Below are 108,327 nucleotides of genomic sequence, written 5' to 3'. Positions count from 1 at the left end.
TGATTTTTCCAGGCCCACCCATTAGCCACGTTCTGGCTCCGCCCCTGAACAGGTTGTTCTTTCATCCACCACACACACGTTTTCTGAGATTCAGGTGGCCTTGCGAGCTTGGGGCGTCTGTCTACTTCATTATCATAAAAAAAACAGGCACAATTCCATGTGTGCTTCTCCGCACACACACACACACAAACACAGTCATGCCCTTTCACTATCACAGCTGTCACATCCCATTCATCAGTTGTCACATGGACCCATATCCAGTAGATAGTCAACTGTGTCTTTTCAGTGGTCACTTTGACCAATGTTGGGGGGATTTGTCAGGCCAGATTGCCTTATGTATACACAGAAGTCTTCATGTCGATAATAAGGTTTCTGCACAGCAGCACGATTATTTATATTTCTAACACATAGAAATCACCTCACTGCCACCCCCGGTGGTCTTACTGGGAATCAATGTTTTGTCACTTGTTGTTAATTGAACTACAAACATGCTGCGATCTGGCTGCTATAGCCATATAATACAAAGACAGGAAATGGGTGAATGGTAAAAGGAGAGAGTGTGGATATTTATTTACAGGCTGTTAGTCTACTATTTACATACTTTATTTGCAGAGCTGGGCATTTTCCTAAAAATTTGGGGTCCGTTTATCGCCTTCCGCCAACATCCGGGGTACCCTTCCGCCGTCCATTTATCCACCATTTTGTCCGGCCGGTCCAAATAGTAATGGCCTATGGGCCGGTCCGACTATCCTTTTAAATAGGCTTCCGTTACCGAGTGGAAACGGAAACTGTGCCTCGGCCATTAAAGTAGTATTTTAGTATTAAAAGCCTCCAGATACTACAAAGGGCAAGACTCCTGACAAGGACAACAAAGTTAAATCATATCACCCCAATACTGGCAAGTTTGCATTGGCTCCCTGGCCATTTTTAAAGTTTTGTTACTTACTCATAAAATATTACATGACTTAGCACCTTCCTGTCCGGCTGATTTAGTGGTACCATGCATTCCGTCCCAAAACCTTTGTTTGCAACAAGATGGCCCTTTGGTGAACCTATAAGAACCAAAAAGAAGTCCGCAGGTTTTACAGTTTTATCTACTCAGGCTACAGTGCTCTGGAATGCCCTACCTGCGGAAATTAGAGCCGCTACCTTAGTAGAAATGCTTAAATCTTGACTTAAAGCGGAAGTTAACCCAAACATTTTTTTCAAGAATATGTTCTATGCAGTCGGCCTCACAGTTCAGAGGTCGTGGGTTCGATCCCGGCTCCGGCCTCCCTGTGTGGAGTTTGCATGTTCTCCCCGTGCCTGCGTAGGTTTTCTCCGGGTACTCCGGTTTCCTCCTACATTCCAAAAACATGCATGGTAAGGTGATTGGACACTCTAAATTGCCCCTAGGTGTGATTGTGAGTGCGGATGTTTGTCTCTGTGTGCCCTGCGATTGGCTGGCAACCAGTTCAGGGTGTCCCCCGTCTACTGCCCGAAGACAGCTGGGATAGGCTCCAGCACGCCCCGGCACAGCTTCAGAAAACAGGTCAGCCGTGATTGGTCGTTACCTGAGCCTTGAGTAGTTGGGATGTCATTTTGAGTCGACAGAAGTGACAAAATGGCCGCCCCCAGAGCTGGCTAAAAACAAGTGGATTAACTCTTGTTCCACGAACGCAATATTTATCAGAATGCCTTGTTTCAACTAGTTGGCTTGCATAGAACATATCCTTGAAAAAATATGTATGGGTTGACCACATGTAGGCCTGTTTTACTATTGCTTGTCCTCTCTCATACCCCCTCCTCTCCTGCTTGGAGAAGGGGCTAAAGTAAAGACGACTGAATCTGAAGCCATTGCTGTATGGACCCTGTGTTTACACTGACCGACCGGGGACAAGATCTGAGGTGGGCTGCTTCCCTGGAGGCGTTCCTATGGAGACTTCTGCATCGACTGACCGGGCCAGGTCCTGAGGTGGACCCATTTCTCCAAAGACATCTTGTTCGCCCACCCGTAGTGACAATGACAGGTGTGCATTACTGGACAGTTCACTCAGGTTTGGCCTTGTCCCTTGTGGTGCGCCAAATACAGCGTTGCCAACCCTGTGGCATGCAGCCTGCTGTCAATCACTCTTATAGATTAACATCAAACCTGCCATTATTTACTAATTAAACTCATCCGTGCTGCTACTGTGCCACTTGCGTTTGCACTCTCAACATCCATCCATCCATCCATCCATCCATCCATTATCCAAACCGCTTATCCCCACAAGGGTTGCGGACGTGCCAGAGCCCACCACAGCCCTCTGTGGGCAGTTGGCGGGGGCCCTCAACTCGTTGCCAGCCAATCGCAGGGCACACAAAGACAAACAACCATTTGCACTCACAATCACACCGTGGGGCAATTTAGAGTGTCCAATTAACCTACTTGGAATGTGGGAGGAAACCGGAGAAAACCCACGCAGGCACGGGGAGAACATGCATACTCCACACAGGAAGGCCAGGGCCGGATTCGAACCCACAACCTCTGCTCTGTGAGGCGGAGGTGCTAACCAGTCGATCACCGTGCCGCCCCACTCTCAACATTTGATCATATATACATGGTTGTAGAAATCTCACTTGCTACGCCAAATGGAGCAATTAAAAATTCAAAAATATTTATCAAATGATAGAACTGCCAAAAGTCATATTTGGTATCTTTAAAACACTCTTTCCGTGACGATCCGCGTTCCCCCATTTGCCTGTCCATTGCCTTTTCCCATCTTCCTCCACCGCCTTCTCCTCCAATCACACACACACCCTCCCCTAGCTCTATCACCTCTCCTCCCCTTCAAACTGAGAGGCTGATGAAGAACGAGAAATGTGGAGATGGGAGGTGAGAAAGCAATCATTTATCTCTCAGGTGATAAGTGACATTTGGTGTATGTGCACGCACACACACGCACACCCATACAGGCTCAGCTGTGTGCCTCCCAGCAAACACACAGTCTGAATACTGATTAACCAATCAGGGCCTGCTTCTGCCCGGCACCAGAGATGCTTGTTCGGTACCATGGCAACCGTAAAAGCCTCAGCCAAGTCTCTCACTGAGGATTGATGTGCGTGTGGCCCTCCAGCTTCGACTGAGGAAAATATCTTTGATTTGGAATGATCAGCCTCCAACAAGCTGAAAATTGTGATGTCTGGAATTGTACATGTAAAACAAAAAAAAAACACTGATAAGTAAGATACAGTGTTACACATGAACCTACACACAAGTGAATGTGCTCTTTGTGTTACCAGGCTGATAAGAAAAGGTTTAGCATTGGCACTCATAAAGGTGCATCTTAAATTATTCGTACACTGCAAAAAACGATGACTCGAAACGCAGACTGACTGTAGATTCACGGCAGGTAGAGCAAGATACGGAAATTGGCCTTCTGAAAAGTATTTTAATGTAACTCCCTCGTTTGCGTTTAAAGGACGACAGTTACCGATGCTCATCAGTGGCTTTATTCCCACAAACAGTAACAGAATGCACAGTGATTCAGGCGCTGCTATTGGCCACAGCTCACATCCAGTCACCCAACACTCTTGACTGCCAGTTGAAGGCAAACTTGAACCTTATATGGCACTCCTACCTTTTCATCCGCATTGATTCTGTTCCTTTGCTCTTTCATCTCAAAGATATCACATACACACTTATGACAAAGCAAATAAAGAGCAACTTTTAACACAACTATTTACAAGCATGCTGGGAAATGTGTGGCTTCACCATCTCTACAGTATTTTCCTTTGTGATGAATGAATCCATATAATATACGAGTTTCACTTGTTGAACTGAACTACAGACATTGACTCTTTTATGATATTCTAATGTATTGGGATGTCCCTGTATATTTTGTATTACATACCCCGCCTTTATGACGTGATAAATTCTAGCCTATTGCTATTATGAAAGCATATCAGGACAGCTAACGGGTTGATGAATTGTAAAGACGAAAATATGGAGATCCAGCTGATATCGTATTTCTTTTCAGCATTGCCCAAAACGACCCTATCAGGAGAACAGCTCAGCATGTTGTTTCGTTCATAAAAATGCAGTATAGAGCAGTTTCCTCCCACTCTGTTTGATGTGTCTTTGAAGCCACTGTGTGGTGAAGAAATGGGAGAGATGTTTCTTTCGAGGCCATCCCCCATCGCCCCAAAACTGGTTGCCTTATTTCTGTGTGCCCATTTTTCAGGCAAGGAAAGAGGAAATGAACTGAAGGAAATCAGCCAGACGAAGAGATCAATGCCAAATGCAATTCCAAGACCCCAAATAAAAAAAAGAAATTGGCTTGGTGACCTTGGTAACGGCAGTGGCGGCAAATAACTGATTGGCGTGCATGTCACATATGCAAGAGGCTAAAGGAATTTGGAGCCAATACATTTCTCTCCACCAACACAGGGAAGGGGTGGTTAGAACATCCGCCTCACAGTTTGGGGGTTTGAAACCCAGCTTCAGCTTTCGTGTGGAGGAGTGAATGTGCGTGTGAGCTGCGACCCTAATAGCATAAGCAGCGTAGAACATGGACGGATGGATGGATCGATGTTTAACCCCTTGTCTTCTTCTGCTCACTGTGCCATGACTCTTGTTGAAACCATTGGCAAGTTTTTCTGTGCCATACTCTCATGATGTCACACCATTTAGAGAGTTGATGCAGTTCTGCCTCTTGAATCCTTCTATTCAGTCCACACACCTAATTACCCTCATTGAAAAGCCCACAAATGCAAATGTCCAATTAACAGTACACATCTGTCCCTGAGATCCTCTTTAAAGCCAAACATACACACACACATGCACACCCCCACACACATGCACGCACACACACACATACCCCCCCGCGCACGCTCATGCACACAAGATGGTCTGAACCTCTGTTTCGATGCCTTCCTGCCTGCATTTTGGGGGGGTGGGCACACGGAAAAGGAGGGGTGGGGGCTGCGTTGTTCTGAAGTAACATTGTATGAAAAAGACCTTTTTCTGAGGCCTGCTTAACTTTCCAAACCTGTGTTACCTTAATTGTAAACTAACCTGATTGTATGGAAGGCAAGCTGTATTTTTCAAAAAAGGAGGCGCTATTCCCAGTCAATTAAAAAAATAAAATAAAATAAAAAATCAATTGAATAAAAAGCATAGCCAAGCGTACACAATGGTGTACATCTGTAGTTCTGCTGTTTCATAGGCAGATGTGAAGATGACGTGGTATTACTCCAATGATTCAGTGGGCGAGTGTTGTCTTCTTTCCAAATAAATCCTTGATTTTTCATGAGTGCTTGATCCACAGCCTTTATGAATAGAGATGCACGTTCCTCCAATCGTGATGCAGTCAGGAAGATCTGTTTTACTTTCTGTTTAGACCCAAGCATATGTTAGCGTGCCCTTAAGTTGAGGGGAGGGGCTCTTAAAAAAACCCATGTCTGGACAAATACCCGTGGTGATACAATGAGGTTCATGTTACAGGGGCCTAACAATATGTCTGTACTTGTTCCTCCGTTACTTTGAATGAGGTGGAGGCATGATGTCATCCATATCCTTATTTGGGCATGCCGGAAGGGCCTACAAACATGGCGGTCATCCAAACATGTCTGAACAGGCCGACAAAGATGGCGGCTGTCCAGGACATGTCTGGACAAATACCCGGGGTGACATCACCGTTCAAAACATGCCTGGGCATGTTCTTCGTGATCTCCGCTGAGGCGGAAGCATGATGTCATCCATATCCTTATTTGGGCATGCCTACAAACATGGCGGCAGCCGTGACGTATGGCAACGTAAAATGGCCGGCCGTAAATTAGGTCACGGAAGGGGCGTGGTTAGGGTGGGATTTATGGACTACAAAATGATGTCCCTTCCTGGTTAGTTTGGGACTACAAAAGGGATTTAATCCGGAAGTGGCGTCATAAAGGGGCGGGATTTATGAACTACACCTCATGGACATGGGATTTATGGACATCACACCTTTTACTTCCGGACTACAAACCTGTCAAAAAAGTGTTGAAGTAGTTCAATATGGCCGACATTATATCTCATGTACCCCGCTGTTTCTTTTTTCATTCAACATGAAAAAGCAGCCCCGACATTGGTTAAGAATTTCGGCTCTGGGCCAATAGCGACGGCTAATACTGAACAGTCACCAGTGCCACACACCAGTGTCGTGATTGAGCAAGATACAAGGAGCTGCATTCAATGTAAATTGAGCAGGGTTTGTTGTTGCGGTCAATTCCCCTTGTTGATGCTCGCTGCCGCCGCCGCAAACTCTTGGTGCTCGTTCACATGTTTCGTTCTCAAATGTTGCATCGGGTTTAACGTATTGAACCACTTTGGTTCCGCCTCTTGCAACATTCGCTCTACCTGGAGTTTCTATGTTGAAGTAGTTACATATCGCCGACATTATATCTCCTGTACCCCACTGTCCCCCCACACACACACATACACATGAAAAAACAGCAGGGAGCAAGATATAAAGCACTGCATTCAACGTTCTTTACTAGTACAGCATCGGCAAATGGCATCGGCACGTTATTTGTAAGTACTCGCAGATACCGATACCAGTGTTTTAATGTGGTATCGGGATACAAACGCCCCCCCCCACACCACACCACCCCACCCATCCTTCCTTTGCCCTGAGGCAGGATGCAAAGTGTCTCCTTAAAATATAGCCGGACAGGGCTCACACAGGTTTGTATGTACTAAGGTAAATCGTGTGTGAATTGTACGCAGAGGTTCATTGTCCACCAGTGGGTATACTTTCACATGCAGGTTGTTAATCATGAAGTTAGCCTTGAAAGAAATGTGGGGTGTAGGCATATACATATATTTTTTAACTCATCGGGAAAGGTGAGAAAACTCAGTCATTCAGTCATCCAAAATGACCCTGACCTTTCAAATCGTAAAGAAATTAAGAAGTTAGATGCACTGTGGTCCATCACCACTATATGTACGAAGTGGCGGGAGAAGACTTTCCACAGAAAGACGACAAGAACTCAGAGTCAAACAGAGCGCTGAAAAAAAAAGGACAGTAAGTACATACTTTAAAATACCTCTATCCCTACCTAGCTTCATGAATAACACGAGTTTATGTCATCAATACATGTTTCTCTTGACTTAACGTGCATGAATAACACTATCATATGTTGTCATTATCTATTGTTTTAGGATTTTAGCTATCCAAGTCTTCATGAATAACATTAATTTATGTCATCATTATCTATTTGTTTTCGGATTTTAGCTGTCCATGCATTCCTGAATAACAATCTATGAAATCAATATATCTGTTTCAGATGTAACTATGTCTTCATGAATAACATTATGTCACCTGTATATCTATATATTTTTTTATATACAATACTTTGGTATGATGTTTTTATAAAAATCCAAATTCTCCAAGTTAGATCATCTGCACATAGCACGTTTTGTAACTAGATGACGTGTAAATGTTTGACAAAAGTTCTTCAATGGGAGTGATTTCAATCCATGTAGAGTTAGTAAATACAGTACAGCTCAACCTCCGGTTAACAGCACAGCTAGCAACAAGCTTTTGAGGACATGTGGGTGTGTGGGGGTGTGTGTGTGTGTGTACGCAGCCCCCCCTTGTATGGGGGGTGTATGTGCATGTGCTCCGCAGAAACGCACGTGCGCGTGCGATTGTGTACGTGTGTGAGAATGGCAGACGGGGGAGTCAAACAGAGGAATGTAGCAACACAGTTGCTTACAGGCTATTTCTTGAGAGGTTTTGTGTATCAAAATGCGTGTCCATTTAGGATGAGTGAGGGGCAACTAGTCTAGAAAAATAAACTCACTTTTGAAAAAATCTGAATGGTTAATATGTATTCTTTTTCTTTTCAGAACAGTACTGAGGTGTAACAAGTTCCCAACATATTAGGTAAGTGACAAACGGACACTAAACACTAGTTTGTCCGTAAACAACGTGCAACGTAACTTGGTGGGTTTTTTTTTTTACTTTAAAAAAGTCCCCCTCCTCTGTTGCGCACCTGAGGAGAATGCTGATAAGGTGCCTTCTGAACCTCCAACCGTCAGCAGCCATTAATGCAGATGTGTGAGGGAGAGTTTAAACCATTATTGTGGAAACTAACTCATATTTAATCACCTACAAAAGCTTTTTACAAATTGTTCAGTCTCAAAGTTTAAAAACAGGACTTTACCATTAACAATTACTTGATGAATCCGTCTTTATTAATATTGCATTTAATGGGTTGACTCATATTTAAACACCTACATAAAGGTTTTTTTCAAATTGTTCAGTCTCAACCTTTACATTCTTTCACATTTACTAATGTTGACCTTCTTTCTTTATTATTAACACAATTAATGTGTTGACTCATATTTAATCACCTACATAAGCTTTTTTACAAATAGGTCAGTCTCAACATTTAAAATCAGGACTTTATCATCAACATTTACTTGATGAATCCATGTCTTTATTAATAGTGCAATTAATGTGTAGACTAATTATATGAGCCATTCTACCGAATTGGTTGAAATTGCTGTCCCACAATGAAAATCACATTTTAAAAAACAATGAAGTGTTCAGACCTTGCATATTTAATAATATCTTGTTATGATCTATTTAACCACAAGGCATTAATTGAGATACTATTAAACTGAATGTATATATGTCACTTCCTATTGGGAGGTGGCGGTCCCAATCTCTAACTCCTAAATTTCAATTCATGAAAAAAAAATGTAGAAGATTTTTGCCAATTTAAAAAATACTTTACTTTAATAGAACATTTTGGTTGCTTTTAAATGTATGGTGAAAGTTTTACATTGATTTTGCAGATTTCTTTTCAAATTAGAAGTTTTTATGTAAAAACTGTCCCAACTTTTGTTAGGTTTAAGGTCTAAATCACGATACTTACCCTAATTATCTGACTCCAAATTATTTACCATATATTTATTATTTGAACCGATATTAACCTTAGCTTCACCTTACCTAACAATTATGCGTGCTCGTTCCATAAGAGAGAAGACCAGAAAGCCAATCAGCCGAATCACCGAGATTTTATTCCTAACAGCAAAAGCTAATACAGTATCGGGGGCTCGGTTCCCTCTCAATACAGATCTGTGCGCTCCTGTGGCCATCAGAGAGCGACACCACACCCGAGTTGCCCCGAACAGTTATAGAAAACAATATGCAAATTAAACACACCAAAAACACTAGCCACTATCATTTCATTAGTTACATGGTATCTGCAATATATTTCTTCAGATGCTGATTGGTTCTCTTTTCCCCGCCGTCTCAGATGACGCCTTTTCTTGTGCATGTGACTCGCTGGGTTGTAGCTCCTGAAAACACCAAGTTATCTGCATTCCAAGAGGCCGGGGCCTTCAGAGAAACTGAGGCCCCCGCCTTTGTCTCCCTGTTTTTCACTGGCGGCACCTGGTACCATCAAACCGCCCACACATTGTGTTCCTCTGATTCATCCGCTCCCCTGATACTGCAACCTTGAAACAGCTCTACTTCAACTCATTTGTAATACAACTTTGAATCATTACTAAATGGTTAACATTTATTAACAAACTAATCATAAAACCCTTCACTTTTCATGTCACTACCGAAACGCAAAGAGTATTTGTCTGTAGGCAGGGCTTGGTTTTAGCCACATCCCCAGAAATTTCACCGGTAAGAGACATTACCTTCATGTTTATCACTGGCCACATGGCGAGTAATTAGTTGGCAGCATTATTGAGTTATGTGCCCTCCAAAGTCTGAAAATCAGCATGTGGTTTTAAGGACCGTCACTACCGAACACCTCATTTCAGCAATAAATGAGCACTTTTGATTTTAATGCTAAATGTACTGTTTTCTATCTCTGTACACATGCTCAAAACTGTCTGTGGTAGCCACGTTGTGCCTAGCGTTGTTGAGTATTGTCAACAACTATCATAAAACGTCACTACCGAAACGGTCACTGCCGAAACGTTTCGGTAGTGACATAATGGTTTCAGTAGTGACAATATGATGTTTCTTTTTGAATAAAGTAAGTTTTAAATAATATAATACATAGATACATATGTCATACATAGATCTTTCTGACTTTAACAATATTCTATTCCATATTTTATCTTAATTTGAAGGGACAAATCAAACCGAAACAGTCACTACCGAAACATACAGATCGGTTTCGGTAGTGACATAATGGTTTCTTTAATGACAATATGATGTTTGTTTTTGAATAAAGTAAGTTTTACATAATATAATACATAGCTACATATGTCATGCATGGATCTTTCTGATTTTAACAATATTCAATTTCATATTTTATGTTAATTTGAAGGGAAAAACACCAAAATGCCAAAAAGCCTAGCAGAGACAGAGTACAAGTGAAGGTTTACAATGACCCAGTGAAATACAAAGAATATTTAATAAAGGAAAGAGAAAGAAATAAGAGATGGAAGGAAGAAGGAAAGCTGAAGTCTACCAATGAAGTATCCAGCAGAGAGCAAAGGAAAGTCAGAAGAGCATGGAAAAAAGACTAAACCACCAGATGTCTCTCAAAAAACAGAGAGAGAGGGAACATACATACAGGGAAATGTATCCATCCATCCATTATTGATACCGCTTATCCTCACAAGTGTCGCGGGGCGTGCTGGAGCCTATCCCAGCTGTCTTTTGGCAGTAGGTGGGGAACACCCTGAATTGGTTGCCAGCCAATCGCAGGGCACACACAGACAAACATCCGCACTCACAATCACACCTAGGGGCAATTTAGAGTGTGCATGTTTTTGGAATGTGGGAGGAAATCGGAGTACCCGGAGAAAACCCACGCAGGCACGGGGAGAACATGCAAACTCCACACAGGGATCAAACCCACGACCTCTGAACTGTGAGGCGGACGTGCTAACCAGTCGACCACCGTGCCCTACAGGGAAATGTATGTTACAAAAATGTTTGTCGTTCCAATTAAATATTCATCTGTGAAACCACAGTTTTTCAATGATGAAGAGCCCTGTGATGGACAGGTGACCGGTCCAGTGTGTACCCTGCTTTTGCCCAAAGTCAGCTGCGATCAACTCCAACCCCCTGCGACCCTGAGTACAGCACAAAGCAGTAGAAAATGGAAAAAATAATGTTTCATTAGTTATAATACACGTTTGAAATTCAAATATAGCGAAACTAGTTAAGTGATTACAATGTTACCCTCACACAAAGTATTACTGCAACAGCAGCAACAATATGGTCACTATTGAAATCTTGCAGTCACTACCGAAAAAACTGATGTTTTATCAAAAATAAAAAGTATTGAATTATCAACCAACAATTTTTGATAATTATTGTTTAAGGGTATGTTTGTTTTAATTAATGATGACTTTTGAAGTCAATTTGATCAACTTTCAAGGTGTATATGAAAAATAGCATATACATTTTTATTTATTTCGGAAAAAGTCATATTAAATTCTGTTAAAAATTCATTTTGATTGGTTTTGATGTCAAAACCATATATATTAATGTATATATTCATATTAATTTATAAAAATACTCTGTAGAGGGGGGAATGGAAAAAATATGAATTGGCTAGTAGAATTATTCTTATTCTTCTGTAATTGTGTGTTTTAGTAGTGACACATCTTAGGGGCAGGCAAGATATTTGGGAAAAGCTAGAAAATAATATTTGAAAATTGAATGTACTTTTATTATATTTGTGCCCCTCAGATATGGTGCAACATGAACACAATAAAGGTTTTTCTCAAATAAAATACAAATTTCACACATTTTCCAACTCTGAATTTGAACCAATTCAGTAGAATGGCCCATACACACACATACAGTGTATTAAATATAGATGGGTAAATATGTAGATAAATAGTTTTAGACCTCAACCCCATCTGTGCAAAGAGGAATGCTCAAAGATCCTTCTTTGTGTATTCTCCCATCTTGTGAAACATTATAAGAGAAGATTAGATGCTGTTTTGTCAACAAAAGGGGGTTGTTCAAAGTATTGGCATCAGAGTTGCAAATAATTTTGGCACATTTGATGTAAAAGAACAAGTTATTAGCGTGACAGCTCACATCATAACTGCACTTGAATTAAAGGTTGGATTTTCACATTTTGGTCTTCTATTTAGGAAAAAAAAAAATTATTAGAAGCTAAAGAACACATCTTAACCAAGGGTGCCAATAATTCTACACATGTCAACACTGCATACATAAACACATGTATTTATATATACACTATACACGTTATTTTTACTTCTCTTTGGGAAAAAAAATCAATCGTGTTCTACACTGTATATGTCACAGTGATGTTGGAAACTGATTCGAAATGACTTTTTTTTTTTTTTTTACCTTGCTTGGTTTTATTTTTTTTGTTTTTGTTTCAAAATTAAACCTAAACCCTTATCACAAAAACGTGACATTTTGAACAGGGGTCTGTAGACTTTTTTATTCACTGTATGAAACTGTTGCTTGAGTCTGCTGTGGGTGAGTCAGCTCATCCAAAAAGAGCAATATGTCTGTTTGATAAGATTCTCAGACACACGCTGGCTACAGGAAATGCCATTAAATGTCAGCTGTTGACTTGACGGCACGGTTACTTTCAGGTGCAGCCTAAAATGTTGGTCAGAGCTCATCGAGGAGAATATCTGGGTGCTGCTTGACCTGGTAAAAATACCCTTTTAAACACCCAACCACGGAAATATCCGAATATGTTGATAGAATTCTTCTAAAAATGCACTTCAAACCACAACTCCCTCTGGTGGCGCTTTGACTGCAGCATTGGTGCGCAGCTGCTACAACTGTCGCTCAAAGATCAATTGGCACATCATGTGAAGCATCAGGTTTCATCCATGCTAACCATTCTACCTCAGTTCTGTGATGCACAAAAGTATCATAATTAACGATTTAGCCCCAGTTGTTCAATTTTGTACCATGTAAGGTGGCAACAAATGTGAATAAAGTCCAAAGAATCCTTAAAAAAACGTTACTTTATTGAACGCACATTGCGTTGCTTTAGTTCAATTACATTTTCAGTTCACATTACAGGTTGTGCAATGTAAAGGACAGAGACAAAGCACAACCAAAAAAAACAATAAGGCATACATTTAACACACTGTACAAGCGCGCACACACACACACACACATAGACATATATATATATACTGTATATACATACACATATATATACACATATATATATATATATGTTATACATATATATATGTTATGTTTATGTAAATAAAATACATACAGTACACGTGTTGGGGCATAAAAAAAGTTTGCTCATCAATAAGGCTGTTTGATCGTTTCCTGGAGCTGACTTCCACTCTAACGTCATCAGTTGGCTCCCACTAATGTCAGATTGTTGAGTGCAGCGCAAGAGAGCTCCACCAAGGCATGACATTATTGTGCTGGTTGTCTGGTCTGTGATGTCATAAAATGTTCCAAGAACTAGAGGTCAGACATTGGACATCCGTCGCCCCCGTGTGGCTCCTAGCGATGCTCGCAGCCTTGGTTCTCTGGCCCTGAGAACAAAATGGGTAGGAGAGTGTTGATTCCTCGACAGGAGGAAGTCCTGTGTTCAGTTCTGGGCTCAGCCATACCTGTAATGTTCATTGAAGTCAAGTCTGAAGCTGAGGAAACGAAGACTCTCATCCGAGCTGGTGGTCAGCAGCACCAGGAACTGCTGGACAATACTCTGAGAAGAGCAAACCACACGGAGAACATGACGCAGGGAACGGACAAGCAGGCGCTGGCAATATGTGGGAAAGCTTGCAACCTGGTAAAAGTGTGTGAGGATGCGGAGCTGGGAGCACATCTTTGGTATAGTTTCTTGAAACTCCCGAATTCTCCTCTTCTCCTCTGCTTCTTGTTCAGCTGTCACCCCCCACTGACCCTGAAATACACACGGCTTACAGTTCAGTGCGCGGTGAAGCTTTTTGGCTGTTTCTCTCTCTTGGCCGTCTCACCTCCTCCTCGTTCTGCTGCTTCTTCTCCTCAAACTGCAACTGGAGAGCCAGTTCCTCCAGTGCGGCGCGGTACAGGGAGTCCTGAGCATTCTGGAACTCGATAATTTGGTCAAAGATGGCCCTCAGTTGGTTCAAAAGAGACTTCAAAGGGTGGTTGGAAATCAAGTGTGGATTACAGTTAGTAATTTTAGCAATGTCATCCATTCCACATACAGTATTATTATGTTACCCTGCTGTTATTGTCCAGCAGGCATCTAGAGATGATGGTGTCGAGGAACACTTCATGGGCAGCAATGATGTGATCTAGGTCCTGTGCTTGCTGCACTTTATTCCATAGCTCATCCCAGGAACACTCCAGCACCTAGAACGACATGAAAGAGGATTGAAATGGAAGGCCTCTGACCTATTATTAATGGTCACACCTCAGTGCAGTCCACAGGGGTCCATAGTTGATGGACTCAGCTTGACTTCAAATGTCCTTTTAACAACATGACTACAATAGCCTCGCTAATGGCCTGACCTCAAAGGTGATGTAGTACTGCATCTGATGGATGAAGTGGACCATCTCGGACGCCAGGATGTGGCACTGGTGCAGCACGCCGGACAGCTCTTTAAGGGAAGCCAACACCAAAGATCAACCTCATGATGGATCTAGGCATGCAACGGTTTTTGTGTGTTTACGAACCAGGCATAGTTTTGAGCAGCTTGGCATTACACATCTGTCCTTTCCAGATGTCGGTGAGTATGTACTCCATTCTCTTGGCCCTCCACAGGAAGTTAAAAACACGCAGGTAGTGGCCCATACATTCCCTCGTAAACACCTGTTATACATACCTTTATGAACACAAAAGGCTGACACACAAACAAATGCCAACAACTGTGTGTATGCGTTTTACCGTAGCAATCGGACCATCAACATGGTAGTCCAGACTGAATACATCCCAGCCAGTATCGCCAGGGGACACCTCGAGCAGTCGCACATCCAGCCGCTTGAGGATCTCCACATTGTCATACTGGGCGTTGGTCGCTCTGACGGCTGTCTCTAAGATACCTGTCAGGTTGTGTTGGTACAAAGTGGTGGCAGGCCTCGCCAGCTCTGGTCTGCAAAAAAAAAAAAAAAAAAAAAAAAAAAAGTTGAAATGCAAGAACTTGAAAAACATCATCCGAGACAACTGGCTAAGGTAAAGCCCCTCCTTTACCATCAGCACTTAGAAACAGTTATCCATGCCTTTGTTACACCTCGGCTCGATTATTGTAATGCACTTTATTTTGGACTCAGCCAGTCCTCCCTCAAACGTCTCCAATAGGTCCAAAATGCTGCTGCCCGCCTACTAACTGGAGCTCGGAAGACGGAACACACAACACCGATTCTGGCCTCCCTTCACTGGCTCCTGGTGTATTTTAGGGTTCAATTTAAGATTCTCCTATTTGTCTATAAATCATTAAATGGCCTGGCCCCGGCGTACCTCTCAGAGCTCCTCCACTCCTACGCACCTTCCCGCAGACCTGCCGCTGCTCGAGGTGTCGAGGACTAAGTAAGCGGAGAATCAGAGGGGATCGCGCCTATTCGGCTGTTGGTCCTTCACTTTGGAATGACCTCCTATTGAATGTTAGGCAAGACCCCTCTCTGTCCACTTTTAAAATCCGGTTGAAGACGCATTTCTATTCGCTGGCTTTCGATCTGACCTGAGACCTAAAATGTTCGGCTCTTTTCCGGTGTCTGTTGTATACAGTGTTTTATGTTAATTTATTGATTTCACGTGTTCTTTGTATGTAAATGCTTTGTTACAGCTCTAGCTGTTGTGAAATGCGCTATACAAATAAAATTGTACTGTATTGTATTAATGTCTCCTTTATTATTCTGGAACAGAAGCAAGACAAGTCAAGAGCAGGCGCTGCTTACTTGAGCAGATCCATGAGGTGTCTGATGAAGTCTCCCTGGCCCAACAGCAGGTACCTCCTCATGGCCTGCAGGTGCTCCAGCAGCAGGTAGTTCCGGTTGAGGACGTCCAGCAGGTATTTACTGGTGTCAAAGTAGGCGGCGTCAATCTTCTCCTGAAATGCCCCCTCCAGGTCTGACAGCAGTTCTGCTGCTACAAGAGAGAAGGCTGGCTTGTTGTTTTAAGAGCCCAAAACACAGACAAATGCGCTGCGATGCTTCGAGTGCACACATTCACATTTTGAGACAGGTCAAAGAGGTATTAATCTCACCCTCGGGTAGTATAGTGATACACTGGATTGTGGATTCATAGTTACGGGTCTGCTTGTGCTGCAATGCACGACCTCTAACTGCGAGCAACACAGTCCACAGTGTTGAATGTATTCTCACAAGTGATGAATCAATTGATTTGTTGAAATTGAGCCAACTGAGATATTTAGAGTTTGAAACTTTTTGTGCAACTATGGTCAAGTAATTCCAATGAATGAAAAGAGTGATCAGGAGTCCTTTTTTCCAATAGCAAATGTGGCTAGCACCCAGAGGTGGGCGATATGTATCGTTATCGATGTCATTGTCAATCTTTGACGGTCGCCAGTACTTACTGCAGCTCAAAATGTCATATCATTATGGAATAACAGCACAGACATTTTAAAGACATAAATATTCCCAAAAATCAATGTAAGTCTATACATATTTTTTTGTTTTTTATTGTTAAATATTGTCATAGAATATCATTATGTTTTACACAAGCTGTATTTAGCCATTTAAAACAGATGTTGTTCACAAATGCTGTCTATCCACAATTGGTCTGTGAAGCAAGTGCAAATTTAAAATATTTTTTGTAGAATATCGTCAAATTATCGTTTTTGAAAAAATATCGCCCACCCCTACTAGCACCTGATTTGGTTCGCTGGCCTTTGCTCTTTGTCTCAGTGGAACTTCCCCTTTTCTTTTACGTGAACATATCAATTGATAGTATGGTTGCAAATCTCATTTGAAATAGTGCCTGACAACAGAGCGCAATTGGGCTCTATCCCAGCGCTTTCTGTACTCAGGTTGGAATTTTACTGTCTGTCAGCATATCTCATTTTAGCGTTCTAACTATGAATCTCAGTGCAACACCTGTCAAACTGAGCGGAGACATTCAGCGTTTTTGTTTGAATAATCAATGTAATAAAACCCACCTGGGCAACAAAACACCCTGCTCAGTCATATTTTCGAAATAACAATTGTATTTCTGAAATACAATTGAAACACTTGCCAGAATGGTGCAGTTCATGGCTAATTACAGCCACAATAATCAATATAATGACAACGCCTAACCCGATATAATGACACCTTTCTTGTAACCCCCCCCCCAAAAAAAAAGGAACACGATCATCTTTAAGAAAGTGTCGTGTGGCCACGGGCCACAGAAGAACCCGCCAGCAGCAGATGAAATGTGTGCTGTGTGTTTTTCCCCGTATTTTGTTAGCAGTTCTGTTGTGGCAAAGGTCGGCACTAATGATGAGGGACAAGTTCTGCCCTTCAACACAGACAGTAAAAGCTGCAAATCCCTCAGATGGGGACATTAGCTAAGTGTGCCTTATTGATAGAGAAGACAAGGACAGTGAGCGGGAAGAGCATTGATCACTTCCACCCAGCGCAATGTAGCAACTCAGAAATATCAATATCCCCTACCATCTTTGGGCGTATCTGTAGATTTGGAAGCCGGTGTGATTTTGCCTGGTGGCGTCCTGTCATGACAAACCTGGTGCAGGAAGTTGATGGATTTACCAATTAGCAGAACCTGCAGGGGAGGTCAATGAGAAATCGGCTGATGAGAAAACAACTGCCCGGGGGCGAAAGTTCTGCTCGCTGTAAGACGGGGCTTTGAAAGACATGCCTTACGAGCCTGGTCCATGGTGATGAACGAGGGGATCATTGACTTCCTGAGCGAGTACTTGTCGTGCCACAAGCGATCAGTTTTCACATTTGGATCTGATGCCACAAAGAACTAAAAACAAGTACATAGACATAAGCACGGTTAATCAATGCACAAGGGAATCGCTTTTCCAGTTGTGTGTGTACGCACCTCATGGTAAGTGTCTTCAAGCTCTCCATCATAGATCCACCGATACAAGAAGTTAAGGATGGGGTGTGACACCAGGCTGAGGATGTGTTGCACCAGCGCCCTCATCTGTGGGTCTCCCGTTTTCCCATAGGCGTGAACAGCTGAGGCCAGCTCGCCACCTTTCCGGCCTGACACCAACACAATGTCAGTTGGCAAACCAAAGACCCACATAGGACTGAGTCGCAGCACATTAGCACAATCCACACGCCAAAGCTACCTTGACAGAAGTCGACGAGGGCGGCAAGCGTTTTGAGTCGGACTTTGGGGTCATACATCCAGACCAGGAGCCTTCTGAGGGTCAGATTGCTCTCTGTACACATATTGACGCCCTGGTCATCTTCTACCTGCATCTAGAATGTACATGCATGTCAGCAAACAGAATAGTGTTAGCAAAATACGGGTAACAATCAGCTTTCGTACCTGAGAGTGAAGGACAGACAGAAGTCTGTAGTATTCCTTTAGCTCCTGGTGGAGCGATGCACAGAAGCTCTGAGCCGGAGGAGGAAAGACGTTAGTTAGACATTGCATTGGTGTGTGTGGATTCAATCAAGGTCAACTGCAAGCAAACAATTAGTACCACAGAAACACACCTGTCCAACTAGTCCAAAGGCCCGGTCGAGGCTCCTAGCGTCAGTGTACTTGCGGACCTTGTTGTGGAGCCAGCCAAGCTCAGCCAGTCTAGTGCTGGTGTCCCTCAGGGATTTGCTCACCATCACCTGGTGAGGCGCAAGGGCATGACACGAGACACAGAAAACACTGATACAAAACGGGAAGCTCACTTTTACATGAACAGCATGAGCACAGAGGAGAGATTGACGGGCCAAGGTCAATGTGGCTTTTTGCCAAAGAGCTCCCTATTGATCTGTTGCAGCTTAACGATCAACCCAGACTGTCTAGATATCAAATCATCTGCTGGACGGTGTGGCTATTAAGGGTTGCAGGCTGTCAACATTCATTCCAAAATCTGCTTCAAAGAATTTCAACAGTCAAAAACGACAGGCTCGGTTATGCACTACACCGGGATTCATGCTATTGTGTTCATATTCTTTAAGGTACCTTGCTGTCAATTCTGTAACAATTCTCTTGGGTGCTCATCTTGATGAACTTGCCATCAATCCCCTGAAATACGTAGAGGATGTCCCGCACCAGCGCCGCCTCGCTCACCTCGCCTGCAGCACCCAAAGGATGACCAAATGAACACAATAAGCACAGAGGTTTGACATTTGTGTTGCAGCTCACAGTGTCGGCTTGAAATGAAGAGTCGGACCTCTGCCGAGGCCACCGGGTCCCATTTAATCAAACTGTCTGCACAAAATAGTCCCACAGCGTCCACTCAAATGAATCAAATACGCGAACCCACCGGCCGCTTCGCCATCCTGCCGTGGGCGGACTGCTCTAGTAGTGGGATGCGAAGGTACGAGGGGTGGCCGAATGGTGGCGGGGCCCAAAGCTGCGGAGGGAGAGGAGCTTGCAGGAAGAGCCCAGGCCAGTCGAGACACCAGAGGGGGAGCAACTCCCGCCGCGGACTGAGGAGGTTGACTGAAACAACCAGACATCAGAGTTGCCATTAGTTTTGGTTGCTGGAAGTTTGAATTGCAGACTTGGTAAGCACGCTTGCCAAAAGCATGTTTACCAAAGGCAACCAGTAACTGATGCATTATTAATTGGGATAAATACCATGAAATGGTCTTCTGATCCCGCATAAGCTCACCATGGAGTATAAAAGCTCAGACTCCGGGTGTTTCTACAAGTAACTCTGTAGTCCACCAGAGCATCTGAGCTTTACATTTGTTTGAAGATCTTAAACATTGAAGAGGGGAAACGAAAAGGGGCAAATACCTCTTCACGGAACTGTACACAGTTGACCAGTGTAAAAACAATCTGAGCTGAATGTGTGATGACAAAAGGGGTTTACTGCATATTGTGTATGGCAAAAAAAAAAAAAAAATCTGTCATAGTGAGGATAAGCGGTATAGCTAATGGATGGATGGATGTTTGATTGCTTTGTCTGCACAAGTCTCACCCTGCCAAAAGTGACTGCGGCGTAGGTGTGGGTCCGTTGAGTGTGTACACTCCTAGACTTGAGATCCCACTGGTGGCCATGCTGGCTGACAAGCCGCTGCTCCTCTCGCCATAGGCCAGTGCCAGACTCTGGGGCCGGGCGCAGTAGAATGGAGTGGAGTGGGCATCTCTCGGGAGGGCCTGGGCAAACAGAGCCCCATAGTTTCCAACCTGGAAGGGCGGACAGTATTCTTATAATTGGACTGGAACAAGGAAACGTCAAGCACAGAAGAGCCAAAGGAAAATTAGTCGCACCCTACTGGAGGGCTTGCGGGGATCTTCCGAGAGGCTGAGGAGCAAGTAGAGAACAGACCAGCGATGCTTCAGAACACCCTGTCAAACATTAAAGACAAACTTTGAAAGCCATGAACCAAGATGAAAGGTTACATCATACAATGTTATGCCAGACTTCAGTCGGCTGAACTAGAAAGAACTGGACAATCGCGACAAATGACAATTGGCGACTGACAACTACCAACTCGCTGCAACAACAAAACAAAAGTGACTCCTTGTGTTCTGATGGTGTAAAGTAAACGTTTTGAAGCGCCGCCTACTTGTCGCTCAAGTAGGGGTGGGCGATATGGCAAAAATATCAGATCACGATTTTAGAAAAATAAAATCACGATTACGTTTTTATCATGATTCTTTTTTTACATCTTTTTTTTAAGACTAATTTGCACATTTCTGACCATTTTCCTCACGATAAACATATAAAACATATCTAAAATGTGTACAAAACTCTAAAAGAGAAAAAATGACATTTTAAGTCAAAATGTACAGTGAGTGTAAACATAAAAGGTAACATAATGTAAACATAAAAACACACTCAGGTGGAGTTTTAAGATCAGCAGTGGCAGAGAGGACTCGCCAGATTAGTCCTGTGCTGGCTGCTCACCTTCATAAGACTATTGTTTGATCTGATGATTCCCTAGACCAGGGGTGCCAAAGTCGGGTCCACCAGACGCCTTAGCCAGACAGTTTTAGATGTCACCCCCCTGCAGCACACTTGATTCAAATCATCAGCTCATAAGCAAGCTTTGCAGAAGCCTGATAACGATCCTGAGACTTTGAATCTCATCAGGTGTGGTGAAGGAGGAAGACATCTAAAACTGGGTGCAGAGGGGCTCTCGAGGACCCGACTTGGGCACCCTTGCCCTAGGCTGTTATTTCATATTTCTTTCTGGTGCCGTGGACACGGCCTACTCTGAGAAGTTTTGGTCCATTCTTATTAGGATTTTGGCTGTGCGTATTTTGTTTAATCTTACTCTTCTCCATCACGTTCGCGCTCCAGCATGATTTTGTATTGCCTTTATTTGGCTCATGCCACACTTTTTATTGTCATCATTTTTTGTTCACCTATTTGTTTAAAACACAAATGGAACATTATTTGCAAGATCAGCAGTGTGGACAGTAGAATAGGTCATGTACTTAATTAATCCATTTAGGGCTGTAACTAATTTTTATAATAATTGATTCATCTGTCGATTATTTTGTTAATTAATCACCTTTTTTTTTTTTTCCTAAACAGTAAATTATTTGAAACTGACAATACAGTAGAAATGCACAAACATAAATTGACTAGGACTCAGTTTCTGGTTTGGTCCAAAGCATGTCAGAAAGTGGGCAAAAATATTGAACATTGTTTTCCAAAGTAAAAGCAGATGTTTGCAAATATCCAATTTTGATTCCACATAAATATAATCAGTCTGCTTTCACAGAGGGGGAACAAGGGAACTATGAGAATATTTATTTACTTATCTTCTGCAATTTATCTGTGATGAAGGATTTTCGAGGTGTCTGAAGTGCTATTGCTTTTCGCACAAAGATAGTGGCTACTTGACAAACTGTTAAAGTAGCCAGTTACTTAAAATGCCCAATTGTAACACTGGAGAATTCAGTAAAATGTGGTTCTTGTCAGAAAGCTTCTTGCATACAAAATAAAAACAGAGTGAAAATGTTTTAAATACGGTTGTCTCAAACGAATCTTTTTAGAATTGATTACTCGAGTAATCACCTACTCCCCGCTGCCCCAATTTACTGACTGCAGTATCAACCTTCCACCAATAGAAGGTGCTAATAGACTGTAAAAAGGGTCACGACTGATTTATATAGCGTACAATAGACTTATGTGGCCAATAAATGTATGTGAATGATGTACAAGTACAATAAAGCTCAGAAATGACTGGGGGCAAAAAACAAAAACAAAAAAATGTGTCAACCGCGTTTTTGAGATTGACTTCTTTAGCCCCAGCCCAAGTTTTAAACCATAACTTAAATATTATTCTTAGGTCTAAATCCTATAATATTAGTCAAATGACAATAGTTAATGATTTCCTTAGTTATCCACAAAAGCAAACAAATGATCTTTCTGCTTTCAGGAAAACCAAACACTCATGGACATAATCTGATCTTGGAAAAATTATCAACATAATTGGCTATTTTCTAACATGTTAAGAATCTAATATAACACATCTAACTCAGTCATTTCTACACTTTAAAGTGTGTAGGGGCCCATGTGTGGGGGTGGGAGATATACGAGCAATTGCCAGTTGTTTTTCAGGAGTCCCTTCATCTTGAGGTGCCTGTTGTGTTATTGTGGCATCAGAAGGCATGCCCAATTACTGCTGTACTTGTCGTTTTTCAATGTGATTGTTTAATGACTTGAGATGTTTTTTTTTTTGTTTTTTTGTTTTTTTTATAAAAATATTTAGGGGTGAAACAATATTCAAACAACACCATACAATATGAACCTCACGATACAATAAACTTAAACTAAATCTTGTGGGGATGAGGGTCACTGATTGTGTAGTGGTACACACGCCTGAGTTGTGTGCGGGCAGCGTGGGATCAGTTCCCGCTCAGTGACGGTGTCTGTGTGTGTGCCCTGCGACTGGCTGGCGACCAGTTCAGGGTGTAGTCTGCCTTTCGCCCAGTGTCAGCTGGGATAGGCTCCCGCACTTCCCTGCAACCCTGTACAGGATAGGCGGTTTGGAAGATGACACATGACACATCTTGTGGGGAGGTTGGCGATATTAAAAGAAATCTCACGATAAAGTATAAAAACTGCCGATACTTAATAAAAAATAAAAATTAAAAAAAGCTCATAATATAGAAGAAAAAAAAGCACAATATTGTGATTTCATGCATGAGAGCAGTGACAAAGAAATAGGCTTGGCCAGTCATTTTACTGTTCCTATTGGCTCAGCGTCGAAAAATATCCATCAGTGGGTGAAAAGTAAGATGTGCTGCTTTTAATATCGTAACATGTCGAGGACGTAGGGCTGGGCAGTAATTCAATATCAATGTATATCGCGACTGACATCTGACCAATATCAATTGGAACTTCTCTGGGAGAGCACGGCCCCAACCGAGGAGTTTGAAGCATCCACCTTTACGATGAACTGAAGAGCAGGATCGAGATGGATGAGGACCGGGACAGAGGTGAACAGCTGTTTAAGGGGTTTGACGATGGCGTCAGCTTGGGGTCCATGTGAATGGAGACGCTGTAGAGGTGAGTTGGGTGAGGGGTGCAATGACCTAACTGTAGTCACGGATGAGCTTCTTGTAGAAGTTTGCAAATCCCGGGAACTGTTGGAGCTGCTTATGGGAGGAATAAACAGCACTCCCCACGCACCCTAAAGTTGATACACGGTCGTAGGGTCTTGTCTTTTTTGTCCACAAAGAAGAATCCAGCTCCAGAGGACACGAGGGACGGATGATACTGGGAGCCAAAGAGTGGCCAGTATACTTCCCTATGACCTCCCTCTTAGGGAGTGACAGGTTGTAAGTCTACTAGAAGGTAGGGCGGCTAAGGGAAGTAAGTTGATAGGACAGTCATACGGTCGGTGAGGGGGAAAGGAAAGCGCCCGAGACTTATTGAACACTTCACCCAAGTCATGATACTAAGGGGGAACCAAGGAAATATCGGGAAGAGAAACGGGATTAACCCATTAAAGAGCGCCTGGCTCAACAGATCCCCAAAACCCGAGGTCGTCTTTGGAATTACCCTTAAAAACCTGAAGTTTTCCCAGAAATTCAACACCTATAAAATAATTGATATCTCAGAACCTGGAGCAGATAGAAACATCTTTCCAAAAGAATATGAGAGCTTATACATGTGGCTTTCACACAGGCCCGAGTTTATTAATCTTTCCTGTTTACTGTCAGTGTACTATTTTTAATTTTAAAAAATCGAGTGGTAATTACCATCCTCTATTCTGTTACAAAGACGTTGATATTGTCATTGTCTACAAACATATATCTTAACATTTGTCACATTCGACTGGTTCAAAGTCGACAAGCGCATCATCTATATCACTGCCGTTACTCATTTCAGAGTAACCGCGATTCACGGCGTCTGCCATTATGACTCAAAAGAATTCTGGAACATCCTCCGCGGGCTCACGACACCGTCACGTGTATATTCTGATGCATTTCATTGGTTAAGAGACCGAGAACTGGATAAAAAAAAAGATGACGATGTATCCACTCTCTCGACTTTAAGGGTAGAAAGATGAAACAGCGCTCCTGGCTCTAGTGGTAGAATCGAGGTTATGCGCTTTCGGCCTTAATGGGTTATGGGTGGGACGGTGGCCACGCAGAACGCAGACAATGAACAAGACACCCAGTCTACGTGTTGTATGTGAAGTTGTATGTGTGTGTGTGAATGGGGGGGAATCTAACGTGCCAGACTTTCTGTGTCATGGGCATGAGACGCCAGATCAGCATTGGGCTAATGTTATATTATGAGGGCACATGTAACATGTATCCTCGGTGACTTTCATAATGTTAATTTTTATCGTGTTTTGGTTCCTATACAGCTTCACACTGGGCATCTTGGGCACATAGCATAATATGTGTTCCTTGTTGTGATTACACACAAATGCTCCCACAGGCCTGTCATCTTCCTGCGGCGTCAACCACTTGGTTCATACTATAAAGAGCCGACTTCTTGCACGTGTGTGGCGTAAGGTGCATTTTGCACGTTCGCAGTCTTTTTTTTCAATGTGTCCATATGAGATGCAAAGTCCTCATTTTGACAAGCAAACAGCGATGCAAGGCTGCTTGTTTCGAGTCTTGTGTAAAGTTTTCGGTTCCTTTTTAAAATGCACTAAATATTTACAGCCAAAAGTATTAAGTATTAATTAGAGTTCTATAAAGAGCAGCTGCTTGCTGATACAATATGCTGCGGCTTACATATAACATACATATCAGTCGACTACTATCGATGACTAGTCGACTAGCAAAATAATCGCTTGTGGCAGCCCTACTGTACAGTATATGTGAATGTGCCCCAGTAGACAGTACCAACCTGTGTCTGTAGTTTTCTATGCAGCTCTGAGAAGAGAGCAGCGTCTGCCTCTCGCCGCTGCTTCAGCACTGTAGAGAGTAAGAAAACAATATCTGAAGGGACAAACATGCAGCATGGCTGGAAAAAACTGTTTTACTTTGTTCATTTACAAATCTGCTCAAACTCCGGGTGCTGTTATAAAGTGCCAGTGACGACATGCAATACAAAATCACCTCGACGTCTGCCAGACAATCTGTGCTCAATAAACATGTCATACTGTAAATGGAGTGCTATTTTTACAAGAGCTTTGATTGATTGCTTTCCAACTAATGGTACAACAGCGGCAACTATGATGGGACGGCTGGGAATTCATTCTTCACTCTAGTGTTTCAGCATTTTCTGTAGAGTGCAACATAAAAAGCTTTAGTACACGAGGAAGTACGTCTCAAAAAGCACTTGACAACGGTAGAGACTCGACATTGAAGCTAAAATGAGTAACACTGCTGTGTTGTTATTGGCAGACGTTTTTAGGGAAACCTCCACTTACATTCTTTCTTGATCTTCTCCGTCACCAGGAATTCATCCCGTTCAATAGTGGGAGCGTAGTTACTGCCAATGACTCGCACTGCATACTGGAACTGTTGGGCAACTTCAGCTGCCCGGATAAATAAACAGTGATGAATAAGCCACAATAAACGATTTACAGTAAAAGTCTCATTGTTTGATCCTGAATATCTTACGTATGAATAGTATTGCTATGTTTTTTATTGTCACATTTAGTTGTCGATCTGCTCAAACGATGCAAATTTCCCACGTGCCATGTAATGGCCTGGGGCCGGTGTTGTGCCAAATTGTCCTACTCCATCGAAACTTCATACCATAGGCTGATTAGACAGCCTACCGCTCAACCTAACCCTAAACTCAACCGAACCCCACCTCACTATCGGCGTTGTGAGCATGCCGGCGCAAGCACACTAAGAATTGGCAAGACGTACGTCTCGACGGGTGGGAAGAAATTTCAGCAAGACAAGCAATGAAGAGAACCGGCATCTTAGTACATAGCTGAGCAATATAAAAACGGGAGGGCGGATGGGAGTGTGGAGAGCACGAATAAGGACTCGCTCGTTTTAATTCAACCTCTCTATATCTCATCATCAGGCAAACTGGGGGACACCCAACGTATGCAGTGGCAAATGAGTCGAATTTTGCCAGAATATGTGCCGTCAGATAAGAAAGCGATCAAATGCACGTGCCGAATATGGACAAATATACAACAAAAATTTACATTAGGTGAGAATATATGTTATGCCGTGACAAAGTCCTAAATTTGAAATAGGTTCTGATTCAGAGTTATGCTAATGTACCTTCGCTTTTCCCCGTAATTCTGCAGCAGAGGCTCTGGAGAAGCACGTTGGGTGATTTCTGATCTAGGGTCGCCATTCTACACGAAGCTAACGTTTCGTGGGGTGTAAATTGTGAATATATGTCACTGTGTATAACGCAGAAACGCTTTCAACCACTCATTATTAGCAACGCCATTTCGCTACGGTAAGTCAAGTTCGCGTGAAGAAGTAAAAAAAACGAAAAAAATCGACTACGGCTTGGAGCAAGCGCTTCAAAGTAAGAGAAATAAATATGTATTTTCTACAAATAAAGTTATTTATCAATGAAATAATGAAACACATAGAACAGTTCCAATAGTTCATAATCATAATATCCATAAAATCTACTTGCAATTTAACTCATAACAGTTACGTAACGCTTACAGAGTTTGGGTAAAGTTTTACAACGAAATGCGTAACCGGATATTGATAAACTTGAAAAAGTGACTTTAATGTTGCTGTTCAACACAACCCGCCGAAAAGCGTCTCCAGGAAACGCAAGATGGACAAACTTGGGAAAACATTTCCGTCTCGAAACATTAAAGTAACATTACACTGCGAACTGTAGTTCCTACCCATTTAGCTGCTTCGTATTTGAAATTATTATTTGATTATTTATTCAAATAATTTACGTTATGATTTGTAGTTTCATTACAATGTCTCACCGAACCCCAGACAGCAATAGATGGTGAAAAACAGTCACTATAGGGAGGAAATGACAGAAAAACTGGGCGAGTAAAGAGAGAGAGACAGAGAGAGACAGAGAGACAGAGAGAGAGAGAGAGAGAGAGAGAGAGGGTAGTAGAGGGTGATACGGAAGTGGATTTTCGCTCCCACAGAAACAATCCCATCCGGACAATAGATAAAATTTTGGAGGTCAGCTCCATAAAAAAAACTAAAACCAAGTTGCATTTTACTCATTTATTGAACAGTTTGTTGCCCCCTTTTCATTTGTGCAACATGCAACCAAGAACAAATTGGAAAACATTGAAACAAATAAAAATGTAAATAAAACAAATAAAGGAGCAGGCAATTGAAATGAATAAAAATACAATACAAATGTTTGATGCCACAGCTGGGATAGGCTCCAGCACTCCCGCGACTCTTTTGAGGATAAGCGGTATAGATAATGGATAGATGGATGCTTGATGCCGCCATGTCTGCTTTAAAATCAACGCAACCATCAGAAAGTACAATTGCCTTGTGGATCCTGTAGTTCTTTTGGTTCACGTTAGTGTGTATGCTTATGGAAAGAAAACTACGAATGGCTGCGCATCTTTTTGAATTTTTTTTTTTTCCCGTTCCGACTGCATAATCCCACTCCCACCTGCTCCCGTCAATTTGTTATCCTGTAGCGTCCCAATCACGTGATTAAAATAAAGTTGACTGCCATCACGTGGGATTCTTGCGGGATTCCCGTGACTCCCGAAAAAATGTCAGCCTCTACAGTAGAGTAGCTAGGGTTTTTTATCCCTTGGGGTGGTCAAGGCTATCTCATGGGGTCTGCAAAATACATGTTACCAACAATCAACATCCATTTCTATATTGAATAAAATTTGCACATGGACGCCTGCACATATGCACACAAACACATACAGTTAGTTAATCACAGTTACTCACACGCTTATTTATACATACAAATAAATACATTTTAAAAAAATCTCTTTTTTGAGGGGGGTGGGGGTGAGGGGTGAGTGAGTTTTCCAGTCAGACATCTGTTTTATACTCATACCGGGGTTTCCTTCATTCATGAATGAATGAATTTTATGTTTGCATTGCGCGTTATGAATTTCAGACATATCTTATGGTCAAAATCTTTGACCCAGCCTATGTTTTAATAAAGCAAGTTTTGAAATGTTAAATTCTTTGAGGTGAAATGTAAATAACATAAAATCTGTTTGAAATATCTTCTGTTGTGCAATTTCCTTCATATTGAATCGCTCTGTTGCTGTACAGCATTTTGGTGCCCTCGCATCATAGTTGCCCAGTTTATTTGTGTGAATCCAGCAAACGGTTGCAACGTTTATTAGTAAACATTTTAAGGATATGACTGTACAAGTGCATATTTCAACTTAATTATTGATTATTATTCATTATTATCTTAATAAGTAGCTTAAAGTGTATGGGACACTATTTTTACAATTATTTTTTAAAATTGTAATATGTTGTATTAAATAATATAATATCCATGTCACAATGAACGGTTTCTCGAATTGATACACATTATCAGAGTATTTCCTTGACTTAGCATTATGCTTTGAAAATCTTCTGGGCGGGGCAAAATTGTCAAGGAGGATATGACATAATTGAGCCACGTATCTGGCTTGCCGGTTGTGAAGTGTGCTTGTCGTGGTTTTTCTTCTGATTAATCTCGTTTCTCCTTTAAATGAACAGTATAAATGAGCGACCAATACTTACCGGCAGCTTGTCATCACAATTTTCAGAGTCTGAAGATGACGACACTGGGCTAGTTGCACACACTGGGTCAAACGGCCAGTAGGCAGACCCAGCTCACGAAAATATTGAGTTTTCTGCATCCTTTTTTAGGCCTTTTCATTACGTTTTTATCAAAGTAATAATTGGATTGTTTGTACTAGTACTCCTTAAAAAAAGTTTCTATGGTAACTTTTTTCTTGTCCCTTAAACTTTAACTTTCTTTGATCCATCCATTATCCATACCGCTTATCCTCACAAGGGTCGCAGGCTTGATGGAGCGGGGGACACCCTGAATTGGTTGCCAGCCATTCGCAGGGCACAATCACCCCTAGGGGCAATTTAGAGTCACCAATCAACTTACCATGCATGTTTTTGGAATGTGGGAGGAAACCTGAATACCCGGAGAAAACTCACGTAGGCACGGGGAGAACATGCAAACCCACACAGGGAGGCCGGAGCCGGGATCGAACCCACGGCCTCTGAACTGTGAGGCGGACGTGCTAACCAGTCGATTTGTAAATTAAATAGTCAATTTACATCCCAATAAAAGGGAATGTTTTCTAAAACATTGGTTACAAAAATAATTTAAAAGAGAAAAAGTTATTACACACGTTCAAAAACATAATTAAAATGCAACAACACTGAGTGAGGTAAGACAATTAATTCTGAGCTTCTTTGTTGTTCCCTCTTTATTCTTCTTATTATTATTGTTATTATTATTATTATTATTATTATTATTATTATTATTATTATTGTACTTTCAGTCAGTTGATGGGAGCTAATTCGGCAAAAATGGCACGCCAGAGCGCATGCGCCAACACCTGGCTGCGCGTGACGCCCATGAGAGAAAAGCTCCTTTGTGGCTCGCGAGGAAAGGAGATTAGAAAAGTACAGTTCAGTACAAGCGCCCGCAAGCGGCGAAGAGGTGCATGGGACAACGTCCTTTTGCGACGTCCAGCCATACAGTTAAACTTTTAGCCACCTCTTTTTCTCGCCCCTCTCTATTTATTTTATTTTATTTTTTAAAGTCTGAGACGAAGAGAAGAGAGAAAAGTAATGGACCAGGGAGGAGAATTAAGAACAAGCTAGCGCCGTTCGTGCGGAGAGGGAGACGGGAAGAACAAGAGAAGAATTTGACGGGCAGGACAGGGGGACAGGATGGGGCTGGATCTCAGCACTCTCCGGACCCTCATCAGCAGATATGTAAGTTCCGTATAACCTATGCCATCAATGTTTTACCGCTTGTTTAAACACACACAAAGTTAAATATACCATACAGAGCAACACTGATGCTTTCTACCACTCATCCGGATTAAGTTTCACCCGAGAAAGGAAGACACAAGAAGGTTTATAAGAAACAAAGCTTGTCGTCGATTTTAGCTAAATTTGTTTTCTACAACATTTTTTTTTAATGCTGTCACTTGAAATTATTCATCTTCGGTTCGGTGGAATTACAGTAGGGGGGAAGTTCAATGTGTATTTGAAAAAGTGTTGTATTTAATTAGATGTTGAACAAACTGTCATGAGCAAGCAATCACTTTGGCTGGATTTGCTCTTCGGGTCCAAATGCCCAATTCCAATTTAAAGGCTATACCGGTGACACTATGATGAAGGCGGAAGTAAAAACGCCGAAACATGTCAGGTAATTAAACGACCTAAAATCACTGTTGTCGGTTATAAATGAATCAATCAAAATATAATTAAAGATTATGTGTTTGTTTGTCTATATGCATGCAATGTAAACACACCCATATCAAATGTGTGTCATTTGAACGATAAACCCAGCATTTGTGTTTACTACCTCAGAAGTAGCAATTGCATTGATATACCCTTTGTAGAAACTGCCCTGCATGTATACTGAGACAAGTTTGAACTAGCACAGAGAAGCAGCCAGCCAGCCACAAAGTGCAGGTTATCATGCGCAATCAAGACATACTCCAGATATAAAGTCCCATAATACTTTCCCATAAAAGTTTCATAGAGCACAAATCCACATTTTCAAAATGTGCTATAAACTATTTCAGTATACTACAAAACGAATTCTTATTTATTGCAGAAGTGAGTCTATGCAAACCAATCTAATATATTATGCGGCATCTTCCATTTGAGAAGGACTACAAATGGAACAGTCACATGAATTATGTAATCCACTTGTTTCCCCCCTGCTAGTCAAATCGATGGGCTGCAATGGAGCCACCATCCTGTATGGCTCTTGCATTAGGCCCCACACTAATGTGTTGCGCAAACGAGCGCTGCTCACATGAGTCAGAGAGCTCCTTGCTCAGCTGAGACTTAGGTCCGGCCTCCCAACTGTTGCTAATGGGCAATAAAATGAAAACCCTGCTGCATGGGAGCTGAAATGGAGCTGCGTAGTAGGACGCAGGCTGAGACGCGACTGTGACTGATTGGTTGTGTGATTCTGATGAGGTCTGCTTGTGTAATTGATCTGGATAACTGCTCGAGACAAATGTCCTTAGGCTAAATAGATGGTGATGCCAGTGCATGCAATGCGAATTTGGAATATTTTAGATTAGGGTTAGGAGGATTTTATCTCTTTGTCAGTAGTGTGCTTTCATGAAATGTAAGTAAGGACATGGGGGAGATGACAAAATAATGAAAAATTATCCCCTTAATCACATGTATATGAAAAATAAATCTGTCTTCATTTGGTCATCTGGAGAAAAAGTGGGATCTTTTTAAAAAAAATGTAAATTAGGGCAGTTTGTAATGATTTTTTTTGGGCTACAATTCACTCACAAATACAGTACACCTTGCTCACTCGCTGCCCAGTTGCAGAATAGCAGTTACTCCAATGGCCGCCATCTCTCATTAGATTGAAAGAGCAGAGGATGGTTATGTAAGATCACTTCTCAAGTGTAATATGCAATCTCTATACCCGCTCCAGAATGACAATAAAATGTGACATGAATGAACTCACTTTTGGTCCAGTCATGCCCTCAGCTCACTTCCTCCCGTTTATCCCATCTTCCCCTGAATTGGTTTTAACAGCACCATTTGGGAAGGGTTTAAATGTACAGTCAATAGTGTTGAGAGGCCTGCTGCTCATGATGTTACCTGTAAATGAATAATCCTCTCTTAATTTTGTGATGACTCCACAGGAATGGAACAAATTTGTCTTATTCTATTTAAAATATTCTACACTGACTCAAAATGTTTGTCAGTGAACCACCCCAAAAAAAAAATCTGGAATTGCAACAACTTGAGTGTGCTTCCGACTTTAAAATGATATAATTGCCCCGCCTCTGTGTTGAGGTGTGCATCTTCAGCCAAGCAGCATTCCTCCGCGCATGACTAATCGCGATTCTTGGACAGGAAGTTAAATCTCCTCCTTCTGGTTGGGGATTAAAGGGTTACTGGTGTTCACTACCTTCACACACTTAATCCGGTGGAGGAATCCGAGCCAATCACTGGCCTTCTGCTCCTTGTATTCCACCTGTTGCACCTGGCAGTTGACGCAAAGTTTTCAACATAAAAAGCTGCTACAGTAACAATGATATCTTTGTTCATGAGTTTCAGTGACGTCATGCTCCGTGAGACAGGGAATGGAGTTGTAGCTAGGTGAGGTGAAGGCCAGTGGTTCACATGCACTCCTTGGCGCTGTCTGCTTGTCAATAATTCATAAGCAGACAAGATGATAGGACTTGTGGAGTGTTCTAATCTTTTATGAGGGATATGTGTGTGTTGCATGTGCCCGCGTGTGTGTGTGTGTGTGTGTGTGTGTGTTGGTGGTGGTGTGGGAGGAGGGGGATGCAGTGTGTGTGGGGGTAGTGGGTGTTTAGGGACATCCTGGAGTGCTTTAGGCCCATCTATTGGGTCTCCAGCCACATGAAGAGCAGGTAAATGTCCTGACATTACTGGATTTCCCTGGTCAATAGCAGCACTATGGGCCCACTCTCTGTAGACAGGCCCACTCATTTTCGTGCTGGAGAAAGTCTTGTTAGTTTACCATGTTTGGGAATTTGACAGACTGTGTGCCTCGCTGAGCGTTCTGGCGGACCGGGGGCATTTGCTGTAACACGCCCCTGGTGCACCTGACAAATTGGTAACAAAGTGGACTAGAATTTAGATGAGCTAAAAGCTGGCCTTTTAGGCGCAGGTGGTGTAACGCGATTTTGGTGGAGTCGGCCGAGGCACAGGCAGACAGATTCTGAGCTCTGCGGACGTGTGTGGTGGATGTCATCATATTTCCATTCATAAATATGACAACGTGCGTCGGTCCCTCTGAATCAATGTAGGAAGGAATTAATTGAACAAATTCTTTTCATCATATATACATCATCATATATTTTTAAAAGCACCACTGAACGCAGAACCACGTTGGGTGCGGGAGCGGGAGTTGTCACATACGGGTGCATGATTGGAGGTAGAAGGTGGTCTCCCAAGTCTTCACAGCACCCAACATTACATCATCCGAGTAGAGATTTTCTTGCAGTTCCTTTTATATGTACTTTGCGCATGCCATTCTCCTGCATGGACTCCAGTGGGTCCTTCCGCCATGTAGATCGTGCACCTCTCAGGCGCTGAATTCAAAGGGAATGAGGGGAGCTGCTTCCTTTGGATGGCAAACACGTCTGCTGTATTCCCTCCCACAATTGGCCAAACGCTCCTTTCTACTTGCGCCCGTGTACGAAAATGCCAAAAGAAAGCAAACTCCACTCATGAGCATAGTTAGACTGCGTTTTGGGCTCGACTTACACTGGGCACGAAAATAGGACCCTTTGTGTTTGTTACGACCCACTATATTTTGTGGACTTTAATTGTGTTTTTCTTGTGGGTGTTCATTTGTGGGCTCATCTCATGTCACGTAATTGCAATCTTCCTAGCTCCTTGCTCCTCAAAACACTGAACGCGAAGGTGTTCTCATGCCGCCATATTAAGGAGCGTGTCAGTTGTCTTACACACACATCGAGGTGAGAGGACCGAGCATCGAGGAGCTTCCACGGGCTATATAGCTCCGTTGTTGACAACACGCACTAAACATTTCCAGTTCGAGGATACGAGATATACTGCGGTCAGGCCAAATGTGAGTTGAACTATTCTGGCGACGTGATTAAATATAAAGACGATACATTTTCATAGATAGGGCCAATTCTGTACAGCTACACTGGAGCCTAACGGCTTTGTGAATGTGCTCACATTGTCACATACACACCAGGTAAAAAGAGAACAAACAATGTAGGACAATCATTGCTGTCTTTGGGCACTGGGACTTGTACAACACTGCCAGCTTTCAATCTGAGCCAAAAACGGAGCAGGTGTAGGCTATTTGGCGTAGCTGGTAAATCTATGGACTTGTTTAGAACTGTTAGCAATAGTTTTAGCAAAAGACCCAGCCACCTCAATGAGTGGCAATATTCATGTATTTTTTCTTTCCATTAATGTCAGAGCATGTTACATTTAATGTTGAGAATACAAGCCCTCTCGAGAGGACTGGCACAAGGTCTGGTATCTGTTTTGGGGCTGTCCCGATTGACATGCCTCACAACATCGTGTGGATATTGCGGGACAGCGCCTCTGTATTTGCAGGTGGTGCTCCCCCTTTTTAAAGAGGAAGTCAACCCAAACATTTTTTTTTCAAGAATATGTTCTATGCAGGCCCACTAGTCGAAACACGGCATTCTGTTTAATATTGTGGTTGTGGAATATGTGTTAAGCAGCAAAATCTGTCCCTCTGGGATTTCTGTGTGGACGGCTGCGGGAGTATGGGGTACTGAACCCCCTTATTTGAGCTGTTCGGTCCCTGTACCACCGATGTCAGAGTTTGGTTCGCATTGCCGGCAGTAAGTCGGATTTCTTTTGAGTGGGGTTTGGACTCTGCCATGGCTGCCTTTTGTCACCAATTCTGTTCATAACGTTGTGGACAGAATTTCTAGGTGCAGCCGAGGTGTCGAGGGGGTCCGGTTTGGTTGCCCCATTATTGTATCTCTGCTTTTTGCAGATGATGTGATACTGTTGGCTTCTTAGAGCTGCGATTGCCAACTCTCATTGGAGCGGTTTGCAGCAGAGTGTGAAACGGTTGCGATGAAAATCAGCACCTCTAAATCTCAGACCATGGTCCTCAGTCGGAAAAGAGTGAGTACCCTGTCCAGGTGGTGGATGAGATTATGCCTCAAGTGGAGGAGTTCAAGTTTCTTGGGGTCTTGTTTACGAGTGAGGGTAGGATGGAATGGGAGATCAACAGGCGGATCGGTGCAGCATCCGCTGTGATGCGGACTCTGTATCGGTCTGTCCTGGTGAAGAAGGAGCCGAGCCAAAAGGTGAAGCTCTTGACTTAGTGGTCGATTTATGTTCCTTACCTCACCTATGGTCACGAGCTGTGAGTCATGACCGAAAGGACAAGATCCCGGAAACAAGCGGCCGAAATGGGTTTCCTCCGCAGAATGTTCGGGCTCTCACTTAAAGATAGGGTGAGAAGCTTGGTCATCCGGGAAGGACTCAGAGTCGAGCCGCTGCTCCTCCACGTTGAGTGGAGCCAGATGAGGTGGCTCGGGCATCTGATTAGGATGCATCCTGGATGCCTAGTGAGGTGTTGCGGGCATGTCCCAGCAGCAGGAGGCCCCGGGGACGACCCAGGCCACACTGGAGAGACTATGTCTCCCGACTGGCCTGGAAACGTCTTGGGATTCCCCCAGAATAGTTAGAAGAAATGTCTAGGGAGATGGAAGTCTGGGCTTCCTTGCTCAAGCAGCTGCCCACATGACCCGACCCCATATAAGCGGTAGAAGATGGATGGATGGATTTAATGTTTATCAGCGTTTTTTTTTTTTATGGGGTGGGGTTAAATTATTCATCCACCCTTCCATTATCTGAACCGCTTTTCCTCACGAGGGTTGTGGGGGTATACCATGAACTGGTTGCCAGCCAATTGCAGGGCACGGTTTAAACTATTTGTTCCAATGCATTTTCCCTAAGGCGGGGGTTGACTGTAAATATACAAGCAGTTTAAATAGATATATTGTTCCATCTTCTGATCAAAATGGCGATCGAATATCGTTTTTTCAAACCTTCTGATCGCTGATCGACCCCAAAAACCCTGATCACATAAACCCTAATTTTAAGTCATATGCATCAAATTCACAGACCCCGCGGCTGCATCCGGCCCAGTATACAATCACATATTGATAAATAGGGCAGTATTGGCTCACATGCAAATGGCAAGCTTTTGAACTTGAATATTTGTAATTATTTGAACTTTTAGTAAATATAATTTGTCAGAGTTTGTCATTTTATTTTTTAAATATTTCTATCTAGAGCAAAATATTTCAAGTTATTTTACTTTAAGTGGATATTTTTTTGGAATAATGCCCTATACTGTCTGTTTTGATTCATATTTAAGTTAAAACCCGTTTAGTTTTAGACAATTCAATAAATATTTATCCTGTGTGGCCCAAACCTAAGTTGTGCTTTGGGCCCCCCTGTGTGACTGAAACTGACACTCCTGGTTTAAGTGGTAAGACACTTGCAGTAAATACTTTATCAAGCAACACATTACAGTAAGGAGTTCAGACTTCATGTCATGGCCTAGAGCTGGAGATCTGTTCAGAGCTTGTGTCAGCACCGCTGCAGTTGCATTCAAAGATGTTGCAGCCCATAGAACAAGCAGGCAGAGGATAGATAGCCCAGGGTTAATGACACGTGGACTCCTCTTTTCAAAGAGAGAGATGTTTGAACTTGACTCGTCATAGTACTGTTGCTCTCTCCAACCTTAATGTTCTCCTTGACATTGGGAGTGATAGCGGTGCAACTCACTGGAACAAAGCATTCCCAGTTCCAGTCCCAGACAGTAAATAAAAGCCCAGTGATAATATACGGCCTATCTTCCCAAACGCTGACTGCGCACCCGACCGATACACTGACTCTCTTAGATGTGTTTGCTTAAAAGCTTTCGTGCTAAGTATCATACTGACCTTGGATAGATCTAGTAGCTGCGTGAATGCATGGGGTTGTGCGCCGAAGTGACCTCCAGCCCCGTAACCAACTTGTGCAAAAATCAGCATTGATTGTTGTGTAATATAGAGCCATTCTGGCAGCCATCATGAAGGCAACGTGACCCCTGCTGACCTCTAACATAACTAGGCATGGGTTAGGGGTGGGCGATCTGGCAAAAATATCATATCACAATTTTTTAAAAATATAATCACGATCACGATTTTATCACGATTATTTTTTTTACATGGTTTTTTTTAGACCAATTTGCACATTTCTGACCATTTTCCTCATGTTAAACATATAAAACATATTTAAAATGGATATAAAACTCAAAAAAAAAAAAAGACATTTTAAGCCAGCTAAGCTTTCTGGACAGGTTTTAATTTGAATAGTGAACATTTTTTATCAACATGTGCAGTGAATGTAAACATAACGTAAACATAAAAACACAGCTCGTAACGCGGGTCTAGTACTTTGAAGAGCCTTTCATATATATATATATATATATATATATATATATATATATATATGTATATTTATATATATTTATGTATATGTTTATATTTATATATATTTATATGTATATATTTATGTATATACGTATATGTATATATATTTATGTATATACGTATATGTATTAATATTTATGTATATATGTATATATGTATATGTATATATGTATATATATATATACACATATACTATATATATATATATATATATATATATATATATATATATATATATATATATATATATATATATATATATATATACACACATATAGGTATATATATATATATACACATATACGTATATATATGTGTATATATACATATATATATATATACATACACATATACGTATATATATACATACACATACGTATATATACATACACATACGTATATATATACATACACATACGTATATATACATACACATACGTATATATATATATATATATATTAGGGCTGTCATACGATTAAAAATTTTAATCGAGTTAATCACAGCTTAAAAAATAATTGAACTATCTCCAAAATATGCCATATTTTTCTGTAAATTGTTGTTGGAATGGAAATTGTTCAGAACTAAACTAGAAGTTTTGCACTTCGCAGCAGTGGACACTGGCCTAAACAAGTTGCGAAATTACGGGCCATTACAATGATGCCACAGGACAGTATCAATAATTAAAGTGCAGCGTTACTCAGCGTAAATCCAAATGATTGTTTAACAGCACTACATGAAGCATTTCAGCATGAATAAATCATCACTGCATTAATGTTTGATTGTAATTTCTACAAAGAAATTGCAAATCAGCAGTGGTTATTTCTTTCCACATGCCACAAGCTTAGCCTCTACTTTTAACTGCTCAGTTTTTGACATGACGGCACCAAATGACACTTGCTTGAGGAACATTGCCTGCTTTTCGTGCAATGAAGCAAAAGCTAACAAAATAAGCTTTTTTTTAATTTTTTTTTATTTTCTCCCATTTGGTTAGTGAACTGCTGGCTACTAATGTTTGCTGATCAGTAATTTTGTACTGCCGCCTTCTAAGACTATTTATGAATTATGTATTTTTCTCACCGGTCTAAATAGGCAGTCTACAGCAAATGTAATTGTGGCTGTGCTCACTCCGATTATTTGAACCTTAATGGCTGGATATGCTGGAACGCTCTTACGAGGAACTCATCATGAGTTGTAAAATCCATCTCCACTGTGTTAATCAGCCCAGGTCATGTGTCTAGCCTCATGATGGCCACATGATGTCATGCTCTTCTTGCTCCACTTTGATTTTCCCAGTCATTTACGCTCTGATAAAATGTTTGACCTTATCCAATGCGGTTACTTTTCAGCGGTTGAGTCGAAAATCATTCAATCAAATATAAACAGCGACATAAGATGCATGAGAGGGAAAATAGAGGAGGTTATTCATCCTGTGGTTGTCAAGGAGGTAATTAAGAACAACCTGAGCACACAGTAATGTTCTCTTTTGTGAATTTGTCTTCCTATGGTGACAATGAAGGGCAGCAGGATTCAGGGATTTGCTTTGGTGTCGTATCATCAACACAACAGAAGTGCAAATTTAACAGAGCTAATTTAATGTACAACACTGAAGATCCAAGCTGGCTGTACTATAATACAAGTATTCTTCAGCCATCAGCATGTACGGTGATTGATTGAATGGTGTAAATTTAAGCGGCGACATCACTCTCTTTGTCCTCTGGTTTTTATTTGGTATCAGACTCGTTGAAGTTCATGTGTCACAGAGCCAAATTTGATGTCAAATAAAATCTCTGGTTTCACCCTCTGATTTCTGTGGTCCTTCATAAAAGCAGATTGATTATTTGTGTGTTTAATCAAAAAAGCGAGCATTCACTTTTACTTTGGAAAACAATAATCAACATTTTTCCCTATTTTCTGACATGTTACAGACAAAACAGGTAACTGAAGCATAATCTAATAATGTTACGGATTGTTCATACTTTGTTACAAAAAACTGACTCAACTCTGCCTCATTACGGCCATAACGTAGTTTGTTACGAATAGTTAAAAAAAATAAATAAAAAAAAAAATGAATCACATTCCTCAAACAGGTTGAAAAAGAGCAAGAATACTTGAATGCCATCTACCACATTTGACAAGACGCTGTACAGGAGGCGTTGGAAGCTAACGGAGGGGCCAACGTTAGCCAAAAGCTAACGTGTTGAAGCTAACCCCGATTGCTGCTATTCCCTACATTCCTATAACTGTGCGGCGAGGATTAACAGCAGTGACATGAACGAAATATTCCTCTACGGAATGTTATGTCCAATAATGCGAAGACAACTGTATGCTGATGACGACTATATTCATCATACAACAAATGCCACACTGCACTGTGTCGTTACTGTCAGAAAACTTGTTGGAATATGCCAAAGGTCCATGGCTCTTTGAAGCCTAGCTAATGGTGAGTGATATTTGTAATCATTTGTTTTTAGTTTGGTCCTTGAAAACATGTCCACATGAAAATGGCATGAAAAATTTTGGAGACTGCTGCTCTCTTTATTTAAAAAAATATGTGTGCGTTTCCTTGTGTATATTTGTCCAATGTGCTTTCTTGTAATTTCACTGCTAAGTAAATATTTTAATAAGCTTTAATAAGCTGATTCATTTATGATTTAATTGAAGTATTAATATTTATTTGTGCTTTTACAATTCCTTGATTTTCATGAGATTAGTACAAAGTCATAGCCATTAATGCAATTTTACAAATTTAATGCAATTAAGATCTAAACAATGAATAAATAAATAGTGTATATTAAGTGTATACATAAATAATATAAATACATAAATTTGTGGGTGCGTATATATAGGCAGAGCTGGGCATTTTACCCAAAATTTGCGGTTCGTTTATCACCTTCTATATAAGGTGATCATTTTAAAGCAGCACCGGGCAAGAATTTGACCTTAAGAATACATTTTCACAACTCTTTTGATGAAACATTGACTTACAAGTAGTTGAATGGGACTTTTGTCATGCCCTTGGGGCGTCTGTATCGTTTTTACTGGCACTAAGAAACTTGGATGGAAGGATCAAAGCAACCCTGGCACACAAAAAAATGCAAATGTCCTGAATTGCTGTACGGCATACTCACTTCCTCCTTTCGCTATAAGGGCGGAAGTCGATTCAAACGTCTACACGCTATTACTGGTGTCATGGCAGAAGCCCGAAAACAAACAAAAAAACAAAAGTATTGTTTGAACAAAATTACATTCATTACGTCATCGCTATTCATCTTGCACACAGCCACTGGAAATAGAAATGTAATTCAGTCCAACTTGCAGGCCAGCCAGAGCTCAGGATTTCACGACACTACGCGCTGGCGTGCATGGGAGATGTGGTTGACTTTTATCAAAACACTACCTCTCTTGTCCATATGGTGCCCCCATAATCAACAAAAACACATGACACAGTGTTGCTTTAAGGTTATTAAAGAAAGGTATATATAGGTATATATAATATTATTATTATTATTATTGGACTAATTATTAATATTGCTTTTTTATAATAAAGCAAAGGTCAAAACCTTTTTTAAGCCCCCTGTTATATTGCAAGTTAAATTGACCCGACAATCTCTGGAGGGTACAAAAAAAAAACAAAGGATTTAACTTTGTCTGCTGGGCGTTTTTTTAATTTTAATTTCTTGATAATAAAAACATTGAGTTACGTGATTTAAAATTTGTTTTTTTGATGATTAAACATTAGAGCAGGTCACACTGACCCATGAACATTGTTAATAAATGATCACAACAGGAAAAAGGCCCAAACATTTGTTTAATAAATAAAAATGTAAACATTTTCATACAAGTAATAATGACACACTTTTGAATTAACACATTTTAATGAACAACAGAACAACATGAACGATGAGGTCAGAAACACAAGAAATTATCAATTGTGACTCGCGCGTATCTGAATGACCACAACAGGAATATAACGTCCCAAACATTTGTTTAATAAATAAAAATGTATACATTTTCACACAAATAATGGTGACAAACGTTTGAACTAACAAATTTAATTTTAATGAACAACATGGCTTAATTTTAATGAACAACATGAGGCGGCATGGCTCAGTGGTAGAGTGGTCGTTTCCCAACCCGGAGCTTGTGGGTTTGATCCCCAGCTATTGTGACCATGTCGAAGTATCCTTGAGCAAAATACTGAACCCCTAGTTGCTCCTGATGCTGCGTCATCAGTAGGTAGATGAGGTACAGTGTGAAGCACTATGAGTACCAAAGGTAGAAACGCTCTATACAAGTGACAGTCCATTTACCAGTTACCATATGAGATCGAAACATAAGATATTATCAATTGTGACTCGCCCGTATCTAACGCTTCCTCTGACTGTCCAGGCACTGTTCCGCCACAGTGTTTTTTTTCTACTCTCCTTTCTGAGAGAAAAACGTAGTTATAGCAGGTAGTTTTGTTGCCTTTTTTCGCTCTTGAGCGAGAAGATGAAGAAACTGACATGCCACCTTCAATTAGTTTTGAACTTGAAATGGTCCCATTCTTGCGCAGATCGCTGAAGTTCATTGGCCATTCTCGTGGTTGCCAAGCGATCAAGGAAGTTCATCCTCCTATCTTTATTGACAATAAAATTTTAAGTGGCCCAGATGTTGAAATGCTCGACTTTCAACACTTTTTCCGAGTCGGCTTCCGGGCGGGTCGCCTGACAAATGTGTGGAAAGGTGCATGTGAGCGGATAGCCCGGCCGAGGAGCAGGCCTCCCCGGCTGGAGCTCCAAACTTTGAATAATTTTCTAAGTTCACCTCCATGCGCTCATCGATGTCCTCTTCTCTTCTCCCTAAATCAAATTTAATAAGACAAACGCATTCTGTATGAGATATGGCACGGAGGAGATGTATTCAAATTGGTCTACATTACCTGAGCCAATCAGGTTGCAGAAAACTCATGGGTGTGTGGGGGTTTGTATGCTCTACGGGTTCATACGCCTGAAAAATACAGCATACAAAATAGCACTGTAAAATATTCACGATGTAGCGAGTCCGCGAAAGGTTAACCGGGATGTAGCGAGGGACCACTGTATTCAAGATCTAAACCTTTCAGTGATTTTTAGACCACTAGTAGAACGTTAAAGTCTATTCTACAGCTGACTGGGAGCCAGTTGTAAAGCCTTTAGGACTGGAGTAATATGTTCAGATCTCTTTGCTCCTGTGAGAACCTGAACTGCAGCTGTTTGATGCTCTTTTGAGTGAGTCCAGTCAAAAGACCATTGCAAATAAACTGGTCTACTGGAGATAAAGACATGGATAAGCCTTTCCTGGTCTTCTTGGAGCGTGCAACCCAACCCAACAACTGAAAACGGCAGAGTTGCTACGGCATTTTTTTTTTTTCTATTTCACATTCATCTTGCGGGCTGCATTGACCCCCCTAAGCAGGCTGGTTATTGGCCTGTGGGCCCTGAATTTGTAGAGGCAGTTTTGCTGCAGTGGTTGAGGAGGGCACATAATAATCAGGAGAGTTGTTCTCTACACTTGTTGCTAAAGCAGAGCAGAACTGCAGCATTATGTGTCGGGGATAGTAAACAATCATATCAATGTGCTGTGTGCGCTACATACAACAGAAATGGAAGTTTGGAGCCGCTTGATAATGGAGCATTGAGCTGAAACAAAGAGGGAATGACTTCTGAAAGCAAGACTTAAGGATTTGACCAAAGTGCTTCAGTTGATCATCATGTGATCAATCGTATTTAAAGCCCATGAGGCCAGTACTTGCAAGCAGCGTTGAGTGGCTACTAATGACCCACAACTGCAAGTGGCAAGCAAACAACAACAGAATGGTGATAAGACAGAGATGGAGAGAGGTCGTCAGTGACCCATGAAGGCCTTTTTTAAGATCAGGTAGCAATAGACACTCGGAATGTGTATGCCTTGTTTGTTTTCCCATTTGTTTATGAGCAGAGTAAGCAAAAGTTTGGGTTGACTTTTTTACTTTTTCCATGTTTAGTGATCAAGGCATTGACAGAAATGCAATTTTGACCTCTACTTTTTGTTCTGTTTGTATTTTATTTGTATCTTTGTGTGCTGGTGATTACTGGCAATACAATGGAACACAGACCATTACACAAAGGTCTCCCCACAGGACAAACATTAGGGATGAGTGAGAAGTGCTTCCACTAATGCGTAGGGCACTGTAAAGTGGTTTAACATACACATTGGTGGGAGATAAAAAGAGAAAGCCATTTTGGTTCGTTTTCCCGGGCTCCTGTGACACACATGCAAGGTTTTGAGTTACAGTAGGAAGTGAAATTTGTGACAGAAAGTGAAGTACAGTATAACTAAGTGTATCAAAAGCTAATGGCACCGCTACCCTTAACTATAGCAACAGAAACCATCATAATTACTGTAAATGCTGACAATTACACCAATACAAGCTTTCACTTTGGACTTGTTCCAGTTGTATGGGGATTTATTTCAAAATATTAAAACCTGTATGCTAGTGTGCTCTATGGGACCTAAAATGAGGTTGCTGTTGTACAGCTGTGAATGAATGCTTCCACGCCAAACATGCATTTCCATGTGCCTTGAACTCAGAAAGTTGAGTTGTGTGGGTGGATCATGTGACTCTCAGCAGTTCTTCCCTCGCTGAGCACAATGAGCAAAGTATGAGCACTGTTTGGTTGATTCCCTGATATGTAAAGAATGACGATGCTTATTCGCAGGAAATTTCTGACAGTGGTATTGTCCACTTCAGAGACAAATCTATCCAGGCTGTATGCAGCAGTTACACAGCACCGCATTCTCACATTCTTGGCGCAAACATCAATAGAATTTGGGATTTTATTGTTTTCTCAAAACAGTGTGTGTGTTAATAGACACATGGACAAACTTGTTTTTGGCTACAAAGAAAAAACTACAATGGTCATTGAAATAGCTTTAACTGGACAAAGTAATAATGAATAACAACTTACCGGTACTTAAAACAAACCATTGTTTGTGGTCCTCAGGTGTGTATTGAATCTGTGCAGGGTACAATGAAATCTCAAGATTGTCAAACTTTGATTTACCCATCATGTTTGTTTGTTTTTTTTAAAACACATGGGCACCAACAATTTTGTCCACGTGTGTAAATTACCTCCTGAAGACTAGAGCACTAGCAAAGCAGGATTTCATCTTGGTTTCCTGATGAGAAACTAGATTAATGAATGTGTCTCTAGTGCTGACAAAACGACTCCTCCTATCCTACAGTATTCCTCACCACATTTTAATTGTTTATTGAAAGGATATTTTTATCTCAAAATAGATTGAAAACTTTGACTAACTTTAAAATAATCATTTTGACCTTCTGTTTACATGACATCGGTTGAGTCTGAAAATATAACCATTCAAAGTGTTTTCTTGAAAACAAGAAAGCTGAAAAGTTTTGTTTGAGAATACAGAGGATGGGCGCCTGTGTGTGGGACAGCGCTATAGATGGTGTTTGTGCTGATAATGCTTGTCCTGCAAAATAGACATTTATAGTACAGCTAATGTGTCCAGTGGAGAAGCATTAGTTATTTATCAACCCCAAAGTCACATACAGTATATGCCGACTAAGGGTATTCACAAAAAGTGTTTAGTCCTATAGCAGAAGTACTTAGTATGACATAGCTAACTAATGGCCTGGCATGCGTATGGCGTTTTCACTCGTTTTTGCAGGTCTCTGTGAACGTTGTAACAACAGTTTTTTCATCTGTACATAAATCAAGGCTCACCTGTTTTCTGAAGTTGAGCCATGATTGGTCGTTGCCTGAGCCCTGAGCAACTGTGACGTCATTTTCAGTCGGCGGAAAGTGGCAAAATGGCCACCCACAGGATGGACAAAAATGGGTGGATTTTACTGCTTTAATCATATTACAAAAATGCAATATTAATCAGAATGTTGTGTTTCAACTAGTGGACCTGCATAAAACATATTCTTGTCAAGACAATTTTGGGGTTGACTTCCCTCACAATGGCACAGGTCTATGACCTAACACGACCTGTCCCAATTCTACAATTTTCGCACGCTTGAAATTTGCACTCAAACACTAGGCACATGTCTATTAAGTGTATACTTTTACCTAATGTACCTGGAAACAATCGAATAAGGCCTTTTTTTTTTGTCCCAGCGAGACACAGCCATGCGACATCAAACCATATAAATATAGTATATACGGTAGGGACCGAGGGAGGGACAAAACAACAATGAGCAAAACAACAGCCACATCAATAGTGATAGTCCCATGATGAAGAGATGTAACAGCACAAGTACAAAAAACAAACAAACGTTGTTTGAAGCAACAAAGAAGTCATTTGAAACACCACTGCTGTGCTATGATGTGTTATAAACGCGGACTGATAGTCCTCAAATAAATCATGGCTTTGCAGAAAGTGATGTAACTGTTTGGGAACATCCTTTCTTGAGAATCTTGGACAATGGTCTGCAATTAGCCAAGGCATCTGGATCAAGATCAGCTTTTCACGCAGAGGTTTCATGACAACCAATTAAAATGACTGCAGTTCATTATCTGTTAATAAAGACCTATTGATCATTAATAAAGAACAATCATTAATTATTAATTGATTGTACTGAGTAGAGTAGGGCCAACTACAGTATCTTTATGCAAACAAGTAGGGATGACTTGAAGCCCAGAATTTCTACAAGACCACTTGTCTGAGATTGTAAATTTGCAGTGGTACCTCTACTTACGAAATTAATTGGTTCTGGAAGTAGAACATTTTGTAAGTAGAGACGCGTTTTCCATGGAAATGCCCTAATCCGTTCCAAGCCCTCCAATATTCAGAGATAAATATTTTATAAAGCATAAAAATGCATAAAAACATGTAACAAATACATGTTACAATTAGATTATTGCACGATAAATGGGAGTTGTGCATAATGTAAAAAACAAAAAATAGAGTAAAGAATAAAAATGATGCTCGTTTACCTTTTAAGTGCTATCCTCATCGCTTTTTGCCCTCTTTGGTTCATGTTCTCTCTCAGAAGTGTTTTTTTGCCTGGCGTTTTGTAAAGAACTAATTTAATAACGTGGCGGCGGTCAGATTCTTTGGCGAGATCAACCAAACGCATCCCTTTTTCATACTTTTCTATTATCTCTTGCTTTGATTGTATGGACAAAAAAAAAACAGATTTTCTCCTTTTTTTTCTTTTCCTCATTTCTAATTCACGTAAAACTATCGGAACACATCACGGCCGGAGGGGCGAAGAACGAGGACGCTGCATAGACGCATCTATCACATATATATCTATCTACCTGTCTATCTACACACATAGACACATACGGTAGAGGTCCCTCTTAGCCAATGGGATGCCAGGAAGATGCTAGGTAATAGCCAATGGCAGAGCAGCTATGAGTATGTTGCGTTCAGGAAACTCTGGATCTGCGAGTAGCAGCCCATACTGTATTTTTACCTTCATCCATCCATCCATTATCTATACCGCTTATCCTCACAAGGGTCACGGGGCGTGCTGGAGCCTATCCCAGCTGTCTTTGGGCAGTAGGCGGGGGACACCCTGAATTGGTTGCCAGCCAATCGCAGGGCACACAAAGACAAACATCCGCACTCACAATCACACCTAGGGGCAATTCAGAGAGTCCAATCAACTTACCATGCATGTTTTTGGAAAGTGGGATGAAACCGGAGTACCTGGAGAAAACCCACGCAGGCACAGGGAGAACATGCAAACTCCGCACAGGGAGGCAGGGGCCGGGATCGAACCCACGACCTCTGAACTGTGAGGCGGACGTGCTAACCAGTCGACCACCGTGCCGCATTTTTACCTTCAGTATCCTGAAATTTCTTTCGTAACAAGAGGCAATGTTTTCCTGTTGAGGCGTTTCGTAACTTTCAGAAAATTTCATATGAAGAGACGTTCGTAAGTAGAGGTAACACTGTACTGTCCTTAGCTGTACACTATAGTTAAAAAACTATGTTGTATATATGTTCACTTGTAATGTGACCAAAATACAGTGCTTATACAGATACAGATTGTTGACATGTTATCTAATATTAGAGTTCCATTTATTTATTGTAAATAAGTAAGTTTTATTTAAAAAAGGTTTGTTTAATAAAAACAAAAAAACAAACACTGTTTGAAGTATAGGATAAACGTCCAGTTGTCAGTTTAAGTGCAATAAATACTGACGTTTATGTACAATTACTTTGCCATTCTACCCCTTTCAAATGTCTTTTGAAAACTGCTTACAAGCATTTTTTTTTTTAGAAAACAATTATTTTGCCTTGTAGCTAGTTACTTTTCAAGTATGCGAGAATTAATATGAGTCGGGGGGGCTAGATTCATTTTGGCGAAAATATTGATCTGGACTTAGCCAGGTCTCAAAGAGACAAACTAGAACAGTTTGTTCTTCGAGACTGCTTTATTTTTTAGAGTGATCTGATGCTAAGTGTGTTTGCATGTGCACATGCTCTGTTGGCCAATATGCACAACAAAGCAACACAGACACAGTGGGCACGTCTGATTGATTCAGGTATGAGGGTTTGGCCGTATCACAGGGAACAGGCCACCATCATTTGCCCATGTTGACTTTGTCTCTGTCGCAGCCTATTGGCAACAGAGATAAAGAGATAAAAGATGTCAGTGACAACAATGACTCAACCTCAAAAGCTGCGTAGAAACAATAGTCATCTGTTTCTGTGATTCAACTGTCTTGTGGGTTATCTTTACACACCAGATGTCACACTAGGGCTGAACGATTATGGAAAATAATCGAATTGCAATTTTTTCCCCTAAAATTGCGATTGCAATGAGTTGTGATTTTTTTTTTTTCCAAGTTTATTTTCTAATGTATTTTTCAGCAATTAATCTTTACTACAACAAACAATATCATATCTGTCATGCATATAATACTGAGGTAAAGGCAAATGAAGCATTAATTCATGTGAAACACAGTTTATCTACTACAATTAGAGGTATATAGTTACTAAATATTTTGATGTGCAATTTGGTAAGCGTTCACCACGACAACATAATTCACCCACACAGCTGTGGTATAAACATAAGGATACACTATACCGATACTATACTGTACAAACTCAAGTGCAGATTACAACAATCACATAAACAAATCAGTAGCTTTGCCACTTCCTACATATCACTTTGTTTCATGAAACATGAGGTAAACGTGGACTGCACTACTTAATCACTTAACTTCTTACATAGACCGATAAGCAATAATCCAGAGGCTCTACCGTTTCCTACACGTCACTTCATTTCATGAAACGTGATATCTAAATGTGGACTGCACAGACGCTTAAATCACTCACTCAATTTATCATATAGTTGGATTAATAAGTAAAGCATACATGTATACATTTAAAGCTTACATGATCTGCAGTTAGTAACATCACACACGCTACCCGGTAGGAAATGTAAGATAATACCCACTTATGACACCATTTCAAGCGCCAGCGGGAATTACCGCCACTTGGCAGCATCTCATTGAACATCTCTTCGCCTGTATTTTTGTTCGAAACATACAACCAAATTCATCCTATTAATAATTGACCGCTTGACAACTTTGCATGGATGCGTTTTTGTTGTGGCTCAAGGAGCACACTATCATCTCTGTGTGCGTGTGTGTGCGCGCTCAAAGTTTGAACACACGTTAATTGAAGTTAACGGCGGCACGCCAAGAAAGACACTTCCTCACACACGCGCTCCGCCATACGACGACAGCTAAAACATCACAAGATAGACAACACACATACATGATGAGGGTTTTTCTTTTTTTTCACACGCGGGAAGTTATGACCATGCAACATGAAAAGGACCACCTTGCATGCCGTAGCTGCGGCAGCCTTAGTCTATCGTTCGGTGAATTGCCCACCTCCCTCCTCTATCACTAAAAAAATTCCTTTTAAAACGCAGCCTTCACGATATTACATAATTGCGTTTTGTCAAATCACGATTATATTGCAAATGCATTTAATCGTTCAGCTCTAAGACACACAGTCCTAATGTGTACATCACTGACTACATTTACATGGACGGAAATTTATTTCATCCGATCGGCGATATAGGCAGGGACCTTGGCGGTCCGATCCCTGGCAACAGAAACTAGCTCTTGGGACATGGAATATCACCTCTCTGGCAGGGAAGGAGCCCGAGCTGATGTGTGAGGCTGAGAAGTTCTGACTAGATATAATCAGGCTCACCTCCACACATAGCTTGGGCTCTGGTACGAGTCCTTTCGAGAGGGGTTGCACACTCTTCCACTCTGGAGTTGCCTAAGGTGAGAGGTGCCGCGCAGGTGTGGCCATACCTATCGCCCCCCAGCTTGATGCCTGTACATTGGGGTTTACCCCGGTAGTCGAGAGGGTAGCCTCCCTCTGCCTTAGGGTGGGGGGACGGGTCCTGACTGTTGTTTGTGCCTATGCACCAAACAGCAATGCAGAGTACCCACCCTTTTTGGAGTCCTTGAAGGGTGTGCACCACCTGGGGACTCCATCGTTCTGCTGGGAGTCTTCAATGGTCACGTGGGCAATGACAGTGAGACCTGGAAGGGAGTGATTGGGAGGAACGGCCCCCCGATCTGAACCCGAGTGGTGTTCTGTTACTGGACTTCTGTGCTCGTCATGGGTTCGATGATCGACTTTGTAGTCGTATCATCGGATTTGCGGCCGCATGTTTTGGACACTCGGGTGAAGAGAGTAGTGGAGCTGTCAACTGATCACCATCTGGTGGTCGGTTGGCTCCGATGGTGGGGGAAGATGTCGGTCCGATCTGGCAGACCCAAATGTATTGTGAGTGTTTGCTGGGAATGTCTGTCAGAATCCCCTGTCAGAAGGAGTTTTACTTCCCACCTCCGGCGGAACTTTGCCCACATCCCGGGGGAGGCGCGGGACATTGAGTCCGAGTGGACCATGTTTCGTGCCTCCATTCTTGAGGCAGCCGATCGGAACTGTGGCCGCAAGGTGGTCGGTGCCTGTCGTGGCGGTAGTCCCCAAACCTGCTGGTGGACACCAGTGGTAAGGGATGCTGTTCAGCTGAAGAAGGAGTCCTATCGGGCCTTTTTGGCCTGCGGGACTCCGGAGGCAGCTGACAGATACGGCTAGCCAAGCGGAATGCAGCTTCAGTGGTTGCTGAGGCAAAAACTCGGGTGTGGGAGGAGTTTGGTCATGGAAAACGACTTCCGTACGGCTTCGAGGAAATTTTGGTCCACCATCCAGCGTCTCAGGAGAGGAAAGCAGTGCACCATTAACACTGTATATAGTGGGGATGGGGTGCTGCAGACCTCGACCCCGACGTTGTGGGTCGGTGGCGAGAATACTTCGAAGACCTCCTTAATGCCACCAACATCCCTTCCACTGAGGAAGCAGAGCCTGGAGACTCCGAGGTGGGCTCTCCTGTCTCTGGGGTTGAAGTAACCGAGGTAGTTAAAAAGCTCTTCGGTGGCAAAGCCCCGGGATGAGATCTGTCCAGAGTTCATATAGCCTCTGGATGTTGTGGGGCTGTCATGGTTGACACGCATCTACAACATCGTGTGGACATCGGGGACAGTGCCTCTGGATTGGCAGACCGGGGTTGTGGTCCCCCTTTTTAAGAAAGGGGGCCGGAGGCTGTGTTCCAAATACAGAGGAATCACACTCCTTAGCCTCCCTGGTAAGGTCTATTCAGGGGTGCTGGAGAGGAGGGTCCGTTGGGTCGAATTTCAGAGGAGCAATGTGGTTTTCGTCCCGGCCGGGGAACAGTGGATCAGCTCTACACCCTCAGCAGGGTCCTCGAGGGTGCATGGTAGTTTGCCTGACCGGTCTGTATGTGTTTTGTGGACTTGGAGAAGGCGTTCGACCGTGTCCTTCGGGGAGTTCTGTGGGGGGTGCTTCGGGAGTACGTGGTACCGGGCCCCCTGATAAGGGCTGTTCGATCTCTGTACCACCTATGTCAGAGTTTGGTCCGTATTGCCAGCAGTAAGTCGGATTCGTTTCTGGTGAGGGTTGGACTCCGCCAAGGCTGCCCTTTGTCACCTATTCTGTTCATAACTTTTATGGACAGAATTTCTAGGCACAGCCAAGGTGTCGAGGGGGTCCGGTTTGGTGGCCTCAGTATTGCATCCTTGCTTTTTGCCGATGATGTGGTGCTGTTGGCTTCTTCAAGCCGCGATCTCCAACCCTCACAAACTCACAGAGCAGTTCACACCCGAGTGTGAAGCAGTTGGGATGAAAATCAGAACCTCCAAATCTGAGACCATGGTCCTCAGTCAGGTAAGGGTGGCATGCCCTCTCCAGGTCGGGGATGAGATCCTGCCCCAAGTGGAGGAGTTCAAGTATCTCGGTCTTGTCTCGTTCGCGAGTGAGGGTAGGATGGACCCGGAGGTCGACAGGCGGATGGGTGCAGCGTCTGCTGTGATGCGGACTCTGTATCGTTCTGTCGAGTTGAGCCGAAAGGCAAAGCTCTTGATTTACCGGTTGATCTACGTTCCTACTCTCACCTATCTCTCTACTCTCTACTCTCACTCAGCGGCCAAAATGGGTTTCCGGGCTCTCCCTTATAGATAGGGTGAGAAGTTCTGCCATCCGGAAGGGACTCAGTCGAGCCGCTGCTCCTTCACGTTGTCCTGGACGCCTCCCTGGTGAGGTTTTCTTGGCATGTCCCACTGGCAGAAGGCCCAGAGGATGACCCAGGACACGCTGGAGAGACTGTGTCTAAGTCTGGGCTTCCCTGCTGAAGCTACTGCCTCCGCGACCCGACCTCGGATAAGCGGCAGATAATGGATGGATGGATGGATGGACGTTAGCGTTATTTCACATATTTTTCCCCTTTACGCTTTTGCGTCGAATTAACACTTCCTAATGGAGCTGCAAATGTATCAGTTCAGCCTTGTGCCCACCATCTTTTGCTCGCTGTGCTGTTTTTCTCCAAACTTTATTGAATCAAACAACAAACAATATAACACTCGTGCTGCTTCTTCTAGCTTCTGGGAAAAACAGAAACTAGAATGACGTCACAGACATGCGCAATAAAGACAGATTGTTCTGATATGTCGGATTATGTGTTTTCATGCGCACCGATTTGATTAACAATCAACATAACCTACCTCTCTCATTCGGAATAAAATCATGATGGGAATGGGCTTTATTGGATCAGAATATTCAGAATAAGGTGTGTGCATGAAGCAGTTTTATTGCGATCGGATTTAATCCGAATGAATGTGTCCATGTAAACATAGCCACTGAGCCCATATTGTTGATAAACTACATGGACCAACATATTTGGGTGCCTGGCTAATATATGTACAGGAAGTGAAAATATGTGTCGAGTTGGCCCTCACCATTACAGCTAGAATCTTCCACACTTCTGGGTAGACTTTTGGTAAGATGTTCCATGTTAGCCATCCTGATGAGCATTTGAGAGCTCAGCGGTCACTGATGTTGGACCTCAGAGAGGCTCTTCTCTTGCTCACCATCTCATCACTAAGGTGTTTTATGGGATAAAGGCTAAGGCTCTTCCACAACAAACTCTTCCAAGCATGGTTTTGCTTTGTATTCTGGGTCATTGTCACAGAGGAACAGAAAAGCGTCTTCCCAAAATCTCCCCCCAAACGATTCCCATGATATAAGCAGAGAAATTCCCCGGGAAGTTTTTGTTTTGTTTTGATTCAATGGGTACTACGTTGGTGGTAGGGTAGGAAGTGTTAGAATCATGTCAGAGTTTTTAGGAAGTGTGTGCTCACTGTAATGGGTGGGTCCATGTCCCGCTTGCAATGCTACCCACTCGAGATTTGAGGAAACTGAATTGTGAAGAACAATAGGAAAGGTGGAGCTTGTTTTATCATCTAAATATATCTAACTAGTGAGGCAACACTGACTTGGGATGTTTGTGTGGCAGTGTGTGTAACCCCATGTGTGGCACTGCGTGAGGCAGACAGATATCAAGTCTGCAAGCTCCCATCATCCATCTCCCCTCTATCCTGACCACAAACGCTTCCCCTCAAACTATAAATAAACTTCTGAAAGCCACCATGTCCTGAAACATGAAACGCCGCTCCTAGAGATTACCAGGGTTCAGAATAGCCTAATGTCTCCAGTTACACACAAAGCCTGAAGATCACAGCTCACATTGGCAGGTTTCATAGTATAAGAACAGTTTTATTTTGTAAGGATGCCATCTGATTAGATTAAACTCAGACAGGCTTTTCTGCAAAAAGCTTGAACGCGGGTGGAAGTTGAACTCAATCGATAGCAGGGCGACTATGAGCTCAGAAGCCTTCCAGAGAGAGTGATGGAAAGGACACAGAGCCCAAAGATGGCAGTTGAAATCAATTACTCTCCATCAAATTCACATCAGGGTGCAGTAGTGTATCACTGTCACCCACAAAGGCAGTGTCCAATAAGATACAGTCCTTTAGACATTTTACTTGCTAATTGTGACAAAATGAATAAATTATGGCGTTACGACTTTCCAGGGCTGTAGAAGAGCTGATTTCTTTTATGAAGCTTTAGAGCAAATTAGGGATGTAATGATTTATCGAAAATTGATTTTATATTGATATAAATGCTTAAAATATGCATCGATGTAAAAAAAAATATATAAAAGAATCGATTCGCAAGACCATGTTAACCATAGCCGCTCACTCACGTCTCTGTAAACAAACTGCATACGGACATTGGGTAAATCACTTGACACTAGAACTGCCAAGATTAGATCACTAACACGACAAGTTAAACAATCAAAATCGTTGACAGTTAATTTTAATAATGGACGCGTTGTTTATTTATATATATAATTATTTGCCGTTGTGTTTTCCTCTAGAAAAAACCTTGTATCCCACGGACGGCATGCTTCTCTGCATCGCACATGCGCAGTAGTGGTAATCTGGGTCATCCGTGATGTAAACAGAAGCATTGTGGGTAACGGCGTCATGGCTCCCAAGTTAGCGCTTGCGTAAGCAATCGATGCCCAATTTAATTTCACACATTGGGACAGTCGTTTCTGAAAGCTAGCTTTAGTTAGTTCAAATCAAAATCAAATCAAATTTATTTATATAGCACTTTTCATACAAAAAGCATGCAACTCAAAGTGCTGTCCAGTAAAAATGTCCAAAACACAACATACTCAACATAAAAAGGAAGACCCGCTCCCGCCCTCCCTCCCAACAAACCCAAAGATATATATCCGCCAGTACATCAGCACTCGCACCTACACACACACACACACACACCCCGCATATACACACAAAGCACACAACCGTATAAACTTTGTTAAAAAAGACATGACAAGGCACAGAGAAACCATATGGGAAAGGGTATCCAAGGGGGGCTCGTTCACGCTGAGGGGAATGACAGTCCACGGGCCACAGGGAGTGCCGCCATCTCAGAGACCCCCGGCCCGGAGCAGCCGGGTGGACCCCACACAAAGTGTAGAGGCCCTCGGCCACCCGGACCCAAGGAGGAGCCCCTGCGATGAAGGCCCCTGCGGGAAGGGCAGGCATCCCCCCCAACGCGGAGGGCCCCCCATGAGGAAACACTGGAGCTAAAAGCTAACAACAAGAGTAGTATAATTGAAGAACTAAAATCAGTAAACTAAGAGAAGAAGAATCCTGAGTCAAAAGAAAAGATAAATTATTTAAAATTAGAACATCAAAAACATCAACAGTCTCTGCGGACCTGACGTCCTCTGGCAGGCTATTCCAAAAGTTAAAACTTTTTTAATCAAAATAAAAAACAATAAAAGTGTTTGGTTTTGTTTTATTTAGCACAGTCCTTTTCCCTAATTTTATTCATTTAATTTCACTCTTCTCTCTAAGTATTTTTTTTTGTAAGTATAGGTAGTTTCATAGTGTTAGTGCAACTCAGGTCTACTGTTGGTGATTAGTTGACTAGCAAAATAATAGTTTGTGGCAGCCCTACTTGACGCTTGCGCCAAACACCATCGCATATTGCGTTTGTGAATGGCCGCAGCACCACACTAGCGCACAGAGACAAGCATGGTAGCGATTTAAAAAAATTAAATAAAATAAAATAAAAAAAAAAATAAAATAAAAAAAATGAGATCGAATCGTGGCTTGAGTGAATCGTTACATCCCTAGAGCAAATACATTTATTGGAAACTGTGGCTCTGTTCCATGCAACTGCGTCAGACGTGGATGTGTGTTTGAGACTTGTGTCAGTGGAAGCAAACGGGTTTGTGCGAAGATGAACACTGATGGTGCGTCGGCGGGCGAAATCTCAGTTTTGGTGCTACAGGCAGACGCTACTAGTTTGGCCATACTATTACTTTTGACTTAACTTTCTTTTACAGGAACACATGGCAGGTACAAAATAAGAGTTAGCGGGGAAGCAGGAAGAATAATAAAGAGGGCAGTGAAGCGCCTAGGACATGTACAACAAAGTGGAGACCTTTGAGCTTTAACAAACATTCATCATTCTATTTTAATGAAAGAAAGCCATCCATCCTTCCAGCCATCCAAATATTTTCTAAACTTTGTTTCCTCATAAGGGCCATGTGAGCACTTAGAGGTGGACATTCATTCAAACTGCCAGACCAGTCCGTCACTGACAGACGGTGACGATTGACAAATGACGGGACACTTTTTTAAAATGGACTAAGCACTGACGGGAGTGGTTTTTCGTCCGACAGTAGAAATGTGACTAACCACATCTGCCAGTGACAGACCTCTCACACCCATTTTGCTGACGTTTTTTGGGGGGCTGGGGGCGGGGTTATGGACTGACTGACTGACTGACTGACTGACAGACTGACTGACAGACAGACGGACTAACTGACGGACTGAACAACTGACAATTTGGATGGACGGGTACCCAGGCCACTGACGAATGATGAATGACGGACCAGCAAAATACAGTAAAATGCCCACCTCTGGGTATGCTTAGCATATCCCAGTTGATTTTGATGCAAGAGGCAGGGTACACCCTGGACTGGTCGGCAGTCAGTCACAGGACACATTAAAAAAAAAAAAAAAAAAACCAACATTCACACTCACATCCACACTTATGGACAATTAATTTAGAGTCTTCAATTAAGCTAACAAGCTTTGTTTTCGAATGTGGGAGGAAGCCAGACTATGCGCCAGAAAACACACGGAAGTACAGAGAGAAGATGCAAACTCCACGAGGAAAGCCAGAGCCGAGATTCAAACCCCAAATCTCTGAACTGCGAGGGAGATGTGCTAACCACTAGTCGGAAAAGAAAGCCAAGCCGAATGAAAGTTCACATTCAACCCAGCTCTTTTACATTCAGATGAACAGCACAAACTCAAGCAAGGAACAAATGAGGAGAACGGAGGATGAAATATAAATGACTTACTGAAAACTTGGCTTCAGTAATGACTTCGTCCCTCTCACATATTGGTCAAAGAAAATGCAAAGATGTTCGCAGAGTGCAGGCAGGTTTTACTTGTCCCAAATAGTTTTTGTTGGCGACAAGAAACATTTGAAAACTTTTTCGAAACCTTGACAAAAACCCCAAATTTGCTACGTTCGCAAGCATAAGTAAGATACCAGCTTTAGTTAAAGGGGGAAGTCAACCCAAACATATTTTTTTCAAGAATATGTTCTATGCAGGCCCACTGTAAAATATGTTAAGCAACAAAATCCACCCACTTTTAGCCATCTCAGGGGGCGGCCATTTTGTCACTCCTGTCGACTGAAAATTAAATCACATTTGCTCAGGGCTCAAGTAACGACCAATCACAGCTCACCTGTTTTCTGAAGCTGAGCCATGATTGGTTGTTACCTGAGTCCTGAGCAGTTGTGATGTCATTTTCAGTCGATAGAAGTGACAAAATGGCCGCCCCCTGAGATGGCAAAAAAGGGGTGGATTTTACATTCCACAAACACAATATTAATCAGAATGCCATGTTTAGATTAGTGAGCCTGCATAGAACATATTCTGGGAAATATATGTTTGGGTTGACTTACCTTTAAAATAGAGCAAATCAATTTACTATGTTCAAGATTGATTGATTGATTGAAGTCAGACAAAGATTGATGACCAGATTAGTCAGCACTCTTTCTACTGGAGTGCAACATCACCAACCCTCACTAAAAATTAATTATATCTGCATATTTGCCACATTCATGCTTCACATTTTTCTGAGATGAGCTGCACTGAGTTGAGCAAAATCCATCTGGTCATAAAAGTCCATCCATACATGTTTCAATTTTCATGTAACATCTAATTCCATATTTCATGTTGAAGACAGCATTAGTATACTGCACACATCACACAGCAAGGACTTTTACTCCATAGTTGTTAGAGCATACAACCATGTCATTGTGATATTAACGAGACAAAAGCGGTGGGAGGATTGTGCTCATTAGTAATGTGTTGACCAGACAATGATTTACATTCAAGAAAAGGCAAAGAGGAGTACAAAATGGAGTAAATAGCAGTTTAAGTTGCATCTTTTACACTTTGGATTTTGTAAGTGACTGCGTGAATGAGTGTTTGCATCGTCGACATACCAGACTGAATCACACCCAACTCGGTGTATCAGTGGAAACAAAAGCTGCTGTTTATCGAGGACAAGTAACTCATTCATCTTGAATATTTGTTAGAAACATGCTGGATGTCACATGACATGCTGCTGTTGAAATGATGCTTCAAGATGTGGCCCCGCCAAGATATTAAGTTTTATCAATGAAGCGTCTTTGAATTCACCGTATGATTTCTGATCAATTTTCCTGCAGTGTGTGGGTGAGGAGAACTGGGTGGACAGCAGGACAATCTACATTGGACACAAGGAGCCTCCTCCAGGGGCGGAAGCCTTCATACAGCAAAGATTCCCAGACAACCGGATAGTGTCCTCTAAGGTCAGTGAAAGCACATGAGGGCCTGATTTATTAAGACACCAAATGGCGGGTGCTAAATTACGTGCTCACTTAAACAGACTGCGTGCGCTGTTGGTGAGTGTGTTGCGCGTGATCTACCGAAATTGCAATTAGGGCTGTCTTTATGGAATCGATTATCCTATCGATTATTCCATCGATTACTCGGGGACACAAGCCCGACTGGACGCAAAAACAAAACACGGGTATAACAATTTTGAACGAACAGCGAGTGGTGTGCATCCGCACGCAAAATCAACACACAACACACAAACCGATTTTATTTATGAATATTGCCAAGTCAGACGGGAAATCTCGCAAAACCCCCTGAGATTAAACGTGACTTCCGACTAAACAAACATTGTGGACGAAGAGGAGGCAGTGGTGAATGTGCGTTTTGTTTTTAGTATAAAAAAAATTACTTAAAAAGAAAAGGAGTGGCGACAGCACGATGACGGATTCCCCACCGTGTTTCCTCGCCGCCTCATCACCTCGCTTTTTGATTGACTGCACATCACTGTCAACTGGCTGCATGCTGGTTTGTCCTCGAGGCACCGCTGTTCGAGGTGAGAAGTCGGGCCAAAACAACACAGGCATGTGTTCAAGCAGGGACACGTCTCAAAGTATTGTTTGAACAAAATTAGATTCATTACCTCATCACTATTCATCTTTTACACAGCCACTGGAAATAGAAATGTAATTCAGGCCAACGAGGCCAACGAGAGCTCAGGATTTCAGGACACTATTCGCTGGCGCGCATGGGAAATGTGGTTGACTTTTGTCAAAACACTACTGCTTTTGTCCACATGGCGCTGCCATTATTAACAAAACTAACATATGACACAGGGTTGCTTTAAGAGGTTTTGCATTTCAGGTTGGGTAGCTCTGATAGACTTTAGCATGGACAATTTGTGAGTGCCCCAGAAGCGCAAAATGAAGATTGAAGTGATGGAATTGGAAATGTTAGTGGAAGAGGTGAATCTAGAAAAAAGAAACCGACCACTTTGATAATTTAGAGGAAGCCAGCAACTGCATGAAAGCCCTGTTTTGTTTGATTTAACTTGTCTTGACTGTGCGGGAATTGGATGTATATGCCCCTCCTGCTAACAATGCATTTAAAACAGAGCATGCCCGAAAAACTGTTCTGGGAGAGGCCAGCAGCAATTGGCACAGTTTACTAAAATGACCCAGATGCAAGAAAATGCAGAGTGAAAAGGACACAATGAACTGCACGACAGTTGTGCACGTTGGGCAGACGCCGTCGTGGGTGCGCCCAGTTAGTAGATCAGCTTCCAAATCTGTTTGTCAAGTAAAATCAGGCCCACACAGTTGTATTACTACAGCTCTTCAAACTCCCAGACTAACAGTGACTAACATCAAAATTGGATGAATTTTAGATGTTTGAACATGAATTGAATTTCTAACACTTCATTGTCCCTGGTGCATTAAACTGACTACTCTTTTGTGTTCCCAGTACACATTTTGGAACTTCATCCCCAAGAATATGTTCGAGCAGTTCAGGAGAGTTGCCAACTTCTACTTTCTCATCATATTTCTGGTTCAGGTAAAGCGTAGAATTACAATGATTGGTTATACTATTATTAAAAAGTATTTCACCATGGTACAGTAAGCAGTAACTGTAACCCTGAACAGAGTTGGAATTCACCTTTGGATGTATCGGCATGATGGTCATAGCTGCATCCTCTGTGTAAATTCTGTGACATTATACTAGTGTGTCATGCGGAGAATGTAAGATTGTCAATGACATAAACGGGTCAGGAGTATTACAGAGTAGAGCTGGGTGACTATGCAAACAAATAATTACAACAATAAACCACATTATTTTGAATTGATATCAAATCATGATGATTAAAAATGATTATTTATTGATTTCAAAACTGTATTTGTTCAACTACCAAAACTCAACAACTCAAAACTACCATCATAGTCACATGCCCATTCATCCCTGCACTGAACTTTTTAGTCTTGAACACGCTATCCTTTTTGTCAAGTACAAAATAACCTTGTAAATATGACTTGAAATTCAAACCTCTTGCATTTTCATTCTGCTGCATTCACACCTTTGCTGTATTGCATCTTTGCACACATTCTCACCATGAATAAGAATCTCCCTTATGTCTTTATCGTATTTATTTATTTTTTTGTCTTTTTTTTTTTTTTGCTCCATTTTCATTTTCACAAGTCTTGGGACTTACTCGGCTGACGTGAGACCCCGGGGCTCTATTTCATGCCATATCATGTTGAAAAGTGTGTTGGTACGACAATAAACTCAACTTTAAATATAGCTTGAAAGAACAACCACAAAATGAATTGTGTAAAATAAGAACCTATAAAAACAATAGCAATTGAAAAAACCTAATAAATAATATTAAATGCTGGCTGCACCCACTCTATTAATATAATTCGTTTGTCACATATTGGGAATAAAATGTGCCTTTGAGTATTGTTATATTACCTGTATGTATGTATTCCTACAGCATTTGTGTTTGAATATTTGTTATTTGAATGACCGAATCACTCCCCAAAGTCGATGCTAATTTTTCATTAGCGTGTCAATGGGATTTTACATTGACTTCAGCATTAGCACTTGATGATGTTTTTCAAAACCAAGCATGTCTTGTATTTAAATATACAATGTGTGCAATTCTTTTTGTACTGTGTTTAGTTTTACAGTAAAGTAAGTAAATTCCAACTGGGTTGTCATTGAACAGCTTAAAGCACTGGACGCTAGTAACGTAATGTCACATACTTGCTGCGCAAGTAACATGCATTCAGGGTACTTTCACAACATCGGGAACTTGCCCACACACATACATGAATCGTTTTTCTTCGGTTAGGGTTAGTTAATGTTTTTAAATTTCGATTGATCGCCCAGCCCTGTTACAAAGTAAACAATGGACGGCAATCAAAGTCATCCAATATTTGATATCTTTTCTTCTTGGCCTGTGGCTGGTATTATGTGAATAAGTCAAGCTTTGTTAGATAAAATGCACCTTTTGTGTCCTTGCCATTCCATTCCCATCATAACACGGAAGTGATGATTTTCTGTTGCCCAAACCAATCCTCCAGTGTGTCTAGCACAACCATTTTGGTTCATTAGGCACTGTACCATTGGGATTGGCACATCATTCGAAGGGTTCTATTAAGTCGTATTGATTTGGATCAGTTATTTTTGTATCCTTTGAATTTGTGAAAAACCTGTACTGTGTGGAAATGAACTAAATGGCACTACTTGTTTCAAATGGGTTAAGTTGTAAAATGTCTTTCCATTGTGTTTCGTCAGTTGATCATCGACACGCCCACCAGTCCAGTCACTAGTGGACTGCCGCTCTTCTTTGTCATCACAGTTACGGCAATCAAACAGGTGAGGACCTAAGGGTCAGACGTCATGCCCTTGTCACCATTCACCAAGGGACGCTCTCTGCTTCTCAGGGTTACGAGGACTGGCTGAGACACAAAGCCGACAACGCTGTCAACCAGTGTCCTGTCCACGTTCTGCAACATGGCAAAGTGATCCGCAAGCAGAGTCGCAAACTGCGGGTATGTTTGTGTGCACGTGTGTGACCAATTCAGTCACTCTTACCCTGAACAGCATGTTTTATCGTCTCACACCAAAGCATGGTTTCACCCCTCTGAGTCATACACGTATACAGGTGTTGCAAAAGTATGTACTGTATAAAGTTGTGAGAGTTATACCAACGTATTTATTTTTTTCCGGCTTTCACCCCATAAATGGAACTACCCCAAAGATTAGGTTGATAAGGGCCAGCCGAATGGCCATCATATTGACTACATCAGTGTTTTTCAAGCTGTGTGCCGCGAGATATTGTCAGGTGTGCCGTGGGAAATTATCTCATTTGTGTGCCTGTGCGGTCTAGCGCCTGGCAGCGTAATCATGTAGTTACTGCATTGTAGTACTCTGTAGGTAGCAGCAGCAGGTATCTAAATTGTCTTTGTTTAGAGACAAGCGAATTAGTGACGCATGTTTATCCAAACAGGCCCATGTTTCACACTGAGTAAGTATCAATATGAAACATTATAAAATACATTTTTCTTTGTTTATTTAATTCTTATTCACATTATAATATAACGTCATTCTTCAATGTTAAACAAATGCTTATATAAACAATATAACACTTCTATTGTTAAAATAAGCTTTTTTTTTTTCACTATTTCAGCTGGTGGTGTGCCGTGGGATTTTTTCAATGAAATAAATGTGCCTTGACTCAAAAAAGTTTGAAAAGCACTGGACTACATCATTAATAATTGATTTTTTTTTTCAGTGATAAAAATTGCGTACCTACTTTTGCACCCCATTGTATGTGTGTCTCAGGTTTTGAGACATTAACATTGCAAATGGTTGAGAGATGAGATACTGTACCTCTCTGCCCAATTTGGCTCAGGTGGGAGATGTAGTCTTTGTGAAGGAAGATGAATCCTTCCCCTGCGATCTCATTCTGTTGTCCTCGTCCCGGGATGATGGAACCTGTTATGTCACCACAGCCAGTCTGGATGGCGAGAGCAGTCACAAGGTGCGTGAGCACTTCTTATTATGCTGGACAGTTACTTGACACAGCTCGCCTGTCTCCTGTCAGAGTTTACCCGTGTCAAGATTATATTTTGTATTTCCTCCACCTTTAGACATACTATGCAGTGCAGGACACCAAAGCTTACAACGCCGAGAAGGAGGTGGACTCAATCCATGCTACCATCGAATGTGAACAACCACAGCCAGACCTGTACAAGTCAGTGAAACCTGATCCTGCATACACCGGCCATAAACTCTTTTTTTATGCAATTCATTTGAACATATTTCTTCCTGTTCTTCTTGTTTTTCTTTTCCATGATAGATTTGTTGGTCGCATCAACATTTACATGAACAATGAGCCAGTGGCAAGGTAATATATGTGCACCCTTCACATACAGGGTATATTGGAGCCTGTCACGTTTTATAATCCATGTTGTGCATACAGCAGATAATGTAAAGTATATTAAAGTCCTTATGTTCCTGAACATGCTATTATTATTGTTCATATTGTTGCTGTTCACAGGCCATTAGGGTCAGAGAACCTGCTTCTCAGAGGAGCCACACTGAAGAACACTGAGTACATTTATGGTAAAAAAAAAAAAAAAAAGCAGAACATTTCTGATCATATTGGTAATGTTGTTTGTCAACACTCCCTTGAGAGGAGACTCTCATCGAACAAATATTTCTGTCACTCCCTAATTATAGCAGTTGCCATCTACACTGGCATGGAAACAAAGATGGCTCTCAACTACCAGTCAAAGTCTCAGAAACGCTCTGCAGTAGAAAAGTAAGCTTTTCTTTCCATTGCGATCCATTAAACTTCTAGAAATATTACTCCTGAGTTCCGAAATCTGGAGCCTCGATTATTCAACCCGATTACAGCGGAATGTTTTGATTTGTAATCATGCTTCTATTTATCCATTCATTTTCTATCGCGCTTAGTCGCATACCCTCACTAGGGTCGCAATTGAGCTGGAGCACAGCTGTCCCAGTTGATTTTGTGAGAGGCGGGATACTCCCTGGACTGGTCGCCAGCATATTGAAGGCCACCTATTGACAAACAACTGTTGACGCTTACATTCACACCTATGGAACATTTAAGAGCATTAAATTAACTTTAGAGGCGAGTTTTTGAATGTGAGAGGGAACCCACACAAACACGGGGAAATCATGTAATCACCACATAAGAAGGCTGCAACCAGATTTGAATGGTAAACCTCAGAACTGCGAGGCAGATCTGCTAACCCCTCATTCACCGTTAGGTTTACACAAGCTTTAATATCCAGACACATTTTGTGCGGATGATTACGAAGGGTATTTAACAGCTTTTGTTTTGGCAGGTCAATGAACGCCTATTTGGTGGTTTACCTATGCATTCTCATCAGCAAGGCCTTTATCAACACGGTGCTAAAATATGCGTGGCAGGCTGACCCTATCAGAGACGAGCCCTGGTACGATCAGAGAACCGAGGCAGAGAGGCAGAGAAACATTGTGAGTCTGTGAACTGCCGGTTATTTCTTTATTGATTTTTAAAAGAGTTATTCCTTGTTGAGCTTCTCACAGTCTCTTGCCTCCACAGGTGATCAGGGCCTTCACAGACTTCCTGGCCTTCATGGTCCTATTCAACTACATTATCCCTGTTTCCATGTACGTCACTGTGGAGATGCAGAAGTTCCTGGGCTCCTATTTCATTATGTGGGATGATGAGATGTTTGACCAGGAGCTTGGGGAGAGAGCAGTGGTCAACACATCAGACCTGAATGAAGAGCTGGGACAGGTTCTCCAAGTCTTCTCCTTTGCGAAAACATTTCTCCAGCTGGCATGTTCATAGATATGGCCTTTTCTTCTTCTGTAGGTGGAGTATGTGTTCACTGATAAGACAGGGACGCTAACAGAGAACAACATGGAATTCATCGAGTGCTGTGTGGATGGACATGTTTATGTCGCCCAAGCTATCTGTAATGGACAGGTAATAATAAAACTCTCATGCCTTTTCATACAAACATTTTGCATTTAATTTCGGCATCCCTTACGTCCTCCATTTGTTGTCACCTTTCATTATTTCACGTACTTAGGTTATGCCTGGTGCAGATAGCATGGACATGATTGATACATCACCAGGCCCTGAGGCCAGGGTGAGTGAGGCCACATATTGAGTATTTGTTTACAGTAATTATGTTTCAAGGCCTAGATAGACCAATCCGACGTCGGCCAACTTTGACTGATGCTTACCCCGTGTGGCGGCGGGCCAACTGTCGGCACGTCGCGCTGGAAAAATACACCGGATAGACAGACAAGGACGCTGACCATTAAGTACCTTCTGCGCATGTGTGAGATGTAATACCCCTCCAAACCATCGGCGGCAATAGTCACTATTCCTCATGGTTAGAAAAAGCCAACCGGAAAGCTATTGGCTGGGGTCGGATTATAAAAATGCAAACAATGCATTCCGCTATATTTTTTGTAACAACCAATCACAGCTCACCTGTTTTCTGAAGCTGAGCCATGATTGGTCATTATATGAGCCCTGAGCAACTATGATATCATTTTCAGTCGACAGAAGTGGCAAAATGGCCTACACCTGAGATCATACCTGTCAACTTAAATGTTTTCCCCATATTTTATACGTTTTTTGATCATTTCAAATTGTGTACACCGTCTAACAATTTTTGTACGAGGCGGGTGGGGGGTTAATTAAAAACTCGTTTTTTGTTAGACCGACCTCGTCTTGCCCATTTCGGCTCTAATCCGGAGCGTCCGTCTGTAAACTTTGGCCGACTTTCACGAGGAAAGCCCCCCATCCCCCCCGCCGGTTGAGCGAAAAATACTGTGTAAGATTATATATAGATACTATGTAAGATGATATACAGAAATGTACGGGCAAATTACAACTTTTGTAAGATTCAGCACAACCCGGGGTTGACAGGTATGTGAGATGGACAAAAACGGGTGGATTTTACTGCTTAACTCATATTCCACAAATGCAATATTAATCAGAATGCCATGTTTCGACTAGTGGGGCTGCATAGAACATATTCGTGAAAAAAAATGTTTGGGTTAACTTCCACTTTAAGTAAGTCAGAATAACTGTGTTGGCTCTCAAAAACAACAGGAGCATGAGGAGTTGTTTTTCCGTGCGCTGTGCTTATGCCACACTGTGCAAGTGAAAGAAGAGGAGACAGTAGATGGCATCAAGCAGGGCATCCACCATGGCAAGTCCACTTCCTTCTACATCTCGTCATCCCCGGACGAGGTGGCGCTTGTGGAGGGCATGAAGAGGTGCTTTCACCCACACACACACGCACACATGAATCATTCAGTCATAAACAAGGTGCAATCTTGCATTAAGACTCATATTTTGAAATATTTGTTGCAATATTTTTGCTGTGCTGAAGACTTGGCTTCACATATCTGAGACTCAAGGATAGTCACATGGAGATCTTGAACAGAGAGGAGGAGATTGAGAGGTTAGTGACCATCCTTGAAACCTTTTTTTTGTCTGTCATTCTGCTGCGTAGGATTATTAATTTACATCTATGAAATGGTTAATTGGATGCAGTGCAGCTACAATGTCGACCCCCCCGCCCCCCTCCCCCCACCAGGTTTGAACTTCTGGAAGTTCTGACCTTTGACTCGGTCAGGCGGAGAATGAGTGTCATTGTCAGGGACAGCACTGGTAATATGCATATTCTCTTTGGATTACTCATCCGATTGTGCTGTTATATATATATTTCTTCTTCTTTATGTGCCCGTGTCTGAAGGTGAGCTGTACCTTTTCTGCAAAGGAGCAGACTCGTCCATCTTCCCAAGGGTTGTATCAGGCAAGGTGGATCAAGTCAGAGCTCGGGTGGAGCACAATGCAGTGGTGAGAGCACGCACGCTTACATATACAATGACATACTGCACTGTATATCACTTCTACATTCATCATTTGCCAAGCCAATCTCTCCCAAGGAGGGTCTTAGGACACTCTGTGTGGCATATCGGCCGCTCAGTCCTGCGCAGTACCAGGAGGTGTGCCTCCTGTTGAGTCGAGCCAAGTTGGCACTACAGGACAGGGACAAACGGCTGGCAGAGGCTTATGACGTTATTGAGAAAGACCTCATCCTGCTAGGAGCCACCGCTGTGGAAGACAGGTAGATTATAGCATTCATTTGAGTGTCGTCCAACTAATTTTGAGGATGTGGGGTCGCTAATCTTGGCAATCTTCTCTCCAGCCTTGGGTTCCTCAAACAATCCTAAAGCATGCATACTAGGTTAAATTAAAGGCTGGTCGTCAGTCAATCACAGGGCACTGTATGCACCCTGTGATTGACTGGTGATCAGTATAGCGTGTGCCCCTCCTTTTGCTCAAGTCAGCTGGAATAGACTTCAGCTCATTTGTAACCCCAAACTGGATAGGCAGTAGAAAATGGATGGATGGTATTCTTGTCTCAAAGTTCTCTCTCCCACCATTCCACAGCATCAGTCCTTGATTTCATGCACGCTACTGCCTGAACGATTCGCTGAATGATGCAATTGGTAGTTCATGCGAATGCATCGTTAGCTAGGAGGGCATTGCAGGTCAGCTTGTACTTTGCGGCGTGAAGCAGAGAGAAAATTGTCCTGCATTTGACCCTTCACTTGTTTCTTATTCAGTCGCAATTGTGGTCATATACACTGAACAAAAAATATAAATGCAACTGTTACGACCCCTCCTCAAGATGGCAAGGAGGAGGGGTCCAACATAGGTGTGAGAGTTGGAAGGGGTAAATGAAAAGTGCACTAACACAAAACCTGGCCATTGAAACAACAAAATAGAGTGATCACCCGAATCCCGACTGCCCTAGTGCACACACGAATGAATAGAATGACTGAGTAATGAATGGTTGAAGTTATGGATAGTGGCTACAGAAAAGGATAAATGAAGGTTATGGCGAAGAAGGTGCACTAAGCAAAAGACAGCAGTACTAAACACAAAATACAAGGACTGACTGCATCACCCGGAGCCAGACCCGTCCACCAGCAACCAAGTCCCTCTTAACTGTTTGCTGGTGCCACACCTGAAGTAAATTAACTAAATTGGTTACGCTCCCCTGCTCTGATGGGATGGCTGAACTGATGACGAAGGCCACCAATCAGGGAAGAGCAGGGGAGAGCACCCCCCTCACCCCCCACACACACACTTAAACGGCCAACTCAAGGTGGGCCGTAACAGCAACACTTTTATTTTTGCTCCCATTTTTCTTGAGCTGGGCTGAAAGAGCTAAAAGTTTTTCTCCAAACACAAAAGGCCATTTCCTTCAAACCTTGCTCAAATTTTGAATGCACAGAGATGCCGTGATGAGATTCTGAGGCCCATTGTTGCGGCATTCATCCACGTGCATCATCTCATGTTGCTGCATGATAATATATAGCCCCATGTTGCAAGGATCTGTACACAATTGGTGGAAGCTGAAAACATCACACTTCTTGCATGGCCAGCATACTCACCGGACATATCACCCACAGAGCATGCTAGGGACGTGTTCCAGTTCCTGCCAATAGCCAGCAACTTTGCACAGCCATTGAAGAGGAGTGGACAAGCTGATCAACTCTATGCGAAGGAGATGTATTGCACTGCGCGAGGCATTTGTTTATATGATTTTATTTTATTATTATGTTAATGAAAATCCAATAAAAAATTGAATTATAAAAAAGAAAATAGTGGTTGCACCATAATATACACTGACTGGTTCTCTGACACCCCAAAGTCAAAACTGTACATTTCCGAGTGGCCTTTTACTATGGCCAGCCTAAGACACACCTGTGCAACAATCAGCGTTTTGATATGCCACACCTGTGAGGTGGGATGGATTATCTGGGAAAAGGAGAAATACTCATCAAGATAGATTTATACAGATTTGTGAACAATATTTGAGGGAAATGGCTTTTTATGTATGAAGAAAAAGTTTTTGATCTTCCCAAAAAATGGGAGCAAAAGCAAAAGTGCTGCCTTTATATATTTGTTGAGTGTAGCTACAGCAAACAAAATGTTCAACACTCTTGCTGTGCACTAACTGCCACTTCCTTGACCCTTTTTGGAACTCGACCATTACAGACTGCAAGAAAAAGCAGCCGACACCATTGAGTCTCTGCACAAGGCTGGTATGAAGGTGTGGGTGCTGACCGGTGACAAGATGGAGACGGCAGCCGCCACTTGCTACGCCAGCAAGCTTTTCCACCGCAATACACAGATCCTGGAGCTGACCACTAAGCGCACAGAGGAGCAGAGCCTTCACGATGTCCTGTTTGATCTGAGCAGAACTGTCCTCAGGCAGCACGGCGGCATGAGCAGGGACATTTCTGGGTGTGCTTGCATGTCTTGAAAGATATTGGCAGATTTTGGGGAATTGCAGTGCACGGAGTGTGATCTGGTGGTCTTGTGACTGTGCAGTTTATCAGGTGACTACATGGACTATGGCCTCATCATCGACGGAGCAACCCTCTCAACAGTGATGAAGCCAGGCCAGGAGGACTCCAACTCAGGAAACTACAAAGAGATTTTCCTCGAAATTTGCCGCAACTGCAGTGCAGTACTCTGCTGTCGAATGGCACCTCTTCAGAAAGCACAGGTACAAAAGCAACCACTTTGTCTGAATTGGACTATTTCATCTTCTAAAATAGGATAGATATCAAGGGATTACTGGTTTTCACTCGTAAGGTGACGTTACTTGGATGTTTGACCTTCCTAGGTTGTGAAGCTGATCAAGACGTCCAAGGAGCACCCGATCACACTTGCCATCGGAGATGGAGCCAATGATGTCAGCATGATCCTTGAAGCTCACGTTGGCATAGGTTCACACATTTTCTTTACACTTTCCACTTGCAAGCGTTTAAAGTTGAGGAGCAGTTCAAGGAACAAAATAGCTGGCCTTGTCCCTCAGGTATCATGGGTAAAGAGGGACGGCAGGCAGTGAGGAACAGCGACTATGCCATTCCGAAATTTAAACACCTCAAGAAGATTCTGCTTGTCCACGGGCACTATTACTACATACGCATCTCTGAACTTGTACAGTACTTCTTTTACAAGGTACAGTCATCTAGTGTCTGGATTGTGTGTTGTTTTCATGCAAAGTGCAGCAGACCGACCATGTTTATGCTTCTCTTCCCACAGAATGTCTGTTTCATCTTTCCACAGTTCCTTTACCAGTTCTTCTGTGGTTTCTCACAACAGGTTGAGATGCACTAGCACGAACACAGCAAAGTACAGAAAGTCACCACAAATGATCAAATGTATCATCGCTGTCTCTCCTCATCCTCAGCCACTGTATGATACAGCCTACTTGACTCTGTACAACATTAGCTTCACTTCGCTGCCCATTCTGGTCCACAGTCTCATCGAGCAGCACATCAACATGGACATCTTGAAGAAGGACCCATCTCTGTACAGGTTGCAGCTCACCATAGTTCACTTACTTCTTTCTGTCCAGATGAGTCGTAAGGAAGTAGATGTGTAGACGAAGTAGTTGAGTTATTGCTCAACATCACGGTTTATCCTTATCTCCACAGAGACATTGCCAAGAACTCATTACTGCGCTGGCCCATCTTCATATACTGGACTCTCTTAGGTGTATATGACGCCATTGTGATGTTCTTTGGTGCTTACTTCCTGTTTGACAACACCACCTTCACCAGCAACGGACAGGTAGCGCCAATGAGTCCACAACAACACTCTTGCTAAGTCTAGTTGAAGTCACAGTTGAGGTTGTCTAAACAACAACAAAAAAAAAGGGAGGGAAAAATAGGCTTAGGAAATAATAGCAGGCAGTACAAAGTCATGCGACAAACGGTTTGAGTCTGTTGTATAACTTGTTTAATGTTAGTTTCTTGGTACACAATGTCCAGGTGCAGATCTGCTGTCGGGCATGATGGGTGTTAGATATCAGAGAGCATTTAGACTGTCTGCTCAAATGTCACCACCATCAGTCTGCCTCCTTTCATTCTTGGCCGGTGTTACTGTCCTAAAACTTTGTCAGCTTCTTGATTATATTTCTTTGCATCAGTTCATTTTTTTTTCTGCAGTCGCCAAACTGTTGTTTAGTTGTTATAATTTCTTTTTCTGGCCTTCGTTTTCCTCTCCTCTTACCTTTTATGTTGCCTTTTCTTTATGCTTCTCTTTTCCTCCTCCTAGCTAATGACAACCAACACACAGATGGTAAGCCTGCCCACGTCTCATTGTCACCCCTCCAAGCGTCCCAGTCTGACCTGTCACACTGCCTCATAGAGAACCAATCATTTCCCACTCACCCCTCATCTCACGCCCCTCTCTCAATGCTTGCTGAAGACACACCTGCTTAGGCTAGGAGCATATTCACTTATACCCATGTTTGCTCTTATTCCAAATCCCCCTTGTACAATTTTTGTACACTCTCAGATGTACCCTGCCTGTAGGGATCACAATTCAACCCCTAGGTACAAATAATTTCCCTTTATGCTTAGAAAAGGTACACAAATGGTGCAAACGGGCAAAGGAACCATTTCTGTACTTTATAGTTGCACGTAAGGATACAAACAAGTGCTAGGCCGATGTGAATGCCTCTCGAAAGAGCCCACTGTTATATGGAATGCATTTTAACGAAATAAACAGTAAGATCAAACATCAAGACCAGGGATGGGAAACTTATTGTACTTTGTTTGTTGTACAAGAATGCCCGTGGAACCCTCAGATACCTGTGGAAGCTGATGAAGGTAGCATGGAAGAAGGGTGTGATCCCAAGAGCATGGCGTAGAGCAGGAGGCATCTTGATCCCCAAAGAGAAGGACTCGTCATCCATAGGCCAGTTTCGCCAGATCAGCCTGCTGAATGTGGAGGGGAAGATCTTTAGCGTCACTGCCCAAAGACTCTCTGCCTTCCTTCAAATAAACAACTTTATTGACACATCGGTGCAGAAGAGTTCGAGTTTCTCAGGATGTCTGGAGCACGGCAACATGATCTGGCACCAGATACAATCTGCAAAAAAGGAACGGAGAGATCTACATTTGGTTTTCCAATACCTCGCCAACGCCTTTGGGTCAGTCCCGCATAAGATCTTGTGGATGGCCTTCAATTACTTTGGCGTACCAACCCACATCACGGGTCTGGTCAAGAGCTACATCCAGGATCTCCAGTTCTGCGTAACAACTGAGAGCAACACCACCGCCTGGCAGCATCTGGAAATTGGCATCATGGCGGGGTGCACAATTTCCCCTCTGGCATTTGTCATGGCAATGGAGCTGGTCATACGGGCATCCCGATGGGTTGTGGGAAGCGAGAGAACCAAGAGTGGCCTGCGGCTTCCACCCATTAGAGCCTATATGGACAACATGACCGTCATAACAACTACCAAACCATGCGCCAGACGCTTGCTACAGAAGCTCCAGGAAAATACTCAGTGGGCGCGAATGGACTTCAAACCAAGTCACGCAGCATTTTAATCGTTAAAGGCCAACTGACAGACGAGATTTTCCACATCAGTTATGAACCAATCCCAACACTCCTGGAGAAGCCCATCAAGAGCCTATAATGCAAACCTCAGAGACACCCAGCAACTCGAACAACTGCGGCAGGACACAGCCAACGGTCTTAGACAGATCGACAACACTGCGCCGCCAGGGAAACTGTAGCTCTGGTGCCTCCAGTTTGTGTTACTGCCCAGACTACAGTGGCCGCTGACAATGTATGAGGTCCCTATATGCCATGTTAAGCACTCTGAAAGGCTGGTGAACTCCCATGTGAGGAAGGGGCTCGGACTTCCGAAGTGCTTCAGCAGCATTGGACTCTACAGTGACGGAGCCTTGCCACTGCCAATCTCGAGCTTGGTTGAGGAGTTCAAGTGCGCTAAGGTAAGGCTGGAGATGTCCCTCACTGATTCCTGGGACCCCGTAGTGAGAGGTGCCCCTCCGACATTGACAACAGGGAGGGAGTGGACCCCTGCCACCACTGTCCTTCAGGACAAATCTGCTCTCCTCCATCGTGATGTAGTGGGCCATGACCAGCAAGGCAGAGGAGTTTTGGGCCTTGGCACTGTAACTCCTCTCTGGCAAAAGGCATCAGCAACTGATCAACGAACCATGGTTGTAGCGGAGGTGCGCCGACAGGAAGAAGCAACTAGACTTTCCAAAGCGGTGACACAAGCTAAACAGGGCCGCTGGACGAGGTGGGAGGGTGTCGAGAAGAGGAGTGAACTCTGGAGCATGGAATCCAACAGGTTGAGCTTCATCATTCGAGCAACGTATCATGCGCTACCATCTCCCGTAAACCTGCAACAATGGTTTGGAAAGGAGTGATCAACCTGTGGTGGGCCTGCCTCAGCTGAGGGCGTCTTGTGATAAGTGGCCGAAACGCCCCGTGATCTGAGGACACAACTGACGATGTGTCTCAGTGGCTGAGCAGAGCCTTAAAGCAGCAGCTCCTAGTCCATCCAGGTATGCGGTCAGGTGCAAGCTTGGCTCAGGGAGGAGGACACCCCTGCCATGCATAGTCCTGGGGATTGTTACACAGAGTCCTTTCATCGAATCTGTTCACCTTTATTTCAACTGACAAGGGTTATTGTGAAGAAAACGGTCAATTTGATTCCCAGTATGCAGTATGCAATACTGAACTTTTTCCGTCATAAGATGATCATTGTCTTTTAAATGTGTTTATGTTGCCCACAGTTCATTGAATGTGTGTCTCAATTATTGTTAAATTCAAATTTCACATTGTTAACATGAAACTGTGAACTGTGTGCAAAATGTGAAAAAAAATCCTGCGCGGTACATCGATGCTAAGATAAATTGCTCACCATATGATTGTGAACATCTTTGTACCTTCACGTTGTTTGTATGTTGGCAGGGTCGTCATTAGTGTGATTTTCGTCTCTAATGGAGATCAGGTGCTAGTGCTGCTAATTGATATGAATGATTACAACTTGAAACTGATCAGGTGTGGTCGGGAAATCATTTTTATAATGTTGCCCATCCCTGGTCTCGACAGTACCCTTTGCAGCCAAATATTTTGTACTCTGAGGTACAGACTTGCCTATGAAGGGTACACATATGTAGCCTATAAGGCAGTGTTTTTCAAACTTTTTTGAGTCAAGGCACATGTATTTAATTGAAAAAATCCTGCGGCACACCACCATCTGAAATTGTGAAAAAAAGCTTATTTTAGCAATATGTGTTATATTGTTTATATAAGCAGTTTTTAACATTGAAGAATGACGTTATATTATAACATCTTGAATAGGAATTAAATAAATACAAAGAAAAAAGTATTTTTTAATGTTTCATATTGATACTTACTCAGTGTGAAACATTGGGCTGTTTGGATAAACATGCGTCACTTCTTCGCTTGTCTCTAAACAAAGACAATTAGCTACCTGCTGCTCCTGCTACCTGCTGGTATGGAAGAGTACTACAATGTACCGGTAGTAACTACATGATTATGCTGCCAGGCGCTAGACCGCACAGGTACACAAATTAGATAATTTCCCACGGCACACCTGACAATAGCTCGCGGCACACCACTGCCCTAAGGTACATATACAGTAATATGTACTTGTAAGAATAAAATACATTTTTATTCTTACAGTACTCTAATCTAACAATGGTACAAATTACGAAGGTCCCAATATGGAACCTGTTTAAAGGATGCAATAGGTGTACGGTCGAGGGTACTGTCCCAGAGACAAGCCATTGGACACTTAACTCATTCACCGCCAGACATTTTCAGGCCCTCTTTTATTTTTACCCTAACATTTAAAAAAAAAAAAAAAAAAAAAAAAAAAGGGGGAAAAAATATATATAAATAAATTCTTGGGTTTGAATGGCTGGACTGTGAAAAGACAAATAAATATGTCCTTGGCAGTGAATGAGTCAAAGGTAGAAATGTAGCACCTTTTTTTCTGACAGTGTATGTGTGGTGGAAAGAAATATTTTTCGGCATTTAACTGTGCCAATGTGAAGGTGTTTGTCTGCATCAAAGAAAGAAACAATTAAGGAGTGGAGAAGCTACTCTGGGTACTCTGTGAGTACTGTGGGAAGATTTTTTTGTTGTTGTTGACGTACAGGGAAGTGAAGTGTTTTGAAAGGTTACTTGGCACCTTGTGGATTTGTTGTTTATGTTTTATTCCATCCACTAATGGCCATTAGTGATTATGACCTTGATCAGAGAAGTGAAATGGATTCAACTTGCAAAAAGTATGTTTTCTTACTTTGTGCAGAACCAAACAATAATATGCAAAAAAAACAGGGTCCAGGATTATTAATTATTTGCTGTTCCTTACTTAATGACCCAATACTGCATCAACATGACAACTGCATACTCAGGTATCATTTTAACAACACCCGTTGTCCCTCCCGACTTCTCATGTTACTGTTCACCATCTGTTTGATTGATTGACTCGTGTTGATTTTATGCACATGTTCTTCAATGATATCTCTTTGTATGTTTTACTTTATAATGTTTGTTTTGTAGATTTAAGCTCATTGATTAATTGGACAGGAAACAGGAACAGTTTCTTTTTTTTTTTTGTAGATGTTTGGGAACTGGACCTTTGGGACGCTGGTCTTTACAGTGCTGGTCTTCACAGTTACATTCAAGGTAGACCATTCACACACAAATGTACATGCACGCTCACACACATTGACATATCTTGTCTGCTTCCAGCTGGCCCTCGATACACATTACTGGACCTGGATCAACCACTTTGTAATATGGGGCTCGCTTATCTTCTTTGTGGTGTTCTCCCTGCTGTGGGGAGGAATCATCTGGTAGGCTTTGTACATTTTTTTCCCACCGTTCTCATTTTGCTATGCAATGTTGAGCTGTTCTCTCTGACAAACGAGGTGTCCCGACATGTCTCGTGTCCCGCAGGCCCTTCCTCAACTACCAAAGGATGTACTATGTGTTCATGCAGATGTTGTCCAGTGGCCCCGCGTGGCTTAGCATAGTACTGCTGATCACAGCCAGTCTTCTACCAGATGTGCTTAAGAAGGTCATTTGGAGGTCACTTTGGCCCACTACAACTGAACGTATACAGGTAAGATCTTCCCTGGCTGTGTGAGTCATGAGCGGGTAACAACTTCCTTTTGCCCAACTGACCAGATTTGCGTTAATCGTGTAATTTCACGTTTGGTAAGACTGTGACAGTGTTGTGTCTAATTGGTGGCTGTGGGTCAGCAGATGTATGCAGGACTCGGCTATGTTCCTGCTCTTGTGGATGTAAGTCAGTCAGCCTCTCTGTGTGCATGTCCGTGCTCTTTTACTTCATTTCAGACCAGTGCAATAGAATTAGTGTTTGCATTTAGGTGTGATTGACATCTGCAACGGAAAGTGTTGATTTTGAAATTGTTTTCTTAATATCGTCCAATCCTTTCAGCTGAAGTGCATTCATTGGCCAGTTGGAAATGTCGTCTGACTCACTGCGGCAGTGAGCTTCTTCCATGTGATCTGCGATCGAAACCTTCTCATCTCCCCCTTTACTTGTAGCGAGCTAATATTCAACCTGATTGATCCTAAAATGTTTCTCTCACTCTTACCTTAAATTTTAATAACCTGATGCCTTAAATACTATACATCTATTTATACTGGAGATCTAACTGATCTTCTGAGCTTTAAACTTTCTGCCCTTCCCCTCTTTTCCTCATCATCTGACTTCCTGGTTCCTCCTTCCCCCTCCTGTAATTCTGCTCCCCTGGCAGATGAAACGTCGGTGCCTTGCCTCTCAGCCTTCCACCATCTTTATGCTGTCTCAGACCTCCAGCAGAATCAGTTTCTAACCCTGCCCTGAGGTGACCCGTCCGCTGCCTTTCTTATCGGCCCGCCTTCACTTCCTCTTTCCTACCGCGTTCCTTTTGATGTGTTCATTTGCATGTAACTGAAGTCAGATCTGGATTCAGCTATGAAGAGAAAAATGTTTTTATCTGTGTGTGTGGTGTATGTGTTCGTGTATGCAGCATGTGACGGATAATAGAGCTTATGAGGAGGCCGAAGCCTTCCTGAGTTCTGACTCCTTGCTAGGTGGGCTAGCTGTCACACAAGCCTAGAGGGCTTCAGCATGGTAAAGCTTGTCTTGGTGTGTGTGTCTTGCTCTAATAAAGTTTTTTTTTTCTACATTCATGAAGTTTGAACCTGATCATGAGGTGGTTGCGCATGTGTGTTGGCTGCTTGGGTGGTTTGATATGTTTGTATCTCTGGGGCCCTCTGGTGACTGAGTGCTTCCTTTCTACCAAAACATCCATGAGGCTGAACACTCATGTTTCTACTTGCATGGTTTGTTGTTAATAAGGAAGCTATAAAAGTGGACACAACATCCCAGTTGACTAATCAGAGGTAAATATCAAGTTATGCCAATACTAATTCTGGCATTTTTTGTAGTTGGAAGCACGCTTTTGAAACTCTGAACCTAACTGGGATGTTAGTGTATCTCCTTTGCAACGTTCCATAATTACATTTTTTTTTTCTCCGTTCTGATCTTCACGCAGAATGCTGATAAACTATACAAGGGTCAGCTTTCCGAGTTCACCCCCCTGTCATCTATCCATGCTGCTCCCAACGCTGGCAGCCGCCGTCGAGGTTCCGGCAACCGCAAGAACACGCCTAACCCCACAAGGTCTGAACCTTTGACCAAGAAAGCCATGTTGACACGCTGGCACAAGCCCCCAGATTATTGCACCTTCACGCCCCTGCTCGGGTTCACTCATGCCAAGCAGGGCCACACCTTCAGTGGGATTGGGCCGGAGACCTCAGTCTAATTTGTTCATTGACATAAAACAACTGTTTTGTGAGCAGAACGAATCAAATCCTGTTCAAATGGACCAGAAGCTTCAAAGTCGAGCTGTGCTAAGCTAAGTTATCAATGTCACTAAGCGAGTGAACATGTTGCTAATAGCAGGTATGCCTAACCCAACTGCAAGGGATTGAAAGTGACCTTCATGACTGATCCCAAGTCAGCAGCCAAGCATGATACAAAGCCTTGTGGGATGGCTATGGAGCGGACTACATTCCGATAAGGGCTCAGCGTCACAGCTTTGCAGCTCAACATTATCACTGGAATCACGCATACTGGCCCTTTAATTCTGAAGTGCAATTGGGCTGGTGGGATATGTTGGGAGGATTTTTTTTTGTATTATCATGGTTAATCAACCATTGTCATCAATGCAGACTGAAATTATGATAATGATGGCCATGAGAGCACCTCGAGCCCCTATGAACTTAGCAACCATCTCCTTCTCCTTCCTTCTTTCCTTCCTTCTCACTGTCCGCGTGCTCTGTGTCTTTATAGGACTAACTGGTCCTGCCTGCGTACAAACACATTGACCCGAAACACTCCATAGGACACACTGCAACAGTGTAAGAAAGGTGTCTCAAGAGGGCAGAGGCCTACGTGTTTACATCCAACACCTGTAGGCTTCTCCGTGTACCTAGTCTAGCTAGCGTCTAGCATATGGACATTACAGTATGTATTGTGTTTTGCCTGTGTGCGGTAGACATTCTAATAGCATGTATGCTGCCAGCCCTTTACTTGTCAACCTTTAGTTGTGGTCCTTTTTCTAAAGAATCTGCTAGCAGTGCTAGTTGTGCGACTCTGTGCTAGCGGTCTCGTTGCCTTCGATGTTGTCTAGTGAATACTGCATCGCTCATATTTACCATAGGAGTAGTGTGACAATGTGACATCGTGGAGGCTTAAGCTGGTTTACTGTGCTGTAAATCGGTCAATATGCCTGTGATGGTGATACAGTGGTCACAGAAGAGTAGTTTTTATGCAGCTAGCCGAAACGTAAACCCTGTGTATAAATCATCCCAAAGTATCCAGTTGCCACATGCAAGTTTCAATTGCCTCCTCTCCTGTCTTCTTTCTTTCTGTCTCTCCTTCACACTATCCTCCAGTCGTTGTCTCTGTGGCAATGACGCTGCCGAGTGGTCCAGCCCACGTGAGCGCCAGCCTCACTTTGTCCGATCCTCATCTTCACGTGTCGCTGCCGCTCCAGTACGTGAATAGAAAGAAGTAGACGAACTGTTACTCTCTACTTGTTGTCTCTGAACCAAAGCCTTGTCGCTGCTTCCGATTTTTGTAGCTGCTTCCTGTTAGGTGCCTTGTGTAGCCGATATCTCTGCAATGCAGAGTGCATGTGTGGGTGCATCACCGAGCAGGTGAATGTAAACACATCTCACTCCGAAAAGCACTGGAAACCAATCAAAGAACAAACTGCACAAAAATGTTTAACAACTTATGTATAATTTCATGATTTGTATGTCTTGTTTTTATGTTTTATATGCTGCACATGCAGGACTTAAGACTTATTTAAATGCAGTCGACCAATGTTACAAACTGTGACTTTATTTTTAACTAATGTACATGTATTTCTTACATGGGGCGGCATGGCTCAGTGGTAGAGTGGTCGTTTCCCAACCCGGAGGTTGTGGGATCGATCCCCGGCCATTGTGACCATGTCGAAGTATCCTTGAGCAAGGTACCGAACCCCCAGTTGCTCCTGATGCTGCGTCATCAGTAGGTAGATGAGGTACAGTGTAAAGTGCTTTGAGTACCCAAGGTAGAAAAGCGCTATATAAGTGACAGCCCATTTACCATTTACATGAACATCACTTTTTGGACTTGTGTTGCTGTTAGCTAATGGCAGAAGAAGTTCATCTACATTTCTATCTTATCTTGTGTACCTCTAATTAGGCTGTGGTACGTAAACTGTTTTACATCTGGCAACAGTATTGATTTGACACTGTGGATTGGGATGGACGAAATACTTGACCGCGCGTGCAGGCGTGCGGAATACCTTTAAAAGGTTAAGAAAAATGGGGTTCCCTAACACTGCTAAAGATGTATCTTTGTCTGATGAGTTGCCTTTTGCTATAACAACTTCCAAGCCATTTGTGAATTTAGGGGTCACCCAAACTGACAGCTTCCAAACTGAGCGTTTCATTTCACACATTGTTGAATAGTGTCCTGTGTTGCTCATTGCAGACAGTATCTATAAATAAAGGTTGACTCAATACTATGTTCTTTTGGGGAAAAATTTGGGGTCTTTCCTTTTTTTATGCTGTTTTTAACAGTCGTCTCAAGATTCACTTGTGGGTGCTTGCCAACCATTTTGTAGCTATAGAAAGCAATAGTACATTTGCTTTAAAAATAAATAAATAAAGACCTCAATGGGCCGACTAAAGTCAGGTTATCTTTCTTTCAGTCTAACAATGTTAAAGGGCCATTAGTCACCCCCCGAAAAAACTAAATTAATTTATCTTCCCTTCATCATGCTATTATGCAAATGCATTTGCATCTATTATTATTCCGGTTAGTAATAAATTAAGAAAATCTGTTTTTCATGGGAGAAGATAGGAAGTATACAGTGTGCGCCGTTTATTCGAAAATGAGTTGGGGCGGGTGACCACAGAGAGTTGTGGCATTTGCAAAAATAAATGTATCAAGTAATCTGTCCAAATTTTTATTCTTGCATGTTCTTTTGCCATTTTTTTAGTAAGCAAACTTAAATTTCTCTTTGGTTTCAGAGGACTCACGTAGCTTTTCTTCCCGCTGGCAGTGTTAGGAAGACGCTGACATGATTAATTTCACGCCATGCTATCCCCCTCAGTTGTAAAAACAAACAATTATTTGGGACATGTTCTACTATGGTATTATGGTATCTTCAACACGATGGACAGGGGCTGAATTGGCCGACAGGCCAGTTTTACTGCTGCAGTTCACCTGATCTCCACTGAGGTGCAGCACAGCAGTACTGCTTAACCAACAGGCTTTACCTAGTTTCTCATCTATATGTGAACCATTTCAAGTGATGCACAACTACAGTAAAAAGAGACATTACCTTGTTCTTAGTGTTACAAAGTTCTTTCTTGAATCAAGTGGATTGCTGTCGTCCTGTTCACTTCATTTGCAGCCCATCTCTGCTTCTCTGATTCCCTGCCGGGAGACGTGAAGACCGCAAGGATGGAGGAATAAATCATATATCTTGGGTGGAAGGTCAATGTTAAGAGGTGGAGATCGGGGCCTTACATCCTACAGAATTGAAATGGCGATGTCTCTTTGCAACATTTATTTCCAAGAACCTTCAAAAAATGATATGGCATTGTTGACTATACCAATTAAATGCTGAGCTGTTTTACTCAGAAGGCTACAAAATACAAAAAAAATAAAATAAAGCAGGAGGTGAGGTCATGGCTGACATTCCTTCTGAAAAGAATTGGTAAACACACATTGGCTCTAGCACTGCAACGGAGCCATTTACACCTGATGGTCTTCAATCCTCACGTTTATCTGGTTTATCTGCACCAAAAATGTTCCATGCTACTCCATCTAAATTTTATTGGAAATCATGCAAATTATTTTTGTGATTTCTTTTTTTTTTCCATAATCTGTTATCTAAATAACTAAGGAACAGCGGTAACTGAGTTCCAGCAAATAATCAACAGCTCACTTAAGTCAGGCAGGTTTCCTAAATGTAGCCGCCGTCAAGCCCATTCTAAAAAAGAGATCGCTGAATGTCTCCTTGTTAGCAAATTATAGACTCATCTCAAACTAGTCTCATTCGGTCTCAGTGCAGTATTTGATACAATTGATTATAACATACTGTTGAACAGGAACAGTCCAAAAATGGTTTAGGTCTTACTTGGAGGAAAGGAGTTACTTTGTGACCACTGAAAGTTTTGAATCTGATCGAATGGCCATGACGTGGGGTCCCTCAAGGGTCAGTCCTTGAACCCCTTCTGTTCAGTCTATATATGGTACCTTTGCCTCAAATGCTTCAGAACACCAATGTGGGCTATCAGAGTTATGCAGATGACACACAGCTGTATGTCCCCAAATGACGGCAGTTCAGTCAATGTTTTGTGTCACTGTCTCAAGCAAATTAACAACTGGATGAACCAAAATTTCCTTCAGCTAAACAAAAACAAAACAGAGGTAATTGTTTTTATCAATAAAGAAAAGAGGATTGCTGTTAGAAAACACCTGGAGTCACTGTTTTTAGAAACCAAAGACCAAGTCTGAATCTTGGGGTGCTGATAGAATCAGATCTGACTTTCAAAAATAATATCAAACCAATCATTAAAACAGCATTTTACCATCTAGACTGAAGAGTTGCGTGCTCCAAGTAGACCAAGGGAAACTTATCCATGCTTTCATCTCCAGTAGACTTGATTATTGTAACGGTCTTCTTACTGGTCTCCTCAAAAGATCATCAGACAGCTGCAGCTTGGATTGTGACCACAACAAAGAGATCAGAACATATTAGTCCAATCCTAAAGGTTTTACACTGGCTCCAAATTAGCCGTAGAATAGATTTTGAAAATCTGCTACTGGTCTATCAATAACTGAATGGTTTGGGTCCTGAATGCGTTAAAGAAATACTGATTGAATATAAACCCTGTAGGGCTCTGAGATCTGCAGACTCGGGTGAATTAGTGGAGCTCAGAATTCAAGGTGAAAATGGTGAAGCTGTATTTCGCTGTTATGCTGCACACAAATGGAATAAGATGCCAACAGAAGTGAAGCCAGCTCCGAGTGTAAATGCTTTTAAATCCAGGTTAGAAACGTTACTTTTTTTTTTCTCATACCTTTGAAGTCCTCTAAACTATTTTGAATCACTTTCTTTTAGTTATTTTAGGAAACTATGTGCATTTCTTTTCTTTTAAATGATTTTACAGTTTTCAGTTATGTGTTTAAATTGTGTCAATGTACATTCTAGATATTTTTGTAAGCTACTTTTGTTTTCTCTGCTTTACTTCTGATTGTCGTAAACTGTTGTTTGCAAATGCTTGTTGGTTTTGTGTTTTTGCTTGTGTGAAGCGCAATAAGTTGCCTTGTTTATGAAATGTGCTATATAGCGTAAATAAGGCCTGGCCCGTTGGCCGACTGAGGCAGCCAATGGTGTTAAAAAATCTCTGAATTAGCTGTGAAATTGTGTTCATTTTCCATGAATTGTTTGTAACTCAGTTTGTTTTCTTCTTTCATATATTTATTTATCATCATGACCTTGCTTAGAAAACGATGACTTTAGGCTTGCCTTAGTACACACGCATTTAACAGAAAAACTTAAGTCTGATGATTCTTTTGAAAGTTTGTCTTTTGTGTTTACTTTCAACAAGGAGAAAATGTCTTCTTTATTGTTCGGCAGGATCCTCAGCCTTGGCAGCTCCTCTCAAACAAGGGAAATTGTGCAGAAGTGGGGTTTTTTTTTTCGTCTCTTCATCTTTTCAAGATTGCCATGTCTTCAGAATGCGTCACTGTCTTGTCACACAATAGACTCAGGTACCATACCAGAAAATCTGAGTCTGAAGGATGTCTTTTTAGCTGAGAGCTGAGTGTGCTGTCCAGTGTGACCATACAGTTCATATTTACTCCCACCTCTGTCACTGAATTGTCACATGCAGACTGCAAATGATTTATAGGCTGCGTGTTATGAGTACATCATATCATTCCGTTAGTGCTGATGGAATGCCCACCTCTGACTACTACTACTTATAATTTCATGTAATAAACGTGTAGTTATGTATTTAGCAATATGAATTAAGGGTAAGGTTCAACAATAGGTGGAATTTTTTTCGGAACCGTAATAGCTACAGACAATGTTCTGTCATAGTCTGCCTTTTGAGTTTGTTTTTTGACTTTAGTTTCATGTTTTTCCTTGTGTTCTTTTGTCTGTCTTTTGTTAAATTGAGTCCACCTATGCTTGTCATCCCAGTCCTTTGTGTTAGCCAATCAGATCCCTCCTACCCTCTGTGTCTTGTCCAGGTGTTCCTCGTTGTATCGTCAACTTGTCTGTATTTAATTCCCCGCTTTCTTTTAGTCCTGGTTGGTTGGTTGTGATTTGTCAAATTTCTGTCAGGTCAGTATCAAGACCGAGTCCTTTTCCTTTTCATTTCATTTCATTTTCGCCATTTTTGCCTGTTCTTGTTCCGGTGGCGCGAGCACTGGGGCTGCCACCCGAGCCTGTTCCGACAGCGCGAGTCTTGCAGCTCCCATCCGAGACTGTTCATGTTCTGGTGGCGCGAGCCTTGCGGCCGCCAGCCAAGACTGTTCATGTTCTGGTGGCGCGAGCCTTGCGGCCGCCAGCCGCACCTGTTCCTTTTTCGGCGGCGCAAGCTCTGCGGCGGCCGCCTGAGCCTGTTCCGACGGCGCAGGCCTTGTGGCCCCAAGTCTATTCCTGTTCTGGCGGCGCGAGCCTTGCAGACACCACCCGAGCCTGTCTGGCTTCCAGGACGGCCACTGGACTAGCCCCGACAGCGACCGGTGTCCAGGACGCCTGCCTGATTGGTGGGCCGCGAAGCCCCTTCCGCCCACCCGTTTTTTGGGCCTTTTTGTTGGACGTCTGCGATCTGTCCTAAGTTGAGTCCACCTATGCTTTTCATCCCAGTCCTTTGTGTTAGCCAACCAGCTCCCTCCTACCCTCTGTCTTGTCCAGGTGTTCCTCGTCGTATCGTCAAGTTGTCTGTATTTTGTTCCCCGCTTTCTTTCAGTCCTTGTTGGTTTGTTGTGATTTGTCAATTGTCTGTCAGGTCAGTGTCAAGTCCAAGTCCTTTTCCTGAGCGTTTTAGTTTCTTCTGTCCTTGTTGTTTTTGGACATCTGCGTTTTGGTTATCCCAGTGCCTTGTTTGCCTTTTTGTTTTCTTTTAATTAAATATTAATATTGCACTTCATTTTTGCCTCCTGTCTCCCTGAGTTTGGGTCCTCCTCTACACAAACCGACATGTTTCCCTCTAATTTCCAATGTGTCTGAGCATTCACACAAACTCCAAGAGCATTCCTTGGACCACAGTGAGCAAGATCCACAGGTGTGTGTTTATAGATGAATGGACTAACAATTCAGCTTATTCACTGTAGCGAGAAGTGAAGCCACTGGCGGCCATCTTGCATTGCCACTTAAGTGCACCTCACTTATGCATTGATTTCTCTATGGCATTTTCACGTTTACATTATGGCCAAAATACCACAGTGTATGGCATACAGGTGTACTCATAAGTCTAAGTCGGAAGTAGCGCTACTTGCACATTTCATCAGTATGAATGCAACTATAAATTCTCATACAAGGAACTCTATATCTGTGACTGCTACTCAAAGATTTGTCTCTATCATGTGGTCAAAAGTTAGAACCATCAACACTGAAATGAAAGCAAAGCCCATCAAAACAAAATTTGCTGTGAAATGTAAACCTAACCTCTAGAAGTCACGATTCACAATACTGAAATAATGTTCTCTGAATGGTCGATGCCAACAATGAACAGGGGCCTCACTTATCAACGCTGCGTACGCACAAAATGGGGCCTGAAAGATGCGTACGCAAAGTATCTGACCTATCAAAAAAAAACTTGACGGGAAAATTTGCGCAAGTGTACTGCGACTGGACTTATCAACGCTGCGTGTGCCAAAAACTGGACCTGAAAGCTGCGTACGCAGATCCCTGCTTCATAAGTCAGCCACTCCGAAAACAACTTGGCGGAAGGAAGTGCGCACATTTACGGCAGCTCTCAACCATCCGTACGCACCTTTGGGAGACACAGTTGGTGAGAATTTGAAATCATATCATAGGATCATTCCTCCCACACATTCCGTTTCACTTCATGTATTCAAACAAATGTGTTCACTAATGTTTAATCATCAAAAATAGCACATAATATTTTTATATGAAGAAAAGAAAATTTAAAAATAATAATTTTTGTCTGTCTAGACTTTCTAAACAAAGATTATATATATATGAAACAGAAGTATACTTTATTATTGTCAGGTAATTGTCAGGTATTATCAGGTAATAACAATATTAGGAATGATAATATATATATATATATATATACGTTTATATATATATATATATATATATATATATATATATATATATACGTATATATACGTATATATATGTATGTATATATATGTATATGTATATATATGTATATATGTATATATGTATATATATGTATATATGTATATATGTATATGTATATATATGTATATATATATATGTATATACATATGTATGTATGTATACATATGTATGTATATATGTATATATATGTATTCATATGTATATATATATATGTATTTATGAAACAGAAGTATCTTTATTATCATTATTATTATTATTGTTGATCCTAATATTGTTGTTACCTGATAACAAGACAACTGTGAAAACCTTTTTAATGAACGCATGCGTAGATAAGAAAACAAAGATGGCAAACGCGAGAGGATCGGACGGCACTTCCAGCGGCTCAGGAGACGCATCTTCACAGCAGGTAAAGTCAGCAACGTGTATATCCAATTTATTAATATGTATTTCATAATGTCGTTCTGTCTCAAATAATTGCTATGGACTCAGGCTTACGGCGATAGATTCCAATCTAATGATGCATTTCACTGTTAGCATTAGTACTTGGCTAATGTAGCTCTGTTTTCAACGTATCTGTCACCATACCGTTGTTTAGTCACTTGTACCCACAATTCAGCACATTAACAAAAATGTATGTATTGTATGGATGCTGTTAATAGCTCTTGCTAAATTGATTGCTCCATTTTATTAATTTAAGTAGTCTCACAGAACTACAAAGACATTATAGTCTCTTAATTTCAAAGAAAAAAACTTAAGCAAAATGTCCCATAATTTGTTTCTACTTTGTAGACATGTCACTGAGTCCGATTGTCTTTGAGCTCTCTTTAATAGAAATGTAGTGACACGAAAGGGCAGTGAGGTTTTATAAATATTTTATAAAATTGTATTGTATTGTATATTCTAACAAATTATTGATTGTATATGAACAAGAAGAGCAAATCATTATATATCAGTACACATTAACCAAGTATTTAATGGGTTACACATTTGAGTTACACTCACCAAAAATCCGTTTACAATGCTGTACTACTAAAATATTATTGACTGTCAGGATATCTATTTTGAAGGCTTCATGCACAAGCCAACAAAGTTGTGCACATTTTAATTGAAAATATTAGTTTCAATACAATTTTTTTTCTTTTATAGTAGTAGCAACAAGATGGCTCATGTCATGCCTGAAGAACAGTAGCAGTATTGATTCGATCAAAAAGACGAGGGTAACACTAATTCATTTTCTTTTTAACATACAGCATATCGTCCCTGTCCTGTGAAAAACACTTATGTCCAATTTTGGAACATTTTTTAATTTTCATGTTAATGCGATGTCTGTAAAGCGGAAACACTATTCACGTAAAACTAATCAAATTGAAAAAACTGGAGATAAGTGTTTTTCACATGACAGCCACAATATGTAGCTAACAATATACATTTTTAATTCAGAGTCACATTTATCGATGTTATTATTTAGTTGAATAATTTATTTTGATTGCATATTATCGAAGTTACTATCATCTCAAACAGTATACTTTGCCTGATAAATATTTTTATGTAATTATATTTTCAGAAATGTATGTCCAGGATGATCTCTTTGGTGACGGGCACAACTCTGACCCTGCATGCTGACTTGAAGTGTAATTGCAAGTCACTGGTAATGGCTGAGATCCAGACGGAGTGGGCTGAAAAAACAGCAGAGTTGGAGATGGAGGTAAACACTGATGACAATCTAGATCGACGATGAACACATGCCCTCAGATGGACCGCCTGACTTGGGGGACGGTGTCAATGACGACGTGGAGACTGAAACAGAGCCACGAGAAAATGACAACATAGAAATTAAAATACTTGACAAAATCATGAGTACTAAATTGCATAATTATGCAACACATCAGAGTATAATAGACAAATTATTTCACGGAGTATATTATTTGTAGGCATAACATTTATTATTCAATATCATTGGACACTATGAACAGACAATACAATTTGTATGTGAAATTGTATTTATGTACGTCAGTTTCAATCAGTTGAAATCTGATTCCTGACACCACACATGAAGAATTTACACATTGTTTGATACATTTTCTACAGATGTAACGATTAATCTAAAATAAATGTAAACTGCATAAAATATGCATCGATGTAAAAAAAAAAAAAAGAAAGTAAGACATTAGAATCGATTCGCAGCACCATGTTAACAATAGCCGCTCTCAAATTATTTGGCGCAAATTTTTCTCTCAAAAATGCCTCATCTCCCACTTTAGAAAAAATGTTTGGTGCCGAGGAAGGGTGAAATATGTTTACAAATCCGGTAGTTCCTTTAGTATTTATAGGTAGTTTCATAGTATTAGTGCAACTCAGCATAGTGTATTGTTTTTTGGTTCCATTTTAAAATGCACTAAACATTCAGCCATAAAATATTTACGGCCACAATTCAATTTCAATTACTGGTACTCCACTAAAAACAAGTCAGGAATGCTGGTACAACCTGCACAGTTTAGTACAAGTTGAATGTACTATCATCTTGTCTTTATTCTTTTTTACGATACCTTTAAGAGTTCTAGCTGTAAGCTACTGATAGTCATATAAGAGCAGCTGCTTGCTGGTGCGATTATGCCGCAATTTACATATGATTGATTAGTCAACTAATCGCAACTCCTGTTGGTGAATAGTCGACTAGCAAAATAATCGTTTGTGACAGCCCTCTATGACACTTGAATCTGGGCTGGAGTAAATCGTTACATCCAGGACATTTACAGTGGACCTATTAAAATAATTTCCGGAGAAAACGTAATGGGGTATGCTGAACAGGTTCTGATGATACTGCAGTGGTTTACAAAGTGCTGCAGCTGGGCTGATTTGCTCAGAATGAAGAAACTACAAAAAAAGAGATCATTGTTAATAGGATTCAGATGGTTTTGTATCAATGCAACCACTTGTCAAAATACCATTGAGTAAATTCAAATTTTTTTTTCAGTGTACTGACAAACTATAATTTGATGCATATAAAACACACAGTGACATTTCATATATTTTTCTAGGAATACACAATCACAAGTTTGCTCCGTGGGGCAGATTCATAATTTGCTCTTATTATGCATTCTAGATATTATATAGAGACTCAACTGTTCTACAACTAGGTACCAATAAAGGCTGCTGGTGGTTTGGCTATGCCAGAGTTACAGAGGAGACGCAGAGTGAACTCTCAGTCAGCGGTGAGCGCGGTAAAAAGTTGGACATTTTTTCTTCTGAACAGAGCATGTTCGAGAAGCCGAGTGAGACCAAAGATAAGTAACGGGCAGCGAGGTTATTATCTGGCAAGTGCCTCCACCTTTCACGAGCGACTTGAGGAGTTGCCGTCCACCACAGCGGAGAGAACGCGCTTCACCAAGCGAATGCGCATTCTCAGCCCGGCGGCCACCAGATACGATCACGAGCTAGCAAGTAGCTAGCTTGCCCAGCGGACACAAGACATCCACAGCCGTTCGTGGTGCATCACAGTCAGGCTGTGAGCATCGGCTGGACTGGGCAGCGTCTTCAGAGTCCACCGTCGTAACAGCGGTCGGCCGCCCTCGACAGCGGAGCTCCTCCCCGACGTTTAGCTGCAGGTACACTCACTCCCTTGCTGGCGGAGAAAATCTTTCTCCGCCCCTACCCTCCAGTAACCGCGGCAATGTTGGCCAGAACATTTTATTAGTATGAATTTGAGCGCCCAACTAAATTGTTTGTCATTAATAACCATTTTTTTCAGTGTGATAAACTCTAATTGTTCATTTGATTCCCTCTCGCTCTCTCTACACCTCAGTTGAATTTAGTACAAGTAATTAAGTAGTTAAGGCATCCGCCAAACCCATCCATCCATTATCTATACCGCTTATCCTCACAAGGGTTGCGGGAGTGCAGGAGCCTATCCCAGCTGTCAACGGGCAATAGGCCAGGGACACCCCGAACTGGTCGCCAGCCAATCGCAGGGCACACAGAGACAAACAAACATGCACACTCACAATCACACCTAGGGGCAATTTAGAGTGTCCAATTAACCTACCATGCATGTTTTTGGAATGTGGGAGGAAACCGGAGTACCCAGAGAAAACCCACGCAGGCACGGGGAGAACATGCAAACGCCACACAGGGAGGCCGGAGCCGGGATCGAACCCACGACCTCTGAACTGTGAGGCGGACGTGCTAACCAGTCGACGAAATTCCTCTAAGCTCCGGCACAAATTTTGGTCCTTCGAGACGGATTTATCAGACTAGGACGTCTAGAGAGAGCGAAAGGTCTTCAGTAAAATGTCATATTTCCCCTGCTGAAGTTAAGTCACGCGCTGTTAGAGAATGCCGAAAGCCCTTGAGACTAGATGACTATGTCATGAGTACACCAGACGAAGAGACAAACAGTATTCCTAGTCTAAAGAGCGATCAGCGTGTGCTAAACACACCAGCTGACCAGACAGCAGTGGACTTTAGTACCACGCTGACGTTAGAGACGCCCCAGCCAATAGAGGGTGCTACAGCCACACCGCTGGAAGATATGACTACTAACACTTCCCAGCTGCCTGAAGAGGATGAGCAACAATGATGGCAGGCCAGACCCAGTTACGACCCACTCCACAACTCCCCCCAGGGAGCGCCATCCCATTCTTTAAAGATGATTCTAGGAGCCAGTATCATGACATGAGAATGTGCCTTGAGTTCCTCTTAGGTGGTGCCAACTACAGCCAGCAACAAAAGTTCCTCGCGCTGTCCATGCACTGTAAGTTACCAGCAGCCAAGCTCATATGCAACGCATATTCCCCCACTCCCTACACTTCATCCATACAGGCTCTTGACGAGCGTTGAGGACGCCTGTGGGACCACATTGGATGAGCTCTATGAGCTGGGAGAAATGGCAGACATAAAAGACGACCATGCTCTGGACGCGTACTCGCTGAAGATCCAGGCACTAGTGGGCATGCTGAAGTTCCAGGGGGATGCCGGTCACAGAAAGCTATACGCAGGCTCCAACGTAGAACGCTTTGTTAGGAAGATTCCAAAAGAGAGGGAAGAAAGGTTCCGGCGGGAACATGAGCGTCTCTACCCCAACCAACTGCTGTCTAACCTCGTGGAGTTTTCGGAGTTCCTGAGGTCTGAGATGAGGCATATCCGCCTACCCAAGCGTGAAGAAGCGAGGCGAGTCTGACCGAACCTCAAGCAACAAGGGACGGTCAGAAGCAGAAAATATGGATCTTCTCACCATCCAACCAGGGCGCACGACCATCAGTGGAGAGAGTGTGGCCTTTACCATCACACCGGTCGAACGGCCTAAAGAAGCCCACAAAGTGAGTCACGTGTTTACTGCCGCCGAGTTGTGCCTTTCCCAGTACGGCTACCCCATGGAGTTCCTGATGAAGAGGCACCCTCATCTCTGCAACCTGGGGATCGACTCTGCAAAGGAGGTGAAGCCCACCCTCCTGCTCGGCTCTGATAACGTGCGTCTCATTTTACCCAAGCACATCATTAAGGGTCCACCTGGATGTCCTGTCGCTCTGCAAACCCCATTGAGCTGGACCCTCAAGGGCCCAATCCATCTAAGAAATGGCAACACCCGTCGGACCCACTGCCTCTACATAGGAGCTGGACATGAAGACATGGCACTGCTAGGGAACATCCAGAAATTATGGCAGATGGACGTCACTCTGTACAAGAACGAGAAGATGCACACTTGCTCCAAGGAAGACAAGAGTGCTATGGATCTTCTCCAAGCGAGAACCAAGTGTGCCTGTGTGCGCGGTGTCCTTAGATATGCTACACCGCTCTTGAGAAGAGAGCCCATGCCAGTCTTCAAGGTTCCCCCGTGCATAGTGATGCCGTGCCTGCTCAGCACAGAACGAAGACTCAGCAAAGACCCCGAGACAGCTACCGCCTATGCTGAGGAGATGCACAAACTCATTGAGTCGGGATTGGTCAGGAAGCTGGAACCTGCGGAGGCGGAAAGAAGTGCTGAGTTATGGTACCTTCCCCACCACAATGTCAAGCACAACTGAAAGAACAGAGTGGCTTTTAACTGCAGCTTCTAAGTATGCCAACAAAACCTGAACCCTTGTTGTGCCACCTACGCCCTGCAGCATCGCGTCGACGGCGGCACCGCGTCCCCTGGTGTCTCCGATGTTGTCCATCACAGCTTCTATGTGGACAACTGCCTCCACAGCGTGGAGACAGCAGAAGAGGCACGCAAGCTGGTGAATGATCTTCGCACCTTCCTGGCCACCGCTGGCTTTGATGTCCGCCAGTGGGCCAGTAATGACCCTGAGGTCATCTGAGACCTCCCAGAGGAAGCGAAGTCTGACAGTAATGAGACCAGGGTTCCCCAGTCCAGTGACAATGCCCAGGAGATGCCGCTGGGTCTCCTCTGGCGCTTCGAATCTGACACCCTGTGCTACCGGCACAAGAAGATCAAGCCTCATCACTACGTCACCATGAGGTCGATCTACAGTACACTGGCAAGTCAATATGACCCGTTGGGTCACATCAACCCCTACACGAGCCGCGCCAAGGTTCTGGTCAGAGAGCTTTGGACAGAGAAAAGGGGGTGGGATGAACCCCTGTCTGAGTCACCTGGGGCCAAGTGGAAGGAATGGGAGGAAGAGCTCCACCCTCTAAGAGATCGAGTTCTCCAGGAGCTACTTTCCTCCGGAGGTGAGTCTGACCAGCAGCAAGATCTCCCTTCACCTGTTCTGTGATGCATCCGAGATGGCCTACGGTGCAGTAGCATACCTGCGCGCGGATGGTACAGTTCGCGTCTCCTTCATCCTCGCGCGCTCAAGAGGCTACAGTCAATTCCCAGACTGGAGCTCTGCGCTGCGCAAAGTGGGGCCCAGATGAGAACAATGCAAAAGGACGAGCTACATCTGCCACTGTATGAGGTTTGGATGTGGTCCGACTTCACAACCGTCATCCAGTGGATCCAGTCAACCTCGTGTAAATACAAGGTCTTTGTAGGGACTCAGGTGACGGAGATCGAAGAGCTCGTGGGAACCAGCTGTTCGCGCTACGTAGGAACCGATGTCATCACCAGAGGTGCAACCCTCGAGCAATTGGCCCGTCCCAACTTCTACCACCAAGGACCAGATTTCCTCTGCGAGCCAGAAACCAAGCGGCCTCCTCCCCCGAACCTGGATACCGCAGAGATGGAGGCGGAACTAAAGAAGTCCATCTTCTGCGGACTCACAGGACTCCAAGACATTCAGACCGATGGTCCAAAGGCTGAAGACTGCCATACATTAGAGGAGCTTCAAGAACGGACCTTCCGCCATAGGAACCCCAACCTGGGAGACACGACCCCCCTCAATGCCGACGACTACGCCGCAGCTGAGATTATGTTGCTGCAGAGGTTGCAACGGCAGGCTTTCGCAGTGGAGATTGCATGTCTCGAACGGAAGGTAGAGCTACCATGAGACAGTAAACTGAGACTACTGACCGCCGAGCTGGACGATAAGGGCGTCATACGCGTCGGAGGCCGCCTTTGACGGGCTCAGGGCCTCACAGAGGACAGCAAACACCCCATCCTACTCCCCTCGAAACATCCGGTGACCAACCTGGTGATCCGCCACCATGACACCAAGCTGTATCACCCTGGTGCGGAGTGGCTCTTTGCTGAGCTCAGGAGGAGGTTTTGGATTCTTCGCGGACGGGAGTCAGTGCGACGATGCAAACGGTCATGTACAGCCTGCCAGAAGCTAAGAGCTCAGCCCACCACGCCACAAATGGCTGACCTTCCACCCAGCCACCTGCGTCTCCAAGAAGCACCCTTCTACAACACAGGTATGGACTGCTTCGGTCCATTCACCATCAGGGCAGAAGTTGAGAGAGGAACTGCTAAAATATGGGGAATCATTCAAGTGCCTCACCACGAGAGCTGTCCATCTCGAGGTGTTGGCCAAATGACAGCAGACAGCTTCCTCCAGTTGTTCCGCCGATTCACGGGAAGGAGAGGGTGACCCCATACTATCTGGTCCGATCACGGGACAAATTTCCGTGGAGGAGAAGCTGAGCTCAACAGGAGCTACAACCAGATGAGTGAGGAGTTGAAGAAAGAGCTGGCGAGTCAGCAGGTCAGTTTCCCCTACAACCCTCCAAACGCACCCAAATTCGGTGGGTCCTGAGAGAGAGAGGTCAGGTCCGTGAAGTCTGCCATCAGTGCCACGCTCAGAGCTCAGTTCCCCAAAGCAGTCTTCAACACCGTGCTGGTGGAAATTGAAGCAATAGTGAACTCCAAGCCACTGGAGTGCGTTTGCACGTTTGGGCCAATGTGCGAACAATGATCGCCAGTGCAACGAGGCTCAAGTATTTTTTGCTAAAGGGGAAATAAAACATAAACAAGGTGTCAGCCAGGAATTCATGGCAAATAGAGAGATGTTCATGACGTTAAGTAGACCTGCTGTGTGTTTTGGATGCCGGCAGGGGGAAGTATCACAGAGCCAGGCAGGTGATGGTTGTCTCCACGCTGTTACTCAACCTTCTGCTGCAACAGTACCATGTGAACCACGAGCACAAATGGCAGAAGAACTGCACACACAAACACAATCAATACGCGATGGAATGGACATTCCTTCAAGACAGAAACAGGTTGGGTTACCGTCCATTTTGCAACGTCTTGATTTTCCAGTTCTCGGAAAAGGAAGAAAAATTTGAGATCTGCAAACGCAGTGGCGAGTGCTTTAAGTAGGCGGGGCAGCCAAATCTGCAACCAAAACTATTATGTTGCTCCATTATTTTGTCAATATGCAAACAAATTTACATTACACAGAGAGCTACGCAGACACATTGCTGGGTGTTTTTCATTTCTTCCCTTGAAGCTTATTTTATTACAAACAAGGAGGGCTTTACAACTGATACCACCTACCGGTACACAATGGTATAACATGTTCATACATAACATCTCCTTCCCTCCTTAAGATATGATGTCAACAACATGTGACAGATGTTGTTTAACCCCCTGTTGTTATTTGTCCATTTTTTAAATAAAATTTAAAAAAAGCATTGAAAAAAAAAACCTCTAGGGTGCTGATACTTCACCAGGGTTGTTAAAACATGCTGAAGTTCAAAATGGAACCATGCTGCAGTTTCTAAATTATTGCATAAGGGAGAGGCAGATTTACACGAGGTTGTTGTTAAAATGTGTGCTGAGCGATTTAACACCCCTAAAACACCAGGTGGCGCCAGACACTAATGAAGGATTTTGCTTGCACAGAAACGATTACATTTAACTCAAATTTCATGCCTTAAAATTTGTCAGCAAGTGTTGGAAATTCTGCAAGAGGGGTGCGTGAGTGAGTGTGTGCACGCACACACACGCACACACGCACACCCACACACGTGGATACGGCTCAGTTTGAGAGGGTATGATGCAATGACTTTTTTGTTGTCATTTTACAAATATCTGAAGGAAAGTGTCAGTACTGCAAATGTGCCATTTCCTTCATGATTCGATACATACGTAACCTGTGGGGCACTATGACCCAGTGGCCACCACATGTAACAGACAGAAGGCAGCCTACCCTTTTAATCCCGTGAGATTTCCTAAACTCACGTTTGTTCTCGCCATGTGTGCAGTCATTTGAGGTCAGAGGTCTGAATGTCCCAATTAAGGAATCAAACACTGTTGTTTTATGGTTACTGGTACAGTACATGTGATTTTTTGATGACAATAAACTGACTGTCATTATTCTGTCAAAATATATTGTGAATGGTTGTTGCCACCAACCCAAATTGAACAGCTGTAGCCAAGTGTACCACACCAACAGACCAGTGTTGAGCGAAATAGCCTGCACCAGCAGAGAACCCCTTGAATGGGTTGACTGAGGTGAGAATATTTAATTTAGTGTGAATGGTGTTTTATTTTTGAATGATTGGACCACCATGTAGGCTCAACCACTCCTTTTTGTTGCAGGCTGTATTGGTGCGGCACACCACTAAACAGCCACTGTTCCTCCTAATTCTATGTCAACCGCAGCCTACTCCAACTGCCTTTGCAACTCTGTGCCTTAGTTCATTTACCACTGAAAGTCTTTGTGCCAAATTATAGTCTTTTCATCAGTTATTTCTTCTGGTTGCTGTGTGTTTGTTTTGCAGTACTTTTAGAGTGGCATGTTGGCGGTGTATTTGTTTATTCTTTGATGTGCAAAGTGTGTTTTATTGGCGCTGTGTGCCCATACACTGTATTTGGTACCGTTTCTTTTAGTGGTTTCCTGTCCTATTGCACAGTTCTCCCCTTCCATGTAGTTTGTTCTTAACAAGATTAATTGTAAAATAAATCTGGTTTGCACTAGCCTCTGCCATCTGACTCGTTTATCGCGAACCTAAAGTGGGGATAAGTTTAAAGGGCATTCAGTTTTGGGGTTCCCCCAGTTATAGTTTAACAGGTTTTTTTTTATAAACATACCAAACCGTTAAGGTTTCACATATCTCGATATATGTATCTTGAAATACACTTTGAAATATATTTCAAAGTGTATTTCAAGTGCACTGGCATATACATGTGCACGCGTGTTTGTGCTGATCAATCCAACAAACCTGACAAACGGTGTTCCTCCAAAATACCTATGTAGGCTACTTACCAAGTGTTTTTGTGCAGATATGAATATATTTTGGGCCATTTTCTTTCAATCCTATTGGTTCAGGGCATTTCTGGGGAAGTTTATAGGGCTTTTTTCTCAGTTTCTTCCCAACGCTGACTAGTACCTGCAGCAAAGACATTTCACTGGAGGATGCGCGTCAATCAGTTTTAGAAACTTCTAAACAAGAGTCCCTCTCTAAATTATATAATGTTGTTGTAACTTTTTTTCTTTTACCTTTCTAAGCTTCTAATTATGTTGCGTTTAGCATTTTCCAAATATAGGGCAAATTAAGAGTTGTGGTCGTAACACAGTACTGCCATTATTGTCCATAGAGGGCATCAAAAATAAATAAATAAATATAAGCTATATATGTATCGATAGCTAAGGTCCCCCGTGAACATTTTGAGTGGTTGAAAGTGATAAAATATTCAGAAATGACTGAGTTATCACAGTTCAAAGGTGGTGACATTTTTTTTTTGTAACAAATACCGTAAGTCTAGTGTTTTTAGGAAAATTGCCATTTTCGAAAAAACCAAGGTGCAAAAAAAAGATCTTTTGTTATGGGTTATTTACCTAGTCAACATGTAATAGCTTCCAAAAATGTATACTCTAAACTATTTTCAATAAAAGCAAATAATTATCTTAGCAGAAATTGTTTGGATAACAATGAGAATGATAAAACACGGAAGACGTTCTCTAACTGGTTTTGATTTTTTTATTAGGAATATAACAATTAATCAGATGTCAATTTATTATTTTTTTTTTGCTTAGAATATGCATCAATGCAAAAAAAATTAAATGAATCAATTCTCAACGCCAACAAATATTTTTTAAAAATCAAATCAAATTAGGGAACTGAAAATCCAATCGAATCGGGGATTGAGTTAATCGTTACGTCCCTATTTTTTAGACATTCACCTAAACTTGGTGAAATTCCTGCCCAAGAAGGAAGACCTGTGTCATCACCTGTTTAAAATCAGGATATGACTGCATATGTTTGATAGGAAGGCTAATTGTTTGTACACGCGCTGACACGAGGATAGCAAACTGTGTGCTGTCCAAACTGCAAATCACACGTGTGCAGGAATTCTACGGATATTTTGAAGTTCCTCTTCTGTTCAGGTTGAAGAGGAACGTGTCCCTGTCCAGTAATCCACTGCGGGAATGCGCTTGGGGAGAGGTGACTTGTAGATTCACCTACCTCTGGATGTTCACCTTTTCAGAGACAGATGAATAAAATAAGTATGTGAATAAAATAGACATTGTTTACCTCCACTAGTTTACATGTACAATTTGGAACTCTAATATATGACAAAAGTGCATTCACAATGATAACATAATCTACATGGCCAATTTACGATGTGTTAGAGAGAGTAAGTACATAGAACGTTTACAAGAACAAATCTATGGAAGAAAAGAAATTACATTCTTCCAGCTCCTGCAAGAAGTCCTGAAGATGGTTCAGGAGGGTCACTTCTACCTGCTCCTTGTTTGAGCCCTTTTCACTGCAGGATGGCATGCCCCAAAAACAAAGTCAGAATCAGCCTGAAACAAAGAATATCACAAGTGACGTAGAGTTAGAAGAGCAAGTGGCACTGATGACAATAAAGCCAGTGAATGAGGGAAATTGTCCAACAAATCAAAAACTGTCAGCAGACAAGCGGTGGGGATGGGAAAGGAGAGAGAAGCAAAGCAATTTTAAAAAAAGTTATGTTTTCTTGTTGCTATACACACACTGCCCAAAGGCTGACACAAGGACATGTCCCTGACAATGCAAATTAAAATCAGAAAATATAGGCAGGAGGCAGTACAAACATCTATAGACACATTCACCACCTCACACTTTTAGTGAGTTGGTCATTGTGATTATTGAGGTGGATTACCATTACTTTTCTATGTCTATACAATTATTAATTTCTAGGGCCCGCAAGAATGCTGAGGTTTTTTTTTTCTTCTAAAAGGTAAAGGCTGTGATGGGTCCTTGATACACATCACATATTTATATACTTTCACAGCAAGCAGTTGCAGCTCTAACACAGCGCTTTACACATTTAACATAAAAAATAAGTATTTAACAGAACACACGCAGCAGTTACATATGCACGGTTAAAACTGCAATCAATACAGTGTATTGAAGATACAAGATACTTTCTGTACCAGTTGTTTATGGGCCCTTTGGATGGTACTCTCTGTTCAATCTGGGGCTGAAAGCACGCTGGCTTGCCTTGCTTCGTTACAGCTGTAGCTGTTGTGAAATTAGCTATACTGTATAATAAAATTGTATCGTATTGTATTGCATAAACCCCTTTCTTTAAGTCAACAGTGCCATCTAGAGGAGTGAAAAAGTAAAACAACTGGTTAATGAAGCACATTTGAAGCCGAATTTTCCAATCACTACAATACATCCCTAATAAAGCCTACAGTCAACTCACCTTCACCTCCAGCCCAGGGTACAAAGAGTGGCTGACAGATATCAGTGTAGTGGCTCATTAGCTCAGCGAGACCATGTAATTTTAGTAGAGCTATCAATTTAGCGTGTTATTTTCGGCGTTAATCCAACCCCCTTTTGACGCCGTCGATTTTTTTGATCGCGCGATTAAGGTTTTCATAGCAACCAGCGGCTGCATTGATAAAGTCTGCTGGTCACCATGATCTATACATGTATATTAAAAAAAAAAAAAAAAGCTTTTGAGTAGAGGAGGCGTTACATCTGCTTCAAAATATTGACGATGAGGATGATTTGCTCGGCAGACACATGCACGGCTGTGTCCCCCTTAGGGTTAGGCACCGAAAACCCGGAATCGGGTGGAGTTGGTTCTATAATTCCGCTTCCCGGAAACGGTCAGATTTTAGAATGTCGGTGCTAGGTTTCGATTCCTAGTTGGCCGCGCGGAAGAGCTACGAACGAAGTACGACCGATTTAAAATCATATATATATGTGCGCGCGTGGCGTGCAGCCTAGGGCTATGGGCTGATATTTGTGCCACTAGAAACTGAATCTGAATTGCTTAACTTGAATATTTGAAATGAAAACTGAATTATTGAATTGAAAACTGAAATGTTGAATTGGAAATCTGAATTATTGAATTGAAAAGATGAATTATTGAATTACGTAAATTGTATATTTATTGTTTAATTTGAATCTGAATTGTTCGATCTGAATTTGATTTTTTTTTTTTTTTGTTAAGAACTGTATCCCAATAAACTTATAACGCATTTTATTAACCTTTATCGTACAAGCCATCAGCTCACAGAGGGATGGTAAGGTGCTTCCTTTCAAATTCAGGAAAGGACAGTGTAATTTTAGCAACGTATCAAAACGCAGCGCTGTAGTCAGTACATCTCGATTTCCGGATTGTTGTTTTTTCAAACCATAACGCCAATTGAACTCCATGCCTTCGGCATTACTGACACCTAGGGGTAGAAACAGCACACTTCAAAATTCTAAATTCGCTTTTTTTTTTTTTTTTTTTTTTTTTAATTGCACTGTTTTAACTAGGGGCCGACTGGTTAGCACGTCCGCCTCACAGTTCAGAGGTCGTAAATAATACATTGCGTCATTAATGCCAATGTAATAGCCTTAGTGAACTTTTACTTTGAAGTTGGCGGCGTAGCGGCTAACTTGACTTCCGTTTTCAATGTATCAGCACTTTTAACGCTTGCCACCAACACCAACACAACGAAGTCTCGAAATCATATTCAGTCGCTAATTTAGGACACGAACAAACCGCTGGTTAATTACGCTATCGTTGTATGATACGGCGCCAGTCTCCAGCGTTAGTGGCTAGCAGCTGTTATCATTAGCTGGTAGTTCAACAGCTGCTCCTTGGCTTAATTACTTTTTTTTTTTCTTTAAACTTCTTTTTCTATATTGTGGACCTAGATTACTTTGTAATGTGCTGTCCATGTTTTAAGAAAGGTTTTAAATTGCACTTTAAATATTTTTCATTATGAAAAAAAAACATAATAAAACGTTTTCATTAATTTATAACAACACGTTTGCCTAATTGTAAGAAAACATTCAGCTCAAAATGTCTGGCAGGATATCTTGAAATGTATATACTGTACCACTTACAAAATTGCGTTGAATTGTGTTCTTAAATCCTAAACGGCCATATAAGACATTAGTCTAAGAGTTGATTTTTTTTTTTTAATGGGCAAAAGCATTTTATAAAATAAATGATGACAAAGTTCTATTTAGGATTTTTTTTTTTTTGTTCTTACAAAAAATGATCTAATCCGTGAACGATCCGAACCTTGACTTATGTGATCCGTTGGACCACTGGTGAGTACCAAAGACAATCTCCTGGTACTCATGCGAGTACCGCATGAAAAAATTATGTGCAGCCCTGTATATAAGACCTTACAGCTCACAGTGCATGTCAGAGCAAATGAGAATCATGAGGTCGAAGGAACCGCCCAAGGAAATCAGAAACAGATATTGTGGCAAGGCACAGATCTGGCCAAGGTTACAAAAGAATTTCTGCAGCACTCAAGTGGCCTCCATAATCCTCAAATGGAAGAATTTGGGGAAGACCACAACTCTTCCTCGACCCGGCCGTCCAGACAAACTGAGCAAGCGTCGGAGAAGAGCCCTGGTGAGAGAGGTAAAGAAGAACACAAAGATCACTGTGGCTGAGCTCCAGAGATGCTGTAGGAAGATGGGAGAAAGTTCCACAAAGTCAACTATCATGCAGCAGTCGGGGCTTTATGGCAGAGTGGCCCACCGGAAGCCTCTCCTCAGTGCAAGCCACATGAAAGCCCGCATAGAGTTTGCCCAAATAACAGCACGCAGCTAAAATAAGAAAGGAGTGGCTTCAGAACAACTCTGTAACCGTTCTTATCTGGCCCAGTCAGAGCCCTGACCTGAACCCAATTGAGCATCTCTGGTGAGACCTGAAAATGGCTGTCCACCAACGTTCACCATCCAACCTGGAGAGGTTCTGCAAGGAAGAATGGCAGGGGAGCCCCAAATCCAGGTGTGAAAAACTTGTTGCACAATTCCCAAGAAGACTCATGGCTGTACAAGCTCTAAAGGGTGCGTCCACTCAATAAAATGATTCAGTGTCTGGATACTTATGACCATATGATATTTCAGTTTTTCTTTTTTAATGAATATGCAAACATTTCTGCATTTCTTTTTCTTTTCAGTCAAGATAGTGCCGAGTGTATGTTAATGAGAAATAAAATGAATTTCTTTGATTTTGGCCAGTAGCTGCAATGACGCAGAAAGTGAACATTTTCAAGGAGTCTGAATAATTTCCGTACTCACTGTATGTATCCACAAACATCATAAGTTAAATGATCTAGGGTGTGTCACAAAATTGCACATCTTTTCCCAAAGTTCCCAATGGCCACCCCGCCACGGCTTCAAACTATAGTCGAACAACTGAGTGTTGCCCCTCGGTCGCGCTACTGAGACTGTGGGAATGGTGTGGTGTGCAGTTTGTACAGTAGATTAAACTGAAGTGGAAATGAAGGAATGAGTGTAGAAATGTAATGTGTGTGTGTGATGCGTACCAGCATCACCGTGTGCGCTGAGAGGGTGAGAGAAGTGTGCAATTTCTCGGCGCCAGGGGCGTTACCACACACACTGTGCCCACCCAAAGAAAACTGGATGTAGTTCTGATGAATGGGAAATAAAAAAAATCTAAATCAAATTAACTTTTATTTGTTTAGCCCAAATCACAACAACATTTATCTCAATTAAGGCGAAAACCAAACACGTTTTAAGGTGCAGTAGCCCTACGCTGAATTCCGACCTACTTGAGCATTGTAGCACTTTTTTGCCCCCCCAGGTAAAACTAATGCCCACCCACACCTGGCATCCTGGTAACACCACTGCTCAGCGCGCAGCTTAAAAGGAACTTTGGCTATAAATTACGACACATGGTAAAATCCAAATTGTGCAAGCTTTTATAGGTCAATTAAAATATCTTAAAAACCTTATGTGCGAGAAAAAAAAGGAAAGACATTTTTTCAGCGGCAAAATCTGTTTCAGAACACATAAGCCATCTCTGATTAAACTTTGTTGTTGACCAGTGCCTTTGCTGATTTTGATCGGAAGGGGGGATTATACTAACCTTGGCTTGACACCGTTTTGGTGCAAATGAGTGATGTGGTGCACTCAGCATGGACCTCTCCTAATTTTAAGTGCAGGAGCAAACTAATCTGATCACACAATCCCCCAGAAAGTGCTACAGTGTCTAAGTCTTCTAAACATATTGTATGTTATTTTCCCGTGTAGGTAGTTTTGAAGCACTTGGATAAGTGTAGCTGCTTTGCGTCAACCTCAAACATGGCGATGCATGACGTCATGGAAAAACTATAGTGAGACAACATACAGTATGTAGGTTGAATCAATAACACCTGGCGTGTTTTCCTAATGTATAGTGTCAAAATGCATAACATTAATCTCAGCATGTACCTCTTCTGCGCTAATTATGACACTGCTCCCTACAAGTTAGAATGAGCACCTTTACTTTTTCTCCTGTTGATCTCCATCTGACAAGTATAAGTGCCATTATGAGAAACATCTTAACTTGTCTGTTCATTTTCAAGTCTTTTTTTTTTTTTTTTTTTACATAGCTCAACATATTTTAATCACAACTTTTAACTTTTAACGACTTTTAATCTGTGTAGGAGCTTGCTATAAGCAACATTTTGACCATTGGGTTTGTTTCATGTTGACTTCATGAAATACAGCAATGACAAGTTTGACAAGAAACAAAGTGCGATTCCGAAGCATCCCCTGTGTGCGTCAGTACAACAGACCAACACCGAGTCAAACGCCATCAATTGCACTAATCCGTGTTGCCTGTAGCAGAAAACGGAAGTTTTTATGCTTCTTTTCACTCTAACTTTCCCAAGTACTTCTAGTTTGTACATGTGCTTAGAATGTTTTAACAGAACGATTACTCCTTATCAGGTATTAGGGTATCCTTAGTTCTTCTTTGGTGTGGCCATAAAATGTGTAATTCTGAAAAGAGAATTACACTGTTGATTTATCCAGCGTGTGTAACAGGCAACAGCAACAGCAAAATAGAGAATTTGGCAGCAACCAGCAGAGGGTGCTGTTGCTTCAGTGTCTCAACTAACTTGCTGGCTAAAGGAGTTATTTTTGCAGCCTGGCAGCTAATTTTAGCCTATACCAGCTAACTTTGGGTGAGAGAGCACTTTTGGGTAGCCCGCCTATTAATCACGCCCACCTGTGTGAGAAAATAGTTGTTGTTTTTTTGTTTGTTTGTGTTTTCCGTGCAAGTTTGAAGTGACACAGATGCACTATGGCTGTTCACTATTACGGAAAACATGAAACAGCTTGAAAATGTGCAAATTACACAATTAAAAAAAAAAAAATGCAATCACAAACTTTAAACAATTACTGGCTTTGTTCTGACAGCCATTTCCCTAATACTTTCTCTGTCCTTCGTTTTTCTGTAATAAATATGTTTTGTTATCGAAGTTTGTCTCATTTCTACGTTTTTGGGATCCACAAACACTCTGGTCCGATTTCCAGACGTGATAATACTGAAGTGGTCCTTGGGCTTACCTGGAGCCTGCGTGTGCCCACGTTGGTGACCCCTGATCTATAGCATACACAGTACAGAGTATCTCCTCATAGCCCCATACACCCCCCAATACAAATGGCCTTTTTTCAAACATGTCAGTGATTTTTAATTTGCTGATGTCCAAAGACTCTCTGATTTGTTTGCAGATCGTACAGTGCCGTGAAAAAGTACTTGTATTATCTGTTTTCTGATTATTTTGTTCACAGTTAAATGTTTCAGATTATCAAACCAACTTCACAAAGACAACCTAAATAAATATAAAATATAGTTTCTAAAAACAAAATCCAAGCCTGGCGCTATGTGAAAAAGTAACTGTCCCAGGAACCTAATAGCTGGTTGCACCACCCTTGGCAGTAGGGCTGTTCGATTTTGCCTAACAAGAAAATCCCGATTATTTTCTCTCAAACACGATTTTACGATTATGATTACGATTTCTTTGTAAAATAAAAAATGAATGAAAAATGAAGTATTTTGAATGTCTTTTATTTAAACTTAATTTTTCCATGACCTCAAAATGCCAGTCAATTTAATTTAATACACACAGAACAATCCATTGGGATTAACAGCATTTTATATATATTTTAGTATATATAGATAGATTTCAGATCTGTTCTTAATTAAACCAATAATGAAAGAAGAAAGTGCATATCCCATCTGAAACGAAATCATCAACATGAGAGAAGGTAGACAGTCAATTCTGTAAACCAAACAGACTGTCAGCAAGTCATTTTGCCAACCAGCCAGTGACTAGCCTTTCACCTTTCTCCCTGATCTTACTTAAACATAAATCAATGATTAGTGCAAAACTGTCACTCAATAATACAATGCACTGTCAAGCTTAAAAGTACGTATGCACCGGCTGGCCAAAGGTCCGTTGTAGAGGAGAAAAAAAGGGACGCCTTTCAGACGTTGAGTTACTTGCTCGTGGGTTGTATTGTATACTACACTACAGATCTATATTTGCCCGATTTATTAACTAAACGCTCACTTGCCTCAGCAAATAGCAGAATCGCAGGTAGCCATGGATGGTGTTTTAGTTTTTCCGGTATGCGCGCTCGTGGGAGGAAGCGGAAATGCGGAAGAAACTACGGTGGCTAAAATACAAAAAAAAAAAAAAAAAAAAAAAAAAAAAGAACGTGCCGATTTGAACGTTTTTAACATCGTTTTATCCAGAAAATTCAGTTTCGGTTCAAAATCGCTTAATCGAGCAGTCCTACTTGGCAGCAATAAATTAAATCAAGCCTTTGCAATAACTGGTTGAGATTATTTTGCATCAATGTGGAGGAATATTTGCCCACACATTTTCATAGAATTGTTTTAATTCAGACATATTGGAGGGCTTTGAATTCCTCATTTAAGGTCATACCACCACACCTCAGTTGTATTTACATAAGTCTGGACTTTGACTTGGCCACTCCAAGACCTTCGACTTTTTTTTTTGTTTTTTTTTTTGTAGCCATTCAGGTTTCGGGTGATTGTCCAAGTTTCATTGTTGTTCTGTATAATCCAAGTGCGTTTGAGCATTAAGGCACAAACTGATGGCCAGATTTTCACCTGTTGGATTTTCTGGTAGACAGCAGCATTCATTGTTACATTACTCACAGCAAGTTGTCCAGGTCCTGACTTGGCAAAGTAGCCCAAGACCATCACACTGCAACCATCATCTTTAACTGGTGGCATGGTGTTCTTATTGTCAGCGTTGTGTAATTTTTACACCAGATGCAATGGGCCCCAAACCATCCCAAAAACGTTCTCTCGTCAGTCTACAGAATATTTCTCCAAATATGCAAGAAAATACAAAATCAGGAATACTTTTTCACAGCACTGTATATAGTATGTTGTTTCCCCTCGTTTTGGAGTTCCACATAATTGCTGAAGATTCATTCATGCTGCCTCCCAACTCCACTCTACATCCACACTCCCCACTAACTTGTGTTTGGATCATTTCAAACACAAAATAGTTTCGTAGCCTCAGCAACAAGTGTCTCGACTGTGGATGTTTTGAGACACATTTATATGCAACTTTGGAGGATTTTGCTAGACTCTAATCAGACGTGAAGCTTCTCAGGCTAGAGCTTGCATCGATCACATGAAGTGATGGTGCAGTGGTCATAATAATGCATTTAGTTTCTTTGCTGCAATCGCATTCTAATCAAGCCGCAAATGAGTCAAGTCAAAGGCTAGAAGGTCAGGATCAAAGCATTTGTATAGTCTATAATGGCCAAGTTGATCAATATTTTCTTTTCTTTGGCAGAATTCCTTTTTTGACTCTGAGAATGTGAGCGGAATTTCTTGACTTCCTTGTGAATACATATGCGAGATCAACATGAAGAATGGCATGAAGGGCAAGGACACAAGTAAGATAAATAAAAATAAATACAAAAAAAAAAAGTTGTTGGTCTCGTCTTTTTTGTCACCTTGGCAAACAAGCTGCGTACCATACTTGCAATCAATTTTCATGAGTCCAACACCTGCAGACTGCCGCTGGTGCATTAGCACCATCATGCAGTCTGCGCATCTCAGTTCTAGGCTGTTGAATAGGACAATATAATGAATAATTTTTTGTATTTGTACATGTATAGCCAGGGCTTTGCAAACATGCTAGGGCCCCACTAGCTTTGTGGATGTAATGTCGATTTTCACATCAGTCATTTTTGCGCAGCAAAACTGTTAATTGTAGACTAGATGAAAAAAACTACAAAACAAATTTCCATGAAACTTTGTACAAGTGCGTTGTACAAACCAACGAACAACCAATTTAAGGTTCAATTTACACTGTAGGTCCAAGCGGCCACATTTAGAGGTCGATAATTTTTATGAATAAGGACGGAGGGACGAGGCCGGAAGGGTACCAGGTCGCAGATGGAGGACGGACCGGCAAAAAAGGATCAAGTGTCCAGCTCTGCATAAATGACACAAATACCGAACCTTACATAACGTGATGAAAATTGATTGATTTAAATGAGGGTAAGCTCCACATTACTCCGACTTCTGACACTGGCAATTATGTAGCATCTTCAACCTACATATAATTGTCAGTGCTTTGCTGTGCTTTAGACAGCAGGTGTATTATAACAGTGAAGCCTCAAGTAAACACTGTTTGAGCTTCACAAAATTACCCGCCTGCATTTTTTATGTAACTCATTTTCAGCTCTTCACTAGAAAAACTCAACTTTTTGCAACGCTTTGCTATTTTCTGCTGTATTTGTAAAACCCTAAGATACTATGTACAAGACACCAGGTTGTGAGTGGTGATACGTCCAAATACGTCAGTTTGATTTACTCATTTGTTAGCGATATTAGCAATATTAGCGTTAAGCAACGGAGATGCTAGCTATGCTAGCTATCCCGCGGCCCGGTCCAAAGCGGCCGGGTTGTTGGGGACCCCTGACAGAGATGACGTGGGCTTGGTGGGTTTTGTAAACCCATGGGCCCTCGTGTGGTCAAAGCTTTTTTTTTTTTAATGTAATGTTGCCGCGGTTGACACTCGGAGCACGGAGTGTAATGTCAGACTGTGTCACTGCATTGTGTTGGGGGGATATGACCGACTTTTTTGTCTGAACTTTTACTGTGAAGGGGGAATTGCAAACTTACTGTTGAATTTAGCTGGGAATTGTCAATATATGAAATGTAGGTCTTGGCAACTTGGTAAACACGGCATCCTAGTATTTTTTATTCGGGTGCATGCAAGAAACTCAAGAAGCAGTATTATGCTCTGCACTTACCGCAATTCGAAGTCTGTGGACTGTATTATCAAAATGTTATTTTTGTTCAATTTATACTTCACAATTTCATGGAGTTTTTGAAATCCTGGACACAAGTAAAACAATTTAAAAATATCAAAAAGAACACTAATACTAAAACTAAGTGTTTTTGATAAAACTACAACTAATAAAAACTCACAAAGACACCAAAAAAAAAACCAAAACTCAAATCAAAATAAAAACTAACTATAATTAAAATTCCGAAACTATAATAACCGTGATCCAGACCTACATTTAGGTACAGTATTTGTTTCATGTGTCTATGACATTTCTACTGCGAGTTATAGGCAGTTTTGTCTGTTGTTTTTTTTTCCCTAGGAGGCGCTAGATAGCAATTTGAGGTTTTGGAGTTCGTTTTTTTTAATGGTATTGCAATTTTACCCTTTCCTGATGTATGTGCAAAATTTGGTGAGTTTGGATGCATGTTTAAGGGGGCAGTGGCGTAGATGACCTAGGGTTGGTCACGGTCTCTTCTTATCTTACTTATGGCTTTGATCCGTCCTCTATTTGCGTATGCTGCGTCGGGCCCCTTTGAACTCAAAACCCATGTGGAATACAGCCCAGCT

At 42.1% G+C, this 108,327-nt stretch overlaps 3 protein-coding genes and 1 long non-coding RNA gene across 20 annotated transcripts; 2 read left to right on the top strand and 2 right to left on the bottom strand.

Annotated features, from left to right (window-relative positions):
• Positions 1-12,931: 12,931 nt before the first annotated feature.
• Positions 12,932-27,278, bottom strand: tubgcp3 (tubulin gamma complex component 3). Its single transcript, XM_086047282.1, has 22 exons — positions 26,698-27,278; positions 25,881-25,988; positions 25,355-25,422; positions 20,299-20,376; positions 20,006-20,214; positions 19,343-19,521; positions 19,039-19,151; positions 18,573-18,698; positions 18,403-18,471; positions 18,200-18,332; positions 17,944-18,110; positions 17,755-17,865; positions 17,550-17,658; positions 15,834-16,023; positions 14,827-15,031; positions 14,616-14,751; positions 14,451-14,539; positions 14,160-14,291; positions 13,931-14,071; positions 13,741-13,857; positions 13,565-13,659; positions 12,932-13,486 (listed from the first exon to the last, which is right to left on the bottom strand). Exons 1-22 carry the CDS (start codon positions 26,771-26,773, stop codon positions 13,420-13,422), a joined length of 2,718 nt encoding a protein of 905 aa, XP_085903408.1. The 5' UTR covers positions 26,774-27,278; the 3' UTR covers positions 12,932-13,419.
• A 2,744-nt stretch (positions 27,279-30,022) lies between these two features.
• atp11a (ATPase phospholipid transporting 11A) lies at positions 30,023-84,653 on the top strand. Of its 15 annotated transcripts, XM_086047212.1 has the most exons (33): positions 30,023-30,354; positions 58,321-58,443; positions 59,933-60,022; positions 61,763-61,843; positions 61,912-62,019; positions 62,883-63,011; positions 63,121-63,224; positions 63,330-63,377; positions 63,531-63,595; positions 63,713-63,794; positions 64,348-64,498; positions 64,587-64,784; positions 64,863-64,976; positions 65,083-65,142; positions 66,120-66,286; positions 66,403-66,474; positions 66,610-66,683; positions 66,769-66,872; positions 66,962-67,143; positions 69,087-69,335; positions 69,423-69,600; positions 69,721-69,823; positions 69,913-70,058; positions 70,143-70,202; positions 70,291-70,418; positions 70,538-70,673; positions 71,160-71,183; positions 75,525-75,590; positions 75,657-75,760; positions 75,864-76,029; positions 77,474-77,601; positions 78,274-78,341; positions 78,879-80,002. In XM_086047212.1, exons 1-32 carry the CDS (start codon positions 30,310-30,312, stop codon positions 78,323-78,325), a joined length of 3,537 nt encoding a protein of 1,178 aa, XP_085903338.1. In that variant the 5' UTR covers positions 30,023-30,309; the 3' UTR covers positions 78,326-78,341; positions 78,879-80,002. The 15 variants fall into 15 exon arrangements, 14 of the variants coding, with proteins under 14 accessions (XP_085903338.1, XP_085903302.1, XP_085903330.1 ...); XR_015088966.1 differs by lacking the exons at positions 78,274-78,341; positions 78,879-80,002 and adding an exon at positions 76,173-76,780 and having other exon boundaries at positions 77,474-77,606; XM_086047176.1 differs by lacking the exons at positions 78,274-78,341; positions 78,879-80,002 and adding an exon at positions 83,132-84,653.
• Positions 84,654-86,181: 1,528 nt separating this feature from the next.
• Positions 86,182-96,136, top strand: LOC147152483 (uncharacterized). 3 transcript variants are annotated; one of them, XR_015088956.1, is made up of 6 exons: positions 86,182-86,243; positions 86,984-87,054; positions 87,402-87,542; positions 89,091-89,442; positions 94,274-95,675; positions 95,763-96,136. XR_015088956.1 is itself a non-coding variant. In XM_086047111.1 (2 exons), the coding sequence occupies exon 1, from the start codon at positions 91,054-91,056 to the stop codon at positions 91,855-91,857; it is 804 nt and encodes a 267-aa protein (XP_085903237.1). In that variant the 5' UTR covers positions 89,677-91,053; the 3' UTR covers positions 91,858-95,675; positions 95,763-96,136. The 3 variants fall into 3 exon arrangements, 1 of the variants encoding a protein (XP_085903237.1); XR_015088955.1 differs by lacking the exon at positions 86,984-87,054; XM_086047111.1 differs by lacking the exons at positions 86,182-86,243; positions 86,984-87,054; positions 87,402-87,542; positions 89,091-89,442 and having other exon boundaries at positions 89,677-95,675.
• On the bottom strand, positions 86,693-99,274 carry LOC147152482 (uncharacterized). The gene is made up of 6 exons (XR_015088961.1): positions 98,862-99,274; positions 97,855-97,974; positions 94,248-94,378; positions 93,956-94,166; positions 93,721-93,875; positions 86,693-87,634 (listed from the first exon to the last, which is right to left on the bottom strand). It is a non-coding gene; the product is annotated as an uncharacterized LOC147152482 (long non-coding RNA).
• Between the last annotated feature and the right edge of the window lie 9,053 nt (positions 99,275-108,327).

The sequence above is a fragment of the Filicampus tigris genome, chromosome 1 (assembly GCF_054856515.1).
Source record: "Filicampus tigris isolate MCC_2025a chromosome 1, RoL_Ftig_1.0, whole genome shotgun sequence".
In the NCBI taxonomy this organism is placed as follows: Eukaryota; Metazoa; Chordata; class Actinopteri; order Syngnathiformes; family Syngnathidae; genus Filicampus; species Filicampus tigris.
The sequence above is the reverse complement of the archived record's forward strand: the minus strand, read 5'-3'. Positions and strand labels throughout refer to the sequence as shown.

What these genes read in the sequence shown, in the direction of transcription:
- tubgcp3 (XM_086047282.1), bottom strand. Translation starts at nt 26,773, where the DNA reads ATGGCGACCCTAGATCAGAAATCACCCAACGTGCTTCTCCAGAGCCTC. An exon ending in GGAGAAGATCAAGAAAGAAT is followed by an intron (nt 25,423 to 25,880) that starts GTAAGTGGAGGT and finishes TACTCTCTACAG; the next exon opens with TGCTGAAGCAGCGGCGAGAG. An exon ending in GCTGCTCAAAACTATGCCTG is followed by an intron (nt 14,540 to 14,615) that starts GTTCGTAAACAC and finishes CTTCCCTTAAAG; the next exon opens with AGCTGTCCGGCGTGCTGCAC.
- atp11a (XM_086047157.1), top strand. Translation starts at nt 30,310, where the DNA reads ATGGGGCTGGATCTCAGCACTCTCCGGACCCTCATCAGCAGATAT. An exon ending in ATGGCGAGAGCAGTCACAAG is followed by an intron (nt 63,012 to 63,120) that starts GTGCGTGAGCAC and finishes CTCCACCTTTAG; the next exon opens with ACATACTATGCAGTGCAGGA. An exon ending in TACAGTACTTCTTTTACAAG is followed by an intron (nt 70,059 to 70,142) that starts GTACAGTCATCT and finishes CTCTTCCCACAG; the next exon opens with AATGTCTGTTTCATCTTTCC.
- LOC147152483 (XM_086047111.1), top strand. Translation starts at nt 91,054, where the DNA reads ATGGATCTTCTCACCATCCAACCAGGGCGCACGACCATCAGTGGAGAG.